Here is a 121463-nt window from a genome sequence, read left to right as displayed (position 1 = left end):
GACAGCCCCCCCCCCCATTTTGGGCAGGGTCAGTTTCGTAATTCGTCTAAATGCGACAAGAAAATATTGGGGAAGAGTGATATTTTGGCGACAATTTTTTGTGATATAATCTTATGATTTTGAAACTGCCTTTTCGTGACCAGATCAATTGCTAGTCTTAAGCTTTTTCTAGGAGTAAAATTTGCGTTCCTTGTTGGTAAAGGGGCGGTTTCTGACAGTAAAAAGGGCGTGGCCTCAAACCTTTTAATTTGTTCTCCTCGGAGCCTAGGGGCTGGCAACTGATAACTGATCAGACAACTGATATTGGTAAAGCCTTGGTCAAAAGATCCAACGTTTAACCCAACAATTCTCCCAACATCATCATGTTGGATGAAATGTTGGATAGTTTGACCACCATGCTGGGTCATCCAACCAGTGCTTCAACTTGGAAGGGAAGTTTTTGGAAAGGAAAAGGAAAGGTTTTGTACAAAAAGAATATTAGTTAAGCAGATTAAGTACTCGCTCTTTGGGTTTTTCCTGAAAGATTACCACGGTCAGTTAGATAAGACTTCGAAAGATCAAGCTTGCATGATTTTATTCGAGTTATAGGTTGAGTCGCACTTTTGTCGTTCTTTTCAGGAGTTTCAGAAGATTCATCAAAGACAGGGCTCGTGACTTTGTCTTCGGCCTTTTCTCTCTGCGGAGGGAGACTTAAGCTTGGTATATTTTGGTCTTTGCTTTTTCAAAAAATTGCGAAATTTTCTTTGTGTTTGATGTAGCAGCTTCGACTATACGTTTCATTTCGGCCCTTTTGCTAGCACCAGATTTAATAACACGCTTGGGATAGGAAGACATTGTGAAATGAAAACAAGAACATTGATCGATGCATTTGAAAACATTATTAGATTTGATTGATAAACATTTTTCGACCGTTTCATTGAAGAAATCAATTAGATTTTAGATATCTGTGGTATCTTTGTTGATTAAATACAAAATTTTTCAACGATATAGATGTCCGTTAGAGGAAAACCTAATTGACATGCTATATCTTACTTCATTATTATATGGTTGCTCAAAAATCATAGCAAGTCTTACGGTCATTTCAGTGCTGCTGTAAATGTTACTAAGAAACATATGCTTTCATCCGAAAACCCTTTCTTTCGAGAAACTTGTTGGGGGCCCCTCAAGGACCCAAATGTTTGGAGCCCTTAGTTTTGTGTTTTAAGGGGCACACCGTGCGTTACGCCATTGCTTTTTTAATAACAATTGTGATGCATGTATGAATTTTACGATTTTAATGCAGAAAACGGGATTTTGCCTCTGATTTTGTGGACAAGTCTCTCTCGCTTGTTTTCTCCTTGTTCCGTTTTTTCCGAGAGAGAGAGAGATCTTGCCACGCCCTCTTTTTTAGAACTTGTTTTTATTGTTGTTGAGTGACCACACATCTGACACATCCCTCCTTCCAAGACTATGATTATTATTATTTAGCCTTCACACTGCCTGTTCAAGATGGCGGCCGAAGCCGGAAAGTCAGATCATTACGCTGACTACAAATTTGATAGGGCAAGAATAGCAAAATTATTTAGTGAGCTAGATGCAAATAAAGATGGGAAAATAGATGTAACTGAACTTTCTGAAGGACTTAAACGGCTAGGAGTGAAGCATATTCCCGGATCTGCTGAGGTTTGTATCAATTAGGCCAAATGTCGAAGCCTTATTTTTGTAACATTTAAACGTTATACTTAGCAATGGCTTTAAGAAATTCTATCCACATTGAACTGTCAGCTAGCGATTTTACAGAATAAAAGAACTGCTTTTGCTAGCAAAGCCATTAACTTCAATGCAATATTTTAAAAACTTTTCCCTCCCAGAAGTCAAGTCAGTACCTCAAAAGTCACGGCACCGGCTGCGCCTTAACGTTGTGCTATTGATTTTGACTATTTTGCAAATATAAAAATATCTATGGTTATTTCTTCCCAGTAACTTTCTTGAAGTTTTTCTTGTTTGAAAAAGTCTCCAGTTAAAAGAGGATCATCGCAAACTAAATACTGATAACGATAATGTATTCTTCAACAGTCACGTCAATCAGAAACAGCAGCAGAATTTTTTTACAATATGAAATGATAAGTTAGCAGAATTAAACCAGCACTTATTGCATGAATGCCAATTATTATTTATTAGCTCCATTCATTTGAAAAACCATCAGAAAGAATTAGGCTTGTGAAATATTTATGCTTTGAATTCAATGTTCCCACTTAATGTGATGTTATGGTTTTTTCTTATTATCATCAAAGTTCTTATCTTCTTGGAGAGGGTGTCTGGGGGTCTGGAAACTATAGAACTGCCTGAAATTTTCACAAAACCATAAACCCATGCAATATTTCTCTTAAAACTGCATAACTGCATGAAAAATTAGTTAAAACTGAAAATAATGCTACTTACAACTGTGAATGTGTAGATTTTTCTTTCAAGCATACAAGTTGTAGAGTTTAGGATATGAAGCCTAAAATATATAACTGGAATAGAGTACAAACCAAAAGCAATGAGGCTGACATGTGGCTTGCCCCTTCGCTTATTCGATTAAATTCAATTTTTGTTCCATTTCTGCAATCGAATTGATGTGGCTCTGATATGCAGGTTATTCCATATCTGGAACATGCACCTAAGAGAAAGTCTGTTGATTTTCCCAACTCATCGTAGTTGGCTTGTGGAAATTCTAATCCCCCATTACCCTCACATCACCACTGTTGAAATCGAATTCATCAACCTTGTCTGAATTCTCATCTGCGCCACTCACTTCTTCAAATTGTTCTGCACTAACACCAGTATTCTCATCACTTTTCTTTATGTATGAGGCACAAGCAAATATATTAAGACTTAGATCTAAAAACCAAACATTTTTCCATTACAAACTAGGAATCTGACCTAAATAATGTCCAAAAGGGTTCACTAGTGGCAATATTGAAAATTGAAGAGCCAATAGATTGTAAGGCAGATACAGAAAAACCATGCCGAAATATGGGCAAAACTGTTTAACCTTAAAACCCAATCACCCCCTCTTCTTGACATTAATCCTGTAAGGGGTTAATTATTATTTAGCAATTCAGTTTCTTGAAGAACAATTAGACAGAACATTTAGTCTTATTTAGAATATTTAGAATAAACTAGAACGAAGCTGAAAAAGTTTTTCACATCCCTATTACAGGGGCGGATCCAGAAGGGTGCGAAGGGGGCTCGAGCACCCCTCAGATTTGAGGAAAAACTTTTTGGGGATTAAAGCTTATTCTACCGCAATTTTGTTTATAATTATTTAAACCATTTATTATCTCTTTTACCAAGAAGTATGCACATCTCCTAAAATTGTTATCCGCTTCAATGCCCCGTCTCACAACTGTTCAACATTTTTATTTCAGTCCATGCATTGAAGTGTTATCAAACTCCCCCTGGTTGTACTGTATAGCATTCTACAGACTCGGAAAGCATTGTCTCCTCTTATAACCAGCCACTTGAGGAACCCGTGGCCTGTAAATTATACAATTTTCTGCACCCGTGAAAGTGAATCTAGCCAATTATGTTGCCAGGTCGAGGGGTTCTAAACTTTGGCGCGAGAACCCATAGATTTAAAAAATCCAAATCATCAAAGAATACCGAACAAACCAGAGGGAGTTTCTTCGCTTCAATCTACAGTCAAATGTAAAGTGGTCTTATGACCAAGGAGAGTCGAGCTTGAACAGGGGGTATTGAATTATGATACAGCACTCAACGAATGCTTAGGCCCAAATTTGCAATATGTTTTCGTAGGTCTTTTGACGATCTTTACCTGGTGCTCGATGCTGTAACGGCAGAACTTGTAAACGCTTTGGTTTATATAACAGAACGGTTTCAAGTTCAACTCCGTGTTTCAGGTCTTATTCATAGACCATGAGTTATGATTTATATTCAGAGGATAAAGCTTGCCCGAGCCCTTGTTATTCTTTTTTTTAATCATTCAAGAACTACATACAAAACATCTCAAAAACTTGCCCTTACTATTCTTGACCAAAAGGGGTTTCCTTCTTATTCCTACTTATATTCCTACGAATCCTTTTTTCTCTAAAGATTTCAAATTCATAAAAATACTCAAAACGGCAGGCCCATAGCGAAACGTTCAGGGCCTTCTTTGTTTGGTTTGGCATCATATGTTGATGCATGCCATGCATGCTGTGTTCGAATCCCTGTGTTCAACTTTTTTTTGACTTTTTTCTATTGTTCTATTGTCTCTAACGACGAGCACCGCCTTTCAAGTTCAAGGGCTTCATTCCACCAGCCACGTTATTTTTTTGATCAAGCTGATCAAGTTCTAATAAATGGCTGCAAAGAGTCAAAAAATTAAATTTTGCTTTGGAAATTTGTGGGCTCGGGCCCTTTGCCACTGCGGGCCATGATATAATATTTGACTACAGTTTCTATACTTTTGTACCCTAAGTGAATATGAGGGGGGCGAGCTGCAAAGTGCGTTCAATTGGCATAAAAGCTGAAGCCAACGTTCCAAGTTCTGATCAAAGTGTGGCAAAAAATTACTATATAAATCAAGGCATCCAGGCTTTTTAGTTTATGGAAGACTTTCATTTCATTATGGCTTATTAGCAGGGGGTGTACGGAGTTTGTGCATAGCAACACCCTTGGTTACCAAGCCTTGCGTTTTAGCACCCCTCAGAATAATTTCTAGATCTGCCCCTGTATTAAATATTGAGACACAATTATGTAAATATAAAATATCCAAATATTCAACTTTCAATATCTAAATATTTGATATTTCATTAATTAAATAGTTTTAGAATTTAGATGTGCCTTGCTTTTTAACTGATGCTGAGTTGGAAGCGAATAAGCTGTGCTTCAAATTTGTTGCATATAATATAACATTGTTTTTTATTCATTTCATTGAATTGTAAATGTTATAATCAAGTTGCAATGTAATACTTATTAACCATTGTGTTGCAGAAAATAATTGAATTGGGAGACAAAACAGATGATGACCATCTTACTCTTGATGAATTTTTGAGATATTGTATGGACCATGAAAAGAAGCTATGGCTTGTATTTAAAAGCATAGATACAAATAACTCTGGTAAGTTGATTGTATACATGACACTTTGAGTCAGATTTGAGCTAATTGCCAGAATCATGGAAAATTCCATTGCCATGGGGCATCTGAAAAATGCAAATAACATTAAGTCCTTCCTAAACTGAACCTTCCATTGGCACTTCTCCTTATGATGTATTATTGTATTATATGAAAAACTCACTATTTATTTGTTCTTTGTGTTATTAACAATCTTATGCATGATTAAAAAAGTATAAAAAACCCTTAGTAGATATATAAGGGGAATGCTCAAATCATTTTTATAGAATGTATTAACCTCAGCTTGCAAGCATTTCATTATTCAGGCCTCTCTGGGAAAAAATACAAGGCGGGCTATAAAAAGCTCTTCCCAGTTTGGCTGCCTGGGCTATTTAGCCCTTGCAGAACTGTTGTTAATATTTTTACATTTTAGTATTTACAAAGGCAAAAATACTATACCTTGCCAATTCTTTAAAAATTATTCATCTTAAGAAGGCATTTTTGTGTGTATTACTACCTTTAAGTTTTGTATTACTACTACTTAAAACGAAACAAAAGAGGAACATATCTTTTTTGAATTTAACGCAAAATTTTGTTAGGTTTTGCTAGTCAAATGTGACTTTTTGGGAATGCCTAGTTTTTATGTCGTGACTTGTAAAGATACTTTTTTGTATTTGACAGCATGGTGTAACATTTCTCGTTTTAATTATTAATAGCATTTACCTCGCTTTATGTTATTCCTTTCGTGCGAACACATTTGCTATTCCATTGCAAGTTTTAGCAGATAATATAGTTTGTTAACATGTGATAAACACATAGACGTGTAAGACCTCTTTCTCTTCATTAACTACCATCCTGATATTTAGCGATAAGTAGTTCAAACATGGGAAGCTAAACTGCATGGATTAAATGAGAATGTTGGTTTGAAAAAGCTTGCTTCTCCGGGAAAAGGCCTGATTATCATGCAATTGAGATAATTTTGAGTGACACTTTTTGCCTAGTTGCAGTTTGGGTGTTGCCTTTTGGATCTGAAAATCCATACAGTCCATATTGGATCTGAAAACCCTTTGAATTCAATTTCCATATAAAATATTCATAACAAAGTACCTGCTTCTTTAAAATGGTAACATCAATCTATTGTCATTCTTTGAATGTAGAAAAAAGGAAATAAATACTTTGTTGCTGCAGGTGGATTCTAATATTTTTTATTTAATGAATATTGCAAATAATTATCTGTCAATTTTTTGTCTTTATTGATGCTGGATCAGGAGCTGTTCACAAGTTATCTCCTTACATGCACTTTCATTTAAAAAGATATATGCACTTGATAGTCTTTTTTTTTCTTCTTTTTCTGGACATTTGTCCATATATGCCGGGTTAGGTATACAATATTTTGTGTTCACTATTATTGTCATTGGATCAATTAAAACCAAGATCTCTCTCAGCTCTTAAGGGCCTATCTACTTACCAATATAAAAGAACTTTGAATCAAGTCTTGTGTATTAATGAAATCATTTTATTTCATACTATTATATTAACTTATTCCAGGGACAGTGACTAATAATGAATTAAGAGCTGCATTTCACAGACTAGGAGTTGAAGTTGAAGATGAAGAAATTGCCTCTTTAATGAAACAGTAAGTAAACATAATTGCTTTTGGTGATACAGATCCTTTGATTTTTGCAAGAAGAAATTATCTTTTGATATTTTGAAGAAAGCAGTTAATCTTTTCCCATATTTGCTGAGACATCCCTAGATGCGACTTTAAGTGAGCAGGACTTTCTGGCACAGACATTTCAAAAGAAGTTTTCTTAGTTATATTTTTACTAAAGCCTTTGTTTGTAACCAAGCCTTCAATCTGCTGTATTTTCACCCATGTTCCTTCAATGATGTCAGCTGGTAGTAAATTATGTTGTAATTTCTGGAAGAAGGTGCCTTCAATGTGAACAAAACCAAGCTCAAGAACTGTAAAAATGGCATCTGCGAAGGCAGTGAAAAATAAATTAGGAAGCCTGGAGCCCAGTAGTTGGAGATAAGGCTCTTAATATGAAAGAAATTATTTTTCTCTAGGATATACACAATTTTATGAGGTGTGTATGTTGTATGTTATTTTATAACAATATTTTTCATTAGGTTTTTATTCATAATCATGTATGCAAAGCTTTCTACTGATTTAATTTAGGTAATTAGAAAACTTTTTAAGTTTTTGCAGGTATAATTCTTTTTGTGTGTTGTGTGACAATCATCTTTTGTGAAAAATTACTAGGGTGTAGTAATGTCACCAAAGGCAAGTTTTTGTTGCTTACTAAGGAAACATACTATTATGGCTTTGAAAAGAGCAAACATTTTACAACCTAAAAGCTTTTTCGTCTGACACTCCTCAGAGCATAAAACGTCAGAGTAAGGGTTCGAAAGAACACGATGAAAAATATATTCCCAGTTGTGGATTGAATGTCTTCTGGATAGCCATTGTCCAGAAAGAGGCAATCTGAGGAGTGTCAGACGAAAAGCTTTTAGCCAATATGTTGTAAAATGTTTGCTTTTTTCAAAGCCATTTTCAAGTTCTGTACCGCCAAAAATTGTTCACATACTATTATGTTATAAAGTTGACTTAATGTGTTCTCGTTTTAGCATGGATACGGATGGCTCTCTACAGGTTGAATGGAAGGAATGGCGTGATTACCATTTCCTAAACCCACATTCTCATAATATCACTGATATTCTTAAGTTTTGGAAGCATTCTATGGTAAGATACGCACTTTTTGTTTTTGTTCTTCTCTATCGTGCAACCAGATATTATCTCAAAGACAAGACGTTCAATCTTATGGCTTTCTTTAGTACATGGGGCCAACTGAGTGAGGGCGTCACTAAGAATCGATTCTTGGACTGCTTCTCTTCAATAATTCAAACGAAAAACTTTCTTCAATGAGTTTTTAATCAATTTTTGTGTATCTTGCAATCAGATATTTTCCCACTGTGTTTCTCTATATTCCTTTAGCCCGAGTTACCCTTACCGGCATCATTTCACTGAGCTTCTTAGGCCCCAAGTGGCTAAGGAATGAATCTCTGTTATTAATATGTATTTATTTTTATTGGTATCCGCACTATTACATCATATTTTAGTTATGCTGTAATCCACGCTCCTCCCATGTAATCCACGTATTAATTCAAAATCATTTTATTGTTTTTTTAATATTAAGCCTATTTTATTTCATCGCCCATCTGGTTGACTTTTGGTCTCGTTCTTGCGATACATTCCACTTTCCCAAAAAAGTTTATTCGCTAGGTTCTCTTCTGTTTAAACCATTATAGTGTCCTTGTCTTTACAGTTTCTTGTTATCCTTCTGTTTCTTTTGTACATGTATTCATTTGACCTCTGTTCTTTCAAGTGAATGCTAAAAAATCTTCGATAACATCTGATTGGTTGCTAAATGGCTAACCGTGATATAATGGCTATCAGTAGCTTGAAGTTTGCCTATGAAACTGTTGATTTTTCGTTTCCATTGAATGTGCAAAACTCCGACAAAATCTCTATAGGCTTTGACAGTTCAGTCTTATAATTTACAAGGAGTTGTCATTATCGATTTCGAGCTGGGTTAAACCAGGCCTTGTGAAATGATCAGTCAGTAACACTTTCAAATAGTACGAATATCATTTTTATTTTTGCCAGAAATTGATCTCTAGTTTAACGCAACGCCTGGTATTTTGTGAGGTCAGGCCACCTGAACTTTGCCTGGCAGCCTGAGCGCTAGGCATTTATTTAAATTTGGCGATTTTCTTATATTTCTCAATGATCACAAAAAAGCCCCGAAATATCATTTCGGCGAATAGAGCCTAGCCAGAAGGGGGTTTGGGACTTTTCCCACAAAAGTCTATTACCATGCCCCATGTTATTCAGAATAGCGATTTGCATTAACCTTTCGGAAACGGCTTTATCCCGACTTGTTGCGATTGGGTGCTTTTCTCAGGCGCCCTTTTTTCTAATAGTTTTGGATGTGAATTTAAAAATAATGGAAGTTTCAAAAGCTAGAACTCATTTTTCTGCTAAAATTTTGATAAAATGTGCATGTTTAAGGTATTTTATTGATCAAATTTAGTAACCAGAGTGAGGCGTACACCTAGAATTTTTATCATCCCGCTCCCCCTCCATCCTTCAAAAATTGAAGATGAAAATTTTTCTATGAAAGAACTTGTTCAATTTGACAAATGTATCAAAGGAGACAAATCTGAAATTGAGCTAGCTAATTTTCAGACGGGAAAATGATGAAATGCAAAGTTCGGTGTAGTTCCCCTTTTGTGTATAATGAAGAATGATTGTATAACATGAAAATGGGTGTAAAACGTGAAAAGGTCAAAAGTAAAAAAAACGTAATTTCGCAGAACTTTTGATTTCGTTACTTACATATTTTTTGCTCTACCTATAAAATTCGTTGTTTCGTGAGCTATGTTGAGTTTAAAGCAAGTGTTGGCGTTTTTAAACCTCGAAAGTATCAAAGGATAGTAAATTTGTTGATATCTGAGATCTAAATTTTATTCATCAAGAAAATGGTGAATACGCTTAATGTATTACTCAGTTCCGCAATACGAATGTTCTGCATTGTGCTTTCAAAGTTTTGATTGCTTCCATGAATCATAACAACACCCTATTAACTGATTGCCATCAAAATGTTTTCATATCAAGATATGCTTAAGGAGATCTTCGGAACTTTGAGACATGTTACAGCTCGGCAATTATTTTGTGACAATCTTGCGATATTTGATATAAGGTGAAATTCATTGGTAAAGGAAAATGTGCTGATTTGAGTCCGAAGATTGTTTGAATTTTTGTTAGGCTCAATCCTATTTTTGTCAGACTGCATTAGCTAAATTTCATTTGATGTTATTTAAATTTCATATGGATGGCAGCAATGATACGTAACGTTTTTTGTCAGTATTAACGAAGCTTTGAAAATTAATTTGTTTTTATTGAACCTAACAGTGAATCGATTTCATCTGCCCTTATTTCCGAGAAAAGCACATTCATAAAGCGAAAGGGACTTTAGGGATGTGATTTTAGGGATCACTTACAAAAGAGCGCTTTTGTATAAGAAGCTTTTGTCAAACGTGATGCAGTTTATATTATCGTGATTCACCTCGACTCTTGAAGAGTCATTTAAACCCGCTTACAAGAGCTAGCCTTTCTTATGCTGCGTTAAATGAAGCCAAAAAGCAGCTTGGTTTTTCCGTTGTGATAATATAAGTACCGCATTTCACGGAGTACTTTATTGTCTCGGTTGCAATAGTAATCAAACGTCACAATCAATAACTCCCTTTGGCCTTAAACACCGATGTATTAATATGACGTCAGAATTGCATATCTATTTAAGAGTATAAGAATCAACACAGAATTTTCACTTCAAATATCGAAGCTTTATTCGGTGGTTGTTCTTCGAGGGAATCGTTGATTTGTATTCTGCACTTGTTTCAATTTTATTGACTTAAGAGACATTTTAAAGAGCGGCGGTACGTATTTCATGAGGGATTTGAATTTGCTTTGAAGGAATCTCCTTGCTGATACGAATCTATTAAGAGTCACAGCAATTTTCGAAATAGCTTTTCGCCCGACAGTATGCATGTATTTTAATCTTAAGTATGTCTATAAATGTTTTGTTTTTTCAGAGCCATTTTCGAATTTGTAGTCTATTAATGGATTGAGAATATTTTTCTAATGAAAGAGATATTTTTTTACCAATTTTTTTACAAACTTTGATTAAAGTCTTTCCCCAATCTAAAGTGCATAAAAACAGCCATTTTAGATATTTCGGAGTTGATCTTGAGTACCTCCTGTCGTTTAAGGTTAAGATTCGTGTTTTGATTCTTGCCAAGGATCATTTGGCACAAAGACTGCAATAATCATCCCTTGAAATGGTATTGAGGTAAAGCAAATTATAAATTGAAGGATATTGTTTCGTTTCGAGACTAGAAGCCGTTCCACGATGCTAAAACGCATGTAAATGTTAGATACAGCAGTGTATTATTTAATTTAAGTAGAAATACGTCAGGTGGCTTGCAAAATGTGTCTTATTTTATAGAATATCGACATAGGAGAAAATATGGTTATTCCAGACGAATTTACGGAGGAAGAGAAGGTGACTGGGAAATGGTGGAGGCAGCTAGTGGCTGGTGCCTGCGCTGGTGTTGGTAAGAAGTCTTACGAAATTTGTCTGTATGGATATTGCAATTTGGACATTAAGATTTCGTTTCATGACACCTGCCACTTCACACGGATATTTAGGACTTTCTGCAAGTTGAAAAAATCCTTTCGACATATATTACTCAGTTATTTTTTATGGAATTAGTTATTTAAAGTTATAGTATCTTATTTCGCACCAATTTTTATAAGATAAGTTAATTTTATTCCTTTCATGTTCAAATTTACTTCTTTTTTGTTGGCTTTGTTATGTTTTATGGCTTTGTTATGATTCATTTTATACTGTCCTTCTACTGTATATTTCTGCTATCCGTTATTTTGAATTATGTTATTGGTAAAGAAGTTAAAAACACTTCTTCTCACCTCATGGTCATTTTGTTGCCTTTTTGCAAAGGCATAAATAACTTTTTTTTCAATATACACATTCATAAATGCCAAGAAGATTATATTACAACAAAGCTTTTTGGAAATTTCTGCAAAAATTCCTTTGAAAAAAGATCAAAATTTTCAAGCGACCCAACAAGCATTTTAGATTAACAGCTAATAATTTTTGTAGCTTTGTAGCTTTTGCTGAAAATTTAGCTTTGTATTGGCCGTAGTTGTTTTGTTATTGATGCGTAGCTTAAAAATGTAATTGCAAAATTGTAATTCGCTGTAGTACTGTAAGCAGTTAAAGGGCCATCTCGGCCTAGATACTTGAATTGCAAAAAAAAATCTATTTTCAAAAAACTATTGGTGAAAATTAGTATTGTTCAGTTTTTTATTTAAATTCTTCTTTCACAAATCGCTGTCAAAACCTATGTCAGTTGTGATATTTCACTTGCTAGCCTCTGATTTGCAAATTCGAATAATTAGTTACTCTAACATAAATTTGTGATTAAAAATACAAAATTTGCGGGTATTTTGATTATTATTTTATCAATATCTAATTATCATGTTGTCTACAGGCTGTTTAGGTCAACAAATATAATATACCTTGGTTAGCCAGTGTTTTCTGCACAATAATATTGATCTAGTTGGATTGGATTTGATTTATCAAAACTGAACACATGCGTGGAACGTCTATCGTTGTTCATAGTATTGTACGTTTTATAAATCTGATTGAAAATATACACCTACAATCCTTGCCAAAATTGTTGGAACACTTGCGCAAAGCTGAAGCTTTTTTTGAAAAATCCCCTCCTACCCCCCATTACAATGTTGTTCAATTGGACTGTTTTGATCCTGAAGGTAAAAATTTCTTTACTGAAAGCTGTATGAAAGTATTGAAAAATAAATCAACATTGTACGGGGGGAGGGGGTCGAAATTTTTGAAGCGGCAGTGATATTTTGGTAAGGTAGTTTTAGACTTGCTTTGTTTATTTGCATGCTGCAATGGGAAGGCGCTCCATTTATTTTGGGCAAGGATTGTAGTTATGGATCGATAATGACCGGTATAGTTAACTGAAGTAAATGACCGGTGTCCAATTAGTACCGCATGTCTATAGAAAAAATCACCACTGGATTCCAAGGGAGTTAACAAACTTCTTCAGTTTACGCGATAGCTGATAAATCTGATTGTTAATACGTTTGTTTGTATAGCGATACATCAGTGTAATTCTTTATTTTGATGCCATTTTGATGATCTTTTAATCCTTGGTTCTGTCTGGTTTCTGTTGATGAATATTTAAAATTACCGAAATTGACATTTTCCTTCTATTTTTAGTTTCTAGGACATTTACTGCCCCTTTGGACAGACTGAAAGTTCTATTACAAGTAAGCAATTCTTAATTTTTCATTTGACGGTTTTTAAAATCTCTTTTTAAACCGCTTTGTGACTTAGTAGTTGTTGTTGCTCGGAGTTTTGGCAAATTGTATTGCTTTATGTCTTATAATCCAGATATAAGTCGTTATTTCTTATAGTCAAGTTGCTAGGACCTTTTAAACGTCCTTTTAAACTTCACTTGCTATTGTTGTCCATCGCAAGTTTTCTTAAATTTCTTAAAAACCCATTTTAAGATAAAATATTTTCTTACTTGGATTTGTTTTTAACAAATGTAATTTTGACTAACTTTACTGACAGATTATATTTTTATCTGTGGCTGTTTGCAGGTACAGGCTGGTAGCAAGGCAAGCATGGGAGTTAAATCAGGGTTTCAAGAAATGCTCAGGGAAGGGGGAATAAAGTCGCTGTGGCGGGGCAATGGCGTCAATGTGCTGAAGATAGCACCTGAATCAGCAATCAAGTTCATGGCATACGAAAGGGTAAGGCACAAATTTTGAATTTTTAGTCTAATTTATAGCCTAATTTGTAAGATACAGATAAGTGTTCCATTACGAAGACAAGTTTCAAATGACTCAGTAAAAAAGAACATTGATGAGAAAGACTAAGAGACTAAGAACTAAGAACTAAGAACTGAGCGACTAAGAGACTAAGAACTAAGAACTGAGAGACTAAGAGACTAAGAACTAAGAACTGAGAGACTAAGAGACTAAGAGACTAAGAACTAAGAACTGAGAGACTAAGAGACTAAGAGACTAAGAACTAAGAACTGAGAGACTAAGAGACTAAGAACTAAGAACTGAGAGACTAAGAGACTAAGAGACTAAGAACTAAGAACTGAGAGACTAAGAGACTAAGAGACTAAGAACTAAGAACTGAGAGACTAAGAGACTAAGAGACTAAGAACTAAGAACTGAGAGACTAAGAGACTAAGAACTAAGAACTGAGAGACTAAGAGACTAAGAGACTAAGAACTAAGAACTGAGAGACTAAGAGACTAAGAGACTAAGAACTAAGAACTGAGAGACTAAGAGACTAAGAGACTAAGGGACTAAGAGACTAAGAGACTAAGAGACTAAGAGACTAAGAGACTAAGAACTAAGAACTAAGAACTAAGAACTAAGAACGAGACTAAGATAATATTTTCCATACAGAATCAAAATGGATTGACAAACTCAAAGTGAACTTAGAACTAAGATAATGTGCTTCTTATTACTACTTTCATCAGACGTTTCATCGATTTTATCTGACGATTTTGCAGACCAACTCATGAAAATCGAAAGGGGGTGGGGGTTTCAAGTTACCTATAGCCTGTCATAAATGTTTCACTATCGCGGATGTTTTTACATTTGTGCAGACCCTTTCTCAGCTCCTTAGCCCAGAGAAATTGTCCCCTTGCCACTCCTCTCAGTGGGCTCGCCCTGCTCCATCGTGTATATATTCATTTTCTCCTATTTGAAAAGACCTTGCAATGCATTAATTTCCCTTTCCGAGCTTGACACTTTGTTTTTCGTAGATCAAAAAGTTGTTCAAAGAGGATGGGACAAAACTAAACGTCGGGGAGCGTTTGCTGTCAGGCTCTATGGCGGGTGTTGTATCACAAACAACAATATATCCAATGGAGGTATGTGGCCATTATTTTCGCATTTTGTTACCTTATATTTGTACCTCCACCTTATCAGCTTTTGATATGAAAAAAGTTCTGTGGCCAACTTTTGCACTTTAGGAGATTTCGATAAACCTTTGTGCTATTTCGACTTGTTTAGATTTGTGGCTGAGAACACTCTCCACAATTTCGATATCTTCAAATATTTGTTGCAGTACGAAATTATTTGCGATCGATTAAGATGTACATCCAAATCTTTGACAGCGTCAGCTTTTGACCAGCTCCAAGGCAGCTGCTAAATTCTTCTATAAGAGTTTCTGACTTATAAATAAATCGAATAATGGTGATTAAACACCCTTTTTCAGTTAGATTTTCTCCAGCAACCAAAGTTATTAAACGCTAGCAATATTTTTAGGTAACCTGGAAAAGGGGGGAAGTAACTATGTAAAAATATGAAAGTGTGCTGTATGTGTTCAAAAGCTTTTGGAAATTATTGTAGTTATTTTTAAGTTATTCAGAATTCAATTATTATTTCTGCTCACCTTGATTGTGTTTAACAAAATATAAACTGTCTTATCTTAAAGATTCCATAAATATACTAAAATGCGTGCGGTACAATATGATGAATTTAAATAACGATAAATGTAGGTAAATTGTACCAGGAAAAAATTTAAAATAATTAACGACGTTTCGAGCATAGCCAGTATCAAGTGAGATAGAAAAGCGATGTAAGAACTAAAAACCGTAAAAAGAATATGAAATTCGACGAATGGAATAGGAAGACGGATGTAAGAGCATGGAAAAGAAATATATGGAAAAAGCTAATAAAAATAAATATATATATACATATACGCAAATACAGAATTTATGTATATGTAAATATATGCAAAAAAATACACATAAAAATATATATATATATTCACTCTACACAATTAACTTCGTTTGATTGTGTTCGATTATTCGTTTTCACCGTTATATCCTGCTTGCCGTTAATTTGTGTTCTTTTAGACACCTGATGATTGTTTACACATGAAACTCAGAGTTGTGTCATGATAGTCTGTTTATTTTAGTCTATATATATACAAATATATATATATATGTATTTATATGTCTTATCTTACCTTATAAACAGGTTCTGAAAACTCGATTAGCCATTGGCAAAACTGGCCAATACAACGGCATGGTTCATGCTGCAAAGACGATCTTTGTTAATGAAGGTATCAGAAGCTTCTACAAGGGCCTAACCCCCGGCTTGATTGGCATAATACCGTATGCAGGCATCGATCTAGCAATTTACGAGGTATGTGTTGCCTGGCATGTTGGCCGTTTTAGTGCTCTATCGAGTGATTCCATGTGTAATGCTTAGGGTTACTCGGGGTACCATTTTGTGATCGTAGGATTGAACCTTGTGTGGAGTTTTTGATCGTAGGTATGTGGAGTTTTTTGGGCTTGGAATACGTTGAATAGAGAGTTTCTCGGTGCCTGCAAGCTATTTTTCCCTATTTTGCTACTTCTGAAATATTGCCGTTAGAATAATTTATTGCCAATGAAATCAAAATAAAGATACTCACAGTTATGACATAGCAAGATGTCGTCATATGATTCTTTTGATGTGTAATGGTTTTTAACCTATCAAGCACAACTCTTAAAACTTTCTGTTAAAAATCTAAAGCGTTAGATATTGTGGTGGCCACTTCATTTCAGCAAGTATGGCATTATTGCTCCAAGTCGAACCATTATTCGAACCAGCCAGGAAGATCTTTTGAGAAGCTGAAAAAGGGCACACAAAAACGTTTTCTATTAAGCGACGAGATTTTCTGCCACTGAGTTCAATAAGATTTTAAGATAAACAAAAAATTTTGAGCCACGCCCTCACTTACACCAGAAAACGCCCTTTTACCAGCATGGAACGCCAATTTTACCTGAAAGGAAGGCCAACGACTAATTTTTGGGTACGTAAAGGCAGTTTGAAATCATAGCTTTCCAACAGAAAAAGTCCATTGCCAAATATTACCCCTCCCTCAACATTTTCTCATCGAATTTAGACGAAATAAAAAACTGATCCTGCCGAGAACTTGGAGGACCGCCGCTACTGTTATTGGTGAATGTGGCTCTTTAAAGAGGCATTTGCTAATTTGACACATTCTCGTAGTCACTCTACTCGTGCAATGTTAACCATTTCAAGCAACGTAGTATAATCGTACAATTCCTTTCTCTTTGGTAAGGAATTCCCATTCTCGTTTTCGGTAGACTCTGAAAACCACTTGGTTAAATAGACATGGAAAAGAGTCTACAGATCCGGGTGTTTTGGTCCTCTTGTTATGCGGAACTGCCTCAAGTACGTGTGGGCAGCTAGCAAGTTATCCTTTGGCGCTCATTAGGACGAAGCTGCAAGCACAAGGTAGTAAGCTTTTTCATTTGTATTTATACTATTTGTACAGCAAGTGGACGTAGTTTTCTTTGCGTAAGTTATTTCTATCACAGTCTCCCCTGGTACTGTTAGCTTTTCTTTATATGCTGGCGTCTAGTGCCATTACTAAGAAAAACTTACCTCAAAAAGATTTTACGTTTTAAAAGCTGGAGACGATTGCCAAAAAGTCAAAGCTGTTGTTTAATTATCTTTTTGAAGTAGTTTTGTTTAAAATGCAAAGTTTTTCAGTCATGGCCCTTTTATCCTGAATCGTCTGTGTTCTTTTCAATTCCTTGTTTGTCTTGAACGCCTTTCATTCTAAAGGGCTTGCTATTTTCCTATTTTCCTACCCTGTGTTCTGTCCTTGATTTTCCGATTTTATTCAACTCGCCACCTTTCCACATGAACCACTAGTCATATGCATTGTTCACTTCATTTGCGTTTCCGTGAATTGCATCTTGTTCTTTGCTAGATTTTTTCGAGTGGGGGGGGGGGGGTAGGGTCCATCCAATAATTATAAGCAAGAATTTTTCCTGTGATCCGATACTTTTGGGTTCCTTTAACAATATACCTTTATGATACTCATGGGTCCAAAATTACACATAACAGTGGTCAAACGCGGGATTAAGAAAACAGATATGTTCAAACTGATTATTATAGGAAACAGTCTAAATTACTGTCACTAGTGGTCTCTTGTGCTCAACAACAAAGTTTTGTACTTTAATATTGTTGGGTTTTATCCATACTTTTTAGCTGATAGTTTGGGTCTGTTAAATTTGTTTTTGATACTTAAGGGTGAACTATGATGATAACTACTAAAGGATCTTCCCGTTTAAAAAAGGTTTAGCGACTCCCCTGTGAGATTTTTTCACCTAGAAATAAATCATTGCATTGAATGATGTCACTTCGTGTGTCCCGATTTGTCAACATCTAACTTTTGTATTAACAAACCTAGTGTTCCATTGACTTTTGCTTGCGTTTGATATAGTTGTGCATTTGTTCTGAATTGTAACTACTCTTGGACTGTGAAATGAATCTGTAATTTTATTTTTTAATGTCTTTTTAGCACAAAATCAATCGCCTACGCAGAACCAAGTTGGCATGATGTCAGTTTTAAGAACAATTGTTAAAGAGAATGGATTTTTTGGTTTATATAGAGGGTTGACTCCAAATATAATGAAGGTAGCGCCTGCTGTTAGTATTGGATATGTTGTTTACGAACAGTTGAAGAAATGGCTGGGTCTTGCGTGATAGAAGGTCACACTATGGAAAGGCTAGTTTACTGAAAGGTTCGTTGAAGTTGAAAGGCTGCTGGCCTCCGCAAAGTTAAAATGGTGGTTAACGCAATATTGCATTCATCACCATATTGGGATGTTGTTTCGGAACAAGGAAATTATGTAGACTTTGAATGGCGGGGACTTGGAATATTGCGATTATGAAGAACAGACGGAGCACCAGATTGCTGATCGCGACATACTCTTGGTAAATTGGGCACTATGACGTTCAATTTGACTATGGGAAAGATGTCATCTATACCAAAGATGTGCGTTAGTCGTGCAAAGATGTGCACCAGCTGTCCTTCAGTCCTCGTGAATCATCGATACACGACAGACCTATTTCATGGATATGGTAGCCGTTTTACGCCATTCATAGTGCAAGAAAACATTTAGCGATAACTAGTTACGTTTAGAATAATTGTTCTCATTATATCACTTGGGTTTTCGAAATTGTAATAAAGTATAGGAAATATGTTCAAGATATGTATTAAATTCAAATGTTTTTAAGAATTATGAGGTAAAATAATTATGTCTCTGTTTCATCGCGCTACTCAGATTACAGAATGTTAACTTTAGAATGAAGTATAGCATCTAGCCTGAATTTTATTTTATTACATAGCGAAGAAACTTGTTTTCGAGTTCAAGAAGGAGCCCCCGGTTAGTAGATATATCATACCGTTAACATTAAGGACGGGGTTATTGAACAAGTCAAGGCAAACGGGGCAACAATTTATCGAAGGCAAGGAAAATGTTGCGTTCTATTTAGTACGTGTTTTGCAAATTGAGGTATCCCGCAAGAACGGTCGCTTGATAGGATATCTTGATAGAAGGGATATCTTGATAGAAGGGGTGCCTTGCAACAAGCAATCTGTTGCGAAAAAGATTGACGTGAAAACGATGCCCACTTAGTGTTTCCTATTTCATTTCGACATTAATACTATAGCGTTAGATTACTTCTCATAGTATCCCAGTATGAAATGATACTTGCTGCTTCCAAAAGCACTGTGGCACAAGGCCCATTCTTATTTCTTTTTCAGAAGCTCCGATTTAAGAAGTGTCTGAAGTGTCAATTTTTTCGTTTCAGTTGTGTATTCTTCAGTTAGCCAATGCAATGTATTTATTTAGTCAGCCAATCATATATTCAAATATTTTTCTTTATTGTGGTTCAAATATGTATAAATTTCCGTTACCAAAATCAAATTTCGTCTTTGATTTTAGCAAATCTAAGCCTCACGTTTGTTTAAACGAAACACTACGATTTCTCATTTTTGCAAAAACAGTTAGAAGTTACTTTTTATCTCAAGTTGCATTAAAATTTCCACAATTTGATATTTCCATGTAGTCTAATAGACAGTTTTTTGTTTTTGATTATTCCATTCAGTATGCCAATTCAATTTACGAACACGTTTTGGAGAATTCTTTGGACGAATTGTACTAATTATTTTACATTAGATTCAAAATATTTCTAGTCTTCATGTACATTTTCATGATGCAAGCGAACGTGACATTGATTTTATGACGAGACTCGTGGATTTAACCGGATTGGTAACTGAGGGTGGCATTTTTGCTGTCAAATCCCTTAAAAGTTTTTGTATTAATACCAACATGAAATCCGAAAAATATGATGATTATTCCCAGACTAAATGCATGGTGGTTAATCTTTATTTGAGCACGAAATTTGTACAATGAAGATCGGAGTAGATTCGAAAACGAGACCGTAAAGCGAATTGCTGTATTGACTGCACGGTTCCTGAAGTAACTAACTCTAGGGGTAATTATATTCTATAGACGTCCCGAAATTTTTGTGACTTTAATGTTTATATCAATCATTTTTAATCGTTCTGTTTATTTATTCGATTTTAATGTAAATTTTTTCATTTTGGAATTCATGATAATATTTCAGTCAATGTCCTGGGTGAATACGTGCGTGTCTCTATTTTGTGTTTATTATGTCCATGTGTTCGATAATTTTAGCTCCATATCGACGATGCTAGTACAAACTAAAAGCTTTGGAAAATTCCCCCCCCCCCCCCACCCCTCCAGGTTAGAAGTAGTTGTAACTTAAGAGTAGTTGTAAGCGGTAAGGAGTGAAAGCGATAGCGTGCAACTTGTATTAGGACTCGAAACGCAATATAAATTAACATAAACTAGAAATAGCTCTTGCTAGTACTGCCCGCAAACAATTAGTTCCTTGATAATGATTGTTTTGAAAATGTAGGTCAGGATATTCGAAGAAGACACCATCTTGGGTTTTCACAATTCTATAAAAACAGCTGCTCTAGTTGAAGCTAAACTATTCTTTTTATCAAGAATTTTTGGTTTTCAGTTTGCCTTTGATTTAAGTCCAACGCCCTTTTGAAAATCATGAAGTTTTTCGAGGGTTTGACATTTATTTTTCGATAATCACGACAATCATAACTTTTGCTCGTACGGTCTCGAGTTTTTGGGAGAAAAGTGTGGCATTCGACTGGTTTTGATTCCCAAAACTTCGAATCAAAACTTCCATCCATTGCGGAGAACCGAGCTGTGATGCAGCACCGTTTTCGTGCCAAAAAACCGAAGGCCTTTAACAGAGTCTTGGCAGAGCAACGCTCCGAAGATAATTCCCTTCCGCACAAAGAGGTGGCGGCTAACGACCTCCTCGACAAAGCCGATTGATTGACAATGAAATTGATTGACAGTTGTCATGGCAGCAGAAAAGTGACAAAATCTGCTGAAAAAGTGCTGACAACATGAACTGAAGCTTCCATATGCTACTTATACGCGGGGCAGACTATAAGCCCTTCACTCGCGCGCTATCGCGCGCGAGTTGCGGGCAATTAATTTACTAAAGTGAACATTAATTAACATGCTAATAATTCTTTAGATACATATTATTGTCAAGTCCTATTACACTCAACCACAGTCCTACCATTACATAGTTAGACACAAAATTTGTAAAAGAAGTTTGTAGTCACATGGTTTATATTATATTCAAACAAAATCACTTTTGTTAGATAAGAAAATTGCACAAAACGGGTCTATGGTAGTTTGACAATTTTCAAATATGCAGAGAGTAGCATTTTATGGATAGCGTTCTATAATGCCCATTTACAGATTTTGCGGGAGGTTCTAAAGGGTGCGACACGCCCCTCCAATATTTCTGTGTTCCCGATAAAATAGAAACTAAAATGCTAAGGCGCTTCAATTCTTGAAAAAAATGAATCCTGAAATGCTTGTCGAGGATTTTGCAAATTTTGCTCCAAGAAGAACAGACTTCGTTTGAAACTTTTGAATGCTGTTAATTATTTTTTGGCTACTTTGAAAAGTCAGTTTTTACACGAAGAGCTTCCTCGCCTTACACAATACAGAATACAAACATTAGAGGAATTGTGAAGGAAATAGACAGTTGTAGACTGGTGTCAGCGTTTTCAAACGCCTTATCAAAATGGGGTTTTTTCCCAAATTCGTAAGAGTGTTGATAGCAATGATTTTCTCCTCTTTGCCCCTCAATTCTTCCAACCCTGGTTACACCACTGCCTTTTATCTTCTTAACCTTGAATTTTCAAAATGGGCGTTTCCATCATTCACCAGTGACCAGAAGGGTGTGGCGCCAAAATCCAATTAGTGGGATAACACCACTCAATCATTGTTGCTTAAGTTCGTTCCTTGAAAGTAAACTAGGTTATTTTAAATGACAGAATAAGCGACCCAGGTGCTTCTTTAAAAATTTGGCTCTGACCCTGGAGGCCATAGCCTTTTCCAAGAGAATTTTGCTGCGGGGGCAAACCTTTTTTTATACAAAGAGGAGGAAAATAGTCTATTATTCAAAACAATAGAAAGTCACTGGGACTGCAGGGGCAATCGCCCCCTAGTCAGTATGCCACAAAAGGCCCTGCAGGAGGCCCACTAGGGCTGTGTTCTGCTTGGGTCGAAACTCAGGCAAGCTATGACTGTAAGTCTGGATATATCGTCGATCCTTATTAGCTCCGACCCCCGATAAGCCCCTCAAACAGCCCTCCTGCTAAATTTTCCCGATTCAAATGAGCCCCCGTTGTCAAAAAGGTCTTATGGTGGCTTGGTCGAGCTTTTTATACCTCGTGAAAGTCATTGTGATACCTTGAAATGTGCCTGCACCCACTAACGGTTAGGTTGGGTTTCCTTTATGCGTTTAGAGATGGTCAACCAAAAAAGTGTCATAAATAAAAGCATGTATTTGTAAGCGACAAAACAACAAAAGTTAAAAAAATTGATGGGCCAAATATAATCATAGAATCCATTCTTGAAATAGCCCCACCCAATCGATTATGCACTGATGCAAACTGTTTAAGAGAAGTAAGCTACCGGGCCGTTGTGATTTTTTGCATGAAAACACACTTAATAAGAATATCTTAACTTCTGCCGAACCTCAATATTCTTAAAAATTCGTGACACTGACCCATATGTGATGAAATATGAAATTATTCCTAAATCATTCTTAAGAAGAAGGTTCAAATTTTTCCACTGTTTTCCTTCATCACAAAAACATTGAAGGAAACAAAACAAACTAGTACAATACAAGCTTGCGAGTGTTCCACAAACCTTTAGTGTGTAAAAGTCATGTTTGCTAGATGAAATTGGGTTGAACCTCTCTACTTGAGTCTCGCTATCTTATAAAATATATGGCTTTAAAAGCGAGATAAATGATTGATGGAAGATAAATGTTTCGTTGTTATAAGGTTTGCCTAGGTGCAAATTTACATGAGGATATTTGACATGAATATCCATCCAAGCAAATTGTTGAATTATTTTCTCAGTAATACCATGCAAGTTTAATTTTTCTAGCCTATTCCGCGTTGCTGCAGTACTTCAAAATATAACTCAAGATTACGATGGCTTAGGAAAATCCAATTTCCCATTTTAGTGAGATAAGTAAAATAAACCCATACTGGGAGATCCTTTCGATTAATGTTCTCTAACACTGTACATTGTACATGAAGATGGTAAAAAATTAAGTGCAGGGCCGCATTTACATCTGCTGGGGCCCTGGGCCCAAAGTTGATTGGGGCCCGTTAAAATATATCAAAAAATTGTGTCACGTGCATAGTACTTGGATGGACATAATCATAATCAACCAGGTTAATATTCACTAAACAGTTTGATAGATAAAAACTGTAAGAGGCGAATAAACTTATATATATTTCGCATTTCAGAAATTTCCCAATTAAACTACCCTTGCTCCTTGGTTCATGAAGCTTATGTCTTTCGTCTGTACTTAAATGCTGAAAACTTTTCGATGATTTTATTGAGGTTTAAAACTTCCAGAACATCAAAATCTGTTGCCATTAAACATAAGGCAACTATGCGCTATTTTGACATTAAAGACCTTAGTTCACCCTTTTTCTTTACTCTTTTCAGCATGGTGAAGCATTTTTAACCAGAGGAACCTCCGTATGGGTAATTGAGCAACAAATAAAGTGCAGTCATTGCATTTGGGAAAGCTCCAGCCAGGGTTACCGAAAGTTTGAAATATGAGGCTAAAAACAAAATATGAGGCCCCCTGCGAGCGTAGCCAGCTGAAAATTCTTCTGACCACGCCCTTTATTCCATTTTTAAAATGGAATTCATTATTTTACGAGGCCACCTAACTCAATTCAAACACAAGATTTAAATCAAGAGCACTTTAAAGGTTTTTCAAAATTTTGCTCGGGTTCCCCTAAATTAAAAAATTTTCTAAAAATACGTCACTGATAGTCAGACAGAGAATGGCAATGATTTATTTGGACTTTTGACTTACACGGCAAATGGAAATGAACGCACAAAGGCGAAGAAAAATAATCCTTAAGAGATAGTAGATAATTTTAAAACATATTTTTAAAATTTGGATTGTTATGGTACCAAAGTAACGACGAAGTGCTAAAGAGGGCAGTAAGGGAACTTGAAATTTTGAAAATTATTTGTAAGAGGCAATTGGAATTCTTTGGGAATGTGATGAAAAGAAGATATTAGAAATCTTGTGGTAATAGAGAAAATCAATAGAAGAAGAAGCAGGGGAAGGCAGATGTTTGGTAGTTTGAGCAGGGGATATCAGAAATTAGCAACAAGAGCTCGCTGGAGGTAGAAATCCGTATTCATAATTACAGAGTCAGGAAAACATCACGGCTCCACGGCCACTGGCCGGAGGAAGGTTGTAGAAACAAAAAGAAATTGAGGAAGGTTGCAAATGTTCTAGAAACTTGAGGAAGTTGAAGAAATCGAATTACAATTTGTTTTTCAAAATACATTTTGACAAAGATAAAAACATTCGGATGATATTTATAAGCCTCCTGTTTTTTCAATACGAATGTTTGCAGACCTGTTTCGCACTGTGAGATTAAGGCGTTAGCTTTTTATGATTAATATAGCTAAATTTTATTGTTAATTGACATAAGCATACATCTTTACATATCTAAGGAAACAAGCAACAATTGTTTAAAATTTTTTGGAAAAACAGAGTTGCAAGCAAAGGAGATCAAGACTAGTTGAATACTGCCAGTCTCCTGACCACGCCCTTTATAAAAACCCATTGAAAATGAGGGTGATTTAAAATAAGATTTTCTTGGCCAAAGGAGAGTTGATAACTTTTCCGGATATGTATAACATAATATGTTATAGCATAATATATAACATAATATGTTATATGGAAAGCATATGTATAACATAATATGGTTTAAACGTACGTAATACGTTCTTCGAGGGCTTTCGTTGTATGTCCTAACAAATTAAGTTTTTCAGTAATTCAAATGATTTATCAAAATTATCATCAAGCCCAATGATCATTGTAATGATTTCACTTCGATATAGTAATACACTCTATCCCCGTTTTAATTCCGTTGCCGATATATTTTAATTATATAGGGGCACTAATTTTTAGCTTCTCTCTCATATTCTGTAATTCACAGCTTCTTTTCCCCTTTTCCTCCGCCATTTTCCAAGCCAGTCAGTTCTTTCGATCATGTAACGGAGATCAGTGGCAGTTCCAAGGGTACTGGAACCCTGTCAATTTTTCCAAAGACATATAACACCAGTTTTTCCTTTACTTTCGAATAAATCGCAACGACAAATGGCCTCTTGTACTAAAACCTTGGCCGCTCTCTAAATATGGTTTTGTGAAAGAAAAGAACCCTGTCGTAGCCATGATTATCTTTTGTAACATATTATATTCCTCTAAAGAAAGGAGCCCTGTCGTAGCCAAGGCAATCTTTTGTACCATATTGTATTTTTTAAGAAAGGAGCCCTGTCGTCATGGCAATTGATTGTCTTATATTGTTTTTGCTACAAACAAAAGAACCCATCTCCCGAACTCATTGGAACTTATTTAAACCGCTGACCATACATGCTTCCTGTTGTCATAATGGCGACGTAAAGCTGCCAGTGGAGGCCTTGACTGCACGATGACGAGAGCTTGTTTTAAGCCCTCATACAGGAAGAGACCAGCACCTGAAGATCAATGAAATTTGATAATCGTATTGAAGAGTGCTTTGAATTTTCAACAAAGCTTTTCAAACACGCCTCGCCAACTATTTGCTCATTTTTCTCGACTGGCCTAGCCAACCCGGAGAAAACAGATCACCGCTTTTTTGCTCATGGATCTAGCGAAAAGTCCATTTCAGATAGTTGTAAAGTGGCGTTTACGAGAGAATTCGTTGCAATTAGCAGCAGAGAATTCTTGGCAGGAACTCAGGAATGTCGAAGATATTTTCTCTTTGACGTGGAAAGTTTATAGAACTCTTGAAGCCCTCCCTATACATAATATATTTATCTATAGAGTGAGAGAACTTTATTAAGATAAAATGAAAGACTTTAGAGAATGGGATAAGATGATTTCATATGTCATAATTTGCACTTTTAATAATTGGGCTTGTTTGCTATATATGATAAGAGGCTTCGTCCATCGTTATCCATTTTTGACAAACTTGGTGAATATATGTAAATTTGTGTTGTTTATTATTGGTAATATTTATTGCAGGAGTTTCACTCAATTCTTGCAACACTCAGTAAGCTTATGTCTTGCTGTAAGCAGCTAGAGGAATTTATTAAGGTCCTCTGTTTGGCAAGAAATCGAAACCATTCTTTTAGAATTCATAATGACAATTCCTGGTTTGGTTTACAGATTTATTTTTTTTACTTGCCTTGGAATCATGATGAAATAATATATCTTGTTAAAATCAAATCTTGCAATTGTGAATCTTATAAAAAAGCGAAAATGGGCGTCGCCCAATTTTGGAAAACGTCAAAGGCATTGCCAGAAAAATATGGGACCACGCCCATATTGGAACCCACTCAAAATTTTATCAAGCTTCTTGTATCACTCCAAAACTCTTACGCCTTTAGCAATATTATCTTTTTCCAGTAAACAGTTGATAAAATTCTGGCATGTAAAACCCTTGAGGAGAACCAAAATTCAACAAATGGCATTTAACAGATACACATAGCGACACGGTATGTATGGTTTATTTGAAATGAATATCATACAGGAAAAATTTATATTGTTGAAAACCTTTTGGCGAAGTGAGACCGTTTACGAAAGTTAGTTTGTTACTCATGTTCCGGGATCTCTGAATCACGTTACGTGTAAATTGCGCAATCCCGCCTTCGCGGGGGGCAACTGCGTGTCTTGAAAGGGAACGGTAGTGGCGCATTCCGCCATGGAAGACTGCCACGACTTGTAGAGCGAAGCAAAGGTGCAAATCCTTTCAATCTCAGGGTTCTGCAGCCTGAAAGATATCGCGAATAACCGAGAATGCTACAGGAAGCGCCCAAATAGGGTATTGTAGCGTTATTTTCCCATTTAAGATCAGCCATCTTGAGATATTTAATTTTTTCTTGATCATACTGAGACTGCGTTTTGCCGCCATCTTTGAAGTGGCCTGGCAAAGCAAAAATCGGATAGCCAAGTTTTCATTTGTTTTTATCGGATGAATGATGTTGATCTGTGCCGAATCGATTCTCAAAACCTGTATGTACACTTTGTACATAATTTTTCGTTACAAACCGCTCGATAATTCGTTTGAAAAGCGTCGGTTAAACCCGACTCAGTAATGCTTATGCCTTTCTGTATTGTGTTGAAGCGTCATAGGACGCGTTGGACCCTAGTTTCGAAAGGGCAGCTTGTTCTGGAGTGGAATGCTTGGAAATTAAGAATGGATACAGAAAAGGTGCTTCTCTTGCCAGTTAACTTTTTAGTCTGTTTACATTCTAAATTCGAAGTTATCTACTTCATCAATAACACTACTTTGTCTGTAATTGTTCGTTGGCGTGGGCTATTTAGGCCATCTTTGTATATCACAGGCAGGAAACATGTCATTATATTCAGCCACTTTGTTCCTTACTTTAAGGCAGAAATTGAGAAGCAGTTAGAGTTTATAACTTGTATTTTCTTTTTAAGGGTAACTACTAAATAGCGTGAGTTCACATGAATTTACCACGACACTAAAGGCCGCCTAAACAGCGAAGGAATTCAGTTCTACCTTATGGATCTATGACTTTGATATAGGTCACCACCGGTGACTTCGCCTACAAATTAACATAACCACTGGAAATTTTATGTTTGATGACACGAAGAAGATCTTATTTAATTGATTTTCTAACGATATAACTCCATCATGTCGACAAACAAAACCAACAGCACCACGCCACCACAACCCGCCAAAAAAGGACGAAACACAAACCAACTTCAGTATCTTTTGAAAACGATCATGCGACAAGTTTGGAGGCACTCTTATGCCTGGCCATTTCACAGTCCCGTGGACGTGGTCAAGTTGAATCTACCGGTTTGTATATTATGATTTATGAGATATAATTTCGTGACTTCTAAGAACGCGAGGTATCGGTTAGAGCATTTTGCTCATGTGCACCAGAACGCCGATTGTCCTATTGATAAAACAAGTCTCCCGCACCTTATCATTTTCTTGACTAGACCTTTTCCTTGAAAAAGATAATGCAGAAACCTATGGTTTATTTCCAAACAGAATGATTAACAGAGATAATCACAAAAAGCCAAGGTTTATTTTCCCCTAATGAGCTCAATTCACAGGACATATTCTGTAGCGAACAAATTTTGTACAAAACCTGTCAAATTACTATCAAAAACTGTATGCTGATTTGAATTTTTGGTAAGTTTTTGAATATGAATTGTCATAAATAATTAGTTTTTAACCTCACTGTTCATTATACTCTGAAGTATGCTGCCAGTTGCCATTTGTAGTTTATTTATATAGACTCTTTTTAGCAAAAATTATCGTTGACCTCATTGCTGAAGCTTTAACATGGTGCAGTGAAGCTTGTTGTTGTTGCCAACTGGTGGCCACTCTTTTTATAAGAACAATTTTAAAAGAACACTTGCCTTAAACTAAGGACAAATTTCAAATTAAGAACAAAGAACAAATAAAGAACAAGCTGAGGCTGAGCTACTGTCAAATGTAATTTTGAACACGTTTATCTCAAAAATGAGGATTTTTAGCAATGTGTGGTTCTTTTTCAGTGAATTTTCAAATTTGTTGGCAAATGAAGTTTTTCTCGCCCACTCTGTTGGCAAATGAGACTTGAACAACTCCCTAGGGTGAAAATGCTAGCAATGGCACTGCTTTCACCCTATTAATCTAAGAACAATCCAGCCACAGATTTCCAAAAAAATTAGGAACACTCAGCCTCACCTTTTTTACAATCAAGAAAAGAGTGTAACAAAAATATTTCAATGTATTGATTTTCAATTAAAGAAAACATTTTTTCAGTAAATTTTCATGTTCATTGAAGTTTTATGTTAGATTACTCTAAATATTTAGTAGTCAGTTACAGTTATATATATATAAACTATATAAACTATATATATATATATAATCATAAGGCAAATGCTGACAGGAGGAAAGGGTGCTGCCCAATTGTATCGAACCACTCTTGGTCGGAACCGAACTCCAGTTTGCTGCTTCAAAAACCCCCACAATAAACTATATATATATATATATATATATATATATATATATATATATATATATATATATAGATCTTCGAGAAAAACACTCTCATGTAAACGTTTCGACCGAAGTCTTCATCAGTAATGAAGATGCTGTGCTATCCTGTTTACACTTTTGCTTCTCTTTTTGGAAATTATTGCACTCCTCCTCAGGTTGCTCTCTGGGCAATTTTGTTGAAAGAGGCACTGATGCAAAAATTGAAATAATTCAGTTATTTCCCAATGCATGGAGGTCAGTCTATGTAGATGTTATGTACAATGTGGGAACAAAATTTTGTGTCAAACGAGACAGGGGCAGAAATATGGGGGTATGATTTCGGTAAAAGCCACGGTGTGTGAAATGGTGTGAGTGTTTGAGCGTGTCATAACATAGGAACAAAATTTGCTCGTTTATACCGAGGACAAACACCAAAGACGTTTCCTTTACATCCACCTCTAATACAACAGTTCACTGTGTCCTTAATCTACCTTTACAAGCAAAAGAAAAGAAACAACAGCCTCCGATTGAACCAACCGGGGCAAAAAGACCTGACTGAAAACTGCCAAAGAAAACCCTCTGTTTCCGGGCAGCAGACCAGAAAAGAAGTGGGATATCAAAAATATATATTCCAATTTTCAAAGTCTCAAAACTTTACTTCTCCAGTGAGTACAGAAAAACGAAAGATATTTTTGGGTACCATGAGCCTCCAACCTTATGAGCATAAATTACTGTTGAATTCTTCACATTCAAAAAATTTTTGTCCAAGCCTCTTTAAAGGTGTGAAAAAGAGTCCTTTGAGTTTCTTTGAAGCTTGTTTTATGGAGCACCTTCATTTTGCTTAGAGCAAGGGCCTAATCCGGCCTGATCCGGTGTTTTGTGAGTTGTTTCTTATAAGTTGGAATGACTTCACCCTTTGGCCATTTTGAATTTCTTTATTTGATCTATCATTTCAGGATTATTATGATATTATCAAACAACCAATGGATTTAGGAACAATTAAGAAAAAGCTTGAAAATCTTGAGTACAACAATGCTAAAGAATGTATTGAAGATTTCAACAGGATATTTCAAAACTGTTATACATATAATAAACCAGGCGAGGTGAGTTTTTTCAGGGCATCAGTCAGTTACTTTGTGCTTTTAAAATTTTTTAGCAATGTACGATAAATCCCTTTCTTTTTTATTCTTTCATTTAAGTGAAATTCAAGTTTTATAACTCTACTGTCCTGTTTTCATATTTCTGATTATCTATTGCCTAATTTTTTTCCTCATTCTGTCAAATTATGTTTTTTTGCATTTCAATTATATAGTTTATAAGAATGTTGAAGACCAGACTTTTTAGTGTTGTCATATGAGCCTCAATCAGAAATATAAATTGTCAATCAAAATAGAGAGCTATATAAAAAGATTCATGAATTTGTTACAAAAATTATCTATGAAAATTACCTTATGAATTTAGTGTTAAATAAATATGCTAAGAAATAACCGAAAAAATCCTTGGGACAGTACTTTGACAGGATTTGCTTTTGTCAAACAGTTAGAACCAGTAAGAAGACAGATTGAAGTAGGGGTTGAGTTTACATTTAGTACCAAAAGATTCAGTTGAAAAGGTTAAATGATTAAAGTTTTGTTGTTAAAATTTGTTGAAAGTAGGCCTAACACAGAATCTAGAAAATTTCTTACAGTTTGAAGTGTTGAATTGAAAAATTGACAGCTAGTGAGGTTGAAGATGTTCCTTGAAAAATTATTTGCAGCCTTTTTTTCGTAAAACCATTACAGGAAATTAATGGAAGGGTGTATTTCTTTTCAAAATCTTTTTCATCACTGATAAAATGCTGATGTCATAATTTTAACTGTTTGAATGACTGGCAAAATTATAATTGATGAAAATTGTCTATAGAAAGATCATTGTTGCCCATAAAAATGTTTTAGAGAATTTGGTGATAAAGAGGAGCCAGATTCTGACACTGACTTGAAACACTTTGCATAAAGAAATATGTAACTTAAAAGATCCTTATACCCTTCAGTCATGTTTTGTCAAACAGAATTGATAAGTGGAAATGTTTTATGTTCTCTGAAATTTTCTGGAAAACATTTCCAGTGAGACAAAAGTGCAATTTCAAAGCATTTTAGCGAGACTGGCTTTTGGTTGCCCTGCCGAGATATTTACCTTTTAATAGAATGATAACTAATATGTGATTCTTCCTAAAATGGTGATGATGTGCAAGGTTCAGTTAAGTTATTATGATTACCCTTCAAACAATGGAAATGCTTAATTGAAGCTATAAATGACATAAATCTATGCTTAAAATTGTGATATCTTGTGTTACCTTTGGTTATCCCTTTATGATGTATGAATTCCTTATTAACAATTGATGTCATTCTCTTGAAAAAGATATTATTCTCCCAGGATGTTGTTCTTATGGCACAAGAACTCCAGAAATTTTTTCAAGATAAAGTTATGTCTATGCCTCCTGAGGTGGGTTTTTGCTTTTGTAATCTAACCACGTGCTATTGGCAAGACTGTTGCCAAATAATCTGACAGATATAACATAGTATGTTGAGGTCTTCTGGCGGGAAGAATACTTGAAAAGAAGTGGTCAAAAGAGTCTAAATAGAGAATTTTACACGAAAACTTTTTGACACTAGAAAACAAATCCCCTTTACATCAGAACTCATACCACCTCATTGTTAGAAATAAGACACCATGGGCTGCATGCACAGCTGGATTAGACATCACCTTGTATATGGCCAATAACTGCAGGACAACTTTTTGACTCTACAAGTTGAGTTAATTGGTAAAATGCCACCAGACTTGTGTCTAAGAATGCAGAAATCAAGCTGTCCTTATTGCTGTCATTACATAATATTACAGTTACAAAGGCTTTTAAATATATTAAGCATGCACAGATATGGTAACCTTGCCAAGTTACACTTTTTTTATAAGAACAGTTTTATAAGAACACAAGCCTCAAAACTGGTCAAAAGTTAAGAACAAATTAAGAACAAGCTGAGGCTGAGCTTCTGCAAAATGCAATTTTGGACAACGTTTTTTCTCACAATTGAGGATTTTTAGCGATGTGTGGGTGCTTTTTCGGTGAATATTCAAATTTATCAACAACATAAGGCTGTCTCAATTACTTTGTTGACAAATGAGGCCTGAACACCTCCTTGGAGCAAAAAAGCTAGCAATAAAACTGCTTACACCCTCTTAATTTAAGAACAAATTAAGAAAAATCCAGCCTCAGATTTTCGAAAAAAGTTAAGAACAGTCAGCCTGAACTTAAATTTACTGGTTCTTATAAAAAAAGAGCGTATATCAATTCCCATTAAAGAATAAGCAAATTATATCTATTTTTGGACATCTTGACCAACCAGTTCCTCAATGTTAGCTAGGATTTTGCTGTAATGAGCGTTTTTATCAGGGAGATCTTAAATTGTATTTTAAGTTCCAATGGGACATCTTTTAAATTAAGGCAGAAAAACCATAAGAAATTTTGCATGATGTTGTTTTTATCTAAACCATTTAAATAGAAATATGTCCTTTGGCAAAACATGCATTTTGGGCTGTTTTATATTTTATTTCTAATTTCATTGTGTTTTCATTTTATAGGAAGTTGAGTTGCCTTCCAAAAGTTCTCGCCCACAACTGAAACCAGCAACCTCCACTCAAGATGGAGCTCCGCCTACAAAGAGAAGTCGAAGGGGTGGAAAAATTAAATCTACTGCTGCAGGTATGCTTGACAGCAATTGAAGATATTTTGTAATTTTTTCATTAAACTCTTGGCTGGTGATATTACAGCAATTATTTAGTACCTATATATATTTAACTATCATTACACACAACTTGACCCTTATGGCTTGAATAAGAAATTTGGTACAGCTGCTAAATATTTTGTTTGCACATTATCTTCCATTCACATCCTCAATTTCTCTCATCTTCTTACCAAACAAGATGCTTCTATTGGGATATGGTGAAATTTTATAAGTAGTCTTGTAAAGTTATAGTTGCAATAGCTAATTGGCTTCAGAACCTCCCATAGTTTAAAATCTGTGTGAAAAGTTCTTGTGAATAAAGAAAGGTCACGATAGCAGTCTGCTGGACAGACTCCAAGGAGTTCTTGTGGCAAAAAGTTCTTGTTTGTGTAAAAGAGTTAAGATGTAATGGAAGAAGGTTGTCCATGCTATATATCTTAATTGTAATCCCCACAGTAAAATGTACTTTGCCAATGTAGCAATTTATACTGCTTGTTTTTAACCATTTATCATACATAGATTTTCTGAAGAATATGTGTCTGGTCTATGTTTTCTCTGAAGACTCTGAAATTTTCTTTGATCAATCAGTTAATGGCTTATAGTTATGTGAAGCATTCATGCCTTTGTGGTACAAATAGATTTACCTTATGCCCACCAGATACAACCCAACCGGCCCTAGTATCTGCACCAGTTACTACACAAGTACCTGAAACTGTTGGGTCTACGAATGCACAAGTGACAAGTCCATCAAATGTAAACGCTAATGCAGTCACCAGCACAACGATTGCACCAATGTCTGCCGATACTCCTGCAAACCCAATTGTTATGCAAACCAAGGTAAGTCTCTCCTAAAGGATCCAAATTCCACAAAAAAGAAGAATAATTTAGCAAGTTTATAAAAGTTTATGGAAAGAGACAACTATTATAGATTATAATTGATTATAATTGAAATTCTTTAAATTGAATACTTTTGCTGTGAGTGATGAATAAAGTGGGGCCACAGTTCTAATCTTGACTTAACCCTGATAACCTCATGGCTGCTGCCAATTAATATCAAATCCCACTGTTTTCCAGAGCATACAACAAATAGACATGCATAACCTTGGAGATATTGCTTGAAATTTATGTCACTGAAGATACATATCTATATATCTAAAGTTTGATTGCTTGTTAAAGCAATTATTTTTTAATCAAAGGTTAAATCCGGGGTGAAAAGGAAAAAGGCAGACACAACTACACCAAGTTCTACAGTGAATGACATCCCTGCATCTCCAGTGACTCCAATCGAGCTTGCTGCACCATATCTTTCTGGAAAAGTAAGATCAAGAAGAGAGTCTCATCGCAGTATAAAGAAGCCAAACAAAGATTTGCCTGGTGAAGATCTTGCAAAGGTAAGTTTCAGCACTATACTTTAGGCATCCACATAAAGTGTTTACTTTTAAACATATATTGTATTGGTATTGTCATGCCTGCTTTTAGAGACAGTTGTTCTGGACAGGGGCTTACATTTTTCAATTAAGGTAAACACAACTCATTTATATTCAGGGGTCCTATAACTTTGCTTCCAAAGCTTTCTATTGTAAGATTCTGTGCCTGTAAAACCTTTGCATGATAGACATTCAAAATCCAGAGTTTGTCGCCATGGTTACTCAATCAATACCTTTTTTGCTTTTTTCAGATGCTAGCGTATTTCTGTCTTAAAATATAATCCTTTTTTAGAATTTTTAGTAAACAAACTTTGCATTCCCTAAGAAACACATAAAAATCTAGTTCCATGCTACGTCACGAAAGATTGTTAGGCATCTTATTCGAGATCCTAGTTTGATATTTCGGGATTGAGCTCGGGCCTTGAAAAAATTTTTTTCTTCCTGGCAGCAAAATAAAAAAATTGAAGATTTCCTGCGAAGCTTCGAGAAAGTTTCCAGCCACTGAAATTGATATTTCAAGTTGCTTGATTTGTTTAACAATTTGTTCTAAAAAAAACTGTCACACTAAAAAGAACTAATTGTTGGTCCTGCAGTCTTGATCATAGCTATTCGAACAGGAATCATTTTGTTTATACTGTATTAGATGATCAAGGAGAACGTGATCAAGCACGATACTCATAGTTTGTTTTCAAGGTTGAAGAAAGTAGATATGAAAATCTATAAGAACTTTGATTAAATTTTATATCAGTACTAGCAAACTAGATACTTTATAAGTATTGATATATCTATACATCTTGCTCTGGGTGGGTTTTTCCAGCCCTGATTGAGCTTACCAGTCAAAGTGACATCCAAAAGATGCAAATAAGCAGATAGAACCTCTGCTCCATTTATTTAAGATGATGTCTAGAATCTCGAGAATGACATTATTTTCTGTTTCAGTTGTTTTGTAATTATGCAGCCTAAAAAGGCTAGCGAACTCTTAAATCTGCACAACCTGAGTTTTACAGAAATTCATTTGACTTAAAATTAAATTCAAACGAAAAGAATATAAATATTAAAGAATCATTTTTATTTTAAGGGCTTAAACTCTTTCCCATTTGCCCAATAACCTAATCTTTGTATGGTACAGTGTCTGCAGTTGTTGATTCCTTGATTGATTTTTGAATACTTAACACACCAAGTGGCAAACAATGATTTTTGGTATTATTTGTTTATTTTAGCCCCAACAAAGCAAGAAGCGATCAAAACTCAGCGAGCAGATGAAGTACTGCAATGGAATTCTTAAGGAACTTTTTTCTAAAAAGCATATGTCCTACGCGTGGCCTTTTTACAAGCCAGTTGACGTCCAAGGGCTGGGACTGCACGATTACCTCGATATAATAAAGCACCCAATGGATCTGGGAACTGCTAGGGTTGGTTGAGCTTTAGTAGCTTCTGTATCCTATTCGATCTGTTTGGTTTCATTCAAAATATATTTCCCGGTTGAAATATCTAAGCTGGAAGCCTTTGGAATGAATATATCACTGAATGTGAAAAAGAAGGGCTGTTGTAACTCATTTATACTATTGATTCATGAGTAGAAACCATAGAAAAAATGATAGCAGGATAAGCCGTTTGTGACAATGGTGCTGAAACGCCAGCCATGAATTTTTTGGATCTCACATATATCGTGTGATAAAATTTTTTCTTGTTAATTACATAAGATATTAATTTTCGAAAGTCGTAATTGAATTTTGGAAAGTTACAAAGGGGGTGTGAGCTGTCATTTCTTATATCTGGTGTGTAGATATGTTTACCCCAACCTGCAGCTCATGTTGACTTTTTGAGTCCGTCAAATTAAGCGTGGAGGTATATCAGAAGGGATATGTTTTTACCCTTGTTACCTCATGACTTAACCCCTTATTTGACCCACATTGTAGACGCTTGAACTACCTTTTGAAAGTCAAATCAGCTGTGGCACTAGAAAGCCACTGAGAAGGGGGCCTTGCCACTTCGAGGTTAAAACTTGCGGGAGTTTAATTGATTCTTACAATAACAACACTACCTAAATCGACGAATATAAAGGGATTTTCTTTTGCTTGGAGGGTAACATGCTGTGTTGGCTATAGTCTCCTTGCTCCCGGCTGGTGAAGCCCCTAGATAAAGGTTGCAAACGACATAAAATATATGATTGTTTGTTTTAGAAAAAGATGGATAGCAGGGAATACAAAAATGTGCTGGAGTTTGCCAGCGATGTTAGATTAGTTTTCGCAAACTGTTACAAATACAATCCACCCGATCATGATGTTGTCGGTATGGCAAGGAAATTACAGGTTCGTTCGATTTGTGTGAATACTCTTTGATTGCTCTTTGATTCTCCAAAAGCTTATGAATGTTTGTAAATGTTTTAAAGCATTATTTATTAAATGACGAAATTATTCATAGTGTTTTGCAATAGTCTTACAATAACTGCCATCGTAGAGAAGAAAGCAGAATGGGTAAAAATGAGGGACATGGGTCCTTCATAGTTTCCCCATTCACGTTGCTCTGGCTTTTTTGATAGATCCATCATTATGAGTTTCCATTCCCAGTCCCTGGTGATTAACATTTTGTACTCATATACCAACACCACCACATCACCAGATTAGGCCCAAAATCGTCCACCTCACCTCCACTGCTCACCCAGCTACCCAGCTCCACTGCTCAAGAAGCAACCATTCAATTTGCAAGGGACGGGAGAAAAAGAAGGCATTTGTTTGTACTTTAGAATTACCGTTTTGAAGTTGTATTTAGACAATGTTATCTGTTGTTATATTTAAGTTAAGTTTATTAAATTTAGATCTGAAGAAAACACCTCCAGTAGGTAAAACCTTTACACCCCCTCCCCCTAGTTCTAGTTTATCACCAACACAACCCTGTAACTTTATAAAAAAGCTCTGTCATCACTTGAATTGAATGAAGTACTTTCAACTTTTGAATTCGTTAGACATGATTTCATCATAGGAAGTATTTGAATACCGTTTCGCAAAAATGCCAGACGAGCCTATACCTGAACCGGAACAAAAGCCGGTCGCTAAAGGAACTGACGATGCGGACACACATGCAGAGTCGGAATCGGAATCGGAAGAACAACAAAGCTCGTCATCCTCAGACAGCGAAGACGAAGAGAAGAAGAAATTGCTACAGTTGGAATATGAGGTGCGTGCTTCTCTCGTTCCTCATTTTAATTTCCCCTATCAAAGAAACAGTTTTCATGATATGTTTTCACAATAAGTTTCTGTTTTTCCTCTTCAAAACGCTGTTTAATGTGGTACATTTTTCATTGGGCCTATTGTGATGCTTTTTTTCCTTTTCAGAACACTGGTTAAACCTCGTAAACATTTTACCTTTATTTACCTTTATTTATTATTTTTTTGCAGCTTATTCGTGTACACGATGCTCTGTCAAAGCTAACTTCACAACGGAAACAGAGGAAGAAGAAAAGCAAAAAGGACAGCAAAGACAAACGTAGAGACAAAGATGGCAAGGAGAAGTCACACAAAGATAAAAGCAAATCTGTTGATGACGAATCGAAGCCAACGTTAACAAAGAATGATAAACAGAAGTTGGAAGGTCAGACAAAGAAAAAAGACGATTTACCTATTATTGAATCAAAAACATCGGGGAAGTCGGAGAATGAAAAGAAGAAATCAAAGTCACCAGCAAAGAGCGAAGGGACCAAGAAAAAACCAGCGGCAGGGCGGTCCAAAAAGCCCAAGTAAGTAGTTTCTGTAAGAAAGCCATTTGTTAACATCCTCGCTACAGGTTTCTTAATGGTTTGTTGATTCTAAGTGTTGCGTCTATATATTTTTTGGTATCGCTTCTTTAAAATTTAGATAAACGAGCATGTTTTTAGTGAACTGACCCTATACCCAAAGAAAACCCGATAGATACGTATTTGATATATGACCTCTAACTGGCCCCCCCCCTCAAATAAGCCCCACCCTCGAACTCCAAATTGTCAATAAGCCCCCCCCCCCCCCCCCTCAAATTGAGAATGTACGACTGAGCTTCTCTCTATTGAGAATGAAATTCGGTCAATGCATTTTTGAAAGCTTCTCCTAAGATTCATGTTTGTCATTTTGTAGGCCTGTCGAGAAGGAAGTTGTTGCCGAGGAGAGTAAGGACGACGTTGCTGCTGCCCGGGCAATGACGTATGACGAGAAGAGGCAACTCAGCTTGGATATAAACAAACTGCCAGGTATGAATAGCTCGTCAAAGGACAAGGGTCTTGCCACCTACCTATTGCACTTATTACACCTCTAATAATTGCTTTGTTATTAGTAGGTGTAACGAAGTATGCAGTAACGAAAATATTTAGCAGATTACGACTCAGTTTAATTCCTTTCTTCGATATTCCGCTACTTAACTTTATGACTCCACTTTCTCCGCTTCAACTATCTTCTCTCCTCCAGCTCTCTTATGCCAAAATAAGTCTCCATTGACCACGATCTGTTGAGAGTTATTAGCTTAGCTTAAGCCCAGTCCATACAAATATACCCAGTATACATATTCACGAAGGGCTGTTTGCTGCTCTTAATATAGATGTATATGGCACCCTGCAGCTCCCACAACAGAAAGGTTTGTACATATGAATAAGAACTGTTATATCAGAACTACAACCCCCCCCCCCCCTACTCACCCAAGTTGCCACCCCAATATTTTGTTATTATTTGAATCTAGACATTTTGATACACGCAAGGAAGTTTCTAATGCAGATGTGCAATTGAACTAAGGACTTATTTTTTATGATATTAGGCGATAAGCTTGGCAAAGTTGTCCATATCATACAAACGCGTGAGCCGACACTCAAAGGAACAAATCCAGACGAAATAGAAATCGACTTTGAAACGCTGAAGCCGGCAACGTTGCGTGAGTTGGAAAAATACGTTAACTCGTGCATGCGCAAAAAGTCGAAACCTCCAGCGAAGAAACCGAAAACGGCGGAGGACAGAGAAGCAGAACAGGCGAGGAAGAAAGAAGAGCTTGAGAAACGACTGCAGGTTAGTCTGATCATTGTTTGCTATTGTTAATTGTTTGCTTCAAATCGAATGTTTCATTGTGATCTAAATGATCTTTTTGCCTATCAATTTTCACTGACTTATTTCATTAAAAAGCTTCGTGATGAAGACAATTTCGGAGATTTCCTGCTAACCAGGGATGTGATAAAATTAAGGGTACATGGGGGGGGGGTTGCATTCGAAACATTTCTCAAAAACGATAGAAAAAAGTAGAAAAGGGATGTCTCATGACTTTCGGCCTTTTAAAGGGGACCTAGGCACCCCAGCTCTTACCCCTCTGCTGCTAACTCTTTTGTTAACCCAGTTAAAATTTCCTACTTACCTGCTGAAGTTTCCTGCACATTTTTGTGTATGTTTCTTTTTTGCTCTCATTTCCCACTTTCCTTTCTTCCATTCGTGTTTGAGTGCATCATCAAAATGCATTTTATTTGGTTCCCTGGTACCTGATTTTTGAATTCTAAATGTGGTAGCATTTAAGCTTAGGCCGCCCGATCAAGTCATCTTTTCGTGTTTACGAAAGGCATTATTGTCATGGCTATTTGTTATCAAATGATATGCGTCTCTTTAATGTCAACTTCTTAACATCTCTGCAGGATGTCAGTGGAAAATTACAAGCTGCGCAGCCTAAAAAGAAGTCAAATAAAAGAGGTAAGTGTATTTTTCTTTCAAACTTAGCGCAGCGGGCAAACAGATCCTTTTTTCTTTACGCCCTCCGTCACGAATACACTATTTGAATGCACGTTACCGATCTTTTGCTGCCCAAAATTTTGTTCTCTGCTAGCTTTTTCATCGATTGGGGGTGAAAAACATGAACAATTGACCCTTTAGTCTTGTGGTGGAAGTCGTTATGTACCCAGGATGACAAAGCCTCAATAATCGTACATCGAAGTCACGTTCTTCAATATTCCCATTTTTACCCAAAACCTTTTCAGTCTTCTTTTTGGAGACTCTTTTGGCTCCCAGCTTTTTTTGTGAAAAGGCCTTGTACTACGCTTTGAGCGTCTCAACTACTTTATAAACACTTTCTAATATCGCATATCGAGCAATATGTTTCTAATAAGTAAGCTCTGTTTGACTACAGACTTGAGCAAAAAACTCATAAAAATTTAAATTTTGGTTAATGCTCGGTGAGGTGTTTGATTATTTTTTCTTGGGGAATTTTTGGTTTGTCGATATACTCAATTGCAAATGGGTCGATTGCTACAAGGCTAGGGAAGTTTAGCATTTGTATCATGCCATACGGAATTCTGTATATTTGTATCATCAGCATTAATTCTTTGTAAACTTGGTTTGTGTCTGACTATTGCTGGACGGAGTGGCTTCACGCCATTCGCAAGTGTATGCAGTTAGCATTATTAATCCCCTCGATCGTGTCTAACTGTCTCAAAATCTAATTACGCTCTCCAGAGAAGAGAACTGATTGTGGTTAACGTGTGATCGCTTCTTTGCAGATTCGCAGCAACTTGGTCCGAAATCGTCCCGACTGAGCGCAAGTAGCAGCAGCAGTGACAGTGACTCTAGCAGCTCATCCTCGAGCTCAAGTTCAGAATCAAGCTCAGACTCTGAAAGTTCTGATAACGAAACAGGTAGGCAAAGACCTTAACTGTCTCTGCCTTCCTTTCAAAGAAATTAAAGAGGTTGTATCATTGTTAACATGCAAGTGAAACAGGATCATTCCTCCCGTTATGGGTTGGAAACACTCCTTTTTCATAGGGATAGCAATTGGACCAGCTTTTATTCATGGTACAAGCGTCCCCTCCCTCAAAAATGGTCATATATAGTTCATCCTGTTACCTGACATACAACGCCTTTATAAGAATTTATTGGAAACATGGCCAAAGAGTCTTCATCGTACTGCACAGAGCTATCATATCGTAGGGCATCCAGACTTCTGCTTAAATCCATTGCTCTTTTGAGGCTGTACGCTCAATTGTCCCAGTGGTGCTGTACAAAGTGAAAATTTACACGAAATTTTTTATTTAAGTTTTGTAATCATTAAACTGCAACTGATTTGGCTTGGTTCATTTCGAGGTGAAAATGATGACTTTTGAATGTGAAATCAAAACATGACAAATCATTTCCGTATGTAGAAGTGTCATGTTTTGTGCACGGCTTTTATATGCTGCATCAAATACGCAAAATTTGTAGAACAGAATCTTCATTACTTCTTTTGACAGAAACAACAGTATGCCAAAAGCTACTGACAAATTTGCAAGGAAAGTGTTAGTTAAAGCTACTGGCAAAAGTGTTAGTTTTAAGTTTCTGCTAGGTGATACAATTTCGCGCCGACTATCCCAAAAATATCTGTATAGATTGACGTGTTGTTTAAGCGTCATGCTCTAGTTATGATATTCACAGTGATAGATTGTTCTTCAGCTAAATGTTAGGGATATGATCGAAATCTAAGTGAAATTTGGATTATCAGTACTTTTAAAAACACTTTCCATTGTTTAATTTCTTTGGTCAAGTTTAAATATAAATGAAGGGTCGATTTTACTTGCTTTTCTTTCTGTCAATAACTGTGGTATTGCACAGTTTTCAAGAAATCACACCCACCCAGCATTTCAATCAGCAAATTTTGGGGAGACAGATAAATCTATCCTGTGTCAGCCCGCCCCTATTTCGGAGTCAGAAGAGCATGTTCAACAATGGTTACGTTTAAATATGCATGCTCTTTGGCCTCAAAATTGGGGATCGCCTCAGCCATTTCTGTTCTTCCCAACTAGCATAGCACAGTAACATAACTGAAGCAGTAAATATTTTCTTGAGCCTTCTGTACGTCTATTTCTAACTAGAGAGTGGAGATTCATTGAAATCTGGATGTCCTATGAGAATGTATATAATAAACATTCTAATTTGTTATTAAAATGTTAACGAGCTGTTTCGTTTTGTCATGCTTATGCAAATAGATATCAAGGAACGATTTTGGACAGTACATATTTCCCTGTTATTTTTTACTGTTTTGTTTGGCAACGTCTAGCTTTAATTTCACCATGTAGTAAGATGATTATTAAGCTAGAAAAGGTTTAAGGCTATTTGTGAATTTTTATGAAGTATATCACCTTTTCTGTAACATGGCTTCTGTAAGCTATTTTGTAAATTGTTTGTCTTGGCGAAGAGACAATGTATAGGATATGCAATAATGTTGTCTTGTTTTTGTCCATTCCATTCTATGATCGGTAGTAAAGCTCCACCTGAGAGTTTCTGTTTGGTACCTTTTGTTCGAGCTTGTCTGCTGCTTTGCAAAGTGTTTTTTTGTTTATTTTTGACCTAGCGGATTCCTTTATTGGAACAGGGCTAGCCCAGTTTATATAAAAATGCCAAAGGCGTAGCTTACAGCCATCTTAGGCTGATCGACTGTAAGAATCTGTTGTCAAATATTTCTCAAATAAATCTTTCAAAATCTCAAAAACGCATGACGTAAAATCCTACGTATTGTGTTTCGACGTGAACCACTAACCTCTCTGCCCTGTCTGTTGTATCCTTTTTATGATAAACAAAACTCGGTCAGAAGCAAACAAAATTTGTTTGAAAATGACTGCCTCTTGATCTGATAAAGTAACGCGTAAACTAGGCTTTGACCTCATAAACTAAGTCATTTAACGGTAAAACCCTTTTCTAAGATTTGTGTTTTGTTTGCGCAGGTAAAGTTGCTACTGTGAAGGCGCACAAGACACCAAACAGTACTTCAAAGGTATTTGATTTTCGCTTGATTTCAAGGAATCCTAAATTTTGCACTTCGTATCAGTTTAACTCTTAGGTTTTTATCTAAAAATGTGTTGAACAAATCTAAAAGTTGTTATCTGTTAATCAGAAATAATGAATTAGAATAAAACAGACTGAAAGAGATTTGAAATGTTTGTATTATTCAGAATTTAGTAGTTTGACAAAACTTCTTGTAGGCATGATATTTAGATGGGTGTCTGTATTTCCATACTCTTTGGAACGTTGAGAATGAATCAGAGACATAACAACTGTTAGTTAAAACAGTGTTATCGCTCGGTATTTTTTCAAATTCAAAACCATCCCAAAAAATTTTTATTCCCGTTTGAGCCACATGTAATATTTCAATGTATACCCTAAGCGTTTGATGTTGTTTCGGGGTATGACGATTAATGGTAGAGAAAAGTTTTGATACTAGCAGACTATTTGTGACATTTGGCAAGTGTGCTAATGAGAGCCAGCCATTCGAATGCTGCTTCGCTGGGGACTTCGTTGCTGTGCTAGTGGCCCGAGCTGTGGGGACTTCAAAATAATAAACACAGCCCATCGTTTTCTTAGTGAGGAAATAACTTAGAAAACAATTTTTTAGATAAAGTTGTGAAAGAATTACTGGCCTAATAACCAAGTTCTATTTCCGAATTTTTTTATTTCCAACCTGGGCCTGCCAAGTCCTTATATATAGACAGAAAAGAATCTGGTACTTTAAAGAGGTAGAATTTCCGCCCATTCCCCGATGATATTTTGCCAGTATGTGCGTCCTCCACTTTCAGCTTGAAGTAAAATGCTCAGCAGATGCTGCTACTGCACCTGAGCTTCCAAATCTTGTTTAAAAAAATATTCAGTCCGAACGTTTTATCACTGTTGCACAAAATATACCTGACTGGCTGTGTAAAATCCCTCGAATAGGCTTCCCCTTGAATAAGCCCCCAACCTAAATTATTTTTGTTAGATAAGCCCTCACCCTCGATTAAGCCCCCCTCCCTGGGATGAAATATTGCCTGGATAGCATCTTTGCAATATTTTGGCTGCGGCCAAATAAGCCCTCGCCTCCACATACCTTTTGCAAAATAAGCCCGGGGCTTATTCGAGGACTATGGTTAATCTTCAGTAAAATTTTTAGAGGAGTATGGCAGTTATTTTGGAATTCATTGAAGTTGTGCCTAATTTGCGTCTAAGCTACCTATATGGTGCAAATTCACGTCCTCGTTTAGATCGGACGATTACTTCGTCGACACATTAAAGAAAAGCTTTTTTATTAAAATGAATAAACCACAACCAAGCCAATGGTGCAATGCTGCATCTGCAGATCAAGATCATTTTCGTTGCAAGGAAACACACTTGGGTTTTGTTTCCAGGCGTTTATGGCATTTTCGTACACTCGTTCATGTTTTAATATTTTCTGAAAGGTTTTAAGCATTGTATATAATTATTTACCAGGCCAGCATTACAGCAGAGAAAAAGACAAAGGTATCGGCAGCAGGTAGGAGAAAGAAAATTGATTAGTAATAAAGATGAGAATTGCCTGCCTATCTTGTCACATTTGTTCTTCCGATGTTAATTGAAAGAAATATTTCGAAAAAGAGCATACAGGGATCAATACTACGAGTTAAGAGAGACGCTTTTGGTCCCAGCATTTCTTTAAAATGCTTCGAGATTATTCGACTAACTTTATCACGATAAAAAGCCACTTAATTTAAGTTGACAGAATGTATCTTTGGAAGTAAAAAGATCTTTAAACATTGAAGCAATTTCTACAAGCTTTCAGATTTCCCCCACTTTCTGGCCTTTGTTTTTCTCAATTCCATAAAGACGGGTTCTCTTCACGAATTTTGTGCTAGTTTTTTGGAAATATATAACAAGAAAGTAGATTCGCCGAATTGATATTATTTCAATAGAAGCTCGTGCCAGTGTATTTGTAGCACATTGTTTAGCTTTCGAAATAGGGAGTTTTAATTTTTTTAGAGCTTGTTATGGTAATTGGTTCTCTATGCCAGTATGTTAATTTAGAAGCCTTTGGTAAACTTATCGCGATAATTACCAATTTATAATATTTAATCGTTATTACTGGCCTAATTTTGAAATGTTTACTGGCCTAGTCATAATAAAAGAGTTTTATGGAAGTATATTCAATCGTATTAGCCATTATTGATTTTTCTGTGTGTTTGTTGTTGTTCATTTTCGTCGCGTTGCGGTATTACTTATTTACTACTCTAACTTTGAAGGTTGTAGCTCTGTCTATTCAGACTGTATTCTAAACACTTTGAACGCCATACTGCTCGACAGAACACTTAAATCAGATTATATGCTACCAGATGTACAGCCCCTACAGTTATCCTGTTTAACTTATTCTATCACTTTTTCAGCCAAGACGCAAGTGCCTATTGACGCCAACCCACCCGTCATATCAAGAGGACTATCAGTGGATCAAGCGAAAAAGCCAACAGCCGCGTCAGCCGTCAGTCGTCAAATCTCTGCTCCGTCGCCTATTGTAACTGCAAAACAGCCACCAGTTCCAGAGCAACACAAAGTGTCAAGTCGACCACAGAGCTTAGCAATACATGAAACTACAAAGTCAGTCACCTCGCAACAAAAGCTAACCGTTACTACAGTGAAATCAACCGGCGTCAAGAAAACGAATCCGTCGGTTTCTTCTCCTGCGGTTACCAATCCTTCAGTTTCCTTGACTCCAAAGGCGCCATCTATAACGAGTCCCATTGCTAAGCCGGTTTTGAATGTCTCAAGCAATGCTGTTGCTAAACAGCCTGTCACGCCGGCACCTGGGACTCCAATTTTGTCACCCCCTGTTGCAAACCAGTCGCATGCAGCCGCAAAGACATCAGCCCCACCTGTAAAATCTTCAGCTCCAACTGTAAAATCATCAGTCCCAAATGTAAAGTCTTCGGCCACGACTGTGACTGGAAAGGCCCCCACCCCAGTCTCAAAACCCCCGACCCCAATCTCTAAACCCGCGACCCCAGTCTCTAAACCCACGACCCCAGTCGCAAAACCTGCGACCCCCGTCTTAAAGCCAGCGACGCCTATTGCTTCTGCAAATAAATCTACGACGAACGACACAACTAAGACCGCAAAAGTGGTGACCTCGAAGTCTGACTCTGTCAAGACACCGCAGTCACCATTTCAAGTCAATATTAAAAGCAGCGCGTCTACAAATGCTGCTGGTACACCGACTGTGACTTCTGCAGCAGGTTTAAATAGTGCAGCAGGTTTAAATAGTGCAGCAGGTTTAAATAGTGCACCATCAAAAGACAAGATTTCGTTTGGAATGGCTGATGATAAGCTTATCCCAGCGAATGTTGCTCCTAGTAAAAAACCAGGTCAGTTTTGTAATCGTCTTTTGTGGACTGTAAAGAATTAGGTTTTGGTAGCTTTTGATAGCCAAGATCATTTGAATTTATTAGTTATCCAAAAATAACACAATGTTAATGGCTACACTACTAAAACTACTATATGACAATCGTGGCTGGAAAAAGTAGTTTTTTCAGGAAACTTATTATTTGAGAAAACGTTTTTGCTGAATGAAAGAATTGCAATAAACGATTCCATAAACGATTGCAAAAAATATGATATATTTGCCTACTATAAGCTCAATTTCTAGATTTTACTATTAAAAGTGTCTTTGTTTTAGTTAAAATTTGCAGTTATTTCTAATTATTATTGAAAAGTATGCTCTCATTCACTGTTAACCCCTTATTTTTTTATATAGGGAGCCTTCTAGCTTCGAAAGATTCGTCCAGTGATTTACCTGGTGAGTCCTGTAGTCATTTGGCATCTCGCCTATGCTCCTCCCTATGGAATAATAGGCTACGACCTTGATCATATCTTCAGACAACCTCTTCACGCGTCATACATCTACTCTCTCTCCCATATTCAAAGTTATTGCGTATTTACTTTGAGAACTGGAGAGGAGGCATTGAACATGGCGGAGGAGGTGCAAAATCTCCACATTGTCTGTCTAGGAATTCTAGAATTTCCCCCGAGTTTCCTCGTCACTTTTAGCTTAGTTTTACTAGACTGTACACTCTCTAATACCTACATTGTATATATTTATGTTATTTTTCTTGACAGACAATAAGCAAGAGGCAACACAAGTCAAAAAGGTCGGTTCAACTTTGCTGTCTTCTTTCTGAAATGTTTAACTTGTTCAACGAATTATTGTGTTATTTCTTGATATAGATGCCTTATCTTTCTCAAATACATTTTATTGAATTTTCCAACAGGTCTTTGAAGCCCTTTTATATGAAACCAAGTTTTTGTGTTTATTTTATATACATATATTAGTGTTTTTTACTTTGAGATTTTACTGTTTTACTTTAGTATGATATGTTGCTTTCGAAACATTTCAAAACCAAGTTTGAAATATCTGATGGGGATATTTATAGGAAAGCTAGCAGTTAGGCTGCAACGACTTTGATACGTCAAAAATTCTAATAACTCCAAACACCAGGCAAAAAATGGTCGCTTAAGAACATCCTTTCATTGCAGGCTTATAGAAGTTAAACTCCAGGCAAAAAGCACCTCTCTACAGCCTAGAATAACTTGAGTCCCGAATGTGTCCCTTCACATTAATAAGAACGATGATATTTTTCTATAAGAACAGTTTACCTGAATAACCCTCGTCGACCGGATATGCCTCTTAATTACATATAGGCATTGTTGTCATTGTTCTGCTGGCAGAAGCAAGTTATATTTAACATTGATCATGAACAAGGGTGCTCCCGCGCTAACCTGCCAGAGAACAGTAGGGAAGGACTGCTGCATGTTTAAAAGCTAAAATACATTGCTTATGATTTTCTCTAGGAGAATCCGTTGAAGCATGTGAGCTCGTGGGGAAGTCTCGCCAGCACAAACCAAACAAAACCAACAACAAAAATCACAACCAGTGCTCACTTTGAACAGTATCAAAAATTGGCAAGGGAGAAAGAAGAAAAGGTATTCAAATTTTGTTGTTTTGAAGTGTTTCTTGGCCTGCGATCTTGGAAAGTCTTTTACAAACAGGACAGCGTGTCACAGACTATTTTCAAAGCAGATATATCAAAATTGGCGAAATGTGAAGGGCCGCAAAATCTTAACACTGTCTATCCTTAATTGGCATTTAGCAATTAATAGTATTTTATCGAAATAGAAATTTTTAATCATATTTCATAGTCTTCTTTCTCGCTCATTCTACGTTTTCAACAAGACCTTGGTTTTGAGCTCGGCATTTTTTCCTGTTGTCTCTTTTTACTGTAGCGAATTTGTTCTCTTTGCAGGAAAGAGCTCTGAAACAGCAAGAAGAACAGTTGCGACAACAAAGGGAACGAGCTGAGCAAGACCGAATCAGACTTGCTGAAGAAAGAAAAATGTAACTGTTGTTTTCTTTCCGAAAAAAAAATCAATTTTGCATTAGCCACAGTATTTTGTTGTAAAGCTTTTCCATTTACCCTTGAACAAGTTTCATTGGTTGCAGATGCCGCCCCCCCCCCCCCACTCCCGACAAGATTGACATCCGTAATATGTATATGCAACTTTTTGCTGTCATCTTGGCATCATTCATATAGGTGCTGCTAAATTTTGCAGCATTTAATTTTGTATTTGTTTTCAACACCTGCACGCTGTGTCTGTTTTACTGATGACAGCATTGTATTGGCTCTGTCTAGGCATGTTCGCCTCATTTCCCCACTCTTTCATTTCTTCACACTCTCACCCATTTGCTAATTCATACTGTTCTATTACTCTTTGCTTCGTGTATTCTTTTACTCCTCGCCTTAACTCATATTTCTGATCGTTTGATTGACAAGGGCAGGCCATCGAAGTTGAGACATGTACCTATATTTTTTTAATACTCGTTCCTAAAGCATTTGTGCTATGTTACAGGGAAAAGGAAGAGGAAGAAGCTCTTGAAAAAGCAAGAAAGCAACAAGCAGAACTGTCTGCTAAATCAGAGCAAGCCAAAACAGAAGCTCAGAAAAACAGAGAGAGGGAGATCGAAAGAAGAAAAGAACAAGAGCGGCGAAAACGTGAAGCGGTGAGATTGCGTTGTTTTGCCGTTATTTTGTTTAGCATATCTTATATTCTCGAGAAGTGTATTGTTTTTAACCCATGGCAAGTTATATTAGCATTCTGGTTTAAATATTTCTTTTCCTTATCACTTCACCCTAACATCTATAGTTTTTAAGCCAGGAATTGGCATTTTGTTACACTGAAGAGTAAAAAAGGACGGTTGACATGCCTGTCAATTTCTAGGAATAAATATGACAGTACTTTAAGAAGAAATACAGAAGAAATTAAGTAAGGTCTTAGGTCACGGTATAGAAATTCTTGTTAAAGGATGAATTTGGTTGTATTCAGTAATGGATGTGAGGCCCAAAACTCGTTTGCAACACGTGATAAAATTTCAAAAGCATGATATAGTATGTGACAACTATCCAACCAGCGCGCTTGAATAAATTGGTGGGGGGGAGGGGGGTTGCAGAGGTCTTAGGGAATGGCTTGGGCAAGGGGTCAGTGTGTTATAGACATGCTTACTGACCTAATAATCCTTCTCTTTATAGCAAGCACGAACTGTTGACATGAACATGCAAAGTGACATAATGAGCTCGTTTGAGGAAATGATGTGAAAATTTGAAGCCACTGTCCAGTAAGGCAATTCGATGCAGCAGACCACAGAGTCGTATGAGGCCACAGTGTCTTATGTTAAATTACATCGAGACTATCTTGCACATTTAGTGTAAATTTGACTGTATGCCGTTCATATTTTTGATTGTTTCTTACTTTGTGCATCGGTACTAAGGTAGTTAATCGTATGCTAGCTAACTTTGCATATGGAAGTAAGTTTATAATGTCAAAAGATGCGAGGTCAAAAGTCGCACGGTCACAGGTCGCAAAGTCAAAAGTCGCAAGGTCAAAAGTTCAAAGGTAAAAGTCGCAAGGTCAAAAGTTCAAAGGTAAAAGAACGCTAGATTAATTGTTATAAGTGGAAGAAGGATCGAATGTAGTGCAGGGAAATGATGATGAAGATTGTTTTTTTTAGAGATAAATTATCGTTGGTACCTCAGCTTCTAGTTTGGAACTGTCGTTAATGGATTTTCTGCAATCAAGCATTAACGTGTAATTGGCTGTTTTAATGAAAATTCGTGTGCTTAATGTGCGTATGTATTATCAGGGCAGACCAGAGTCGTCTTTGCTCTTTATTCTTCGTAAATTAATGATGTTAGTTTCAGATGTTTTTCACTCGGCAGATAGTAACAGACATTCTGTTTATCTCCTTTTCTTATTTCGTATACACATCACACGAGTTTTCTTATTGAGCTCTTTATAATGCTTATTGTTACAGCGTAATATAATGCATTCGTTCGTTCGTTCATTGACGTCAGAACGACATTTTGCCTTAACTCATTACAGGTTTCAGAAGAATCCTGATGAAATTCTTTGCCTTTCACGGGTTAGATAATATTCTGCAATTTCACAGTATTTAGGCGCTAGAGACGTTAACGAGAAAGTTGAATGCAATTTGACTGCAGCTTTGACATAATGTTTTACATACAATCAAGTAGTAGTGTGCAAAAAAAGCTTGCTTAGGTTGAAGCCTAATGAAGACTGGCATCAATTTTGTACTCATTTAAAGAACGGGGGTTTCCATCCTGCAAAGCAGTTCATCCCATCTCCCACCAAAGCAGTTAATAAACCAGCCCAAATCTACCGTTACAAGCCCAAGTAGGATTTTAGTACTTTACATGGTCTGCATGAAATGTACCCTGAACAATTAGCGTTACAAAGTATTCAAGATGTAATCGGCAGTAATAAACGTTTAAACTGTGAACAAGTTATCACAGAAACATTAGCCAGTTTGTTATGATTTTGAATTTAATTTGTGACATCTTATTATGCAGATTATGCCATATTTTTAATACATCTTATTCTGTGTGCTAATTACAACGTTCCTTCTTTTTGAGCTTTGTGATCCGTATTTTTGTTGCCAGTATCATGGCGATGGCTTGCAAGCATAATAAATTCTATCAGTGAAGGGTACTGTACTGTGCCCCCTTTATGGGGTTTTAATATATGTTCCTGTTCCCTTGGGTACTTGGGTTGTAAATATCAGTGATAGATCTAGTTAAATTCAGGGTCTAGGGTTGCAGGTATGTCTTATATGCAAAATGGCAGGCTTCAGGGCATTTGAAAGTGATTGCCGCCCTTTGTTCTTGCCGTACTGCTGTAGGCAGCTTGCAACAAGTATCTGGCTGATGAAAATCGTTTTCAGGTTTAGCGTAGAGTCTTCTTAATTCGAATAGGAAAAATGGTTGGAAGCGGATTAGATTTTAATACACATTTCTTTGAGAGTAGTGATGACCAATGTCAAGAGAAATTTCATGAAAGCACTTGGGTCCCCATTTATCATCCTGTCAAAGGGCAGGAGTCTTTTGACGTTGCTTTTAAACTCTCGGAATGTGTCCTGGTAATGTTTATCCGCAAACCCATTATATTTTCAAGATTCGAATTTTGATTCCATTTAGCTAGAGAAATTTGGCAGTGTCAACAGAGAATGGTGAGCCTGTATCACAGGATGCTCATGCTTAGTTAAGAAGTAACTTTCTTTAAACAGCTGAAAATATTTTATTGTTAATTACTTTGTTTCAAACATGAATAACAGTCTCTCCTTCCTGGTGAATAGGCAGTCCCTATACAGTATAAGCCCGTTACACCGTACTCAGTTATAACAAAGATAATAATCTTTGGTTATAACGTACTTCCAGGTATAACATACTGGTGTGATTGGTCACGGCAAAGGGTCCCTACTTAACATTAAGAAAGAACCCTGCTTATAAAGCACTTTCAGTTATAGCATACTTCTTCTTCCACCCTTCTAAACCAATTTCTTTGAATATGACGTACTTTGCGTGTCTCTTTTTTAAAGATCCACCACCCATCTTTGCGATTGTTTGATATATTTTTATTATTACTTTGATTGATTAAAGTGCCATCCAAGTTCCACAACGATTTTTTGAGTTTTCAGATTTCCTTAAAGCCGGCAGACATTGAAGAGGTTGAGCAAAGTTGATGCAGCAGTAAACAAAATTTTGATGAAAAATGATATTCACAAACGCTTTGCAGACTTCTTCAACTATGTAGTCTATAAAAAATTTAGTTGAAAGTGTGGTTTGTTTACAACTTGATTTAAATCAATTTTTACTTACCCTGGTTCTGCCGTTCCCTTAAAATATGTTATAACTAGGTTAAACTGTACTAATATTGTGGACTTCAGAATATGTAATTTTGCAAGTGCTTTCAGTTTATAATTTCAAATTTAAAACCACGTTCTATAGAGCAGTTAAGACCCTGTTTTGTTGTTGATTCAGAGAGATAAAGCACAGGACTTGAGGTTTCAAATTATGAGGCTTCAAGTTATTCAACATTTATCCTTGTTCAAGATGTAGACAAGACAGATATTACAACATTGAAACTTCAGATTTTCGATTCTCAAAACAATTTAGTTTCTCTTTCTGTGACTCCTCTTCTTCTTCACAACAGCTGATGTTGACTGGCTTTTGATGATAGCACAGGCTCTTCGTGATGCAGCCTAGATAAAAGGTTTCAAAACTTTACATTGAGCAGTTCTCATACAATGTTATATATATATTGCATTTACTTTGCAATAAATGAACATTCAATGAGTGGTACAAAAACACTTGTACCCATTGTCAAGAATTTCTCACAAAAACCTTTTTGGCAGAAAGTGTACAGATGATACCAAAATATAAGCCAAAACTGAATGCAATATATGATAATTAATCATGGAATGGGAAACTTCAACTAGCTATTTAGGGTACTTGGGAAAATCTGCGCATCAAAGTTTAAAGCAGATTTTATAATATTTTGTAAAAAGAGACAGCTTATCATGCAAAATAAACCATTTTAAAATCTGGGTTTGCTTCTTTACGTTGCAAGCAAAAATGTATATAACAAATTCAGAAAATTGCTGTAACAAACTTCCAAACATTTCATAACCTAGACTTTGAGAGCTGTAGCATCTAAGTTGTGGAGATTTTTAACGAAACTGTCACGAGGTATTTTATGCCCTGGTTCAAATCTTTATTTTCTGCAAAAAGCTTGTGCATTCTATTTATGAAGAAATAACTGAAGAATTAAGATTTTACACAAAATTTTACTTGCCTGAAAGTTATCAATTTAGATGCATTTTTTCCAGTTTCAGTATTAGGACAATGGTAATATGATTCCTACCATATTTCAGACCACATATAACTTTGCGAGGTGTGTATAAATATTTTATATAATAGAGCAGGTATTTGATCTCAAAAATATTAATTAAAAAAGAATTGTTTTAGTTAAAATACTAGATACATCACAAAGGCCAATACATACATCCATGAGATCTGATCGGTAGCGGCTTTTGCCCAAAGTGTTTTTGATGGTCTTGACTGTATGTCTACCTCCTCGCTTGATGGTTGTTGATTTGATCATTTTGACAGGCTTGTTCTTTCCTGGAAAGTCAAATTCAATTCATTTGCAAAGCATTTGCAGATTTTAGCAATTTTCGATTAAAGTAACAGTGGTATAATGGGCATGCTGAACAGTCTGTATTTAAGGCACTTTTGCAAGTATTCGCACAATTTCATGGCATCACAGGGATTAGGCTTCAATGAATAAGCAAGGGAATGACCAAATATGAGGATTCATTTAGCTGTGTTTTTAGCTCATTTTATTGTAAAAAGATTCATTGGCCACCCTCCTCATTGTCATATTTGTTGATTGCTCACTGTTGTTGTTCAATACAGAGCTTTTTCTTTGAACTTCAAATGAATAAGTCCTGGGTAATTTAAAAATCTACCAAATAATTCACCAAAAGAGAATTTGGTTGATCCCCAATTCATCAGAACAAAGTGCTGTTAAGTCATATGTAAAAGAAATTACCTTGCTTTCTCTTCATTGAAAGGACCACACCTTTGCCATCAGCGGCTGCTTCCACACTCACAGCCTGTAAAAGTTTTTTTCAATTTTGCATTTAACAACATATATGAATGTTTAAAATGCAATTTTAAAAATATGCAAATTTAAAAATAGCAGTTTAGAAGAGGACTGAAAAAACATTTTCCTTTGGTATGTTTGCTAATGCAAAAGCAAATAGTGTTTACATCAATGCTGCTGTCTTTTCAATGCTGATTCATTAATGAAGATGATGAAAACATAAATACAAAATAATTGCTTCCTATAAAATCCAACCTTTGAATGGACCAGCCCATTGCCTTTAAAGCAGTTCAGTTTCTTTATGTTGTTTGGTTCCTGTAAACAAACAAACAAATAAAATTGTATTATAGAATAAAGACAAACCAAGCAGTGCCACAAATAACTGCAAAGTCAATCCAAAATCCTGGACAAAAACAGTTTAGACTTTTTCAAGGAAATTTGATGTTTTCTCTTATTCTTGAAAACTCTTCCCCTCCCCATTTTAAACACATTTTCAACTACTAATGACAAAACTACTAACCCAACATTGATTGGGGGAAAGGGGGGATTCAAATTACAGTGGCAAGGTGACGGAGAAAATTGCCAAAATTGCACTTTGTCTCAACAATTTTGTTTAAGATTGTAGATGAGTGCATGCCAGCTACAAATTACAAAGAAAGCAAAAGCAGTAACTGCAACAAGGTATGGATGACACTGGGACATGCAAAAAAATGTAATAAATTTAAGAAGCAAGCTACTTAAACCCTACATTATAAAAACTTAATCATTTAGGCTCTATTACTGACCTTGGTAAGTGTCATTCCAAGACTTTTTACAAGAAAACAGGAATTGTTCCTGATAAGCATCCATTGCAAATCGGCTGACATTGTGCCTGTGTTCTAAAAGTTAATTTCAAGTTTCAGTGATTAAACAATAAAAACTACAATAGGCTTATGTGGAATTTTTACTTTAGCGTCAATTACAGGGAAGAAATTTTGAAGATTGGAAAGAAACTATTGAAAATACAGCAAGAACTTATAAACCTGCTTTACATTTCTCTCTGACGTGATAAAATGACTTCTATGATAAAGAAATAATTTGAGGTAGGTAGGTAGGCCTAAAACTTGTGAAAGCCTACAAGACGTTATTGATTTATTTTCAACCAAATAAAGGGCAAAAAGCACAACACTGGAAGTAAAAGCTTTAAAGAAGTATAAAATATTTTCTGAGGTCACCAAGGACTAGAGGAAAACGATGTTGATGAACCATTATTTGGCAAACTTACACTCGACGAGCAGAACCCTAAACACGAGTTTCGGAAAGAACGTGTGTGATATTGAGATTCATTACCAGTCCACCGGTAGGAATTGCTGCGGTTTCCCTGCGAGTTATCTCGCGGTTTTACAATTCAACTTAATTCTTGATCCTAAAGACAAGACAACAACATTCTCAATCACGTTTACTTGTATTAGGATATTTTGAAAAGATTTTCAACTTTTAAATGTGTTGATTGAAATTTTCACTGTAGTATTTTACAGCCTGTTGGCCTAGAAGGCTTGAAATGGAGAAAGATGAAGCAGGTGCAGACCAAGAACATGGTAAGAAGTGTTATTAGTCGTTTAACGTTCATTTGTTCGGCACTATTTTACATAGGTATTACACACAGCAATATACGATAGGTAATCAAATTATAACTTATTATTTTAGTTGAAATTAACAAATTTTGTATATTTTCTAAAGGTATGCAAGCATACAATTCCGAAATTGTGTTGTGATGAACTAAAAACAATTAATAATTATACATAAAGAAACATTAAATTGTAGTTGTGGAATTGAATTACATGCAGGATAAATTTTTAAGCCCAAGCAATATTGAAAATTTGATAATGGTAAAATAATCTCATACCCTGTCAGAATTATCAATTAACACAGAACTATTTTTAAAATGTTACTTTTAGCAAATCCAAAAAAACTTCAGAATTCCTATTAGATTATTATTTGTCCAACCCCCAATACAGATTAAACTCTTTCATGAAATTCTTCAAACAATGTTTTCCTGGTACAAAGTTTTAAAATGGCTTCGAAAAAGGCAAACATTTTGAGTCATACTAAAGCTTTTTGTCTGACATTTTCCAGAGAATAAAACGTCAGAACATAGATAAAAAAGTTCACTAGAAAATATATATACCTAGTTGTGGATCAAAATAGGCCAATGTGAAGAATGGGAATATAGTTGTGGATCATAATAGACCATCCAACGGTTTGGGAATCTATCTACATAAGCATAAAAAAACAGCTATTGTGTAGACAAAAAAGTTCCTTTTCACCTTAGAACTCCATTGGTAACATTCTCAATGGGTAAGCTGTGGCGGCTCGTGCTAATGGGCATCTGGGGCAATGCCCCCCCCCCCCCATCCAAAAAAAAAGTTTCAAAGCAAATCTAAGAAATTAATATCAACTTTTAATATAACCTATACAAAGTACAGTTGGCTGACGGGATGTAGCGATTCAGGGAAAGTGTACTGACAACTGTTGATTTTTTGGCGGGGCAATACACGAAAATTTTGGATACACAAAAGGGTGAATAATTGGAGGAATTTATCTGGAAAGGTTAAATACCAACATCTCAAGCCACAACATGTTGATACACTGTTTGCTCCACCAAAAAAGCATCAGGATTGTCCAACACCAATTAAGAAGAGAAGAGCATACAAAATTTTATCCATGCCATCAATAACTCGAGGGAAAGGATAGCTAGTCTTTTTCCAAAAACACATTCAGATACTCAACAGTCCATGTTATGCGACTTCTGATGCAGAAAGTTCAAACATTTTCAGTGAAGTTGCAATATTATTGTTAATTGCTGTCAGAGATTTGACTTCATTGAGCACCTTACTGCTGCTTCTTTGTTTAAAAATGACTCCTTCTCAAAGTATGAGCAATGCTTTCCATCTGTGGTTTTTGAAAATGCAGCTGGATGGATTTAAAACTGATATCTATCTGAGTCTGCAGTGATATATAACCGACCAGAGCTTTGCAATTGCTCCAGATGTTTTCCTGTGAACACAGAGATGTTTCTCAATTCTCAAATAAGTCAAGACATTATTAAAGAATACAACGTCAGAGGATAGACTAAATACTCTAGTAATGCTGTCAATTGCACGAGACCTTATAAGAAACTTTGTGGACTTTAATTGCAATGTTATTAGTCCTTTTTCAAACTATAAAATAGAAGGGCAAAGTTATTCTACAAGAAGTAAAAGTGCCTTCATATAAATTTTTTCTCCATTATTTATTTATTTCTCAATGCTAATGATTAGAATTCCTTAAGGCTAGTTAAAATTTTGTGTTTCTACTTGGTTTCATACTTGAATTTTCATTTCATACATGAAGAAGATTTTCACCATAACCAAAGCTAGAATATAGTTGGCTCTAAATTCAGAACATTTGACTCTAGTTAGCCAGCCACATTCACATTTCATATGTCTTCTCATTTCATATTTGACTTTCTTAGTGACAACACAATTTTATGTTCTTGCAATCACTTGACTGAAAAATGAAGAAAAAAAGGGGTTTGGAATACCTAAAACTCAATGAATGATTTCTTGAGAATTTAATGCCTCTGGAATTGTTCAGGTTTTCAAAATAATGATGACTGATTATTATAGAAGGCTAATTATGTCTTCAGAAGCTCTTATTATTTTACAAATTTTTGCAAAATCTCTGCAAGGTAAAGAACTTTCAATTTCCGATCTTACAACTGTTTCTATAGAAAATATCTCCTGATTGTTCTTTAGAAGAAACAACCCATAAAAATACTGATTTCCAGGCTAAAATTAGACAATGATTTGATTAAAGTTTACCTCATTCATAGATAAAGATTAAAGTAAAAATACAAAAAGTGTTTTGTTTTGTGCAGTCTGAATCCTGATAATTCTTTGTCCAGATTTAAGGTTCTGCCAAGTTCACGACCAAGTTTCACTCAGTGGTTGCTATGAAATGCTTTTTCCAAATGATTTTTTTAAAATTTGCATTAACTATGAATTTCAAAATAAGGCATCCAATTTTTAAATTTTTTATCGAAGACCTAGTCTGGTTTTATTAAGGAAACTGTAAATGGTTACTTTACTTTCCATTGAATGCTCTGCTGCTCAATCAAGAAGTGCTGCTAGTATTTTTGTTTCCAAATATTGTGCATGTGCGTTGCAAATATCACCATTCTGCCCTCCCAACATTGAAGGTCACGGGCCACCACTGTGGTTAAGCAGCACTGATGGAGCTACCTCAATTTAGTCATGTGCTCACATTTTAGATTGGCCTATTTTGGTCTGCAACTAGGCATAAATATATTTTCTATTGATCTATGTTCTGACATTTTATTCTCTGACGAGTGACAGATGAAAAGCTTAATTACTAAAAATGTTTGTTATCTGTCTTTAGCAAATATTAAGAAATTGTAATACACAACTATTCTAAGCATTTCTTGAACTCTTTAAAGTACTATTTTGTATAAAGTTTGGTTTTTACACTGGCCACTCAATCTACGATTCTCTTAGGGCTCTTTATGTATCTTTATAAAAAATAACCCTAAGTAGCCTTGTGCTTTCTCAAATACCCTAACATTTTTCTAAGTTTTGTTTTATTATTTTTTTGTTAATTTGTTTGAAAGATCCAGTCAATTTTTTGTTTTTTGCAGATAATATTGAAGTTTCGGATGTAGATAAAAATCTAGCTGAGAATGAAAAAAGTAAAGACATTACAGAGGGTGGGCCAAAACCTTCAGTTAGGAACAACATTAACAGTAAACGTGTGGTAAGTTTCAGCTTTTGTTACCTATGACACTACCCTTTTCATCAGCCATTTCTCAACTTTCTGTTTGTTGGTAGAAACAAATCATACTGCAACATAAGAAGCATTTTTTCTTGGCATATGTTCATGCGTATATGCATAGAAGGAATAACACATATTACATCGAAGTGTTTTCGTCTGTTAAAGAATATTCATCCTTTCTTTTTAACTGTATAAAAATTGCATTGAAGTTAATTTTAAGATTGTTTCCTCTCTTTAGAGAAATGAAACAATTAGAAAAAGGGTTACAACTGATGTTCCAATTATAAACTGTAAGAAGAAAAAGAAGATTTCTTCAAATCCCAAAAATGATAATGAATCTCCAATTCAAGAGAGATCAAGACAGAATGCAAATATTTCGGATATTGGACCATTACCAAGGGAGGAAAAGACCAAAAATTTTAAGTGTGATAAATGTGGCAGTCCATTCATTACCAACCCAATGGTTAGAGGTAACAAGGTAAAAAAGAGTAAAGTTCTGCCTAGCCCAAGGCATAAATTGGATCCAGAGACAAAAAAGATTTTAAGTTTGTGCAATGCTTGTGGTAAGTTGCTTTTTCCTGACCTGTTTTATAACTTATATTCACCTATATCCTATTGTAAAATCTTGTTTTCTATCCTACTGTACAGTTTGCTTTTAGCTTGCTATCATTTTCTACGAATTGTATTTTACAACCTGAAAAGAAGTGCAACAAAATGTTGGCAGTAGGCAGAGCACTGCTAAATTTTTATGATTTATGGTTTATGAGAAAGAGTGTTATCCCAAATATAATTGAAAACGACTCTAGGTAAAGTTTATAGAAACTTGAGGATTTTGGTGCTGCATAAACATTGCTTACTAAGTGACATCATTTTTATTGTCTTATTTAATGTGCAAAAACCCAGAGCCAGTAAGAAATATTGTTGCATGACAATTGCATATTGATGAATTTACTAACTAAATGTTGCCAAAGGCTATATACAGAAAATGAGAAGACACCACTTATCTGTGATTGATTGTATCGTGAATCTTCGAATTGACCGCCCCCTCCTCGATAAAGCCCCCCCTCGAATAAGCCCCCACCCTAGAACTACAAATTGTCAATAAGACCCCCCCCTCGAATAAGCCCCCACTGCCATCGTAAATTCTCGAATTAGACCCCTCAATTTGATGATTTTTGCCATCTGAGGTTGCCTATGGCGTTTTATTGAATTACCACAACAAATTCATACTTTTGGTAGTAATTAATTGAATACTCATAAAGAAATTCCAATAAAAATAAGCGAGGTATTTTAATGATGTCTTCTTAATGTCTACAATAGTTTTATAAGCCCCCACCCTCGTATAAGCCCCCCCTCGAATAAGCCCCCCCCCTCGAATAAGCCCCCATCCAAAAATATCAAAAATAAATAAGCCCCCAGGGGGCTAATTCGAGGATTTACGGCATGTTATTTTGGAGATAAATACAAAGAGATGCATAAATGATGAGAATGCTACAAGTCACAGATTCACCAAAATATCTTAAACAAGTGCAATGGACTTTCAAGCATGTCGGATATGATCAGATTAAGTTTTTTATTGAGGTACATTTCAACAAAAGGCATGAAGTCTCTTCTGCAATGTTTGAACATAGTATCCAAACCCAACCCATACTTAAAGCAACAGGGAAAGAAATGGATCTCCAATAGTGAAATGAATTGGAAGTAGGAATCAAATGAAATTTTCCATAAAACCATCCCATTTCCCAATCAATGAACCTTTTTGATATTTTTATGCATGACCATTGAGGAAATAAAATCTACTCCACCATTCCTCTTCAATTGCAATTTCTTTCCAACTCTGACCTTTTTTTATCACTCTTGTTCTGAAGTTCTCAAAACATTGGTAAGTTCACATGCATGCCTATATGCAGTAGATTGTAATTCAAGATTAGTTTTTTGTATTGTTTTGTATATTTATAATCGCAATTTTCATTTTCAATGGCTGTTAAGACCTTGTTTGTTGAGATTTATCACCTTGTTGTGTCAGGCCATTTTTTATTCTGCTGTTATTATCCTTTTAGGGCTCGCTTTCAATAGAACAAAAAAAGCAAAAAAAAGTATTGCACAACCATCTCTTGAGGAGAAGCAGAAATACTTTGATGAAGGGAAAAAATATGCTGAAAATCTAGTAAAAGAGCTAGACAATGAAGAAGGTTTGTTCCTCGGGTTTTTCAAGATCAGTTGTTTTTGTAACCATCACAATAAGAAGTATCATTTTATGCATAATTATTGTTGACAAACAAGTTGATAATTATGGTACAAGTTAACCACAATTATGGCACAAGAAGCAATAATCTACATTACGCATTCAAAGGGTCAGAACGTTAGCTGCAAAAGGTCCTTCTGGTTCCAAGGCCCATCTTGCTTTAACGAACTACCAATCGAGAGTTGAAGTTTAGACTCCATTTGTTGTTTTTAAGCATAGACTTAAAGAACATCTGAAAGGATTATGATCGTCTTTTTTCATAACTACGATTTTTAAGAGTTTTTAGGATTTTTTAAGAAGAAATATCGAAAGACAAGGCTTTTACTTGTATTATGTATTTTCTAATGAGTTACATTTTTTTCTTTCAAACATGGCCCTTATTGATAACAATACCCGTAGTACTGACAAGGTTTTACCCGGTATAAATATTCCTCTTATTATTATTATAATTATTAGTATTCTGTTGCTTTGTATAAAACTTATGCGATTAGATGGTGAATTTTTACAGTTTTTTGTATTTTAAAAGTTCCCTTTTCATTTGCCAAGCACTCAAGAATGCTAAGGATTGTAGCACCGAAGAATTGACCTTGGATCAAAAATAGTCCTAAGATTGAAGTTAGCTAAAGCATCCCTTGTTATTTTTGTTTCTTTTATTTAGCTGTTAAAATATAAGATATAAACATAATGTTGCTCGAAATGTTAAAAAACTTTTGTTGGTTAATACGGCAGACAAACCCCCTAGCCCTGACCAATGAGGTATACCAAAAAACTGTAGACAATCGCCACAAAAGGCCACTACTGCGGACCAAAAAAATGCTCGGCCTAAACTTTGTTTTGGACAAATTTCAAACATTTCGACCAAATCTAAAATTTCAGCTCGTTCATCGCTAGGTTACCCTAGAAAGTAGTAATGGAAAATATTGCGAGCAAATTAATTGGTCTTTTTGTTGTTGTTTACGTCTATTATCTTACGTATTTGCCGCAAATATCTAGTATCGAGAGGCATAATGTGTCGAGGCTACATACACTGTTGATTTGTCAACGTCTTAGAAAGTTCCCTATGCTGCTACTTGTATGTTTCGAGAACATCACAGTCATACAGCCTTTGAGTATACAAATCCTTCTGATTTCTAGCTCGTCGATTGTACTGTACATATTTCACCAAAAAACCTTGCGGTTGCATACAGAAATTTATAGGTGATGGTATGTATTTTTAGTCTAGCAGATTTCTGCCCTTTCTTTGCTTACAATTCGGTACTGTAGTAATCTTTAGATTTTTTCGAAAATATTCATGGATGTGTTCTTCGAGGGGGCTTTAGAGATGATAACATGAACCATCTTGATTTTTTTGCAAATGTCAGAATTTTGTGAATCCATTTTGATAACAGAGTTCTGAAGGACCAATTTAGGCAAACATCCAACTCGTGTGATGAAAACGAAGATATGAAATATGCAACCTGTGCGAGTCCAACGTGTGCGAATTTGACTATTGTTAGTTTGACTGCAAATGGTTTTAGAAATTTCTAAAGATAATTTGGGAGAATAGCCTTGTCCCTTTCAAGTAATTTTTACAGATGTTGATCCTTTGAGAAATCGCCTTTTGCTGGGGATAGGGAGACATGCCTTGTCTTACTTACTTATACTTCCAGCTTCAAGTTTTTTTAAATTGTAAAAGTGCATTAATCTGATGATGAATTCATCTTTTCAATGTTTGTTCTAGCGAAAACTGATGAATCGCTTGGTCGTGCCAAAGATTTGCTAGAAGTTACATTGAAAGCGAGGGAATATAAATCTATGAAGATCTGTGTAAACGAGAATGTCACCAATGGCCATGTAGATAGCAACGAAAACGAGTCTTCTAATCTGCAAAAGAGGCAAAGAAAGAGATCGAAGAGGTAATTTTGTCGAACTGTTAAGATGAAATCTGTTTATGTTTGTTTATCAAAGATGAGTCAATGTCCTGTTTACACCAAACAACCTGGGCATATTTCTGGCTTTGTTGCAGATTGTCTGTCTTGGCTTATGTCTTTTTTTGTCAGGTCTCACATGTTTGTGGCCTATGTCAGGTCGTATATCAGGTCTGATGTCTGACCCGTTGTCTGATCTTAGGTTTTGGCTTATTTCGGGCCTTTTTGCAGGTTGTATGTCTTAGCTTATGTCTGATGCTTTGTCAGGTTTCAAATTTTGCCTTATTTCTGGCCTATGTCAGGTCGTATATCAGGTCTGATGTCTGACCCGTTGTCTGATCTTAGGTTTTGGCTTATTTCTGGCCTTTTTGCAGGTTGTATGTCTTGGCTTATGTCTGATGCTTTGTCAGGTCTCAAATTTTGCCTTATTTCTGGCCTATGTCAGGTCGTATATCAGGTCTGATGTCTGATCCGTTGTCTGATATAAGGCTAGCTTTTCTCTTTTCTTGTGTATGTTTCTGTGTTCTGTCTTTTACAAATCTTCAATTTGGTCTTGTGTTTGGTCTATTGTCTTTGTGTTTGGTCTTATGATTTTTTTGTTTATTTCATGTCTCGTCTAATGTTAGGCCGTATGTCTTTTCAAAGAAATTTCGTAAGGCTGCACTCTTGAAAATGTCGACTTTTGAGGAGCTGTAAAAATTTATTAGGTTGACTTTTTCAGGAAATGTTGTTGCAGGTTTTCTTTCGTTTTTCATTGCTTTTGATGAGCAATGTTTTTACAGTTGTGTCTGGCTTCGTAAATGATTATTTGCATGCAAGATGGTGGATAAGGCTGAACCATAGACAATAGAAGAAACCTTGTTCTATTGACCAAGGCTGAACAAACAAACAGTCTGACCATAAATTCAGGAACGATGCTCCCAAAATAGTAAAAATTTGTCCAATCCATGTTTTAAACATATGAAAGATTTGCTGCGTTTTAAATGATCCTTGCATTTAATCATAACTCGCCTTTGCAAATATTTTCTAAGATTGTGTAATTTATTGATATAGTTTTTCTTCACTTTTTTCAAGAAGTACCGTTGGCCTTGGAAATGGGCAGAAGAAATCAAAGCAATTCGAGAGCTTTGTTCTTGATCAGCGTTCTAGACTAAAAGTGAAGTATGGATTTTGCGAAACTGGAACTAAAAGAGTTCTTCTTTATTCCAACAACTTTTTACACAAAAGGCTGAAGACAGATCCGGATGTAAGTATTTTCTAGTCTCTTCATTGCCAAGTTCTGACCAAACTGGGAAAGTTCTTGCAGCTGACGTGATTGATGACTCATTCATTTGAAATTAAATTTACTTACTCCAAGTAAGGTGTTCAAATAACGATAGACAGTAGTATTTCCCGACGAACATGATAAGATAGCGCATTGTTTTCAGAGCCAAAATTAGTTTTCTACAAAGATGTGACGGTAGATTACGTGATAATTTGAGTATTAAAAAATCTCTTGATATTAAAAAAATAAGCAAAGCTAGTACCTCTTTTTTTCATCGCCTAACTTTGTTGAAAATGCTATCTAGTCGACTTCAAGGTTCCGCCTAATCAAGTTTTGGTTAATTCTTCCTGATATCGAGATCATCCCATCCCCCGTTAAAATTTCTTTTAAGGGGTAAAAATATGAACGAAAAGCCAGTTTTTGTTTTGTTTATATCTTTATTAAATGTGATTTGTTTAATATCATAATTTTGAGGTCTTTAAAGTTTTAAACCCGCTATTCAATAAGTTTACAATAAGTTAACTAGTAATTCTACCGTTTCGTGATTTATCTCATTCTGAAAAAAATTGCATCGAGCATAGAATTATTGATGTGTTTCAAATATTTACTACGGAAAATCTCCATTAATCCCAACAGCAATCGTGTCGTGTCGTGAGGCAAAAGGGTAAAATTGCCCTTGGAAAACTGAGCTCTATCGAAGATCTGCCTAAAGAACAGTGTTGTGTGGATAACTGTGTACGGGTGTGTATCTGATTCTATCCTGCTTCAATTAGTTTAGAGTATCTATTTTTCATTTTGCAAAGCGTTTTTTAGATAAAATTTATTCCATATTTTGCAGTATTTCTTTGGTTTTTTGTGTGGATTATCACCAGCATTATTTCATTTCATTTCATTTCAAATAGATTTTCAGCAATTAACTACAAGTTTGTATAAATATTAAGATGCTAATTATCAAGAACAGAATAATTTATTATAGGATTATATAGCAAGATAACAAGATAGAATTAGATTGTTAAAAGTTACACCGTAAGTAGTTTAAAAAGTGCTGACAGACAAAATAACTCTAAAGAGTTTTCGTGCCATATACCCTCGGAGACGTATTCCTATCTTATAAAACGTTTGATAAACCCAAATGTTGGATAAATCTTCTAGCTAATAGGATGATATTTACGGTAGAATATTAATATGCTAAAAATCAGCTAGTTTTCAATGTTTCGATGCATACCGTAAAAAACTGTCTTTGTTAAGAATCCATTTTCAAAGAAACAAAAAAGGAGGTCCAATGAACTTCATAAAAGTTCCATCTATAGATTTTCTAAAACGTTTTTCATAGATGGCATACACCCACCAGACGTTACTACAAGAATGGCGTGACAGGTCGACAAAAGGCCAAGCCGAAGCGAGGCGGGTGATCGCAGAAATGTTGACTCCATCTGGCGGAAGTAGAACGAATTGTCACAAGTTTGTTTCATGGGTTACAGGTCGCAGTTTGACGACCATAGGGAAAGTTAATGATCAAATGAAAAAGACAGGTATGTTATCTGTGTCGAGATGAAATGGACGATGTTCAAGGTCATGCGTTAATTGTTTTCTGCCAACATACCTTCTTTTACAGCTTTTTGGCAACATATGTTTAATCCTTTGTCTCTTGTCACTTTTAATAAAAGACAGCATACAAAAAACAATATGATTTCAAATTGAAATTGAAGCTGTTTTCTCTTTTTAGGAGGAAATAGAGAGCCCCCTGAACATGGTCTGAAAAAATGGTGGAAGAACAATCCGAAACCAAAGAAAAAGAAACCAGAGGCAAAGATCACTACTAAAAGCTGTGCCCCAGCCTTTAACCAGGACAGCACTACGCCAATTATAACTCCCTTTATGCAACCATTAAACATATTGCAGACTGCTGCGAACACTTCAGGGCTGGCAGCTGTTATCCAGCCACAGCAACAACAAAACCAGTCTACTGGCAGTGCCCTTTCTAACAACGGCCCTGTTATCACTATACCACAAAGCTTGATAATACAAACCGGAAACGGTAACTCATTTGCCATTCCAATGAGTGCCTTACAACCACAAAACTGGCAGCTACAACAACAGCTTCAACCATGGCATTTACTGCAGCTCCAACAGCAACAACAGCACCAGCAGAATGCACCGACCGTTGCTGTTGCGCTTAACCCAATCGCAACCATTTCACGCCAGGTAAAGCAGCAAGTTTTTGCATTTTCGACTTCCTGCCCTTCTTCTGTTTTTACTTGTTTCAAGAACTTTTGACAGCAGCTAAGGACGTGCTCTGAACCTTGCTAAAATTGAGAAGTTTTATGACAGCAAGTAGGTCATTTCTGTCGTCAATTCACAGTTGTCAGTTAGCCATTTATTATTTTAGGACTAAAGCAGCTATTTGAAAATTCTAAGCTTTTTTATTTCAAAAATAAAAGGAGACGTATTGTGGATGTAGTGTTTATTTTTCTCACTCCATTCAATTTATTTTTGACTACACTGATTTTATGTACAGTTCCGACAACATTGCCTTTAGCTAACATTTCAGTTTATTACATCTAGTGCATTAGAATTATTTGTTATTGCTGTGGGCATTAACTTTTCTCGTTCTGTACTCTAATTCAACGAAACCAAGGAATCAACTTGTTACCTAAGCCAAGAATCCCCAAATGTGCACGGTGATTTCCGTCAATGTTTGGAACGTGTCAGCTTTGTTGCTGTTACAACAGTTGGCATATGTTATTACTAAAGTTTTTCCATCATGAATTTATACCTTACCAGCGTAGGTGCAAAGGTCAATATGCTAAAAGCAGTACTGACTGGATCCACTCTGCTCTGCCTATACATTGTACATTCACTAATACTAACTCTGGTCGTATCATCTCATCATCATCATCATCATCATCAGAAAAGGCAGAATATGATTCCATTTCTTCATCAGGTTATCAAGATTAGATTCTACATGTCGATACTGATTGTGGATATGAAATGTTGACACGAGAAGCCTTGCAATTTTTGGCTGGGAAAAATGCAATTAGCATAAATGCTCAAACTGGCCTTTTGAAATTTCATAATGTTTGCGCCAAGGTCCTTTTTGTCCTGGCTCGACTTTACTTCCAGACAGTTTTTGTCCATGTTTGTCCATCGTGAACAAGGCAAAGCAACAAGGCAGCTGACAGTGTTTGAAATTGTAGTGCACAATTGGGATTCTCTTTCCTTCATCCAAAAACTTTGATGTGTTTGGTTCGTTTGTTGACGGATAAAGTTAATTCCGTCATCGGGCGAATGTTGTCGATACAATGCATAAAATTTCAAAAATGTAAAAGTACGATTAATTCGGATGGTCATCAAAACTGTCTCAAAATATGCATAAATATTGTGTTAGTAATTTGTTCAGAACAGGTCTTCATTTAAGTATAACGTTATTACATCCACTTTTTTGTTCAAATTTAAAGGCAATCGACGGATATAAAAGTGACTTAAACCATCTGCCAATGAATATTAGCCAATCAATAAGCTTATGAGAGGAACCACACTCACTGATTGGTCAGCTTTTACTGAAAGATATCCTAGGCCCAAATAATGTCTGTCGATTGCCATTAAGTTGTGACGCCAACGGTTAGTTATAGCATGATTATTTTATCTCTCCAGGAAGCCACTGCTCCAACGATGGTTTCCAATGGTAACAGCCAACCAAATACGTTCCTCATAGCAGCAGCAGCAGCGGCAGCAACACAAAATATTATGGATACTTCTAACGAATTGACACCCATGCTAACAACGCACCAACATACAACGAACGCTTCGACTTCACAACAGCAACAAACAACTACCCAGTTCCTTCAGATAGCGCCAGCTAATCAATCACCTAGTAGCATTCTTCAGAATGGACTGACATTGCTTAATATTGCCCAACAGTTACCATCGGCTGCTCTTGCGAATGCAGGCACGTATAGTATGGCCTCGCCTGCAAATCTAAGTGCAGCCTCCTCTGCAAGCCTGAATGTACCATCTACTGGAAGTCTGAACGTTTCCTCATCTGCTAACGTTAACTTGATTTCGTCAGGATTACCAGTTATGTCACAAGTTTCGTCTTCAACTGAACATCTTTTGCCAAATGAAGGTGCACTGGCCATCTTGAATTCTGGGAACATTGGACAGCTTCAAGGGGCCCAGCTCACACAGCTTAACCCTCAAAGCACCAACACTCAAATGGTTGTCAACTCTCCTATTCAGGTCTCATATATTTCAGGGACGTAATCCTTCGTTATTGTGCCAAAACCACGCCTCCTATGGCTGTCGTGAAAGTACGGGATGGAAGAAAATTGTATCGAGGTTGCTAAGGGCCTCTATACAACAAGCCACTATAGCTCGACATTTTTTATACCAGTTAAGCTTTGCGATCCAGAGTAAAATCCTCAAGGCTCAGACAGAAGATACTGGATGTTGGTTTGTCCTAATTGCAAACAATGCCTGAAAGTGCATTTCACTGGAGGCATCTTTCTATACCGTCTCTTGTTCTGTCCCTGGAATGGTTCTTTTGCCTGTTGAAAATCCTTTTTCTATCAGGGCAATAGACGAAACTTTTTTGGTATTTTACGACAAACATTCGGTGTGTACAGTGTACAAGGAATTAATCGACTGATTGAAAGAATATTAGAGTATAGAGGTTTGCTGAATTTGAGGTCGTCAAAAACAAAGGGATTGCTTTTGAAAGTAAAGAGTCTTCTTAGTAGTATTGAAGTTCTTTCTGTAAAAGCATGAGTTGAAAGTTTGAAATTCAAAAGCCATTTTATACCTTAGCTATTTCAAAACCTGATGTGGTTCAGCTCCTCTGCCAGCCCTGTAAGGGTGGCGATGCCATTGCCAGTGATAATTAGGAAGATCGTCCCTAACGAAGCTATGGTGCAGAAGATATTAGGCTTTTTTTACCCCCTCATTTCCACGGTCTTTTAAAAAAAGTATATTCAAACGTATTATTGACTTCTTAAACTTTGGTTCATTCTTGATACATACTATACAAATATTGTATTTTCCGTTGAGGCTGTTAAAGACATGGATGGTTCGACTATGAAATTAAAATGTAAAGCACCTTCAGAAAATGTTCTGCTTCCTGTCCATTGAAAACCCGCTAATTTTCTACCTACTTTTAGGTGAACAGGATTCCTGTTCCTATTTACAAGCCCAGAGATGCTTTGCATCGAGTTATGCCCATGACCCAAAATGTGGTACCTTCATGGTTTTTAGATGAGAGGGCTTTTACGTTTACAACAAAATTTGGATTTCAAAGAGGAACGTTTCTTGAGCGAAGTTTCAGTCCCAGATCTTAAAGATTCTGGATCAAGAGGGTAGATTGGCCTAACATCAGGGGCGTTGTAGCTAGGCGGGACACCTTGAAGTTTCCCGGCGGGCCCCCTTTCAAGTGAGTTTGTAAAACCCAGGACAAACAGGCCTCTTTGAAAGAGATGCGTGGAATATGAACAGGGCCGCCGAGAGGGGGACAAGGAGGGGTTAACTGCCCTAGAGCCTCGAGGTCCAGGGGCCTCTTAATGCAAGGAATTCCTATTTAGAAATGAATTTTAACGAAACGCAACAGCTTAACAAATTGTAAAACGTGGTAAACGACTGCAAAAACATTCTGAAATGTATTTCAAGCTAATTTAAAGGGCGTGGCCGTAAAGACTTTCTCCTTGCTCCGCTCACAGGGCACGTAAGTGCTCTATCGCGTTTGTGTTTGTATCATTAAGACCCCGTTTACACTAGCACGTATCCAAATGGATCCGTACCCAAACTAGCACTTATAGGCTTTTCGTTTACACTAGACCTGCTGGATCCGTACTCATTTCGGCCTGCTATCTGGACCTGTGTGGGATCGCTTTCCAAGGTGTACTCACCTGGGTCCGTTCTCGTTGTAAACGGCTGGAACCGAACCAAACCAAGCACACTTCGGATACGAGGCATGAATTTCTCTCCTTAAGAGGCCGATTGTTGGCGCCAAAATCTCGAATTTCATATACAAACAAAAATTTCTTCTTATACTCACATTGTTAGTGTTATGGTTTAATTCCTGGCTGCAGTTTATTGCTTTTCTATGTGCTCAACACAGGATTCGTCAGTTGAGACTAGCTTTGGTTATATCTAAACAAAGCAGCCTGGGACTAGGCCTACATCATAACATTCAACAACAGCGATATCGGCACCGCAAACTAAGAAGATTCGGGCAATGACCAGGAAGAACCAGCGTTTGATAGTTCCTGAAGAATAGTACGAGAATTTTAGACTAACTACAATCGTTCATGCAAAAGCGAACAACTCACTTGAGAAAGACAGTGGACTGGATCCGTGCTAGTGTAAACGCGATCTAAATTGAATCCATTCTAGTGTAAACACCAACAAAACTGGCCACGGACCCAAAGCGGATCCGTACCCATTTGGATCCGTGGTCAACAGTCGCTCTTTAAAGTGAATCAATGGAAACGCCAGTTCATTTTTTATCGTTTCCACTGAGCTGGGTTGAAAAGAACCCAGGCTTCAAGTGTGTCCTCAGCCCTTTACACTTCTGGTTAATCAGGTTTAGATTATCATAAACAGAAACCCAAGCACGCAGAACTTTGAGAAAAATCAGTATTTAAAACCATTTTTCTTGAATTTTTTGAATAACGCTGTTGCTGTTGCTTACAAAAGTTGGATCAAAAGTTGTCCGGGTTTGGCGTTCCCACTAGCCCACAGGTGAGTTAAAAGATACCTGGGTTTAAACTAATCCACTGGGGATCCGTTTTTATCCGTTTTTCAAATGGGTTAGTTTAGTGGGAATGCAATGCAAAAACGGATAACTTTTAACCAGTGGCGGAAGTTCAGGCTTTCATTTGGGGGGCCCAGGCCTGCAATTTTCCGACAAGATAACATCATGGACCATGTAAAATTTTAAAGAAACTGCACCTTTTAATAAAAGTAATTGATTTTTTGACGGGACTCTTTAGAAATCTTGGCTGACCACGCCATAATTAAGTAGTAAGAAGAACAATCCATTTATGATTTTTTATATCAAGATCGATATCTCATCTAAGACAATTGATGATACAAGAGGTAGACCGATTACACTATTGACAAGTCGTACGTTCATTTTATAGGCAGGGCATTCCTCTCAACCATCGACCGCATTTCCTAACCTTTGTTTTCTCGGCTGATTATGGAACAATATGGTATAACGAACAATTTAAGCCCTTACAACATTTTCAAAAATTCATCAAAGTCACGTTACCGATGACGTCAAAAAGCTCTGATTCCTAGACTGAAAATCATTGTAACTTCTCAAGTATACGTCTGACTTCAATATAAATGCTAGATTCGGGCTCGCCTGAACGAAAGCTTTCTAATGATATATACACATCACTATTTTAACGATGTCAGCAATTTTCAATGATGACGTCATCGCTTTCAAAATGGCCGTCGACCAGCGAGCTGACTCTGATTTTGCTAGGCACAATTTGGCATTATCTCAATTTGACATCATGCATGGTTTTGCTTGACACTTTCTTATAAGGGAGAGAAAGCTGCTCCTTCGCCATCCACAGATTTTCATTATTATTATTTTAATTTTATTAATTAAATCTACAATAATTGTTTCCGAAGACCGGACCTGAAGCCGTCGGTACGAAACCGAGCTTTGCACAAAGGCCAAGGGCTTATATTATTGGCATTGCCAGGAGACAGGAGGAAACAGTTATTATATGATTTATTACTTTAAAGCCTTTATTTAATACCTCTGACAGGGCTAGATACCTTGCCAATCACTCATAAGGTGCCTGTCTATCCAGTATGCAAGGAATATACCTTGATTCTTTCTTAGATATGATCTTGACATATTTCATGTTTTTGTTCATGCGGATGAAATGGGGAAGGCAAAGATGAACCAAATTATGTGAACGAATGCTGACTTGTATAGTCAGATCAGTGTGCTGATGGGTTGCTTTCATCAACTCATGGGTTCGCCAACGTCTTTTCCAAAAAAACACACACAGTCAATGCCCATAAGCAATGGCAGATTGATGCAAAAACTGTTGATTCTTGAAAATCGTCAGAAAACTGAAAAGTCGTTTGAAATCACTAAACTGGAGGATTTGTCTGCTTTGTTGAGCATGGTAGCAGCTTTGCAGAAAAGCAACACTAAGCTACTATTGCAAGCAGTGCGAAATATGATTCTGCTTACATTTGCATTGAATCACATCAACTATGCCCGCTACTGGACATACCAACATCTGCTTCTCCATTGCACTTTAATCATTACAGGGTGAGGGTGAACAAACTACAGCATTCCAAGATTGGAACAAAAAAGAATTTGGCGGAAATTTCAAAACAAATTCTCTGCAATTCATTGCGATTTACATACAGAGCTATTTAATCAAGAAGATAAAGGGACTGCAGGTCCATACAGGTCTGGCTTCAGCAAACGTTAATGCGGTTAACACTTGGATTGCTACGTCCCACATTCATAGCAAGTTTAGAGAGGCTCTAAAAAAATACTTTTTCGTAAAGTCATCATCAATTCACAAGTACAGCATTCCAGGTAGGACAAAGCTCCTTCAGAAGCATAATGGTAGCCTTAGAGAACTCTTCGAAGCTATGGCACCAATCGGTTTTCTGTTACACCTGCGAAATCGACTTTAACTGGTGAAGAACTAGAACAATACAGTTCTACTGACCTCCTTGCAGCGTCGATCATAGGAGAAGGGAATATGCATCGCTTCACAAATGATCGCCTGATTAATGGCAGCGTTTAATTCTTCACGCCGATCAAAAAAACCAAAGCTGAAGGCAGATCTGGAAAAGGTCAAGGGGACACCTACCGTGGCCAAGGAACACAAAAACAGGCCTTTAACTACTCATTTTGAAGACAGGAAGTCTGGAAGAGGCATTCACTCATCCCAAGACAAGCGTTCCTCTTTCAATTGCTATCGCTACAGCTGGTTTAACTTTGTGTCAGTCAGACAAAGTAACTTTGCAACGACTCTTGCTCGAAAAGTGGCAATGGATCAGAGACATGCCTCCGAAGTCTGCCGTTTGGATAGTAGACGGAGTGGTAGCAGTTCGCTCCATCAAGCCGATGCCAACGTACCGAGCGCGGACGCGCAACCTTATCAAATTTGTTGCTCCTGAAGTTGGGTATAAGTTGGTGAACCAGGGCCAAGAGGTCATTTAGAAGTGTACTACCGAAACATGTTGCAAGGATATAAGCTCCTATATCAAAATTAGAAGCAAATTGATATCATAAGACTGATTTCTGAAGGAAGACACATTGGGCTTTTGCTTTCCTCCATGTAAAACGCAAATGGTTTATCAACATCCCTTCCCATTTCGGAAGAGATGTTTGCCTTAATCTACAGGCTTTACATGCTTTATCTGGGTGTAATTCTAAATCCTATTTCCGCAACGTAGGAAAGGTAAGGTTGCTGAAGACAGTCATCAAGAGCCCGCGATACCTTGAACTGCTTGACAGCCTTGGAGAAGGAAAAGTGGTTAGTGATAGCGATATAGAAGATTTTCAGAAGTTTGTTCAAATGGTAATGTATTCTGACAAGGTCAAGAGAAGCTATGTGGAAACAAGACTAAAAATGTATAACAAAATGAAAGTAACATTTAACTCCCTTCTGATTCACATTCCTAGAAGATAGCCTACTGCTGATTGCGTTGCGTAGAACCATCCGTCAAGACTTTCTTTCGAAAGTTGTGGCTGGAAGGGTCTTCTGAAGAGTCTTCCTTAAAATCTTGCTGCCTCCTTCTTTGAAGTCAAGACGGAAAAACAAGAGCCGACTTTCAGAAGACGTTGGGGCAGATGTCGAAAGTGGCAGTGAAAATCTCCCTGCTCCAAAGAAATACAAGAGATGTACTGAGGTACCGAAATAGGCCCGTAGTGTCGACGAAATCGGTGCTAGTAACGAATACAAGGAAACAACAGACCAGGTAGACTCTGACCTAAGTAGCACTGAACTTTCTGATGAACTAGAGAGTGAACGGGAAGTTTATGACTTCAGTTTGTCGGAGGATTCTGGCGGTAAATGGATTTGAGGCAAATATATAGCGTAAATCCTCAAATAAGCCCCTGGGGGCTTATTTATTTCTTATATTTTTGGATGGGGGCATATTCGTGGGGGGGGGGGGGGCTGATACGAGGGGGGTTATAAAATTATTGTAGACATTAAGAAGACATTAGTAAAAGACGTCATTTATTTTAATAGCAATTTCTTTATGAGCGTTTAATTAATTACTACCAAACGTATGAATTGTTGTGGTAATTCAATAAAACGCCGTAGGCAACCTCAGATGGCAAAAATCATCAAATTGAGGGGTCCCATTCGAGAATTTATGGTAGCAGTGGGGGCTTATTCGAGGGGGGCTTATTGACATTTTGTAGTGCTAGGGTGGAGGCTTTTTCGAGGGGGAGAGGGCAATTCGAGGATTTAAACGTTAAATTGAGTGATGCAGAATAATTACCTGACAAAACATTGCCACAAAACGATCCAGAAATGCAGTTGATTAGATCAGAGCTTTTGTCTAAATATGTACTGTTCGACGGCCATTTTGAGAGTGATGACGTCATCATTGAAAATTGCTGACATCGTTAAAATACTGATGTGTATATATCATTAGAAAGCTTTTGTTCAGGCGAGCCCGAATCTAGCATTTATATTGAAGTCAGACGTATACTTGAGAAGTTACAATGGTTTTGAGTCTAGGAAACATAACTTTTTTGACGTCATCGGTAACGTGACTTTGATGAATTTTTGAAAATGTTGTAAGGGCTTAAATAATTCGTTATACCATAGTGTTCCATAATCAGCCGAGAAAACAAAGGTTAGGCAATGCGGTCGATGGTTCAGAGGAATGCCCTGCCTATTATGCATTTTATCTTGTTTTCACCAGTGAGAAATACGTTTGAAAATAACTTTTATTTAGAAGAATCCGATGGAAATTTTGGCTAATCTTTACGGAATTGAAATTAAATGTACAATTCACAAGCAGTTTTGATTTTGGTCATATATTGTTCGATTGATTATTAGTAATGGCTAATATTTCATCAGCTATGCTATGTTCAAATTTTGCAAAAAGGGCACAGAGAGGTTATAAAGGCCCCTGGGGTAAAAAAGGAAACGTGGATCACCTGCGAGTGAAGCGAACAGAAAATTTGACAATTAGGCCCCTTAGATTAGCTTAAATTCACTTTTCAAAACGATTCTTTGGAGTAATTTCGACACGTTAAACGGTTGTCAATTATCCGACGAAAGCCCGAATTTTCCGACGACGTCGTTGATTTGGGGGAGGGGGGCTGAACCCCCATAATTTCCGCCACTGCTTTTAACCCGTTTTCGTTTTAAGCCGAGCTAGTGGAAAGCCTGCCTCAGCTAGAGCTATTCGATATGTGGCATTTGTCATTAGTTAGTCGTAAGTTAGTCAGGTTTTACAGAATTAGTCATTAGCCTGTTGGCAAAACAGTCAGTCAGTCGGCTAGTCGAAACCCCTTCTTCACCCACAGCTAGCTTAGCTTCTTAGTGTCCCAAAATCACCTTGGGATGGTTGAGTTCATCGAGAAAAGAATATTTTTTTGCAAGAATCACCCTAACCCCCCATCACCCGAAAGTTTCACTGTTGAAGTTTACGTATTTAAGACACAAAAAAGTCGGGTTCTTGCCACCTATACTTCAAAATGGAAGAGGATTGCCCTCCAGCCTCAAAACGCAAAATAACTTCCTGGAACCATACAAAATTAGCTTAGGCGCTCATTTTTTACCATATGTTGTCACTCTTTTATCTGGACTACTTTCGTTATTACGTACGCGCTGTACTATGTGCACCTGTCAATTACGTCACAGGGACGCACCCACCTTTTGGTATGCCCCAGGCCACGTATTGCGAAATTGTGAAACCATTGTATTCAAGTGAATAACTGTGATTGGTTTTCCTGGATACTTCCGGTAACAGCTTGTGAACTTGATTGGCTCAGGAGGTTCAAATTCGAAGACATTTCCCTAGCCGATTTGCTGATTGGTTGCTTGTCGCCCTTATTTCAACCTCGTTCACTATGGGTTTCCTTTGAACTGTTGTTATCTACCATAAGTCAGCTCGACCTACTGTCCGTGCGCACAGCTTTCATGTTAGTCACTGCCACAAATGAGCAGCTACGAGGGAGCAATTGGTTTGAAGTATTGTTTTAATCATTACATGAATCATCTCCTGGTGGGAAGAAGTTCATAAGTTCATCTTGGGACGCGTCAGGATAATTTTTTTCTACGCACCGAAAATGGCATATGCTACCACACTTTAGCTGAAAATTGCATCGAGGAAAGCTTTGAAATGGAAATTTTACAGAACTTAACACTCAACTATGTGTACGACATATCTGGGCCTTCAGCTCCACCCCCTAGTCCTAGTCTCGGAGGCAAACGAAGACACATTAGCCAAGCTTCCATTTCTTCATTGCTCGACCAGTGTTGTGAAGAACTCAAAGACCAAGTCGATAAGATGGACATTGATGATAGTTTGCAACAAAATTCTGTTTGGGATACTAGACTGCCAATGAAGAGAACCAAAAAGGACATTTCTGTCTCAAACATATATTCAAACTGTCAGCAGAACTCACGATTTGGGCCTAGGATTCGGCCTTCATCTAACTGCGGTTAAGATTGGTCTTCAACTTTCGAGCATAGGTCAAACCATGATTTTAGGTATACCTAGAATAACAAAAACTATTTCTCGTGATACATACAGTGGAATGGCTTAGCCACATGTGAAGTCGGTCTGGAAGTGCTTTCGGAAGATTTTATCAGCACCCAGATAAGGTAAGGACATGAACTCTTGCGGCAGTTTGGTTCAACAATAATTGATGGGAATATGACCTTCTGCCTCGTATTATTTGGATAGACACTGTAGAGCAATTGACTTTTTTAAGATTTAAATTATTTTAAGTCGATGAGTAAAAGCTTATTTCTGGAGGATAAATTATGTCGGAAACGCTTGGGCATTCCCCGCTGCCCTCGAAGACTCGCTTCGATTCCCATGTCAGTTCGATGAACATTTTAACTGCTGTATTTTGCCATGCAAGCTAACAGTTTATGATTTGCCACATATGTACAACACCATACATACATAAAGAGAAATGGATTTCTTACACATTGCTAATAAAGCAACATGTCAAAAAACCCAAATTAGGTTTAACCTTTATTCATACTTTATCGATTAAAATTTTTGCAGTTTCTTCTTTAGAATAAATTGTTGAAAATCTTACGTTTAATATTCTTAGACCTCTCAAAACAAAGGAAACCCCTGGATGATCCTCTAAAACGTAGCTAGCTACAGAACTCATGTACCAAACCTCAATGCTAGCTCTGCTTAAGGGCAACCCTCCCAGTGAAATGAAACTAAAATGTTTGAAATCATGTTGCATTCCTATTTGAAAACGTTTCAGAAGATTACTTGTAATTCAGCTTTAGAACCAGATTATCTCGTCTAAAAAACAGATTTTTCATCAGCTGACTTGCACGGACCTGCCCAAGACAATACCTTCGACATTATGGCAGCCAGCCTATTATGTATGTAGGTAAATCTCGGTTTTGTAAACCGCCGTTTTGAATATGTTAAAAACGTATTCATTATGCCTACCATTGTATAAATGGATATTATTGTGTAAATAGTAAAGTTTTCTACGATCAGTAGTCTTAGTGAATAGAAGTCGCTAAGATTTCTTAGTTTCGTGTTGTTATTGCCATTAGGTACATTTCATGCATCTAAACTTGGTAATGCGCTAGTTTTTCTGTAATGTAAAGGGCTTGGATTTCAATTCCTAGAGACGTTTAGAAATTATCATATCAGAAATTATAATGTTACCAGCAAATCTTGTTGGGACATAAATTGGCAGCAAACAACTATGATAGTATTTTGCAAAATTTTCCTTCAGTTTCAAATAACCATAATTCTTGTCAAAGTTGATTCCTTACCTGAAAATTAGCAGGTATTTGTAAGACCTACACAGTTTGGAGAGTATGGCAATTTTGACAGCTGTGCAAAAATGCCTGGAAATGCTAGTTGCCCCAGAACTACCAACTTTTCAAAGCTTTAATTGAATAAAGCTAGTTTTTAGGTGTGCCCTCAACGTTACCATGTCTGCATCATGGGTGCACCACCACCATGCTCTGCGTAGTGGAACCCAACAGGGTTTGCATGAGCAATGCTTATTTTTGGGCCATGTATTAGCTGAAAAGCAAATGCATAACTGTCTCTTTCCAAATTGGTGTCAGTTGGGAATCAAATATTTCTATATCCTGAAAGCTGGTTTTCAGAGACACATTTCAAAGATGGTAGGCTCTGAGAATAAAAATGCCAAGACAAGATTAAAAAGATAACTGAAAATTGATGTAAATTGTATTTAAAATATGATACAAAGATTTTTTCAGATTTCAGCGTTGCCCAGCTTTATCAGGGTTGATCATGACTATATTTGTCTAAACATTGTACTGAAAGGGTACTTTTATACATGCATACATGTTGCCTGTTTCACTTGTAAAGTATGAACATATATTAATATCTAAAGTAATATTGATGTAAGCTGATCTGACAGATATTGACAGCAACTATTATTGTTGATGTTGAACAACACTGGTCACAAGATTTGTCACATGCATTACAGCTGTCAAGTGAGATTTGAGAACCTGAGAATGAAAGAAAGCTTGAAAATTTGCCTTTGAGGCTGGCTTTTACATGCAAAATATGAAAACTATCTTTCTACTAAGTTACTGTTATTCTTCTAGGAATTATTTCTTCCAGCTTTACCCTCTTAATGTACGAATCCTTGAAATTGAATGGACAGTGTTAATTTTGTTCACCCAATGCCCCTGATGATGATGATGATGATGCCTTTTGCCTTTTGTGTACATATCAGATTGTTATCAACCTAAAGTATCTTAAATTGGTATCTGTAGAATAATAATGTTTTGGATACTTGCAAAGAAAATTTGAAGTCAATTGCTTTTGATATCTCGATTTTCTCCACTGTTGGTACTTGGTAAGTTAATAATTATTACTTTTGTACTCGAAAAATTTTATTATTACGGACAAAGATTACATTCAGTTGTTTTGAAAGTAAAAGAAAATGAAATGGTTTGACCATTATCCTATAATTTATGATGACAAAATTTCACATAGGATCTGGCTATGTTTGACTGGTAGGCAAAATCTCAAAAGGAATCCTATGGGCATCTTTTTGCAAAAATCTATGATTATCCGAAAGGGTAGGGTAAAACGATGTTTTTCATTTCAGGAACGGGTAAACCAGTATGAGAGTGCTGGATTTCATTACATCAGACCTCAGGTCTTTGGCCAAATTTTGTGAATACAAAATTGATCCATGGTGACCTGAAAATTACACGTTTTTCAAGTGACTATGATTGATCGTTTGTACTCGGTACCATTGACTTGGGCACTTGGAGATAATATCATTATCAGCGTTTTGTATTCGATGTAGGTTTAAATAATACCAAGTTCCTTTGAATGGATAGTTTTTAGGTTTAAATCTATTTTATGTTAGGTGTATCAGTGTTTATGGCCGAAACCGATAGAGGACATGAATTGCTTTGCGCTATTCGATGTATGGAATTTTCGGGGAAGTATGGCGCACGTACGTACGAAAGGCAAAAACAACACCTGCTCACTATGAAACCTGACGTCATTCTTGAAACTTTTCTTTCAGACCATGATGATACGTTTGGATAAATATAGTAAGACGGGTACTTTTCTGTCACTTGATCTGTCGACGCAGCTTTAATCTCTTTGTAATTAATCTTTTTGATACGTGATGATTTTTTATTTTTTGTTGAACGTTAGCACCATGGGTCGGGTAACAGATTTCCTTTTGTTAAGAAAAGTAGATACAAGGAAATTTTGTCATCAGCAACCACAAATACTGGGGGTATTTTTTATCGTATTTCGGGGAATGGTGGCCACAGGTACTGCGGAGAAGGGGCCCGGGGGCTTTTCTAAACGCTCCGCGGTGCAAACAATCGGAAATTAGGAAGTCGCCCCAATTCATGAAATTCTACTTTAGTTAATTCAAACCTTTCTGGCCTTAAATTATAGCAAATCCCGAATTTCAATGTTTTCTTTCTTCTGTGCTTCTTCCAAGGGCACTAAATGTGCAATTAAAATTTATGAATTTTTGATACTAAAATGTAATCAAAAGAGGAGCAAAAGCCCCCTCCCCCAAGAAAATATTACCACAATGTTATATTATCTGAAACTGCGAAAAGAAGGGTTTAACAACCGTCACTGGTCACTACAAGGGTACCTATAGTCAGTTGTTGAAATTCGAGCTTTTTACTTCCCTTTTAACTTTTTTCAGTTTCATATTTTGAAATTTCTCTACATTTAAGTGTTGTTAGCAAAAGGCTATTGTCACCAGTGTCAGCTATTGTCCTTTATATTAACCAAAAAAGAAGCAGTGGGCCTAAAACAGTGCCTCGCAGCTAACACTTTCTCGACAATGTTGATTGACTGTCACTAAGAAGACTACTATCCATATTTTTACTTTTTCCATTCAAGCAGAAGGATTTTGAAACGCAATGAATTTAGATCTACTCTTCCCGATTGCCCCGTGCTGTGGAAATATTTAAGAAATTTTAATATGTCTTTTTTTGAATACGCTTGACCAGGGTTGACCATGCAAACTTTGATATGACATGATCTCATCAAATTCTATTTCACTGCTGTTCAACCGTTTCACTAAATAACCTGTTACCTGGTAAATTATCATCAAATCATCCCCATGCTATGATACAAGAAAGTTGCTTTACTTATATGAAACTGGTTCTAAGATTGCAAAACCATTTCAAGGTAATTTGGTACGAGGCTCAAAAAGAAAATAAGAAACTGTAAAATTTCCAATTTTTTAAAAAAAGATTCAATAATAAGTACCGAGTTCCTTTTAAAGGCGGCTCCGAGGACTATATAGCTCTTAATCGTTTTGATGGTGTAGAGATGACTTTACTATAGATATTCTTAACTAGCTAATATTTTTGCCAATAGTTTTTGTAAGATTTTATTTTGTTGATTTTTCTTTGGAAAAGATAACATACCTTGGATCTGCGTTGGTTTTTGTAAAAAAATGATTAGAACAACTTAGCCGTTTTTCTTATCGGTGGTTTCTGAAAATTATTTTGACTGCTTTCCCTTGGAATACACCTCTGTCTAGGGCGTGAATGACATTTTTAAGTAGAAAATGATTTACGAAAGAATGGATTTTCCATGATCCCTGGATGAGATAAGATTACAATTTTCTTTGTTCTGCATTATTTTTTGGGAATGTTACCCTCTTCCCTGGATAAATTTCGCATGCTCCAATGATCTTTGCAAGTTAGGGGCCTGGAGTACAGGGCACAGGACCCCTAAATGACTTTGAACACAAAATCTTTTGAATACAGGTCAATAAAAAATTATAGAATAAATCAATTTTGCTACCAGTTTTGGAAACAATGAAGTGCCACGGGATTCTTCAGCGGTTGCTGCGAAGGAGGATTTCAACTAGCAAATGAAAGACCCACACATTGTAACAAAGATGGCGGCAAGTGCGAAAAATGACAAGAAAAAGAAAGGGATCCTTGACTCGGTATTGCAATATTTTTGGGTGTTTTGCTGTATTTCTATCAATGTAGATATGAAGGTTTTTAAGATTGATTGCCACTTCTATCTTCAATCTATAGTCAACCGATATTTTTATGACTTTTATTACTGAATAAACGGTACGATTTTACAACGCTTTAATGCCAAATTGGAATCTTTGAAAGATGCATGGGCTCTGTTTCATGTCCATGAAAATTGCGCATTTGCAAATAGCACAGATAAAGATTTTGTGTGGCTGAGACTAGTTATCATAAAAACACAGTATGTAACGTTTGGGATACATTTCAGAGAAAACATTAGTAACATCATTAGTGGTGCTGATAAAAACAAGATAGCAAAGATAAACATCTTTCATAATTCCTGAAAATAAGAACGAGGGGAACCCAACCAGATGAGAATAGTTTCCGTAAACCAAAATCTGCTCAAACTTTGAAAACTTTGTGCATTGTAATAAATTTGATCATCGTGTCCCATATGTATTTTACTGGCTTATTGTATTTTGCGAAAATTTTCGCATAATGCGAAAATGCGAAATTTCGCAAAATACAAGTTTCGAGGTGGTATTTTGTAAAATGCGAAAACTGATTCTAAAAACTTTTTTTGCCCAGATCAACGACCGAAAACAAGCAATTCATATTCAGGGCGACTCTGTTCATGCAAATAGCCTAGTTCGTGTCCCATTTAACGTTAGATAACTCATGGACACATTTTGGAAAATGGTTCAAAAACCAACCACACCAAGGCCATGAACGGCCTAATTGTGAATTGCCCATTCCAGCGAAAGACGATAACAGTAAGCATCCCGGTGCTTGCTAATTGGTAATTGGTGAATACCCAACATTCTGCGTGTTCTGTGTTGTTTTAGGAGTAATTTACGCCTTTATCCACAAGGCCTATTTTCCTGTTTCCTTCCCGGTGAAACCCGCGTGGCTGGAAAAGGACGGGGGTGATGTCAAAAGATTTTCGCAAAATACAAAATGGCTGGTTGTTTTTGTATTTTGCGAAAACTCGCCAGACATTGTCGAAATGTTAGTTTTTATTTGAGAAAATGTACGGAAAGGCTTTGGACTGTATTTAAAATCTTGTCAATTGAGTAGGCATCAAAAGATTCGATCAAATTAAAGAATTTTCGCAAAATACAAAATGGCTGGGGGTTTTTGTATTTTGCGAAAACTAGCCAAATATTGTCGAAATGTTAGTTTTTATTTGAGAAAATGTACGGAAAGGCTTTGGACTTTATTTAAAATCTTGTCAATTGAGTAGGCATCAAAAAATTCGATCAAATTAAAGAATTTTCGCAAAATACAAAATGGCTGGTTGTTTTTGTATTTTGCGAAAACTAGCCAAATATTGTCGAAATGTTACTTTTTATTTGAGAAAATGTACGGAAAGGCTTTGGTCTGTATTTAAAATCTTGTCAATTGAGTAGGCATCAAAAGATTCGATCAATTTAAAGAATTTTCGCAAAATACAAAGTGGCTGGGGTTTTTTGTATTTTGCGAAAACTAGCCAAATATTGTCGAAATGTTAGTTTTTATTTGAGAAAATGTACGGAAAGGCTTTGGACTGTATTTAAAATCTTGTCAATTGAGTAGGCATCAAAAGATTTGATCCAATTAAAGAATTTTCGCAAAATACAAAATGGCTGGGGGTTTTTGTATTTTGCGAAAACTCGCCCAACCGATAAAATTCAATCACATGGAATGTCACCAGATTGGCACAAATAGGCACCCAGGAAGTGGAACAAAAGAAAAATGTCATTATGAATGAGAAGAGGGAAGTCTTCACACGTTGATGACACAAATAATGGGTGTCCTGCTAATTTCTTTTAAGAAGTGAGTCATTGTCTGGCGCCAAAGAAAATGCATGCACCTTTTTGTTATAGGTTCCTGCTACACTATCAAAAAAACCCAAAGCCTCTTTCTAAAGCATTACCGTACATTTATTCAAATAAAAACTAGCATTTCGACAATGTTGGGCGAGTTTTCGCAAAATACAAAAGCCCCTAGCCATTTTGTATTTTGCGAAAATTCTTTAATTGGATCGAATCTTTTGATGCCTACTCAAAAAAACAAAATTTTAAATACAATCCAAAGCCTTTCCGTACATTTTCTCAAATAAAAACTAATATTTCGACAATGTTTGGCGAGTTTTCGCAAAATACAAAAAACCCCAGCCATTTTGTATTTTGCGAAAATCTTTTGACATCACCCCCGTCCTTTTCCAGCCACGCGGGTTTCACCGGGAAGGAAGCAGGAAAATAGGCCTTGTGGATAAAGGCGTAAATTACTCCTAAAACAACACAGAACACGCAGAATGTTGGGTATTTACCAATTACCAATTAGCAAGCACCGGGATGCTTACTGTTATCGTCTTTCGCTGGAATGGGCAATTCACAATTAGGCCGTTCATGGCCTTGGTGTGGTTGGTTTTTGAACCATTTTCCAAAATGTGTCCATGAGTTATCTAACGTTAAATGGGACATGAACTAGGCTATTTGCATGAACAGAGTCGCCCTGAATATGAATTGCTTGTTTTCGGTCGTTGATATGGGCAAATAAAGTTTTTAGAATCAGTTTTCGCATTTTACAAAATACCACCTCGAAACTTGTATTTTGCGAAATTTCGCATTTTCGCATTATGCGAAAATTTTCGCAAAATACAATAAGCCTATTTTACTCCCAGAAATGATGCAAATATCCTTCACATGTTTGCTGTTATGTGGCATATGTGTGTACAAAAACCAGCCTTATGTGTGTACAAGCCAAAGTAATGACAACCTAGATGATCTGCAACTCTGAGGGTCTTCAAATTCAAATTTCGTTAAAAGCGTTAATTATTACATACAAGATAAGTGTTACAGTTAAAGAAGAATCCCGTACAGCTGGATGAATCATTTTAAAGAAAATGCGTGGCTGGAATCGCAGCTAATACTTGATGTGCCAGGGGATTTAATTCCAATCTGGCTTCAATATAGATAAATCAAATTAAACTTTCATTCAGCAACCTTTGATATAGCATACTTGATAACATAATTAGCACCAATAAAACCCCCTCGGTAGACAAAGGATGTTTGCTGACATATTTTTACTAAAGGGGCTTTTCGGTGAAAGCAATTTTGGAAATATCCATAAACTCTCATTATAAAAACAATTTTTTCATTTAATATATCATTCAAAAGCAATAGATTATCTGTAGTTAACAAACAAATGCAAAAATTTTATATGTTAACATAGAAAAGTTCTACCTTCAGCTAAATAAAAGAATATAGATTTAAAAATTAAATAAATTGCTGGAGCTTTAAAAGTCTCATGTAGTGTAGGACCTGTTAGTGAAAAACACATACAAGCTATCTAGCCTGCTGCCCTTTCATACATGAATTTTTGTACAATTGCAATATGAAATATAAATCTGATTAAGAATACTGTTAGGGTTCAAAAGCTAAGGCCAAAGTTAAAAGAGATTTAAATTTGGCTTGATAAATGATAGAGCAGGGCCCGCACCACCAGGGTGGCAGGGATGCCATGGCACCCCACTTTTCTGCAAAGCAAGTAGTTTTAAAGCTGCAATAAAAGGGGTAACAAGCCTTGGCCCCCTACATTTTTAACCTTGCCCCCCCCCCACTTACAAATTCTTGGCACGGGCCCTGTAGAGTACATGCTTATAAGAAACATCAGGCTGAGATTTAAGTTGAAGTTGTTAGGACCACCGTAAGAAATTAGGAAAATGGGGAGCAAAAATTAGAAACATACTGGGTATAAATTATGCTAAAAAAAATTTGAAATCTAGGCTGAAACTGGAGCCAAGTGTTCTCAAAAGATTTGTAAATCAAGTTTTGTCAGTGCAATGGGAATTTTTGCAAGGGGAGAAACTTATAAGAGTAATCTAGTAAGAATTAGAATCATGCAGACCTCCCTAAAAATTTTTGTGCCTGCGAGCACAAACTTTTTTGCAAAAGGTGCCTAGAAGATTTTTTTGTATGTAATGCGTAGGATATGAAATTGTTTAAAATAAGAGACATAAAGAAATGTTTAATGACGCATCGAACAGAATGTAAATATATAGGTCTTGTAGGCTGTTAGGAAAATCTAGCTATCATTCTCTCTTTGCTACATAAATCACTTTCACAAAGTGGTAACACCTTAAGCTCTACTTTCGCAGACGTCTCAAAGTTTTCTGAATTTGAACAGAAGTTCATTTCCAGATACATTTGAGATAATCAACACAATTTATTTGAAGTTTTTGACAAATCAATACCATTTGAGGGCTCCAACTGCAACATAGGAAGCATTGCTTTCCTTTATTTTGAGTGCACCTGATTGTACTCATCTTTTTTCTGAGTATCTTAATAATTCTGTTCAAAGGAAGAAACACATTTAATAATATACATATTCACATAAAAGAAACACATCTAAATTCTTAAACAATTAGGAACTTTGAAAAAGATTGCTTTTTCAGATGTGCCTGTAGACATAATTTGATCGTCCGAAACATGAAATGAGATTTCAAGAAACATCAGAATGAGCCCCACAATTTCCATGTTTAAAAGAAACTTGAAGGGATTCCTACAAAGTTAATAAATTCCCAAAACAAAACAAGATCCCTAGGTAGAACAGCAACATCAGGCCTGGCTGTTTGTATTTTCATAGGTGAGCTGTGAATTGCTCCCCTCATTTGCTGAGGCGAGCTAAATCAGTAACACATAGAATGTACTTTAAAGACAATCGACAGATGACTTAATAAGCCCCTTTAGTATCTGTCGGTTGCCTTAATGTAATAGCCTCAGTCAGGAGTGTGCTGTTTTACTTCTTTCAATTTGTATTTTGTTTTAACTGTGACTTAGGCACCCCCTTTACTTGAAGTATTCATAAGAACAGACTCTTTCAGTTTTATGTAAAGCTGGCACAACGCAAAAACAACAATTCTCTTGCAAAACAATCTTTTTATTGCACAGAATTTGAAAATGGCTTTGAAAAAAAAAAATTTAATTCAAGCTGAATTTATACATCTAGCATTCTTGAGAGAATAAAACGTCAGAACATAGATGGAAAACTCTACGCTAAAATACCCAGTTTTGGATCGAAATAGGCCAATCAGGAAACGCAAGCACATGGCTGTTGAGTTTATGTCTACACAAAAGCAGTCGGTCATGTTTATATAGTAGATATGTCCACAAACTGCTAGATGGAACGATGATCAGGCTTTGCCAATAACGCGAAACATGTCGCCGTTATAGTTTTTCACCCAATCTGGGTTTTTTCAGTAGATGCTGCTGGATAGTGGAATTCCATGTTTTGGTTGTTGTTTTTGATCTGCAAGACAGAGTACCTTGTTCTCTTTGAGGGATAATTTTGTTTCTATTGCTGGAAGGGACCTGCTGTCTTATTATATCCCCAATCTACAATTCCTACCAATTTCTTCGACTTTCCTTCCAAAAATATTCCTGTTTTATTAAGATTGAAAGGTTTTAATTGCTACAAACGTACTTTTCCATTAACTATCCTTTTCAGAATAGATCGAAGTTTATGCCTATCATAAAAAACCGCCCAACAAGCAAAAAGTTAATTGCAAAAAAAGCAATTGACGGGATAAATTGCTGTTACAAAAATAAACCAATTAACCCTTGTACGTTTTCAGGGTTCTCTGAATAGGAAAGCGGCAAATGAATGGAAATTTTAGGGGAGCGATTTACCCTTCATGTTCTGTTTAGGAGAGCAGTTCATAGCTCGCCTCAGGTTGCGACGGGAGCGTGGAGGCGAGCACGAGCTATCGCTCGCCTCAAACGGCCAGGCCCGCAACATCTTTATTTTATATATATTGGAAAATAATTTGTAGTAAAAGTAGTTTATTTATATTATAGCTGATAGGGAATTCCTGTATAAAGATTTTTAAAATGAAAAAAAAATGATTGGCATGGTTGGCCTGTGAGCGCCCCTTCTGCTCTCACATGCTTTAGGGAGACATGGAATCATGTTATTTTAAGGTTGTTGAAACTTTTCTCCTTTCCTATATTCATTAAGAGATATTAATATAGCCTTTTAACTTGGCTTTCTCTCTGCACTTTTATCTGTCATACATATTTGTACTTTGCAGATTTTAGATTCTGAAAAGCCACGGATTGTAAACAAATGGGATGGAAATGCAATAAAAAATGCTCTTGATGATGTTGTTAGAAAGGTGAGTTTGTTACGGAATGGTGAATCCTTTGTATTTCTTCATGTAAGGATGAAGACATAGGAAAATACAAAACTAAGTGCATTTTTTCCATCCTCCATAAGAACTTGGGACTATTTTAAACATATTGCCTAAAATGAGCATAAGCATTTTCTGAAAAAATGACAGGCCGTGAAATCTTGATGCTTGTAGCAACGCTGCCAAGTCTGAATCATTGTTAAACCACTTTCAGCAATGTTTACTGTCCATGAACCCTGGCTCCCACAGACAAATATCTCTGTCCTGTTTTTGTTAGGATGTTCACTTCCTGTCTTCCACTGCAGTACAAACAACCTCTTTTTCATGGACTGATTAATAAAATAATGTTAGATATGCATGTAAAATCAATCTTTAAGACTTTGGCAATGAAAAATATAATCGATTTGTAACTTTGAGTTTAACGATTTATGCAATCATCAGATCAAGAATGTTTGTCCACAGAAAATTTCAGTCAACATGCAAGGTCTTAATTTGGAAATGCCCTACTCTGCAAGCTGGCCAATAATATCACAACTTCATGGATTTCTAAATTATTGATCTTTTTTACAAAGTTTAGTAAATAGTTAATGATATCTAATCCTGTTAAATATCTGTTTTACAGATATTTTTTGTTAAGCCACCTAATTCATGCACCAATTGCTTTTGGATGCAGCCTAAAGTTCCTTTTTATTTTTTTCAGTTTTTCACTGAAACACTAGGATTTGAAGAGAGTCATGCATACATTGATATCAGATTGGCACTGAGTGGAGCAGGATGTGCTATTGCATTGTCAGCTCTGGCCTATGACTACCTTTTTCCTTACCCAGCATCTAAATATGTTGTTCTTACCTGTGTCATAACGTATCCTTTTACCTGAAATCGTTGAGCTCAAACTTCCAAAAGTTGAGGTGAAAATTGTATTGAGGATGGAAAAAGGGCTATTGGGGAAAAAAGTGCTCAACCAAATATTACAGAAGGCAAATTTGGATATCCAACCTGTCCTAACCTTCTGAAAAATTCTACCAAAATAGCAAACTTTCTCAAATTTCTTCAAATTCTATGAAGGGGTTCTGTAGCCGATTTGCCAGACTTTCTAGCAGACTTAGTGTTAGTATGCTGTAGCCACTGAAGATGAAACCCCTTGAGAGATTCAAGAAATGTTTCTTGCATTACTCTTTTATGTCAATATGCAGTGTAATAATTGCCTGATGAATCACAAAAAAGTTATTTCTATAAAAGTCCACCAAAAAATAACCTAACAAACCAAGGAAATATGGCACAGGCATTTAGTGGAACAACAAAGCATTATGGTGATTGACAAGTTCGAGATGTGAGAAAACAATGTTTAATTGCTGGACAGCAAGTGCAAATCAAAACAATATTCCAATCATTTTTTATTTGCAGCTTTTGTACTGGTTGAGGTCATTTCCCAGTAATTATCAGGCACAGAATAAAAAACACTTGCAGATACTTATTTTATTTTTTAATTTTTCAGCAAAGCTCCTGAAAATAATTCAAACACTTTTTGTCAAAAATACAAATAGATTTAAAATAAGTTGCTGATCATTGGCTTCAAGTATGTTTTTACAAGGAAAATTTCACTAACATTTCTCCCTAGTTCTGTACAAGTACAAGTCTTTTGTGAAGTCCATTTTCACTTAATTTACTTTAAGCTTGATCAAAATTCAAATAAAACCGTAAAAATTGAGAAGTCTAAAGTAAAGAAAACAATGAAAATGCCTAAACATTTTATTATCATTTATTTCACAGGAACACTATTGTTACCACCATTTTTAGTTTTCCAAAATGCCATGCTAGCAAAATGAGTGTCTGGCCAAACTTCCAGGCCTGTCACATCAACGAATTTGGAGAGTTATTTAACAATGCTTTCATCAATTATGTTTAGAATCAAGGAGGAAGCACAGTTAGAAATCCCTGCATAAATTAAGACCACATCTGACTGCATAAAATAAGATATTTTAATTATTACTTAAAGTCTTTTTAATTTTTTTGCGGAAAATCCATCTGCAAGTATGTAGTGATGTCATGAAATAAACAAGGAAGGCCTTGGGAAAATATTCCACAAGCAACATTTAAACTGACCTCTTTCATGTCATTTACCATGTGACTCTGCTCGCATGTCTCCTTCCTTCTATACTGCTTATAAACATTCGTTTTTAGATTTATTGTGATAATCACTAGATTGATTTCTTAACATGGTTTGTAGATACTTTATTTTAATGTCAATTCTCACCGTTTTTACTGGAATGGTTGAAAAGAATTATATTCTGGTGGCTATGGAAAAAGATAAAGCTGGCTTGGTAGGATTATTCAGATCATTAGTTGCATATAAAGTTAATGTATTTTCTTGCTGAGACAAAAATTGCTAGAGTTGTAGATAAATTGAAACATTAATCTTTCCACTTTCAGTAATTTGTAGGTGTAAGGTGTCTACATATCTTTGCATGCTGTGACTGTAAACTTCAAACCACAAATAAACATATTCATTCATACTTGAATATTTGTTCTTCTATTTTGTTATTGCTAATCCATTATAAGAATTTTTCACCTGATATACTTTTCTAGAAAGAATTCTTGTTGCTTGTCAGTTGACTTAATTCTTACAATTTGCCCCAAGAACAGATAACAAATAAGCAGTTCCTATATTGATACAACTTACAACCCTAATGATGCATTGATTGTAAATTCTTTTTTCTAGAAGGCTTACCAAACCATATGGATCATCTAAGCTCCTTGTTTTTTGTAAATAAAGGCTACCAAAATAGTTTTCAAATCAGAATTATTTCTTGTTCAGGATCCATCTAACACATGGAAAATTGGCACTACACTGCAACGATTTGACCATATGTTTAATCTAACAATTGAGTATCAAGATGGAAAAACCAAAGAAAGCCAGGAAGTGGATCTAAAGCAGTAAGTCCTTGCAAGATATTTGCTTGATTCTTTGCACTTCCTTAAAATGATTTCGTCTTTTAAATACCAAGGAGTTTGATCTTCTCACAATGGAACCTAAACTTTACACTATATAGTTATGAGACAATACTTACTGTTGCAAGATTTTTCTTTTACTAAGATTTAGAATGTCATGACTTAATGAATTCTCATAGGACTATGGAGATTGTAAGAAGAGAGTGTTTTTATGTATATCTATCTTTGAAAGAGCTGACCCTTTCATAGTATTTTAATTTTGCTCTTGTCAGTTTTAGTTCCCTTGCAAAATCGATTTTATATCATTTACAGGTCTGTGTCAAAATGGATAGATGAAGATGGGCTTTTGCTTGCAAATGCATTTGAAAGTGATATTAAAAACCTGAAGAATAGTCTAACTGGAGAGAAAAAAGACCAGTAGTTAGGTTGTTTAAAGTAAGACTTAAGATTATTATAGTTTGGAATTATTTCAAAGTTCAGCTGAGAAACACGACTTTTCTTCTTCAAGAAATACTGTGAAGATCTTGTGTTCTTTCGATATAGATATTCAATTATTCCTCAAAAATCAATGTCTTTTTGTCAGTGCCTGTTAAATGGTGATTTGTTCTTCAAAATTATTTCATATAGTACCTTGCAATCATATAGTACCTTGATTATTAGCAAGACAAAATAGATACATCAAATAAAGGCTAAATTATCTTTAAAATGCTTGCAGATTTTCCGCGAATAGATTCTGACTAGGAAATTATCAAATTTGATCAAATGCTCCAGTTTATTGATTTAAACAGAGACTGATTTTCCGAAGAGACCAAGTACCAAGACTTATTTAATGAAATTCAATGGATAAATTAGAATGTTTTTGCAAACATATTCTCTTGATTCATGGGCAAAACCTTTGAATTGTGCCTTGCCCTTGTTCGTTGACCATATTATTTTGATGTTTACCATGATACAAAGGAAGGAAAGGTTTGTCAACAAATATTTGCATAAAAATGCATCATTACTGCTTTAAGTTTAATGTGTTGCATTTCAAAAAGGGTTCTCTTCGAAATCAATTTGCTATCAACTTTAGAGACCTTACTTAGAATATGCTTTGTTGGTAAACATTTGTTTGTTATTTTGTGTGAATTTGGTGAAGACGTTAATTATTAACATAAGATGGCTCGGCTGAGACTTGTATAAACGTTGGAATACTGTCCTATTTGTTCTTGCCTAGAATTAACCTAGCCTGGCCTAGACCTTAGCCTAGAATGAACTTGGAAATAACAAGTCGAATTTACTGGAGGTTGGGCAAGATACATTCGAATTGCTAGAACCGTGGATATCAGTGAATGCTAACAGAGTGCAGATTAGCTTGTTATCTCATACCTTGTAATTCAAATATTGAATGACATTCAAAATCTTGGGACAACATTTGCAATTACATTTTGTTTAAGTAGCAAAATGTGTCAAATATAAATGAAATTGAACAAATTATTATTTATACTTTCCCAATGGTTTTAAGAAACATATAAATATTTTCGGTTCTAGTTGAGCTGAGGCCTCTTGATTACAAAAACACCATTATACAGTTCTTGTGACATTTAGCTTGGATTGACAGCTGAAAATACACTTCTTTAATTGAAAATGCATTTGACAAACTCTGTAAAGAAACATGATTGAGACTTTCCTGTCAAGCAGGCTTGACAAACCTTGAACTGGCAAAATGTTTAGTGCTTGCTACAGGATTAACTAGTCTATTGGAACAGAACACATAAAAGTCAAACTGGTTCAAATATAGATTATTTATTGTCAAGGAGTCGCTTTTACAGTTGCAAGCTACTTTTTAGGATTATCGTTCCAGAGCAGAGAACAGTAATATTTTACTTATGGTTATGAAACCGTCTTGGATGGTTCACTGGAAGTTTTGGCCAACAGTGTCAATGATACTTTACACATCAAGAAGTATTGAAACTTGTTTCTATTGTCATCAACTTTTCAAATCCGAGGAAGAACTCTTTTGCAGGAATTGATTGACACAAAAGTGGGTAAATTTTGACTACGACAAAGAATAGCAAGAGTATCTATGAAAAATAATAGCATAATATATGTTTAGAATGACAAGCGTGCTTGTTCCGTTGTCAGCATCTTTCTTTCACAGTCGGGTAATCAAATAGGAATGAGGTAATATACATATGGATAAACGTCCGCATCATCGTCCGTCATTTCATCTTCTTCAGCATCTTCGTTTCCTTAACTGCCAGATAAGCATCATCCTCACCTAAGCTATTTTGAAAAGACAGTATCACCAACAATGCCATAAACATAAAAGAAAGTGCCTGTATGATAAACACTGCGTTGGGTCTGGGAGCGCATGAGCTCCAACACAGGTTGGAAAATTGGGGGCAAGGGGGAATTTAACAGCCATAACAAAATATTAGGTACAAGCTATATTGTTTCCCCCTTCGTCGGAGGCCTTGGGGCGTCACCCCTATGAATGTTTGAAGGAGAGGGTTTAGCCATTCTTTGGGGCTTCTTCATGCAGAGCAGGTTCTCGGGGAATAGCAAAATAAAGGCATGATTTTGTCATCTGAGAAACGGAAATATATAATAGTGTTTTTAACAGCGGAGATTCCCTTTCAATATAGACCTTTTTGGTGATTTCACTAAACAACTCGTTGAGATCGAAATGAGTCAGTTGAAATTTTTTATCGAAATGAGCCCATTGTGGATCTTGACTCAGCTTAGGTAAAATTCAAAGTCGCCGTCTTTAGACTGTATCTTCCACTCTTGGCTATTCGGCTGAACTTTCCAAATGTCTTCGTGAGGCAGATAGCCCATCGACATAGCTTAGACATCGATGACCTGCATTGCATGTTACTCTTTACTCTTCCATTTCAGACTCGTTTTCTAGAATCCTTTTGTAGAATCCAAGTTGTGACCCACAATGTCAACAATATTTTGTGGCTTTTTTTAACTTATTCAGCCGACCAGTAGCACAGCCATAACGTTGAGAGCTAACAAGAACATTCTGCTTATCTGACAGCTTAGTGGAACACAATCCATATTGAAGAAGATGTGGCGATGGTGAAAATAATCGCGATTGCTTTGTTTATCAAGAAAAAATGAGTTGAAGATTATGACTATTTTAAAGTCATCTGGATTGCCAAGAAACTTCTTTGATCACAAGGCTTGAAACTCGGCCCAATATCGAACATCCACCTGCTGCAGGGCCTTTTCTAACATACAGGGCAATTGCCCCTGCAGTCCCAATGACTTTCTATTGTTTCAAAAATAAGCTATTGTCTTTCTCCTAAAAAAACAGAGGCTTACCCTCCCTTGGAATAGGCGACTATGACCTGCTGAACACAGGAAGTTGCTGTAAATGGTAAAACTTCTCGCATTGACGACGTAACTTTCGGAGTGCTTCAGGGCACCGTGCTGGGGCCTCTGTTTTTCTAATTGTGTATGTGCCTTATAAGTCCATCAAATCACAGCACAATGCGATTGTAATACAAAAATGGCCTTCTCAAATTTCAACGATGAACCAACAAACACCAGGTTATGGCTACTGCTAACGTAAACAGTGCAAAATGTTCCAAGCAATCCGATTAATATCTAAAAACATAAATTTTGAGTGCAAAATGTTTGAGGTATCGGTCTTTGGGAAAAATGCAGTCTGGTAACCAGACCCCGATTTCAAAGAAAATAGTTCCTTTGAAATAAGGGTCTGGTTATCAGGCTAGGAAAAATGATGCTCTGACGACGATTTCGAAGTTGCTAATTATAAATTTGACAATTTAAACTTGTCTAAATATAAGACGTACATCTACATCAGAACGCTACCTTGGACCTTGGATCGATTTTAGTTGAAAGGCGTGATCTGAATCCCCTAAATCACATCACAAGAAAAACCGTTTTTGCTTGCAATATGGTGCCGGCGTTGAATTTGCAAAAAATTTTATCGTCTGGATTATCTAGGTAATTATTTGAGAACCTTTTGTAATTAATTTTTTTTTAATTTTGCACTTGGGACCAGGGGCGGATCCAGAGCAAACTTGAAGGAGGGGCAGTTGGTAGTGGGGGCGCTGAAAAATTGATGACGAGATTACGCTGTATACAACAATTTCAGATCCATTTTCAGAATAAACAACATGACTTTGAGGTAATCCTTGAAGCAAAATAACTTATCGGTTTCAGAAACTTTTCACCGGATTCTCATTCTTCAAAAGGGGCCCACAATTTCCAAAAAGGGGCTCCAGACTTGCTACAACTCGTCGAGGGAGGGGCAACTGCCCCTAGTTGCCCCCTTGAATCCGCCACTGCTTGGGACAGCGACCCTTTCGCTGACTTCACTTGCTAACTTCATTTCGCCCTGCGGAAAGCGCTGTTTTTAGCGCCAGTTTCTGCCGGCTTCAGCGTAGCCTCGTTTTCGTTGTTGATTTGGCGCCTGTTCGAATCGAAATCGAGCATATCGATAATGGCGAACTTGAAGAGGCCCAAGTTCGGAAACGTATTGAGACTTAAAAAGTATGATATGTTCTTCATGCTAAGTTCATCGTAAGGATTTTATTTTAGCGAAAAATGGAAGCGTTGTTAACTGAAAAAGAGAAGATTTTTCCACATCAAATTTCATGTATTGTTTTGGTTTACAATGTGTGCAAAACAGAAGATGAAGAGAATCACCAACTGGCTAGATTGTGCAAAAAATTTTGTGCGCAACTCATATTGTTGTTGCTAGATCTTATAAAGGTAAGATAGAATTAAAGAAATGTGTTGATCTTATTAAAATTAGCGCAAAGTGTGTTTCTATCATATTAATTATACTAAAGGGCTAGTTTGCTACACTCTTTTTTCGGTAACCCTGGGTTGAGAAACATCATTTCTCTTAATTTATTGCTAACCGTTAACTTTAGTATATCAATGATTTATTTACTTCAAACTTTATTTACTTTGTCCTTTAGATCAGCATATTGTAATAATCCGATAGCTCATTTCATCCTACGGTGGCTACATTCTGATTATATTCCTTTATTGTTGATGGATGATAATGTAGTTTGCTTTATTAATTATTCGATTTGTATCATTTTTCTTGTATTTTAGTAAATTATTATGTTGCTTGAAAAAGTTCTAGTTTAATCATGGATTTTACTAACATTTTGGCCAGCACTTTAGATTCGTATGTTTTCCCTATATGGTCATTACGTGTCTGACTGATGTAAGAATATGCAGGAGAAATATGGAAAGATTATTGATCAAATCTCCTACTTTTCATTGTCATAAACAGCTCACTAGAAAGAAGACATATTAAAGTTTAGTATCCTCTCAGTCTCACACATTCTACTGACCCTTTGTTTGCTGTTAAGGCTGAAACTGTATGCCAAAGGTCCAATGGGGCATTTGTTTAGGTACGCCGAAAATATAAAAGCAATTAGTAAAACTGTAAACATTATTGCGCCAGACAAAGAAAGCTGATTATTAGAGAAAACTGTGGTGTGTGAGTTTTTATTTTACATTACCTATGTAGTACATGGCTTCATATTTAGCATGCCTACTAACAAAAATTTTAGGTACACCTAAAAACTTTTCATTTGTTTGCATGCGAAACGCCAAAAAAAACCTGGGTGTACGCTGAAGATCTTCGGACCTAAGTACATGGAATGCACCCTGTTATCTATGACCTATTTTGAGTGAGCAATAATATATTTTGAGGGAAACATCAGGTAGCGAATCTTTTTAAAGTAAATCTGTGTAAAAACAAGCTTTAAAATGGCTACAAAAACGAAAAAGGTTTAGTGGAAAAGAACATTTGGTATCTCGCCAACAGTTCCTGAAATTTTCTGGTTTCCATCCTTAAAAATCTATTGTATTCATCATTCTCCTGTTGGCAAAATTCCCTCAACAATATATCACACATCCCAAGTTGTGAACGTTTTTGTAGCCATGGTTTTGCCCATGTGGATCTCTGTTTTCACCTCCTTTTTTGTTTTGAAATTGTGGCAATAATGATTGCAGCTGCAGCGCATTTTGTGTTCCTATCCATCGCCAAGGTAATAGACTGAAGAATTTTGACTGATCATGTAAACACACGCTCCTTCAGTTGAACTGATAAAAAAACGGATGTGAACAATTTTTGGGAAAAACTGATTATATGAGATCATATTTTATTTGTATATTTTTATTAACTTTATGATTCTTTTTTTGTAGAGAATGCATCTAGATTATGAAGACCTTTTGAAAAAATTGGAATGCATAGCTTCAAAAGATTTAGCTGATACATTCAATCATAGGTTAGTCTTTTCTTTTGTCATTAAACTTGATGGACTGCTTTGAGCTCTGTTTAAGTCTCAGAGGCATGGCAATCCACTTGGAGATTTGGTTCTTCAGATCATTCTAACATATTTTTACAATAAACAATAACTGCATTATAGAAAGCGTCCTCTTATATAATCTATCCTGTCTCCCCTGCCATGTCATGTTCATATCAGAGTACAATTTCTGAACTAAAAAACTATCCAAGATCCTTTATAACAATTTAATGTTGTCAAATATAAGAATATTTTATAAACCATATCAAGATGAAATGGGTACCCTGACAAGGCAAACCCTTGTTGGCCCCGTACTATCCCTATTCGAGTGCCCATCTCTGCAGTTTGGTGCTAAGTTTGAAATGATGAAAAATAGCATTATTTTATAATCTCACATTTTGCTTCTCTACAATCTACGCAATGCACTTGTTCTAATCCAAATCTCAAGAAATTACGCTGAGATACATCAACATACATCTAGGGCATGCATTCACTGAACCGCATGCCCTGGCTCTTTATTTCTCAGTACCTGGCCATGTGACTTGCCTTACTGAACAACTGCAAATGAAGCAAGCTGACACCAGTTGCTTCCCTTTCAAAGCTTGATCAATCTCTCATAGCCAAAAATTGCAGCAATCTTCCATCACTATGATAGATTATTGTTTGATACAACCACCCAATTCATTTTTAGCGAAAGATTTCATCAAAAAAGGAAAAAACAACTATTTTAAATCAGGGAATGCTGTCAGAATTCCACTTTCCCGGAAATGAGATGTGCTGCAAACGAAGGTTGCTAGCCAGGATCCACTGATTTCAATAGAAAGCATAGAAAGGGATCTTTAGAAACAGGGATATGAAGTACTCATAGAGATGTGGAAGTACTAGAATTACTTTTAGGGTAAAAGCTAGGGTGGGCACATTGAACTCCAATGGGTAGAGCAATGATGCGACAAAGTGCATTATAATTAATCATAAAAGCAGCTGTTTCTTTTTCAAAAAAAGATTGTTTTAAACTATTTTTAACCAAATTTTACAGGGCATGTGGCACATTACTAGCATGCCTTGACGCTACGCCACTGCTCATTGGATGCTCTTTTTGATGTTTCTACACTCCTAGAAACATCACACATGTTTACTTATTATTATTTGTAAACATATTTTCAACGATAAATTATTAGACAAAAAATTTTCCTGAATTTTAAGGACTCAAATTTGGGGGGGGGGGGCTTATGTGCAAGGGCAGCCTATTAAAATCCCAGCAAAAAGATTAGATTTATATACACAATTACTTTCAATGAAGCTTTGTAAGCCCAAGTTTCCCAATAATACACTAGGGTATCAGAAATATGGCACCTCTTGTTCAAAATGGTGGCACTTTTTGTCCACTTTTTGACAATACATAACCTTTAATGCATGAATTGAGTGAAATGGGCATATTTTTAGCAATTTTTGGCAGGAAAGTTTTGTTGATGTCATAGAAACTTAGTTAGAAATGTCTAAATCATGCAAAAGCATTTTCCTTCAAATGCTAAAATGTAGACTATGCCTAGGAAAGATATATTTTAAAATGAGAGGTCGCTTTAAAATATTAACTCGGAAGTGGTTTTTAATTTTTGAGAAAATGCTGAACATGCTAGATGCAGCCACACAACAGCTCTGTGAAATGGAAAAGATTTCTCTAGAGTATTTCAGTTGTAAACAGAGGTGGCGCCAGAAATCTTTTGACAGAGGGGCTGGAGCTTTCAACAGGGGGACTAAAATGACAAATAAAATAAAATAAGCAGTTTTCGTACGTTATTTGTCAAATTTGCTCCGACAATAACCTAAAATTTCCTCTGTTAAAGGGGCTAGATGCTTCCGAAAAGAAGCCCTGATGTGGGCAACCAAAAGAAATTAATGTTAGAAGGGAGAGAATTCCTCTGTTTTTTTCATGGTGTTTGCACTAAGGGACACTAAAAGACATGAAACTCAAGGCTGAGCAACTTTTGACAACTCAAATCAAGCTTTTTTGCAAGGGACAAAATGAAGAGTTACCTGGGTAAAATGAAACCATTTTTACAAAGATTTATTGCATGAAGAATGAGAGCTTTGCTATGATCAGAATGAAGTCCAGTTTCAACATTATTTAAAAGATTTGACATGAATGACAAGCATTACAAACCGTGACCTGAGGTCGTCCAAAAACCATTGAGTCATTATTTTTGAAACTGTTAAAAGGTGTTTATTACTGTTAATTTTTCAACAGGTGCTCTAAATATATTGATGTTTTGATTGGTGGCTGTTTAACTTTTGACCCATTCCCTTTTGCCACTTAAAAACACCATTAATTTGCATAACAATAGCTTTTAATCATTAACATTCTATTCTCCTCCTTCACGATGGTACAATTCTTCTGACACCCTAGTGTTGTTTGAGAAATAGTTTTTGAGAAATGTTACATGTTTATTTTTGTCATAAGCAGACAGATTAAGTTTCCTATTCTTGTTTAATGTTAAGTCTTTTAAATAATTATTTCATTCTTTTCAGAATGATGAGTCTGGTTGAGAACAAATATAACGGAATTCTGGATTTCTTTGATTCCCTTGAACCACTCACATTGAACAACAATAACTATGTTGAAAGAAGTAGTCCTTTTGGTTAGTAATAAAATGTTTATTTGTCAAATCAAATCTTATTTTTATGCTATTGATGTTTTCTCATTTATGTGTCTTCATGGTTGCAGCTAACTCATTGTTTATTAGATATAATCCAAACCATTTCTTGCTTTGCATTTCTTTCTTCATGGAAGACTTGCTTAACCCAAACAAAAAATACTGACGAAAAAATGTTTAATTTGATTACTGTGATATTTGAATGGCAGAAGGTTAAACTTTTACTACCCTTCACACTTGTCAAGAGTTTGAGAGCTGCATATGACATTTTATTGTGAATTGTGAAACGTGAGTATATGTAAAAAAAGTTGGGAAAACTGAAATAGATGTCGCAAAATTTCTTGAAGTGATTGAGAAAACAGTTAGATTTATTAAAAAGTACAGGCATATAATATATATATAATCTAGTGTTGGCTTTGGAGATTTTGCTCATTTCATTGGGCCGTTTGGCTCAGTAGAATGAGCGTGGGGTTTTGAAGCAGCAAACTGGGGTTTGATTCCGACAAAAAGTGGCTCGATACATTTGGGCAGCACCCTTGTGGAAAGAATTTTCCTCCTGTCAACCTTTGCCTTCTGATTACACTTTATATATATTAAAAAGTGTTCCTCCTCATGCAAGTTGGTGAAAATTCTAAGGACATTTTGTTCACATATTGCTAGAACTAATATGCCTTTTTGAAGTATTCATCTATCAGCTTTCCTTTTGTGGCCTCAGATGAGCTGTGATCAAGGCGTTTGATCCATGATGTGAATAAATTGGGTTCAAGTCTCATCTTGATCACCTCCACAGGCCTCCAGCTAACTCAGCATTCCATCCTTTCCAGGTCCCCAGCCCCCAGTGTATTTTTTCTACAGTATTAATCTTGGGCACAAGCTGCAGGTCATCATCATATACAGGCTACCAGTTTGCTAACGTGTGTTAATGAATAAATCTTTCTTGCCTGTTTTTCCTTCTAATAAGAAAAAAAAATCAAGCGTTTTTCTGAAATTTTTTTGATGATTTTCTCAAAGAATTATCAGTAAGAGGCCAATAGCTACACATTCAGAAGAATTCCATAAAACTCGGAATCATGTAGATTTTTAGTCTGATTTTTCAATTACATGGCAATTCTTGCTAATGTGAATCTTAGACTGAACCCTAAAAATTTTTATAGTTTCCCAACACCAATAGGTTCTTCATTCAAATATTTGCAACATAATTTCAAAGTACTGGTGAATTGGTTAACCAGAGGTGGAAAAAATTTTTTTCTTTCTGGGAACCTAAGAATCTGGCTCAAAAATTTCTGCAAGATTTAGGGGGTAGACAAATAAACTTTCTGTTTGTGCCTATATCTCTTAGTTGATGTATAAAAGAGGGCAAATTTAATTTTAAGAAGTATGATACTTCTCTTTTGAATGTTCAATTTGTTTTTACTTTAATGCTTAATTTGTTTTTTTCTCAAAGTATTTCTATAGAAGGTTAAATTGAATGCATAAAATTGTCAGGCAATCAACTTCTTAACATAATCAGTGTCATTTAACATCAGAGATCTTGACTATTGTTCCAAAACAGTCTTTCTCAACATATTAGATATGCCTTTACTTAATGCATTAATGCACATAAGAAAGAAATCATTCTTAGCTAGAAATTGATTCATTCAATCAATCATGATGGAAAACCAAAATCAAAAGGAAAATCCATGCAATAATCTCCAAACATAGTTTCAGAAGAGTAAGGGGCAAAATCATTTGAATTGTATGGTGCATTTTATGACTTAGCCTAATCTTTTGACAAGTGAGAAGCAATATGTGGTTAAAATGGAGTCCTAGCATGCAACAGATTAATGTAACCAAGCATATTAACTTATGATCAATGCTGCTCACACCATGGTGTCAGAAATGTTTTCTGTAAAAGTAGATTCCAGTCTCTATATTATTCTCAGTCTTAATCATGGTTTGTCTTAAAAGCTCAGCTGCTAAAAAATTTCTGATCGTCAGTGGCTGAGATTTCTGTGAGATGGTGAATGTAAATAATGTGCACAAAGAATTTATTTCCAATGGAAAGAGACTAATTCCCACATTCCTTTGGCAGCTCAAATTTAGCTGCTCACAGACGAGTTAAAATAATATTTTCAACTAATTTGACTTAACCTATGTCACCAAATTTTTATATTTACTTTAACACTTCAAAAAATTTCTGTGAAACTTTCTGCCAACATTTTCATCTAGAAACATTTCTGGGAACTACGTTCCCAGGTTCCGATACTTTTTCCACCTCTGTGGTTAACTATCTTTTCCATCCCCAGATCTTTGATCTTCCATTAATACTTAAATAAATTATTTTATTATGAATATAAATTCTTATGCCATTAATTTTCCTATTTCTTCAAGGGGTTTTTCTCAGAAAGATGTATTTAAATTATCAAAAAATGACTTTCACTGATACCGGAAGGCTTGGGCAATCTGTTGAAGTTTACTTGAAGTTGAACAAAACTGAAGAAATTCACGATTCTCCAATGCTCGACAATAGTATAGTCATGGAGTCTGAAAAAAGGTTTTTAATGTTTCAATGATTTGATATATTCTATACTTTTGATAATTTATCATTTTTATGTTTGCTGATGAAACACATCACTACTTGAAAGAAAATGTTAGCAAATGACGAAACCAGGGCAGGACTAGAACCTGCTGCCAGGCATACTAGACCTACAATGAGGGAGGAATTCACACAACAGGGGGGGGGGGGCATCATAGCCTGCTCATCTTGATAGGGTTGAGATTTTAAGTGAGAAGTTATTATTCTTCAATTTTATTGAACATTATGTGAAATACATTCATTTACATTTCACAAATTTGCCTTATGCTTAGAGTAATTGTACTTTTGATAAATTTAAGTATTCAAATAAATTTTTTCAATAACTTTTTTCGAAGCTACAAAATTTTTCATTTGAGTATTACATACATAATTATACTGCAGTTTCAATTCTGTACTTTGTTTGTAGGGAAACAATTAAAGAAGAAATGAAGACTCTTTCTCAAGCTGGAAGATTTATCTCTCAGCAGGTAGAGCCGTTAAACATCATATTGCTACAACTACCATTTTATAGGGATAATTCTGATAGATTTTTTAATGTCTATCCTAAGGTAATAATAATTGTTGTTGATAAAAGATTCTCTCTAAATAACTGTTGCAGTTTGATTTGTTTTTACCACTGTGAGATCAACGAATCCATAGATGTACGCAGCACCCTTTCAGAATGGTCGATAAAAGCAAAAAGGAATACACTCATAAAAGAGACATGTGATTTTTACGTAAATCCTGACAGAATTTACACAGGCAAAATAATTATGTTTTCCTTTAGTTTTGGTCACTATTGCCTTTATCTAAGAAACCTTTATATCTAGTATTGCTGTCATCTTTTGCTGAGAATCCAGAAAGAACATTTCTCTGTCAAAAAGATAGTATTTAAATCAAATGTTTTATCAAATTTCTTAATCAGACAAAACTGCTGGAAGCTCACTGTAAAATGCCATTAACTACAAAGGAGATCCACGAAAAAATACAAATTATCCAACAAAAGTTCCCTTCATTCAGCGAAGCAGTAAGTATCACATTTAGCTAATTTGAAAATGGCTTTGAAAAAAGCAAACATTTTACAACATACTTAAAGCTTTTTCGTCTGACACTCCTCAGAGCATAAAACGTCAGAATAGGTTCCAAAAAAAACACGATGGAAAAATATATACCCAGTTGTGGATCGAAATAGGCCAATCAGAAAAACGCAAGCACAAGACCGGTATAGTTGACCAATCAGTGCCGCGAGCCTAAAGAAAAATTACCAATGGAGTCCAAGAGAGAAAACGAACTCCTTTTGTCTACACAATGGCGGCTTTTTCGTAGTGCCAGTGTGATTCTGGCTACGTAGGGCGCACAACCCAAAGATTGGGGGATAGGATAAAACAGCATGTTCCTTCCAACATACGAAACAAAACTGCCCCTCAAAGAGAACAGCCTCCTCGATCTTGTAGGTCTAGAAACACTGTTAAAACAAGTGATTCTGCCATTGGTCAACATCTTTTAGACAACCCAGATTGTGCAAAACTCTATAATGACGACATGTTTCGGATAATTGGCAGAGCCCGGTCGTCCTTCCATCTAGCAGTTTTGGAGTCAATCTACATAAAAACGAAAAAGCCGCCATTGTGTAGACAAAAGGAGTTCGTTTTCTCTCTTGGACTCCATTGGTAATTTTTCTTTAGGCTCGCGGCACTGATTGGTCAACTATACCGGTCTTGTGCTTGCGTTTTTCTGATTGGCCTATTTCGATCCACAACTGGGTATATATTTCTCCATCGTGTTTTTTTTTGGAACCTATTCTGACGTTTTATGCTCTGAGGAGTGTCAGACGAAAAAGCTTTAAGTATGTTGTAAAATGTTTGCTTTTTTCAAAGCCATTTTCAAATTCTGTACCGCAAAAAAATTGTTCACATTTAGCTAATTGTGAACAAAGAAGTTTTAGCTTTTCGTAGCAGCAATGTTTATGATTGTTTGCTCTCTGTGCCCATACTTCTCATGTCACATTTCATCAATCTATCAATCGAATTAATGTACATTAACAAAATATATGATTATAATGGGCAGTTAGCATTCAAGATTAATTTGATAATGTTGTTGCATGACAGTTAAAAGAACGTTTGAGTTTGATCCATATATGTTTATTGCTAAAAATACTAAATGAATCTGTTTTCATAAGCTCATTCCAGTAATGATTGCACAATATGTATCTTCCTGTCCATATCAGTATTCAATACAATATAGATTGTTGTGAAACGGTGTCAATTAGATAACTAAGATAGCTAAGAAATTGTACGTTTCTTCGGATGCTTTGCATCATAACATGTTTAAATTTGAGTTTTCTAATGTTGATTTTGTCCTGAATCTGCTTCGGTATCGTAGGCTGTTTGTAACCAGCATTATAATGAAAAATCATTGACCTTTGCCTTATCGTATAGCCTTTAACGAGTGCCAAGCGCTGATTAGGTTCAAGCTATAGTGGACTCTTCATAAGTGATACAAGTCTGAATTTTACTATTTTGGACCAATTTTCTGCTTCCCCTAAGCAATAAACTCCATTTTACTGGGACTTTTTGATTTCGCACTGCCGTTAAAAATTTTTTAAATTTCAAATGAATGTCAAATAGTAAACACTTTTTCGTGTTATGTCGTGACGTGTGCTGTAATATAAAATTTTTCAGTTAAGCAAAAGAAAACTAAACTCCAAATCGTTACTAGAAAAATATTGAATCTTTTATGGAATTATAAGAAGCTTATTAGAGAATTTACGATTTGTCATATTTCTGTGTATGCCACCTTGATTGGAAACCCCTTTCAAGTAGAAACTCGTATGCTTTCCAAAGCAAGTTTTTATCATGCTTATCGCATTCTATTCCCTAGTACTACTTGAGTTACTTAAACAACTTTCATGCTGGAGAAGTCAGGAGTGCCTTGTTTGATTTGCATCGATATTTTGATTACAAAAAGTGGGATGAAGACCAAATGGCTGGTAACGGGGAGAACGCTCTTGAAAAGCACCAAATGAAGTTCAAGAGGTTCCGCTACTGTGCACTGAATTTAGGCATATTCCATTTTTACCATGGACATTACAAAGTGTCTCTTGCTGCTCTTGAAGAGGCAGTTAAAATGGCACAAGAGACTAACGATAATCATTGCCTCCTTCATGCCTTGGTGAGTAGAAGATTTCATTTGTTTTTTTAGTGCCATTTCGTTTCTCCGATCTTGATATTTACCTAGCTCTTCCTTTTTTTCTATTGCCAGGGCTAAAGCCTAAAGCCAGGGTAGGCTGGATCTTTTTGTTTTAAGACTGTTTAAGTATCTCTATCTTTCGAATTGAATTTTATCGTCAAATGCTGTAAAAATATCGGTCATTGAAAGGGTGCTCAGTCTTTTGTAATGCCCTTGAATCTGATTTTTTAAACATTAAACATTTTGAACACTGTTTCTAACAAGAATTGTTATTCAGAAGTTTGGAGGCTTTTTCTTCAATCGGTCTAGTTGCTGTTGCTACAAATAGACTTACATATTTCTATTTTATTAATTTTCATGCTGCCAGCTCTTTTAAGAGCTACTTTTTATTCTCATTTGCCAAGAAGTCAATATATTCCGTACTCCATGTTTATGATGATCTTAGACATAACTTTGCATTTATTATTTATTTCCAAACATTCGATTTTTTCTGATACTTAGAGCTTTTTGAATTGTTTCTACAAATCGTTCGTCTCCAAGAAAGTGGCTTAAGATATATGTAGAGAGAAAAAGTTCCTCACCATATGCATTCAACAGAAAGTTAACTCTTGTAATTTTCTTGTCTGTTGTTTTCCTTTCAGTTTTGGCTTTATCAGCTGAAGTTGGAATCGGAACCGGACATTGCTAGCACAATGCTTGCTCAGTTCAATAGAAGAGCTGTTGAGCTTTCTTCTGCGGTAATTATGTGTTCTTTGCATTTCCCCAAAGTTTTGATGATTTTCCAAAGCACAAAGAAGTGAGGATGTTCTTAGTTATCCTTTGCTTTGCTATTGAAACGATTTTATTGATCTGTTGCCACATTGACCAAAACGAATTTATTAGTGGCATTGGATTTCACCTGTGATTAGTATGCTCCGTGTTGTTAGGTCTCTTCATTTGCTAATGTTTAACAAGCACATTTGGTCTTGTGTCATGATGGCAAAGATATGATGGGATCAGGCTGTTTGCAATGACGAAGCCAGCCACTAGGCTCTCAGGGGGAGGGGAGGGGGAGAGGAGGGGGAGAGGAGGGGGAGAGGAGGGGAAGAGGAGGGGGAGAGGAGGGGAAGGGTGGGCTGACACGCCTTTTATTCTAGTCGCATTATTCTAGTCGAATCTAGTTTATGATTTAATAAGAAGAACTTTTTCATTAGGTATTCTCCAAGCCTACGGTCTTCATTTGATCAATAGGTCTCGAGGAAATTTTTTGACGGATGTTTCTTTTAAAAGCTTACACGTGGTCGTCGTTTCTCTTAGGGAATGCGAGCTCTTGGAATCCTCCTCGAGTGCAAAAGTGATGTATTTGGCGGCAAATGTAGTTGTGACCAGTAAGTACATGATATATTGCTATTAAAGAACTAGCCCTATTCTCATCTAATCAATGGAGTAGAGAGTTAACTTTGTGAATATTTCTGAGAAATTGGTGCTGTCCCTTTCTTGGACTATGGCCTATTTTCATCTGAGCTGAGAGGATCCGATCTGAGTACGGATAGGTCTTGCGTTTACATGATGGATCCGTATATTTTTGGACCCGCTATCCGATAGTGTTAGTCCGCCTTCAGAGGATGCGATCGTATCGGGTGCCCGTGTAAATGTTTGATCTGGTCCAGGTCGTATTCGTTCACATTGCTCCCTAAGTGGTTTTCTTTTGACAACACCTGTGCAGCTGAAGCGTGTAAACCTCATCTAGGCCCTATTCTGTGTAGACACCTTAGATCAGGCGAGAAAGTACCCAGGAACTGTTGGAGCTAAGCTAGTCTAGATCTCTTGCAAGCAGGGTTAACATCCCACATGGTCGTATTAATTATATATTTGTTTGTTTATTAATTTCAAAGGATAATAGGAAGCCAATATAATCTGCTTTCTTGTGTTCTTAACGTCTTCCCCCTTTTGTTTCCTTTCAGGATTCTTAAAAAGCTCAAGGTTGTGCAAGCAGCACTTACGGCTAAACATGCCGTTTCTACAAGAAATATTGAAGTGGCGAGATCCGCATTTTTGGACTTTTTTGGCTACAGGTGTGAGACTCCTTCTGTTACAAAGTTACAAACATGTTAACAAACTGTGTAAATAATTAAAGTGTTCTGTAATGCTTATTGCAAGGAAAGAGAAAATATTCTGTATCAGGATCTTTCTTATGGTTTTGTCATTAAATTTGACAATACAGGACTTTTATACGTTCTCAGAAAATTTCTAGTCATTCACCACTTTCGTACCAAAAATGTTGTACCATGCATACTTTATCCTGTTCTCATAACAGAAGCAAAATCTAAAATGTTTGTACAGGACATTTTGTATTATACACTGTCTGTACCATTTAGTAAAGTAAACCAAGCTCTCTCACTGCTGGTTTTCCTCTCATTTTATTTAAGTAGGAAATTATCCACAGAAATTCAATATGATAATTTCTTATCAGTGTTCGCCGTACTGTGCTACGTTATATTTCTGAGGCTGCTTACAGTTTCTGAAGTTGATGTTCAATTCTTTGCAGAACATGATTTTCTAAATTGTGTTTATTTGTTTTTTACTGCGGCAGTCCTTAATTTTGCAGGCCCGTCGCCTCCACGTATGCACAAATGGTTCTTCACAACATAAAACAGCCTGATCAAGCGACGCTGAATACCGCGTTTCTGTATGGGCCGTTGGACCCAGAGTCCTCGATTCTTGCGCTTTGTCAGTTTGCTAGATTCCTTGCAGATGAGGTACTTTTATAAATGCTTTGCTCTATTCAGGTCCTTTAATTGATCAAAATCTTCTGTTTTCCATTTTTTTTGCGGAATACCGTAATTTTGATGACAAATCTGACAACAAGAATTTTCATGTCAAGGGTACCTGGACTGCGCCCCAGTTCACAAATGCTGCCACATTTGTAGACTGTGCGATATTGATAAATATTCTGTCCAGGCAGAGGACTGGGTCTAGTTTATGAAAATAATTTATGCAATTAAACTATTGAAATGTTGCATAAAAAATCCTCGAAGAAATATGCTCTGAAACCAAACAGAACAGATAAGATGGTGAGTTTAAAGTCTTCCTAAGTTGGAACCGTTGACAATTTCAACTAATTGCTTAATTTTGGAGGGTTGCATAAATTACCACCAGATTCTGATGGAAACTGCGGACAGGATATTTATCAATATTTCACAGTCCACAAATGTGGCAGCATTTGTGGACTGGGACACAGGCTAAGAGTACCCTGTTAATGACGGATAGAACAACAGTGCAACTAAGGAATTAGCATGACAGTGACGAATCAAAATCCAGGGAATCCCCTCAAAGAGCAACTATATTTTTCAAAAGCCAGACTGTTCTTGATTCCAATGAGATAACTCCAGGTATTCTAGGTTTCAATAAGGGTCTTGATTACAACCGATAAAGCTAGTGAATATATCTTATACTAGTTTGTGATAAATGAGGATTAGCATCCGAGAGATGAAGAAACCGCTATTGTGTAGACAGAAGGAGTTCGTTTTCACCTTTGTCTCCATTGGTTATATTTTCTATAGGCAAGCAGCACTGATTGGGCAAACTTAACAGTCACGTGCTCGCATTTCTGATTGTTCTAATTCGATCCACAACTGGGTATATATATTTCCTAGCTATAAAGTTCGATTGTTATTCTGACGTTTCAAACCCTAAAGAATGTCAGCCGAAAAGCGTCAGTATGTCTTAAAATTTTTGTTTTTTCAAAGCCATTTTGAGCCTTATTGTATGGGTCTATATAACCTCTGTAGGTAAATATAGCCAGTGGCTACCTCATGCTACGCAGGTTCGACCAAAGATCTCGATTTCTTATACTCATAACACAACATTCATAACACACATCAACACATCTCGAGAATTAGCTGCCTGTCAGAATCTAAACACAATAGCTAAATAACTTTAACATCATTCAATTATAATACTTTAAGCCTTTATCGACGTATAGTATGAAAGTAAGTCAAAATTGTCATTCTTTGAACATAATCAACGTCAGAGTATCAGACGATAAAGCTTTTAGTATGTTGTGAAATTTTTTCTATTTTTCAAAGCCATTTTCAAAATATTTCATTTTGCCACAGAAGTTTATTTGTTTATCCACGTATTTTTTATAATAGAGGGCTGATGGCCTTAATAACAGAACCCCCCTTCTGCAATTATTACATTTTCAGACAATTACACATCTAATTAAAATGATATTCGTTTTCAACAGGGTTACTATCTGGATGCACAAAGGGTGTTAGCTTTTGGCAATACATTGATAGCTGAGCATAGTATCCTTCACAAGGTAGCTATCTACATTCAGTTCCTACGCGGGGACCCCTTAGTTATCATAAACTATACTCTTATCTCAGGAAAAACATTTTGGGCTTTTGGTGCATCAGCCCTTGTCTTGCCTGCGAAATGACGCAATTTTATGGTCGGTGTTTGATTCCAGGGAAAAAACTGCCTTAGTTTTTTACCCTGCCAATCAGACTGATACACCTGTCAGAAAATCGAATGTTTGTGTGAGAAGAGGTGAGACAGGAGAAGGCAGGAGGAAGTATGTAACGGGATATAGGCAGAAGTAGAAATGATCACAAGGGGACAGGGATGGGAGTGGAAAAACGCATCCGTAGCGTGACTCGTGCTGCATAGCTGTGCTAAAGCAAATATGCAAGGGCAAGGCCTCGTAGAAGACACCACAAGGTAATTGCAAATAACAGAGGTAATTTAATATTGACAGCCTACTACGGGTATACGTGTGGGACGACCCGATTCTAGAAAAGGGGAAACTGCGCACTTTTCCCGCGGGTATTAACTTGAATTAAGCGATTAATTCCGATTACATGCGCTTTCTGGATGTATGAGCTCTTGTCGTTAACGGTAGAGAAATCCACCATCTAATACCTTGAAACGTTTTTTATTTCTCAAGTTATCAGTATGATTTCTCATCCCCAAAAGGCTAGCTAACTACATGATTGAGCATGATATTGCCTGTAGTGCTCATTGCGTTGTGTTAAGTGGTCAAGACCGGTAGCGATATGCTAGAAATATGATAGTCAGCTTTAAAAAGTCTGTATTTACCTGTGCCCCACTTTTGATATTCATTATTCCCCGAGAAACGGCCTGGGGAATCCACACAATGGTCTATGCAAGATTTGAAAAAGTGAGAACCTTCGAATTCCCCTACAGTTTATTTCGAGAATTACAGGGATTTCTTTATGTTTGATGCTTGGAAAGAGGTCATGTCATAAGAACTTTTTTGTAAGGTTCACATATAGCTTCAAGTGTTTTTAAACGTTATTGAAGATTATCTATACTATAAACCTCCAACTCCCCCCCCCCCCCCCTGCAACCCTGTAGCTGCATTGTTTAATAAACGGCTGAGTTTATCAAATGAGTTCATCAGCAAAATGACATTGGTTTTACTTTGTTTCAGTGGATTATCCTGTGCAAGTGGCAGCTTATTTTCGATAGATGCGTACTGAGGCGAGATTTAAATTCAATTGATGACGTCATTCAACCTATAAGTGTCCTGGATAAATACGATGCAAGTTTCAAGTATGAACCTCACTGCCTTCCAGTAACACTTTCGCTCTTTGTCCTATTTCATTTGTCCTATTTCATTAATTTTTTGCTTTGTATTGTGTAAATGCTGTTATTTGGATAAACACATTTTGCTATCCATAGATAGGAAAGTAAATCTATACTCTGAAGAGTGTCAGACAAAGACTGCTTTAGTATTCTATGTTTCCGGTATTTCGTGCAATCTTTAATATTAAACTAGAAATAGCTCTTGCTAGTACTGCCCGCAAACAATTAGTTCCTTGATAATGATTGTTTTGAAAATTTAGGTCAGGATATTCGAAGAAGACACCATCTTGGGTTTTCACAATTTTATAAAAACAGCTGCTCTAGTTGATGCTAAACTGTTCTTTTTATCAAGAATTTTTGGTGTTCAGTTTGCCTTTGATTCAAGTCCAACGCCCTTTTGAAAATCATGAAGTTTTTCTAGGGTTTGACATTTATTTTTCGTTTTCGTGAAGCAAAGACGTATGAAAATGGACACGTGATAGAACGGGTACAGCTAAAATAGATTGCGATAAAGGATTCGTACAGCGATGTACAGGAGATAATCACGACAATCATAACTTTTGCTCGTACGGTGTCGAGTTTTTGGGAGAAAGGTGTGGCATTCGACTGGTTTTGATTCCCAAAACTTCGAATCAAAACTTCCATCCATTGCGGAGAACCGAGCTGTGATGCAGCACCGTTTTCGTGCCAAAAAAACCGAAGGCCTTTAACAGAGTCTTGGCAGAGCAACGCTCCGAAGATAATTCCCTTCCGCACAAAGAGGTGGCGGTTAACGACCTCCTCGACAAAGCCGATTGATTGACAATGAAATTGATTGACAGTTGTCATGGCAGCAGAAAAGTGACAAAATCTGCTGACAAAGTGCTGACATTATGAACTGAAGCTTCCATATGCTACTTATACGCGGGGCAGACTATAAGCCCTTCACTCGCGCGCGAGTTGCGGGCAATTACAAGTGTGATAATTGTTCGATTAACTTTTTTGTGAAATTGAGATGAAATTGACGAAAGTGGGGATCAAATTCTTCGACAACATTCATTGTTCGGTTAAAAAGGAGCTGTTTTTCTTGTACGTACGTTTGAAGGAGGGGTTCAGTGACGTAACGGATCAAAGTTACCTTTAGTAAAAAAATAAGGGCCTCCACCACCCTTTAGAAGCACCCAGCAACAATGTTTTCTACATTGTTTTTACTGTGAAGCTAGTATTTTGGATGTGATAAACGAATTCAAGGGAGCCTTGGTGCTTTGTCTGATGTTTATAATTCAAGGGCCTGAACTGAAAATTCCTAGGTGCCCCGGCTGCTTTCGTTACACCACTGAAGGTTTTGAGGGGTATTGCATTTCTATGTACCTTCATTTACTGTCTTCTTCATAATTCCTTTGTTACACGACAAATGGCTGCTATATGGCACTAGATTGGCACCTCAGTTTAAATGAAAGAGTCCCGAAAAAACATTTTACATTGCATTTGGTAAAGAACCCCTCTTTACTTGATCCGCAATCAACCAATGTGCCAATCATATAGATCCGTAAAGCACTGTTTATGCATTCTGGATGTGTGCTGCAAGTGACTATTTTAGAATTATGGTTCAGTATCGTTGTCATCATATGAGAGAGCATGCAATGCTAAGTGACAACAAAAGAATATGTGAATGTGTTTCGTGAAACAATTCTATGTTGTGGCACAATTATGTTTTTGTGTGCATAATAATTCCAGGGTTGATCATGTATTGCAGTTTTGAACGTTAGGGCTGAAGCGTTTTGAAGGAATGAAGGATGAAGGAAACTTTAGAAAATATATTCTTCGTTCTCAAAAATATGGCAAATGACTCGCTGAACTGAAAATTGTAGCAACATATACCTTTTGTTGAAGCCAATTTTTGGCCTAACGTCTCAAATTAAAGACCAAAGAGCGGTACTAGTGTTAATGTAGTCTTCGCAGGGACCGTAAAAAGAGAAATCAACTTTTCTTATTTTTCTTTTAGTTTGAAAAGAAAGCAGATAAAGTAGTGTCTTGGATATTCTTAGCCAGAATGTCATATACTCATAAACAAAATTCGTTCATTTCTTCAGTGCCAGACCATAATTAAGAAAACCTTGTATTCTACAGGCCGTATTAAATGACAATGTCTTCTGAAAATACTTTGTGAATATTTTTATTGGAGCTTTCTAATCTTTTGCAGTTATAATATATTCATTTTCGCTCCTTGTCGATTTAGGGAATGCGTGATTCATTATTTAAGAGGAAATATGACAACTGCTTCGTCCAGGATTGAAGAGCTTTTAAGTGAAGTCGAGTAAGTTGCATTTTTATATCAATCATAATTACAAATGGCTTCTTGGTAAAGTGCTTAAAGGCCATTAGGCTAAAACGTAGCTGCTTTAATTGTTCTCACCGTAAGTTAAATCAATACAGATTAGCCGATATTTTATGTACATCGGCCTGCTCTACCTTCGAGGGTTGCACAGAATTTAGTATGATAAATTAAGATTTGTGTGTACTCTTGAACGTCCCCTTCTCTGGATCTAGGAATTAGCTGCTAAAGATTATAAGTTACCATGATTGTTGTTATCATCGACTTTTAGCTTATTCCAGGCAAGCCTTATTAGATCCACAGCAAATAAATCTTATCCAGTCCATTCTTTCTATGCTGTCCTTTCCAGTTACTGTCATTACAGCCCATGTCCTTTCTTACATTTTATCACTTTCTTTCTAACAAGGCCATACTTCCTCTTTCTTCTCTAAACCTTCTGGAGATTTTTAGTAATTGGCATGTTATGTAGTGTTGTGTTCTTCATAAGTTGTTTCATTCCTGAAGATCAAAACTAAAAATGGGTTTTTCATAGGAATCGTCAGCAGTTGACTGTTGGGAATACACCTGGAGCTGTTTATATGGTCCGGTAAGTGAGACTTGCACTGCGTGATTAGTATTCTTGATATAAAATAGGACACTGAGCTCAAATAGCAGAACCGGGTTGAACTGGTTTTTAAGTAACCGCCTTGGGTAGGACTGATCCGGCTTCAAAACTGACTTTATGAGCCGGACAAGACTGGACGAAGCTAATGTAATTTGAACCAAACCGATTCAAGCCTCCATGAGCTGGACCGAAAAGCAATTCCTTGAAAAAGAAGGTAGTCAGCAGACATTGATCATACCAGCCCATACAAGGGATAGACCGAACCTAGTGGACGAGGACCAAGTTGAACCAGAGTAACGATAGACTAAGATATTGATTTGCGTTTATATAATCTCATTTTGTTTTGGATACGGAATCTTTTTTAGGCTTCTTCAGCTCAAAGCTGAGCTATTAGCCGGAAGCGATGACGTACCAAAGGCAGTCACATACCTGATAAAATGCGCAGATATTTGCCGACGGTTCAGCATGAAAACTCTTGAAGGAGAAATAACCATATCCATAGCACAGTGCAAGGTGAATCTTTGAATTCTTCGTAACTTTTGTATGATGTATTCTACCATGGGCAATACTCAAGTCTCTGATATGATAAATTGCAAAGTCAAGCCCTTATACCGAGTCTATGTTAAATATATGACTCGCAAAACAGCTCAACCCGTGTAAGTTGCAGTCCCATTAGTCGGATATTTCACACTTGATCCTGCTCAATTTGGCAAAAATGATATCAATTGTTATTGCATAAGTCGAATTGTTAGAGTGTGTGTTTTTTCAGAACTTTCTAGAAGTCCCGTATTAAATGACATCATATAAATCGGACTTTTGCAACAAAGCCAAAATTTTGTTGAGTAATTTCATCACAATGGCCCTCCTGAAAAATCAATCTTTTGTGACTATTTTTGGATACTGTGCAGGCATTGACGATACGATCAACATTGCTCGCATAATTTTCATGCTTATTCTATCTTTACTCAAGCTGCTAACATAAAGTTTTTAATTCTTGGTACTTGAAGCGGTCTGCAATGTCATATTTCGGCTATTTCTCTGGTGTGCCGTATCGGTTTTTTATTCACAAATCGTAGGTCGCATAAGTCAGACTATTTTGTCTGGTCCGAAGAGATCCGACGTATGTGACCTAACTATGATTTGTTGCGATTCAAAACAGACTTAATTTATCTGCTAAAAACCAAAGAGACCTACAGCTGTTTCATGTTGATAAGCTCTAAGATTATTATCCACTTTGTATTTTTAAGTCCTTATCCATCCTATATCTTACCTACTGTAACGTTTGCTTCAACAAGCTATTTCCATCAGTTCTCCTTGTCCTTATTTTACTGTTCTCTTTTAGTAGACATACTTAAAGACATGAAAGTCTTTCTTGTTCGAGAGATGAATGTTCAGACATGCACTAGCCCCCGTTTCAGGGTCATTACACATGCGCATTATCGCTTGAAGCCCTGGCAAGAAGTTCAAGAGTTGTGTGCGAACAGCTGTGCGAATACTGTTATTAATACGCATGCGCTCCTGCAACACTAATTGGTTTAAGACGGTATTGTTTCGAAAAAAGGACTGAAGGTTTCGTCTCCCGAACAATTTCCACTACAGCACTATCACAAATGGCTGTTTCCTTCTTTATAAGTGCCATCGTCAGTTACCAGACAGGGCTATAAACATAACGTGGTATTTGTTTCATTTTAGATACGCCTTGGTCTTCCTCATCATGCAAAACAGATTTTAAACCAGCAGATGCTGCATACACTTGCTTATGGTAAGCACCTTTCGTTCGGACTAAGAAGTCTTACCTTCGCTTTTATCCCTTTTGCTTTTCGTAGTCTGTGAATGAAGGCCTATTCCGACCATTGTCATACATGATATAATGAAACATTGTCATGCATATGCTGGGCAATTTTCAATATCTACCCTACATCATCGTACAAATATCTGCAGATGTTTAAAGAGAATACACACAAAAGTACTGAAAAACCCCCTTATATCGAACCTTCCCAAAATACACGATCTTTTACGGAAGATCGACATCTTTTAACAGCAATGTTAGCATATGTTATAATTACCGGTAAGGTGAAGAAAAAAAGATGCTTTCAAATTTGTTGATGAAGAAGTTGAAGAAGTTTGCGCAAATTATGATATATTCCACACCCTCTTGAGTGAATGGCAACAAGTCATTTTGTCGATTTAAGAAACGTATTCCAAAATGTTCTCCTTATTCTTCCATTAGTTATCTTTAATCAACTGTGCTGTAAATCCATAGTTACTCCACAGGCATCTGTCGTCTTTGTTAAATACAAGATGAAGTGGCTTGAATAAATGTGACAATTGAGTGAATATGAAATTATCGATATCTTAATTATCGTCATCGCCATATGACATTGTCGAAATCGTCTATGTTTGATCGTGCAGACTAAAATTTGATATGTTACTTCTAAAGTCTGACAATTGAAGCTCACTCGTAAACTTCCTGCAATCTTTTTTTAAGATGAAGTTTAAAATTTCACAGAAAAACTACATTACAAAATTAATCTAAACTGTAGGGCTGAGAAACAAAGATCCTTAGTTATCGAGTTGTCATATTATGAGAGTTGCTACAAACTTGCTCTCTAACTTACTAATTCTTATTCTTAGGAACATCATACGCGAGGTCGTTCATCTTTGTTGTCCTTGCTAAAGCGTCATTGTTTGGTATGAAAGGAGAGTTGAAGGCTTCCAAAGCAGGTAATGGTTTATTGTTGCGATCATAAAACATCATCTCCACAAAATGCATTGTGGGTGTTTAAACTGCTTAGGAAGTACCATTGAGTAATAGACTGGAAACAGGGTCTTGCGAACCCAGGTTGAACTTTAGGCTTGAACTTGGGGGGTAGAAGGGGGGGGGTAAATATTGATAAAAATAATACTAATCTATTGATTAAAGTTGGTAAAAGAGTAGTTAAAATACATAAATAATTATGCAAGAATAGGAGAAAAGTAGAATATCAATAGACCTATATTGATGTTGCAATTAGACCTAGACCTTAGGCTAGACTTACACTTTTGGGTTGCCATGGCTTTGAGTTAGACCTGTTACTTGGGTCATCCTTTTAAAATCACAGATCTGTGATCGTCAAAGACCATTTTAAACCAGAGCTAACCATCATAAAGTTCATCACAATATTTAATCACACAAAACTCAGCTTAATTTTTCTTCTCTATTAGTAGGCACAAACCAAACTTTTTGTCACCGAACTAACAACTATCTTTTGCAAAGGATGAAACTTCAGGGATCGGTTAGGTATTGATAGCAAATTATGTATGACCCCTTAGTTTCTGTTTGGTGCAGGTTTGATTGGCATCCAATAAGCAAGCAGCAATCTCGTTTGTCCTTTCAAACTTTAAATGTAACAATCAATTGAATTGCAGAGATACTCCAACAAATACCGTCATTAGAGAAGTCACTGGAACGGTTTCAAATCCTCGAAGCTGTTGCTGCTCAATCGGAAGTCTTGTTTCTCTTGGTAAGTCCTTCTTACAGTAAATTCATTAGTTTTTATATATTTAATGTGTTGGCCAGAAAACAGTTCTTGAACGGCCCATGTAACAGCTAACACCACCCATAATGGGCAGGGGGCACTTAGGTAAATGGGGTTATTGCATCAGTTTTCCGTAGATAAACCTCTACCTTGCAAGGAGACAAAGATCTATCTTGCGTTGTAAAACTAATACGAAAAAGATTACCTTCTCAGTTGATTGATGTCCTCCTCCTTCCACTTAGATATTTGCTCCTGTTCTAATCCCAGTTGTGAAAGCAATTTACCTTATGAATTTTACACTGCGTCTAAAATTGCCTACATTGATTGCATGAATAGTTTATACATTGTAACGCTCTACGCAGACTATTAAAGTGTGGCTTTCAACTAATATTCATTGCATTAATGGAATGCTTATTGCAAACTACAAATCAACAGTTCAGTGATCGCGTGTATAGTGTGATAAACAGAGTGAAACATGAGCGAGGAACGAAGGCAGGATGGAAAAGTGTGTTTTTCAAAAACCTAGCTTGAAGTGTTAATTATTTGTTTGCATTAGAATAATTCTTTATTTCCTTCTCAAGGCCCAGATCTATAACCTACTGGACTATACAAAGAAACGGAATCACTATGCCAAGGAGTATAGACTTATACACGAAAGCTACACAGTTCGTCATGAAGTGAAATTGTTCGTTTGATTTGGAACATTTTCTAGTGAAGTGCTGTGGCAGTGTTGTACAGAGGTTGCAGAAAAATGACGAGATACAGCGTTTGCTGGTGTACACAGTAATTAGGTTTGATTAATGTTTCTCACTTTTCCATGCTTGAAGTTTTAAGAGTGGTATAGAGAATCAGCACTCAAAAACTTTTATTCTATCCTTTTTTGAATTAATTTTTGGAGAATACTATGATTCGTTTAACGTCTATCTGCTTAATGGAAAAGGTTCATAAAAATGAAAAAAAATTTACCAAAAAACTTTTAATTTGATCGATAAAGTTACTACTTAAATGACTAATTCTGATCTGTTTTTTTCTAATATTTGGTTTTAAGCTTCTCTGTACTAATCTTTTTCTGACAAAATTTGATTTCTTCACATATAAGACACGGAAAAGTGGAACCAAAAGACCCATTTTGTCCCAATTATTTTACTCCAAACCTGGTTCTCACTGCTCTCTACTAGCCAGAAAAAAGTTTGAATTTTTGTCACACGTAGCTTCAAGAAGTAATTTTTGTAAATGTGCCATTACAAGGTTAAGATTCATGTTCTGATTACGTAGGTTAAAAATGGTAATTTTGATAAGCCTATAAACTTCCTTTTTCAAGAGAAATCAATTATCCAAAAAATCTGATTTTTCTCAAAAGAAGGCCTCTAAGATTCGCAAGCCATGTCTCTTAATCATTAATATGAATTAAAATAGGAAGGTTTTCACCAAAAAATAATCGTTAAAATATGGTAATGTTGGTCAGCTTATTGCCTTTCATTTTTCCCAAAAAATGGATTCTCCAAAAAACCTAATTTTTATCATAAAAATGGCATATATTAAACCCCAGACGTGGTGTATGTCTCGTACTGGTTAATAGGAAGTGCAAAAGTAAGGTCCTGAGCTACAAAAATTGTTTGTCGAAAAACGGTAATTTTGGTAAGCCTTGCTCTTTTCACAAAAAATTAATTCTCTAAAAACCTGATTTTTTTCTTAAGAAAGGCATGTAGCAAACACAAGGCGTGGTGTATGTCTCCTACTTGTTAATATAAAGTATAATATTAAGGTCTTTGCCATAAAAAATGTTTGTCAAAAAATGATAATTTTGGTAAGCCTATAACCTTGCTTTTTTCACAAAAAATGGATCCTCTAAAAAATCTGATTTTTCTCTTAAGAAAGGCATGTAGAAAGAGCAAGGCGTGGTGTATATCTCTTACCTGTTAATATAAAGTATAATATTAAGGTCTTTGCCATAAAAAATGTTTGTCAAAAAATGATAATTTTGGTAAGCCTATAGCCTTGCTTTTTTCACAAAAAATGGATCCTCTAAAAAACCTGATTTTTCTCTTAAGAAAGGCATGTAGAAAAAGCAAGGCATGGTGTATGTCTCCTACTTGTTAATATAAAGTATAATATTAAGGTCTTTAGCAACAAAAAATGTTGGTCAAAAAATTGTATTTTGGTAAGCCTATAGCCTTGCTTTTCTCACGAAAAATGGATCCTCAAAAAACCTGATTTTTTTCATCAGAAAGGCATGAAGCAAGCACAAGGGGTGGTGTATGTCTCTTAATTCTTAATATAAAGTATACTATTAAGGTCTTTAGCAACAAAAAATGTTGGTCAAAAAATTGTATTTTGGTAAGCCTATAGCCTTGCTTTTTTCACGAAAAATGGATCCTGAAAAAACCTGATTTTTTTCATCAGAAAGGCATGTAGCAATCACAAGGCGTGGTGTATGTCTCTTATTTCTTATTATAAAGTATAATATAAAGGTCTTTAGCAACAAAAAATGTTGGTCAAAAAATTGTATTTTGGTAAGCCTATAGCCTTGCTTTTTTCACGAAAAATGGATCCTCAAAAAACCTAATTTTATTCATTAAAAAGGCATGTAGCACGCACAAGGCGTGGTGTATGTCTCTTAATTCTTAATATAAAGTATAATATAAAGGTCTTTAGCAACAAAAAATGTTGGTCAAAAAATTGTATTTTGGTAAGCCTATAGCCTTGCTTTTTTCACGAAAAATGGATCCTCAAAAAACCTGATTTTATTCATCAAAAAGGCATGTAGTAAGCACAAGGCGTGGTGTATGTCTCTTATTTCTTAATATAAAGTATAATATTAAGGTCTTTAGCAACAAAAAATGTTGGTCAAAAAATTGTATTTTGGTAAGCCTATAGCCTTGCTTTTTTCACGAAAAATGGATCCTCAAAGAACCTGATTTTATTCATCAAAAAGGCATGTAGCAAGCACAAGGCATGGTGTATGTCTCTTAATTCTTAATATAAAGTATAATATAAAGGTCTTTAGCAACAAAAAATGTTGGTCAAAAAATTGTATTTTGGTAAGCCTATAGCCTTGCTTTTTTCACGAAAAATGGATCCTCAAAAAACCTGATTTTTTTCATCAGAAAGGCATGTAGCAAGCACAAGGCGTGGTGTATGTCTCTTATTTCTTATTATAAAGTATAATATAAAGGTCTTTAGCAACAAAAAATGTTGGTCAAAAAATTGTATTTTGGTAAGGCTATAGCCTTGCTTTTTTCACGAAAAATGGATCCTCAAAAAACCTGATTTTATTCATTAAAAAGGCATGTAGCACGCACAAGGCGTGGTGTATGTCTCTTAATTCTTAATATCAAGTATAATATTAAGGTCTTTAGCAACAAAAAATGTTGGTCAAAAAATTGTATTTTGGTAAGCCTATAGCCTTGCTTTTTTCACGAAAAATGGATCCTCAAAAAACCTGATTTTATTCATTAAAAAGGCATGTAGCACGCACAAGGCGTGGTGTATGTCTCTTAATTCTTAATATAAAGTATAATAT

The 121463-nt window shown here is 36.1% G+C and overlaps 6 protein-coding genes across 10 annotated transcripts; 5 read left to right on the top strand and 1 right to left on the bottom strand.

The window, feature by feature from the left end:
• Positions 1–1454: 1454 nt before the first annotated feature.
• LOC135693122 (mitochondrial adenyl nucleotide antiporter SLC25A24) lies at positions 1455–20245 on the top strand. The gene is made up of 11 exons (XM_065211510.2): positions 1455–1662; positions 4960–5086; positions 6629–6716; positions 7712–7826; positions 11152–11260; positions 12976–13025; positions 13362–13514; positions 14549–14656; positions 15771–15938; positions 16889–17039; positions 18115–20245. Exons 1-11 carry the CDS (start codon positions 1489–1491, stop codon positions 18297–18299), a joined length of 1428 nt encoding a protein of 475 aa, XP_065067582.1. The 5' UTR covers positions 1455–1488; the 3' UTR covers positions 18300–20245.
• Positions 20246–26659: 6414 nt separating this feature from the next.
• LOC135693950 (bromodomain-containing protein 3) lies at positions 26660–51147 on the top strand. 4 transcript variants are annotated; one of them, XM_065212543.2, is made up of 24 exons: positions 26660–27090; positions 27711–28095; positions 30228–30374; positions 31684–31752; positions 32887–33007; positions 33688–33866; positions 34226–34420; positions 35677–35868; positions 36640–36768; positions 37439–37633; positions 37855–38192; positions 38563–38675; positions 39233–39477; positions 40089–40143; positions 40947–41081; positions 43140–43189; positions 44656–44698; positions 45582–46553; positions 46943–46972; positions 47305–47336; positions 48037–48168; positions 48489–48580; positions 49093–49243; positions 49770–51147. In XM_065212543.2, the coding sequence occupies exons 2-24, from the start codon at positions 27928–27930 to the stop codon at positions 49833–49835; spliced, it is 3849 nt and encodes a 1282-aa protein (XP_065068615.2). In that variant the 5' UTR covers positions 26660–27090; positions 27711–27927; the 3' UTR covers positions 49836–51147. The 4 variants fall into 4 exon arrangements, with proteins under 4 accessions (XP_065068615.2, XP_065068617.2, XP_065068613.2 ...); XM_065212541.2 differs by having other exon boundaries at positions 26664–27090; positions 46943–46984; XM_065212542.2 differs by lacking the exon at positions 26660–27090 and adding an exon at positions 27097–27480 and having other exon boundaries at positions 46943–46984.
• A 1525-nt stretch (positions 51148–52672) lies between these two features.
• On the bottom strand, positions 52673–55556 carry LOC135693955 (large ribosomal subunit protein eL28). The gene is made up of 6 exons (XM_065212551.2): positions 55466–55556; positions 54987–55079; positions 54457–54516; positions 54148–54211; positions 53599–53717; positions 52673–52795 (listed from the first exon to the last, which is right to left on the bottom strand). Exons 2-6 carry the CDS (start codon positions 55065–55067, stop codon positions 52706–52708), a joined length of 414 nt encoding a protein of 137 aa, XP_065068623.1. The 5' UTR covers positions 55068–55079; positions 55466–55556; the 3' UTR covers positions 52673–52705.
• A 41-nt stretch (positions 55557–55597) lies between these two features.
• On the top strand, positions 55598–79441 carry LOC135693605 (uncharacterized). Of its 2 annotated transcripts, none has more exons than XM_089111590.1 (11): positions 55598–55778; positions 58877–58992; positions 59249–59573; positions 61071–61202; positions 62390–62458; positions 62976–63150; positions 64240–64408; positions 65063–65167; positions 65760–65958; positions 66153–66631; positions 68081–79441. In XM_089111590.1, exons 1-11 carry the CDS (start codon positions 55742–55744, stop codon positions 68687–68689), a joined length of 2415 nt encoding a protein of 804 aa, XP_088967716.1. In that variant the 5' UTR covers positions 55598–55741; the 3' UTR covers positions 68690–79441. The 2 variants fall into 2 exon arrangements, with proteins under 2 accessions (XP_088967716.1, XP_088967715.1); XM_089111589.1 differs by having other exon boundaries at positions 64237–64408.
• Positions 79442–81931: 2490 nt separating this feature from the next.
• Positions 81932–91719, top strand: LOC135693954 (signal peptidase complex subunit 2). The gene is made up of 6 exons (XM_065212550.2): positions 81932–82076; positions 88184–88267; positions 88983–89143; positions 90510–90603; positions 91098–91216; positions 91544–91719. Exons 1-6 carry the CDS (start codon positions 81999–82001, stop codon positions 91650–91652), a joined length of 645 nt encoding a protein of 214 aa, XP_065068622.2. The 5' UTR covers positions 81932–81998; the 3' UTR covers positions 91653–91719.
• Positions 91720–95794: 4075 nt separating this feature from the next.
• On the top strand, positions 95795–119593 carry LOC135693951 (anaphase-promoting complex subunit 5). Its single transcript, XM_065212546.2, has 20 exons — positions 95795–95962; positions 97418–97500; positions 100045–100154; positions 102540–102702; positions 103151–103211; positions 103649–103750; positions 105604–105894; positions 106554–106649; positions 107209–107279; positions 107856–107966; positions 108500–108650; positions 110141–110215; positions 111350–111471; positions 113723–113800; positions 114351–114404; positions 114788–114935; positions 116115–116184; positions 117057–117146; positions 117831–117925; positions 118522–119593. The coding sequence occupies exons 1-20, from the start codon at positions 95795–95797 to the stop codon at positions 118633–118635; spliced, it is 2253 nt and encodes a 750-aa protein (XP_065068618.2). The 3' UTR covers positions 118636–119593.
• The last annotated feature ends 1870 nt before the right edge of the window (positions 119594–121463 follow it).

The sequence above is a fragment of the Rhopilema esculentum genome, chromosome 11 (assembly GCF_057945365.1).
Source record: "Rhopilema esculentum isolate cy_ngs chromosome 11, ASM5794536v1, whole genome shotgun sequence".
In the NCBI taxonomy this organism is placed as follows: domain Eukaryota; kingdom Metazoa; phylum Cnidaria; class Scyphozoa; order Rhizostomeae; family Rhizostomatidae; genus Rhopilema; species Rhopilema esculentum.
Note: the sequence above shows the minus strand (reverse complement) of the source record. Positions and strands in the feature narration are given on the sequence as shown.

What these genes read in the sequence shown, in the direction of transcription:
- LOC135693950 (XM_065212541.2), top strand. Translation starts at nt 27,928, where the DNA reads ATGTCGACAAACAAAACCAACAGCACCACGCCACCACAACCCGCCAAA. An exon ending in CATATAATAAACCAGGCGAG is followed by an intron (nt 30,375 to 31,683) that starts GTGAGTTTTTTC and finishes TTATTCTCCCAG; the next exon opens with GATGTTGTTCTTATGGCACA. An exon ending in GGATATAAACAAACTGCCAG is followed by an intron (nt 38,676 to 39,232) that starts GTATGAATAGCT and finishes TTATGATATTAG; the next exon opens with GCGATAAGCTTGGCAAAGTT.
- LOC135693954 (XM_065212550.2), top strand. Translation starts at nt 81,999, where the DNA reads ATGAAAGACCCACACATTGTAACAAAGATGGCGGCAAGTGCGAAAAAT. An exon ending in TTGATGATGTTGTTAGAAAG is followed by an intron (nt 88,268 to 88,982) that starts GTGAGTTTGTTA and finishes TATTTTTTTCAG; the next exon opens with TTTTTCACTGAAACACTAGG. An exon ending in GTTCTTACCTGTGTCATAAC is followed by an intron (nt 89,144 to 90,509) that starts GTATCCTTTTAC and finishes CATGGTTTGTAG; the next exon opens with ATACTTTATTTTAATGTCAA.
- LOC135693955 (XM_065212551.2), bottom strand. Translation starts at nt 55,067, where the DNA reads ATGTCAGCCGATTTGCAATGGATGCTTATCAGGAACAATTCCTGTTTT. An exon ending in ATGGGCTGGTCCATTCAAAG is followed by an intron (nt 54,212 to 54,456) that starts GTTGGATTTTAT and finishes AAACTTTTACAG; the next exon opens with GCTGTGAGTGTGGAAGCAGC. An exon ending in ACCGATCAGATCTCATGGAT is followed by an intron (nt 52,796 to 53,598) that starts GTATGTATTGGC and finishes CCTTTTATCTAG; the next exon opens with GCTGCATCACGAAGAGCCTG.
- LOC135693951 (XM_065212546.2), top strand. Translation starts at nt 95,795, where the DNA reads ATGGAAGCGTTGTTAACTGAAAAAGAGAAGATTTTTCCACATCAAATT. An exon ending in ATTGCCTCCTTCATGCCTTG is followed by an intron (nt 105,895 to 106,553) that starts GTGAGTAGAAGA and finishes TTTTCCTTTCAG; the next exon opens with TTTTGGCTTTATCAGCTGAA. An exon ending in GGAGCTGTTTATATGGTCCG is followed by an intron (nt 114,405 to 114,787) that starts GTAAGTGAGACT and finishes AATCTTTTTTAG; the next exon opens with GCTTCTTCAGCTCAAAGCTG.
- LOC135693605 (XM_089111589.1), top strand. Translation starts at nt 55,742, where the DNA reads ATGGAGAAAGATGAAGCAGGTGCAGACCAAGAACATG. An exon ending in ACAGAAATTTATAGGTGATG is followed by an intron (nt 62,459 to 62,975) that starts GTATGTATTTTT and finishes TGTTTGTTCTAG; the next exon opens with CGAAAACTGATGAATCGCTT. An exon ending in GTGTGGATAACTGTGTACGG is followed by an intron (nt 65,168 to 65,759) that starts GTGTGTATCTGA and finishes CGTTTTTCATAG; the next exon opens with ATGGCATACACCCACCAGAC.
- LOC135693122 (XM_065211510.2), top strand. Translation starts at nt 1,489, where the DNA reads ATGGCGGCCGAAGCCGGAAAGTCAGATCATTACGCTGACTACAAATTT. An exon ending in AGTTTTGGAAGCATTCTATG is followed by an intron (nt 7,827 to 11,151) that starts GTAAGATACGCA and finishes CTTATTTTATAG; the next exon opens with AATATCGACATAGGAGAAAA. An exon ending in GACGAAGCTGCAAGCACAAG is followed by an intron (nt 17,040 to 18,114) that starts GTAGTAAGCTTT and finishes ATGTCTTTTTAG; the next exon opens with CACAAAATCAATCGCCTACG.